The following is a 144,179-nucleotide window of genomic DNA, read 5'->3' as shown; positions in this document are numbered from 1 at the left end:
TCAATCTACTGGGATCTGGTGTGCACCATGCTGGTCCCAAGTGCCTCAGGACCCAAGTGCACTTGGAATGAATGGTCCAAGTCAGCCTATGCCACCTCCAATGCAAAGTGTCTAGGGTGATGGAACATTTCCCTTGGGTATTACAGGGACTAGAAAGAGCAAGTCTGGGAGCAGAGGTTAAGGGAGTAATTTGGAACACAATAAATTTGAAGTGCCTCTGGGACAGCCCAATGGAGATGTTTGGTAGGAACTTGGACAAGTGGGTCTGGAAAAGTGGGTCACAATGATGGTTAATTTTATGTGTCAACTTGACTGGGCTAAGGGATGCCCAGAGAGCTGGTAAAATATTGTTTCTGGGTGTGTCTGTGAGGGTGTTTCCAGAATAGATTATCATCTGAATTGGTCAACTGAGTGAAGCAGATGGCTCCTTCCATTGGGTGGGCTTCACCCAATCCACTGAGCACCCAAATAGAACAAAAAAGCAGAGGGAGGGTGACTTCAGTCTCTCCTTGAGCTAAGACTTCTGTCTTCTCCTGCCCTGGGTCACTGGTGCTCCTGGTTCTCAGCTTTTGGAATCACATCAGAACTTGCACCCTCCCTGATTCTCAGGCCTTCAGACTCAGACTGAATTCCACTACCAGCTTTTCTGTTCTCCACCTTGTAGATGGCAGATCATGGGAAGTCTCTGCCTCCCAACTACATAAACCATATATAAATCCATACCCTACTGGTTCTATTTATTTGGAGAACCCTGACTGATACAGTCATTTACCCTGAGTCCCAGTAGGGACCCAAGAGAAAGCTGGTCTAGGGGTCCCTGATGTCCAGATGCCTGCTGAAGCAGGAAGGGTAGGTGGACGCAACCCCAGGGCAGAGCAGCACCAGAGTGAAGAGGGCTGAACAGAAAACCCTACTCCCCCCATCTCCCTGGGGGTCTCTGGGCATTCACTGGGCAGGTGGGCAGATGCTCAGGAGGAGAGATTGCAAAGGGGGGTCAGAAAAAGACAAGCAGACACACAGTGAGCAGCTGAAGGAGGAACATTGCCTTAAAAAGATCCATTAAAACTATAAATGCAGTTTCCTGTTGACCCACAAATCCACCTCCAAGAATCTGTCCTTCAAAACCACTTACACAAATGCTTGAATATGCTTACAAAAATATTTCTATTTTTTTGTAAGAGAGAAAAATTGGAGTCAACCCCAGTGCTTAAGGCAGCACCTGGCATCCAAGAGCACTCCATACACCATTCATTTAATGAATGAATAGACTCAATTTCATTAATAGGACTATTGATTACCCAAATTATGGAAGATCAGTTCCAAGGGGCCTCCACTGACATAAAAAAAATTAATTAGATTTACATTCAGAGGTGTTTATGATGTTCTATAAAGTGAAAAAAAATCGCCAAATGCTTCTGATCAACATGAACTCCTTTCTGAAAATACCCACATGTATAAATGTGTACATATGTCTATATATTATCCATTATCCACTGACATTTACATGCAAGGGATTTTTTGAGAGAGTGCTCTCAGGTGAAACTTTTAAGGGACTGCGAGAAGCAGGGCAGGGCAGGGAGAGAAGACAGGTAAGGTCATTGGCCCAGCGGAGGCCTCACCTGATCCCACCAGGAGCATGAATGGCACCATGGAGCTGCTGCACCTCAAAGCAAGGGGCCAGACTTCTGTACCCACATGATTCAGTCATTGGTTGGGGGCTGCCCCATGGGATGGGCATTGGCCTCCCAGACATGCTGGATGAGACAGACCATTTTGGCTCAGGGTGATTCTCCAGAAAAGGGTGTAACTCTGAACCATCAGCAGACAGGATGGGTGCACTGGTCAGATGAAGAAAATCTTCACAGCACCAACAGTATCTAATAGAGATGTACAAATGTGTGTGTGTGTGTGTGTGTCTTTTGGGTGTACAGGAAAAAAACTGGAAGAATATCCCCCAAGGTATTGATAACAGATACCTCCAAAAATGGAAATGGGGATTGGAGGAGCGCTATAAGAGAAGAAAATTTTATATTTCACTTAATATATTTCCGTATTAGTTGTATTTTCTTGCAATGAGCATGTATTACATTTGAATTAAAAAACAAAAGGAGGTTAGCCAGCAGAGTTAAAAGCTGCAGACAGGCCAAGCCACCTAAAAATGGAGAAGACCCACTGTGGGTTCATCAGAAGACCCCTCTGACTGCAGGGTGCTTGGGATCCAGGAGCACTGGAGGGCCACAAAATAGGGCTAGCAGTCAAGCAAAAGGTGTCAGAGAACAGGGTGGGTGGCCAGGAGCCGCACCTCCGGGCCAGGCAGGGACCCTTGGCCAAATCAGCCTGGGGCTGAGACTTCCCATCACATGTCACTGTCTGCACTCACCCTGTAATGAATGATTTCTTCCTTTCTCTTGAAGTGAATGAACAAACTGGAATCTTAAGGACGTTATACCAAGGGCCAGATGTTCCTTCCCAGAAGAGAAACTGTACACATTGTCATGAGGGAGAACAGGAACTTGCCAGGAATTATGCTTCTTTGCTACTTGAGGTTCCTCTTAGAAACTCGAGTGCCAGAGCACTTGGCCCACTCAGAAATGGGTGGGCCGGGAGGGGGTGGCGACTGGGCAGACCCAGAGGAGACTAGAATGCTTGCATCCAATCCCTTGCTACAGCCAAGCTTCTCCTGAGCCCCCCAATCCAGCGACATCCTGGTCCTCTTCAGGGGAGGGGAGCCAGGCTGAGATCCTGACCACCAAGTAGGGGGCCGCCGACAATGTAGCAGAGAGTGGAACTCTGAGAGACTCAGCCAGTGTCTGCTGGTTGAAAGGAGGGGCAATCACCCATTGGTGTCTGTTTCAGTGAGCTTGAGCTGCTATGACAAGACGCCACAGACCAGGTGATTTAAACAACAAACATTTGCTTCTCAACAGTTGTGGAAGTCTAAGATCAGGATGCCAGCATGGTCGAGTTCTGGTGAGGGTCCTCTTTCTGGTTTACAATCAGCCACTGTCTTATTGTATCTCCACATGACAGCCACATGCCCTTCATGCCCTTCTTACAAGGGCGCTGATCCCATCACGAAGGTTCTATACACACGACCTAGTTACCTGCCAAAGGCTCCATGTCCTAATACCATCCTACTGGGGTTAGAGTTCTAACAGAGGAATTTGGGGAGGTCACAAACATGCAGTCCATAACAGCAGTGATGTTCCAAGATGGTAAATCTTCAGGGGAAGACAACTTTGTGAATATGGTTGACATATTTATAACATGTCATATGATGATGACATTTAAGTGGATGGTTCTGGTAGGATCTAAAAGCATGGAAGTGCTGAAAGGTGTTCTGTTGTGGCAGATGAGCCTGTAAACATGACTGGGCAAAGGGCTCACTCTCCAGGAAACACTGATCACTTCAGAGGGGGCTGCCAAGACCCTGTATTAGCTACTCAGAATCTCCTCTATGGAATGTTTCTGTACCATGGCAAGCCTGTTGGAAAAGCATGAGGTCAAAAGAAAAGAAAGGAAATATTAATGCTGAATTAACACAACAAAGTAAATAGGCTTGATATGGTTACAGCACAAAATCTGAATGTGCAGAGCCAACTCTTCTGTCTGTCGTCAGGAATGACAACAGTTGGGACTACTCAAGATGATGCTGGGACACATAAGACAGGTGGTTATGGTGTTAGAGACCAGCCATTGTGGGTGTCTAAGGATTGCAGTTTAGAAATGATGGCTGTGGGTCGCACAGACCACTAACACATTTACCAAATATTCCTAGAGTAGGATGTTGAGACTTGGGGTCCAAACATGGGATTGGCGTGTAATAGTGGGTTTTTTTCTCCAGATAGACTACAAAAATTACAGGATAATGGGGAAAAGTGCAGACTCCATCTTTAGCACGAGTAGGACACAGTAATGATCTATCGACTCACATTTTGTGTAAGGACTATCAAAATAAACTGATATCTGCTTAGAATTCACATGGGAGAAGCTGACCTGGAGAGGAGCCCTTGTGAGCAGAGGATCTCGGGAGATAATCACAAATACCACCTTTCCTGTAGGTAAGGGGCACACTCCGGAATGGTGGCCCTACATTCATGACTCATCCCAGTGGCTGTGGATGGAAGAGCATGAAGCTGGAGGCAGTAGACCCAACAAAGGAGGAAGTGCTATGAAAACATCTAGTGAATGAGGCTGCAGTTGTCAGAAATTACCAGTAAAAACATTCCCTAAGATAACTTCCTGCTGATACTGAAGCAAGGAAAAGCCAACCCATTACACAAAGAGCTAAAAGGCTGTTGGCATGGGATCAATACAAAGATAAAATCAGAAGGAAAAAAAAAGTGAGTACGGTCAGCAAAACTTACCAGCCAAAGAATACCCATCTGAAAAATGTTACCATAAAATTATTAATAACAACATCTTTCTATGAATCAGAAAAAGAAAACACCTTATAAAGCAACGATATATTTGAAGGAATATCACAAAGCAGAAATACAAGATGGTGAGCAAATAAAAGAGAGTGTAGACATGAGGAAAACATATTAAGGGTATGGGAGGATAGAAATGAGACAGGCAAGCAAAATGAAACGTGCAAGAAAGAGCTGAAAAGAATTTAAGAGAGAGGGAAAAAAAATGATTTGAGACAGAGATCAGAGTTAATATATCTGGCCTATAAATAATTGTAAATCAGTGCTCCTAATCTGTTTTTTTAGGAAAGGATTTTCAGATTACATCATGAAGTAAAACCTGACTCTATACCAAATACAAGAGAAGCACCAAAAGATGGACGAATATTCCAGGCAAATGTAAACAAATAAAATCACTCACACAGTTCTATTAAGTACATGTTCTTTAAACATGTCTCGCAGGAGCATGAACTACAAGAAACACACACGTCTGAACACAGGGCTTCACAAACACAACTATGCTCATCTTCTCATGCAGTGTTTAAATATGTCTAAAACGTCACTCTGTAAAACGCTGTGTTTAGAAGTGTTTGGTTCCTGGAGTTCATGATGGGACTGCAAAATGGTGCAGCTGCAGAAAACAGTTGATCATTTTCTTAAAAAGTTATAGATACCCTTATTATATGATCCAGTAATCCTACTCTTGGGGATTTATCATAAAGAAAAGAAGATTTATGTCCCCACAAACACCTGTACACAAATACACCTAGCAGCTCTATTTGTAATTGCTAAAAACAACCCAAATGCTCTCCAATGGACAAATGTAGTATCACCACATGATGGAATACTACTCAGCAATGAAAAGGAATAAAATACTGATACCCAGAACAATTTGGATAAATTTCAAAGGCATTGTGCTTAGTGAACATAGCTGGTCTCAAAAGGATAGACCATATGATTCTACTCCACAGAAATTTTCTAAAAAACAAAATTGTAGTGATGGAGCATAGATCATTGGTTTACAGGAGCTAGAAATGGGGGGAGGGTGTGAATAGCATGAGAGGGTTTCTTTTTTTAGGTCATTGAACAGTTCTGCATCCTGATTATGGTGTGGTTATGTGAATATATACTTGTTTTATATATCATATATCATATATATATATATATATATAACAATTCATTGAACTATACATCAAAAGGATTTTTAAAAAGTCGATTTTACTATATGATTATTTTTGAAATAAAGGCATTTAGTCATTTAAAGAAAAAATAAACTGAAATAAAACATAAAGAAGTCATTGACAAAGTTAAATACATAAACTAGTGATTTGGACAAAAAGAAAAATTGCCTAATTGACAAATATATTCAAAACCTTTTTGCAGGAGTGGATGGTGGTGGGGTAGAATCTATAAACTCCTAAATAACATGAGGAAAAAGGGTTTTTTTAAATATCACAAAGAAGAATAATAAGGGAGAAATAACCAGAAACAGAAAATTAGAAGAATTATAAAGATTTACTCAGTCAGTTCTATTCAAATATATTTGAAAACATTTAGGAAATCAGTAATTTCCTAGAGAAATATAAACTATCAGAAAGAACTAACTCCAAAAGAGTTAGAAAATGCAAATAGAGTCATTTGCATGAAATGATAAGATTGTTGTTATGAGCTGAATCTTGTCACCCAAAGTTTATGTATTGAAGTTCTAACTCCCAGTACCACAGAATGTGCTTTCATTTGAGGATGTGGTCATTGCAGATGTAATTAAGTTGGGATGAGATTGTACTGGGGCAGGTTGGGCCCTAATGCAATATGACCAGTGTCTACAAAAAGGGGAAATTTGGGCACAGACGTGTGCACACGAGGAGAACACCATGTGCAGATTGGAGTTATGCTGCCACAAGCCAAGGAACTACCAGAAGTTAGGGAGAGGCCTGGAACAGGTCCTTCCCCAGAGTCTTCAGAGTAATGTGGCCCTGCCAACACCTTGATTTCAGACTTCTTTGAACTATGAGAAAATAAATTTCAGTTGTTTAAGCCACACAGTTTGTGGTACTTTGTTATGGCAGTCCCAGCAAACTAATATAGTTTTTAATGAATTATTCTCCTGAATAGCCTTAGATAATTTTATAAGGGAGTTTACCTAGCCTTTAATAAATAACAATATTTTCAGTGCTTTTTAACCTGCTACAAAGTGTTGAAAATGAAAAAAAACTTCCAGTATTTTCCTATGAGGTAAATACAACATTGAAACCTGAGAAGGAATGTACCCACAAAAAGGAAGAAGATATAGACCAGTCTTAATTATTAATTCAAATTTTAAAATCCTAAATAAAATTTAGAAAACAGAATTTAGCAGTGCACTAGAATAAAAATACATTATGACTAAGCATAATTTATTCCAGAAATGAGAGTATACTGAATATTAGGAAATTAATGTAATTTATGAATTCAACCATAACAATTTTTATATCTAATCTTAGTTTAACTATTTTAAATAAAATAATAGATTATTACTTCACAACATGGTGAATATACATCTATCTCACCTCCAAAATTCATATCAATAAAATAATTCCTATTAGTGTCAGAAACAAAACGAGGATGCCCTCTATTACCATTATGATCTAATATTGCATTGGAGGAACTAGCCAACACAATTAGACAAGAGAAATAAATTAGCAGAAAAATTGGAAAGAGAAACTATCTTTTTGTAGATGATACCATAATGTACACTGGAAAAATCCAAGATAATCAATGAAAAAGTACAGTAAGCAATAAGAAAATTTACTAAATTAGCCAAGAACAAAATTAATACACTAAAATCCATAGCTTTTCACACATAGAAGCAACTATCAAGTAGAAAATGTGAATTATCAACCCAATAAAAAAGACAAATAGCCTAATTTTTCAATTGGGCAAAGGACTTGAGTACACACTTTTAAAGAAGATACAAAAATAGTCAAAAAACATATGAAAAGATGTTCAACATAATTAGTCAGTAGGGGAACATAAATCAAAACCTTAGTGAGATAGCACTTCATATTCTCTAAAATGTTTTTAATAAAAAAGACAGACAATAACAAGTGCTGATGAGGTTGTATAGAAATTGAAATCCTCATAAACTATTGATGGGAATGTAAAGTGGTGCAGCCACTTTAGAAAACAATTTGGCAGTTCCTTAAAATGCTAAAAATAGAGTTACCATATAACCCAGTAATTCCACTGCTAGGTATATGCCTGCAATATTGTTATTTATAAGAAATATATATTTGGCCATTCAGATGACCAAAATATTTTTCTCATATATAGTTAGTCTGTTTATAGTTCCTGGCTCACAGCTCCCAAACCCCTTGTCATCTCCTGAGTGATAAAAGCAATGGGAACATCTTCTGTTACAATGTTTGGTGTCTTGCTCTCAGTTCCTGAAATGACTTCAGAGCCATAATGGTGAAATAAGTGTCTTGTTATTCACAACAAGCCCCTTTCCACCACTACTGGGTTTATTTTAATAAGGTGACTTTTGGAAAGCACCTAAAGATGGGGGCTGGTTGCCAGAGAACCAACCATAAATGGAAGGTTGGGACTTTCAATTCCGCTCCTTGATTTCCAGGCAGTGGGAGGAAGGGCTGGAAGTTGAATCAATTGCCAATGACCAATGATTTAATCAATTGTGATTATGTATGGAATAAAAACCCCAAAGGACTGGGTTCAGAGAGCTTCCAGGCTGGTCAATACATGGAGATTTGGAGAGAGTACCCTCAGGGAGAGAGAGCATGGATGTTCCTCACCCCTTTCATGTGCTGTGCCTTATGCCTTTCATCTGGCTCTTCCTGAATTATATCTTTATAATTAAATTGATGATGTAGTAAGTAAAATGTTTCTGTGACTTCTGTAAGTCACTTTAGTAAATTAATTGAACCCAAGGAGGAGGTTATTGGAACTTCCAATTTATAGCCAGTTTGTCAGAAGCCTGGGTGATAACCTGGACTTTTGATTGACATCTGAGGTAGCAGAAGTGAAGAGGGCAGTCTTTTAGGGCTGAGCCCTTAACCTGTGGAATCTAATGCTATCTCCAGGTAAACACTGTCAGAACTGAGTTGAGTTGTAGGACACTTAGCTGATGTCCAAGAATTGCTTGGTGATATGGGAAACCACCCCCCACACATATTGAAATTAATTCCAGAACCTCTTAATACCCAAGAGAATTTAAAACATGTCCACACAAAAACTTGTATATGAATGTTTATTATAGCGTAATTCATAGCAGTCAAAAAGTGGAAATGACCTAAATATCTAACACTTAATGAATGGATAAACAAAATGTGGTATATCCACACAATGGAATACTATTTTGCAATTTAAGAATGAAGTACTGATACATTGTACAACATGAATGAACCTTGAAAACATTATGCTATACAAAAGACCACATATTATATAATTCCATTTATGTAAAATGTCAAGAACAGACAAATCTATAGTGGTAGAAAGTAAATTAGTGGTTGCTTGCGGTTGGAGCAGGTTGGGGCAGAGGGAGGAGGGGGAATTAGAATGACTGTTAATGTGTACCTGGTTTCTTTTTGTAGTGTCAAAGATGTTCTAAAATTAGTTTGTAGTGATGTTGCCCAACTTTGTGAATATATTAAAAATCACTTTAAATGAGAGAATGTTATGGCATGTGAAATATATTTCAATAAATCTCTAAAAAAGAAAAAAATATTAAGAGACTTCAATTTCAACATAGTTTTATTAAGTCAAAACATCTAGGAATAAACTCAATAAATATGTAAGACCTATATGTTAACTTTAAAGTGAAGAAAACCTTGAAATATTTTTTAAAAATACCATAAGAGAAACAAAAAAGAATTCTTGAACAAATGGAAGGGCATACCATAATACTGGATATGAAGAACTGATAACATAAAAAGAAAAACTCTTCCTAACTTACTTATAAACTTAATGTGAATTCAATGAAAATATCAATAGACATTTCTTAACTAGACAAAGTGGTCCTTAAGCATACACTGGAAAGTAAAAAAAAAAGCAAAGAATGTCCAGTAAAACTCTGAGGGAGAAAAGTAATGACAGGATAACAGTCCCCTAGTTATTAAAAATTTTACAAAGCCTCAATGACTAAAATAGTATGATATTGATTTCATGGCTAATCAGAAGGACCAATAGAATATATTTTAAATCTAGTAATGGATTCAGATATATACAGCAAATTAGTATACATTATAGGTGGAATTTCAAACAATGGAGGAAGATGGATTTCTCATTAAGTAATTTGGTGACAACTTGGTAAGCATCCTGAAGTAAAATTAGTATATTTGTACTTGACCCATCAAACCAGGATATATTCCAAATAGATCAAAGATCACAATATTAAAAACTGAACAAAAAGTTCTAGAAGAAAACATTTTTGGAAGATTCTTTTTAAAACTTTGAACTAGGGAAATTCTTTTTTTTTTTTTTACTATAACTCGAAATTTAAAGTCCATGAAAGAAAATATTGATAAATGTGCCTATAAGAGAATTTTTAAAAATTTGAATTATAAAAAAATCCCACAAATGCTATAAGCAATTTCAAAAGGCAAATGATAATCTAGGAGAAGCACTGCATCTCATATCAGACTGAGAGATCATATCCCTAGTATACAAAGAGCTCCTAAGATTTATCATGAATAAGACCAATAATTCAGTTTTTAAATGTATAAAGGCCCTGAATAGGAAGTCTATTAAAAATACAAAGAGCTCTGGAAAGATGTTTAACCTGAGTAAAAGCAAATTAAAACTACACTAAAAATTATTTTTCACCTATCAGATTGGCAAAATCTTTTAAAAATCTGAGATATTTTGTCTGAGGCTGGGGTGTGGACAGTAACAGGAATATGTTGCTGGTTATAGTATAAATTGTCCCATAAATTGCTATGAAAATCAATTTAAATGTCAGAAATCACAGAATCAGGTGCCCCTTGAGTCAGCAATTCCAGTTTAGGGAGAGTTATCCTATTGACATTCTTTCAATGTGAGGTAGTATAGGCTATTCACTGCAGGAATATTTATAATGGTAAACATTGTTTGGAAACTACCTAAATGTCTAGTTGAGAACATTCATAAGGCAGAAAAGAAGAAAGTGCTTTAAACTATAAAAACAAGCTAAAAGATATGGAAGATAGATGTGTAAGTATCAACATCCAGATGAGGAGGAGCAAGGAGGAAGTAATGGAATCCTAGAAGAAGGAGGAGGAGGAGGAGGAGGAGATATTGACTGATTTGAATAAAGGTAAAGATAAATTTCTCAGAAATAAAGAATTCAGATTGGAGAGATTCATAAAGTGCCAAACAGAAAAGATAAAGACACACCCAGTCTCATCACAGGGAAATTTAAGAAAACAAGAGAAAAAGAGGGGATTGCCAAGATGGCAGAGTAGCAGGATGCATATAGCTCATCCTCTCCCACAAATACACCAAAAATTACACCTACAGATGAAACAATTCACACAGAATATCTACTGAACTTTGGCATAATATCCCTTACTTCAGAAATGCTAGAAAACCACAAAAATGGATAGGAGAAAAAGAAAAAGGGAAAGGAAATCAGTGCAAGACCTGTCCTGTGTGGAAGGAGTGGTAAAGGAGGAAAAGCACCCTCACTCTGGGATGTCCCCTCTCCAGTGGGGAGGTCAGTGGGAACAGAAAGGGAGCATCTGAGGCTTTGAGGAGAAAACAGCAGCTCCTTGGCAGACAGAACTGACAGAAACCAATGCAGAGGGTCCTTGGGATCCCTAGCCCAAAATGTAAGCAGGCAGGGGTGGGCCAGAACTGGCTGCTGGATCTCAGGCTTCTGTGGATGAGCCCTGGGAAAGGAGTGGAGCTGACTGCAAAGAGGCAACCTCAGGGGGCTGGGGTGTGGTGGCTGGGAGTGTGTGCAGAATAGAACAGCCTAGGACCCCAATAAAAATCACCACTACTGGTATGTGGAGGGAGGGGTGCAATGCAGACAAGCCATAGTGCCTATCTAGGCTAGCCCAGAGGGCATTTCTTGGCACCATTGTTGGTGCATGTTCTCCTGAGAAGAGAGGTAAGATTCAGACACACCCATCTTCTTGGCTTGCTCCAGAGGAACACAATCCCTGGTGTGCCAAAACCAGGCAGAGGCAGGGCTGACATCTGAATCCATGCGCAGTGTCCCACAACTTAACAGGTGGGACAGAGATTTGATTCTAACCCCAGTCAGCAATGGTGTTTTTACTCTGGTGGTGACATTGTGGACCCTTGCTTCCAAGATGAACCAGTGGAGTTCTGGCCCATGGCAGGGACAGGTTTGGCATTAACAGCAGGCATGCATACCATAAGCAGATGTGGGGCTGGGGTCAGCACTGACCCTGTGGTGCACCTTGGATCCAAGTGTGTAATTGTGTGTTCACTATGACATGTCCTAGTACCTGACATCAGCAGATCTGCACTGGTGGCTCTGTGGGTGCAGAACCTGGGGGACACCAGAGCAGGTTGACAACATTACTGCAGCTAAGGTGAAGACAAGGGTAGCATCAACAAAGTGTACTTTGTATGCCCACATAACAAGTGACAAACAACATTACAGAAGGAACTTCCCAGTGGACATCTCCTGTGGAGGAATACTCAGTGGCTCCTCTTCCAATACAAGCACTCCAAACCCATGTACCACGCACCACAACTCAGAAATGGGTCTAGAAGCCTATATTCTGACAATAGGGGAGCAGACTCAGTCCCTGTCAAGGCTGTGACAACCACAAAACAAAAAGGAGGCCCAGCTCAGCAACTAGGGCAGGCTCTGATCACAACACCAACCACACCCACAATCAAAGGGATAACAGCCAACACACATAGGAGAAAGATGTGGCAATCATCCATACTAAAAACAGCCTTTGTGACAAAATTATTAGTCTATACAGGAATGCTCCAACTTTAAAAAAAATTAGAAAAAAAAAGAAACCCAGCCCTTCAAGACAGTAGATAACTGATACTTATAAATCCAGAATCAGAGAAATATAAGTAAAATGAAGAAGCAGTGGAACCACTCTCAATTAAAAGAACAAGAGAAGTCCCCTTAAAGAATGAACAATGAGATAGATTTCAACAGTCTATTAGATCATGACTTCAAAAAGGGGGTGATAAAATCACTGAAGGAAATAAGAGAGACTATGAATAGAAATGCAGAGTACTATAAGAAGGAAATAGAAATGACAGAGAGGAGCCAATTAAAATCAGAAAGCTCAATTACTGAGATAAAAGCCAAGCTAAAGGCAGTCAAAAGCAGACTAGATAATGCAGAAGAATGAACAAGTAATTTAGAAGACAAGATAACAGAAGTTACCCAATCAGAACAGCAGACAGAAAAGCAAATGAAAACCAGTGAGAGCAATGTAAGAAACATATGGGATAATATAAAGCACGCCAATCTATATATAATAAGGGTCTCAGAAGGAGAAGAAAGAGAGAAGGGGATTGAAAAGGTATTGGAAGAAATCATGACTGAAAACTTCCCAAACATATAGACGAAAACAGATACCCAATTATCAGGAGCATAAGGTTCCCAAGCAAGAAGAACCCAAACAGACCTACATCAAGACATATTATAATTAAGCCGGCCAAAGTTTTAAGATAAAGAAAAGATTCTAAAGGCAGCAAGAGAAAAGCAAAGAGATAGTTACAAGGGAAACCCCATAAGGCTTTCAGCTGATTTCTCTACACAAACACTGCTTGCCAGAAGGGAGTGGCAAGATACATTCAAAGTCCTGAATGAGAAAAAGCTGCAACCAAGGATACTCTAGCCAGCAAGACTACCCTTTAGAATAGGAGAGATAAAGAACTTCACAGACAAACAAAAACTAAAAGAATTCAGCAATACTAAACCTACCCTAAAAGAAATATTGAAAACCTACTGTAAATAGAAAAGCTATGGAAAAGAGAAAACCATAATTGGAAATGTGATAACTACAATGAATTGCAAGAGAATAAAAATGAAGATGTAAAAAAGGACATCAAAATCATTAAAGGTGGGAGAAGGGAGCAAGAAAATACAGAATTTTTTTCTTTGGTTCTTTTTAGGATGTCTTTGAGCTTATATAAATACCAGTTTAAAGCAAATAGATATAGTGGTGGGTCAATATACTTAAAAAACAGGATAACCACAAATCAAAAGCATACAATAGAGTCACAAAAAGAAATCAAACTAATACAAAAGAAAATTATCAAATCACAAAAGAAAAAAAAAGAAAAGAAAGGAGCAAAGAAGAAATATCAAATCAACTGGAAAATTAAGTTCAAAATGACAATAAACACGTATCTGTCGACAATTACTATAAATGTCAATGGACTAAATGCTCCAATCAAAAGACATAAAATGGCAGATTGGATAATAAGACAAAAACCTACAATATGCTGCCTACAAGAGATCTAGCTTAGGGTGAAGGACACAAACAAATTGAAAGTGAGAGGATGGAAAAATTTATTTCATGCAAATGAAAATGGCAGAAAAGTGGGAGTATTAATATTCATATCAGACAAAACAGACTTTAAAACAAAGGCCATAAAGAAGGAAAGAATACTATATAATGATCAAAGGAGCAATACAAGAAGAGAATATTACAATGGTTAACATATATGCACTTGATATAGGAGCATCTAAATATAAAAAACATATTAACAAACATAAAGGGAGAAATTGATGGGGACAAATAATTGTAGGAGACTTTAACAGCCACTAACAACATTGGACAGATCTTCTGGAGAGAAAATCATTAAGGCAACAGATACACTAAATAACACAACAGAATAGTAGGACTTGGTTGATATTTTTAGGACATTTCATCAACAAAAAACAGAATATCCATTCTTTTCAAGAGAACATGGAATGTTCTCTAGGAGAGACATCTTCCTCAGACACAAAAGAAGCCTCAACAAATTTAAGAGGATAGGAATTATTTCAAGTCTATTTTCTGGCCACAGTGGCATGAAACTAGAAATCAACCACAGAAAAACAAATGAGAGAAAAAGACTACATGGAGATTAAACAGCATGGTGCTAAAAAACCAATGGGTCAACTATGAAATCAAGGAAGAAATTTAAAAATACATTCAGACAAATGACAATGGAAACACAATGACACAAAATCTATATGGTAGAACAAAAGCAGTCCTAAGAGGGAAGTTCATAGTGATGCAGACCTTCCTCAAACAACAAGAACAATCTCAAGTAAACAACTTAACCTACCACTAAAAGAATTAGGAAAGAAGAGCAACAAAACCTAAAGTCAGTAAAAGGAAAGAAATAACTAAGATCTGAGAAGAAATAAATGAAATAGAGGTTAAAACCATAGAAAAAATCAATTAAACCAAGAGCTGGTATTTTGAAAGTGTAAACAAAATTGACAAACCTCTGGCCAGGCTCACCAAGAAGAAAAGAGTGGACACAAATAAACAAAATAAGAAAGAAAAATGACTAAATTACAACTAACACCTAGGAATACAAAAACCATAATAGAATAGTATGAAAAGCTATATGGAAACAAATTGGACAACCTAGAAGAAATGGAAAAGTTTCTAGAAATGTACAGTCCACCAAAACTGAATCAAGAAGAAATATATGATTTGAACAGACCAATCAAGAGAAGTGAAATAGAATCAGCAATATAAATCTTCCCTGCAAACAGAAGTCTAAGACCAGGTGCCTTCACTGGGGAATTCTACCAAACATACAAAGAACTCATACCAATAATTCTCAAATTCTTCCAAAAGATTGAAGAGGAGGGAATATTCCCAAACTCATTCTATGAAGCCACCATCACCCTGACACCAAAACCAGGCAAAGATACTACCAAAAAAGAAAACTATAGGCCAAATTGTTATGAACATAGATGCAAAAATCCTCAACAAAATATTAGCAAACAGAATCCAACAACACACAAAAATGATCATACACTATGATCAAGTTGCATTCATCCCAGGGACACACAGATGGTTCAACATATGCAAATCAATCAGTGTGATACACCACATCCACAAAAGAAAGGACAAAAACTGCATGATTAACTCGATGCAGACAAAGTATTTGATAAAATTCAACACCAGTTTATGATAAAAACTCTTACCAAAGTGGTAATAAAGGTAACATATCTCAACATAATAAAAGTTATTTATGACAAAAACCACAGCCAACATAATACTCAATGGTGAAAAGTTGAAAGTCTTCCCACTAAAATCTGGTACAAGACAAGGATATCCATTCTCACCAATTTTACTCATAGTATTGGAAGTCATAGCCATAGCAATCAGAAAAGAAAAAGAAATAAAAGAATCCATATTGGAAAAGAAGAAGTAAAAGTGTCACTATATGAGGATGATGCAATACTATATACAGAAAATGCTAAAGACTTATACAAAAACTCCTAGAACTTATACAAAAAGTTTGGCAAGGTAGAAGGATACAAGCTTAACATACAGAAATCAGATCCATTTCTTCATACTAACAATGAAATATCAGAAAAAGTAAAGAAACAATCCCTTTTAAAATCACATCCAAAACAATAAAATACTTAGCAATAAATCTGATCAAGAAGGTGAAAAATTTATATATGGAGAAATATAAAACATTGATTAAGGAAACTAAATTTGACTTAAAGAAGTGGAAAGATATCCCATGCTCTTGGATTGGAAGAATTAATATTGTTAAAATGGCCATACCACTTGAAGCAATCTAGATTTAATGTGATTCCTATCAAATTGCCCAGGACATTTGTTCACAGAACTAGAAGAAATAATCCTAAAATTTCTATGGAATCACAAAAGACCTAGAACTACCAAAGCATTACTGAAGAAAAAGAATGAAGATGGAGGAATAACCCTCCCAGACTTCAGACAACACTGCAGAGCTACAGTAATCAAAACAGTATGGTGTTGGCACAAAAACAGACATATAGATCCATGAAACAGAATAGAGAGCCCAGAAATAAACACACAGACCTATGGTCAATTAACCTTTGACAAAGGAGGCAAGAATACACAATAGAGAAAAGACACTGTCTTCAGCAAGTGGTGCTGGAAAAACTGGACAAATACATATAAATAAACGAAGTTAGGACACTCCTTCATACCATACACAAAATAAACTTAAAATGGTGTAAAGACTTAAACATAAGACAAGACAACTATAAACGTACTAGAAGAAAACATTGGCAAACATTTTAGCAATTTAGAAACCTTAGCAATGTTCTTATGGGGCAATCTAACCAGGCAATAGAAATAAAAGCAAAAATAAACAAATGGGACCTAATTAAACTTAGAAGCTTTTGCACAGCAAAAGAAATCATAAGTAAAACAAAAAGACAACCTATGGAATGGGAGGAAATGTTTGTGAATGGGCAACTGACAAAAGCTTAATTTCCAGAATACATAAATGACTCATGCAGCTTATAATAATAAAAAAATCCCAAAATGGTCAGAAGACCTAAATAAGCAATTCTCCAGTGAAGACACACAAATGGCCAATAAGCATGTGAAAAAATGTTCAATATCACTAATTATCAGAGAAATGTAAATCAAAAATATAATGAGGTATCACCATACACCAGTCAGAATGGCCATCATTCAAAAGTTCACAAAGACATTCTGGAGAGGGTGTGGAGAAAAGAGAACTCTCCTACACTGTTGGTGGGAATGTAGTTTGGTGAAGCCATTATGGAAAACAGTATGGAGATTAAAAAAAAAACTTAAAAATCTACTTATGATAAGATACAGCAATACCAATTCTGGGCATATATCCAGAGGGAACCTTAATTCAAAAAGATACATACACCCCAGTGTTCATAGCAGCACCATTACAATAGCCAAGACATGGAAACAACCTAAATGTCCAACAACAGATGACTGGAAAAGAAGCTGTGGTATATTTATACAGTGGAATACTATTCAGCCATAAAAAGGAATAAAATAATGCCATTTGCAGCAGCATAGATGGACCTGGAGATCATCATTCTAAGTGACGTAAGCCAGAAAGAGAAAGAAAAATACCATACGATATCACTCATGTTTGGAATCTAAGAAAAGAAAAAAGAAGACAATAATGAACTTATGTACAAAACAGAAACAGACTCACAGACATACTAAACAAACTTATAGTTGCCAGGGGAAAGCAGGTAGGAGGGGATAAATTGGGAGCTTGAGATTTGCAAATGTTAACTACTATATGTAAAATAGATAAACAACTAGTTTCTTCTGTATAGCACAGAGAACTATATTCCATATCTTGTGGTAACCTACAATGAAAAAGCACATGAAAATGAATACATGTATTATATACATGATGGAAACTGCTGTGCACCAGAAATTGACATGCTGTAAACTAAGTATCATTCTATTAAAATTAAAAAGAAAAGAGAGAGAGGGGCAGAGGAAATGGTAATATCTTCCCAAGAGCATTTACACAGGAATAAGAATCACATTGTGATACTCTATAGAGAAAACCCAAAGGCTTCACACAAAAACATAGGCAAAACATTATCTGACATAAATCTTAGCAATGTTCTCCTAGAACACTCTACCCAGGCAATAGTAATAAAAACAAAAATAAACAAATGGGACCTAATTAAACTTAGAAACTTTTGCACAGCAAAGGAAACCACAAGCAAAACAAAATGACAGCCTATGGAATGGGAGAAAATATTTGCATAGATGAGACTGACAAGGGCTTAATTTCCAGAATACATAAACAGCTTATGCAACTTAATAAGAAAAAAACAAACAACTCAATCCAAAAATGGGCAAAAGACCTAAACAAGTAGTTCTCCAATGAACACATACAAATAGCCAATAGGCACATGAAAAAAAATGCTCAACATCATTAATTATCAGAGAAATGCAAATCAAAACTACAGTGAGGTATCACCTCATTCCAGTCAGAAATGGCCACCATTAAAAAGTCCACAAATGATAAATGCTGGACAGGGTGTGGAGGAAAGGAAACCATCCTAAACCGTTGGTAGGAATGTAGTTTGGTGAAGCCATTATGGAAAACAGTATGGAGATTCATCAAAAAACTAAAAATAGATCTACCATATGATCCAGCAATCCCACTCCTGGTCCTATATCCAGAGCGAACCTTAATTCAAAAAATACATACACCCAGTGTTCATACCAGCACCATTTACTATAGCCAAGACATAGAAACAACCTAAATGTCCATCAACAGATGACTGGATAAAGAAGCTGTGGTATATTTATACAATGGAATACTACCCAGCCATAAAAAGAATAAAATAATGCCATTTGCAGCAACATGGATGGATCTGGAGAATGTCATTCTAAGAGAAGTGAGCCAGAAAAAGGAACAAAAATACTATATGATATCACTTATATGTGGAATCTAAAAAAAAAAGAAAGAAAGATGAACTTATTTACAAAACAGAAACAGATTCCCAGACATAGAAAACAAATTTATGGTTACCAGGACAGGAAGGGTGTGGGAAGGGATAAATTGGGACTTCAAGATTTGCAGGTTCTAACTAACACAGAAAAAAATTGATGAACAACAAGCTTATATTGTATAGCACAGGGAACTATACTCAATATCTTGTAGTAACTTTGGTGAAAAAGAATATGAAAACATATATATATATGTTCCTATATGACTGAAACATTATGCTGTACACCAGAAATTGACACAACATTGTAAACTGACTATACTTCAATAAAAATACATACATACATACATACATATGTAAAATTTTAAAAGAAACAATATAAAAATATATTTTAAAAAAGAATCACATTGGCATCAGACTTTCAAAAGCAACACTGGGAGCAATAGAACAATTGAAAAATATTTTTAAGTATTGAAAAAAAGAACTTTGAAACTAGAATTTTAATCTCTAGCCAATATTTCACAAAAATCTTAGAGTATATTAAAAGAAAAAACATGCTCAGCCATATGTAGGGCCTCAAACTTGTCACTCAAAGACCCACAAAAAGTGACAATGAAAGTAGTTTTAAAGAAAATGAATAAGAAATAAGAAGAGAAACAAATTCAGAAGTATGATATAAAGATATGGGCAATAAAGTCTGTCAAATACATCAGCAAATATTGTCTTTGTTTTATAAAGAAATGAGTGATTAAAAAAAGAAAGGAAGGAAGATAGGGAAAAATTAAGGTAAGAAGAAAAAAGTAGAAAGGAATGAAGGAAGGAAGGAAGAAAGGAGGAAAGAAACATAAGACCAAAGAAAAGAAAAGAAGAAAATATATTCATGACAACTAAGAACTAAGATTTTAAACAATATCATCATGAGAGGAATTGGGGTAGCAGAAAGAAGAGATCAACAGTATTGTGAACATCTAGTGTACATCTGTAGGAGAAAAAATGTATATATTAATATGCTTAAGAAAATAAAAGAGGTAAATAAACACATATTTGGATATTAAGGCAATTGTCATATGAGTAAAAATAATGGTTATAACTTTTAAATTAACAAAAGAAAACAATATATTCAATGGAAAAAAGTAAGTAATGGAAAATGAAATAAGTACACAGAAATAATTAGAGTAATTGCAAAAATATAAATGGGTTAAATCCAACAATTAAAAGGCTGAGAGTAAAACAACAACAAAAAACAGTTCCAACAATACGTGGTCTCCAGAAGAAACTTTTAAACAAAGAGAAACAAAAGACTTGGGGGAGAAAAAAACCTGGAAATAGACATTGCATGAAAATACAAACAAATAAATAAAAGCCTTGTGGAATAACTGTAATATGTATATTGCATAGTATCTGAAGTTTCATCAGTTATATTATTTTATGTAAAGTAAGAAAGAAAAGAATCCCTACCAATTAAACCATGTCACGCTTATTATTTTGAGTTTTAATTTTATATGTATTAAAATAACTTTTAGACCTATTTAGATGTAGAATCATATCATACATCATCCTTGTTAATACATAAAGAGAAAATTAAAACTTTTTCAATTTCCAGTGAAGATGGAGGAGTGGTAGGACCACAATCTCACCTCTCCTCATGACTGCAACAAACCACAACTGAATGCTAAACAACCATTGGAAAAAGACTGGAACCTAGCAAAAAAGATCTTCTGTAACTGAAAACATAAAGAGGGAACTACAGCATGATGGTAGGAAGGGTGTACTCGTGATATAATTGGACCCCATGCCCCCTAGGTGAGCGATCCACAAGCTGAAGAATAGTTAAGTTGCAGAGGCCCTCCCACAAGAGAGCTGTAAGCCCCACGTCAGACTCCCCAGCTTGGATCCCAGCACTGGGAAGAGGAGACCCCAGGACATCTGGTTTTGAAGGCCAGGGGTCTTGGCTCTGGGAGCCTCACATGACTGGGGGAAACAGAGACTCCATTTGCTTAAGAAACGTACACAGAAACTCATGTGTACCAGTTCCAAGGGCAGAGGCAGTGATTTCATAGGAACCTAGTCCAGACCTGCCTTCTGGATTTGGAGGGTCTCCTGGGACAAGGGGGATGGCTGTGGCTCACTCAGGGGATATAAAAGCTGATGGTGGACATTCTGGGGATGTTCATCTACATGAGCTTTCCTGGAGGCTGACATCTTGATGGGATCACTAGCACCAAGACCTAGCCCCACCCAACAGCCTGTAGGGAAGCCTCAGGCCAAACAACATGTAGGGTGGGAACCTAGCCCCACCCATCAGCAGACTTCTTAAGCCACCAAGGCCTCTAGATGCAAACTTACCCACCACAGATCCAGGCCAAGTTTCACTCAGCAGTGGACAGGCATTGGCTCCTCCTGTCAGGAAACTTGCAAAGCCTCTAGTCCAGCCTCATCCACCAGGGGCAGATACTAGAAATAAGAAAACAACAACCCCAAAGCCTGTGGAAGGAATTCACAAACAGAAAGATAGACAATCTGAGGCAGCAAAGGAATATCTCCCAGGCCAAGGCATGAGATAAAATCCCAGAAGAAGAAGTAAGTGATGAGGAGATAGGTAACCTATCTAAGAAAGAGTTTAAAGTAATGATGGTGAAGATGTTCAGAGAACTCAAGAGGAGTATTGGTGCACAGAGTGAAATTTTCAGCAAAGAGTTGGAAAATATAAAGACTACCCAAACAGAGTTGAAGAATAAAATTGCTGAAATGAACAATATACTAGAACGAACCAAGAATACACTAAATGAGACAAAAGAATGGATCAGTGAACTAGAAGATGGATTAGCTGAAATCACTACTTCAGAACAGAAAAAAAGAAAGAAAGAAAGAAAAAGAAAAAAGAATTAAAAGGAATGAGGATAGTTTAAGAGAACTCTGGGACAACATTAAGCACACTAATATTCGCATTATAGAGGTCCTAGAAAGAGAAGAGAGAGAGAAAGTACCTGAGGAAATTTTTGGAGAGATAATCACTGAAAACTTCCCCAACTTGGGAAAAGAAACAGTCACCCAAGTCCTGGAAGCGCAGAGAGTACCACACAGAATCAGCCCAAAGAGGAACACACCAAGGCACATAGTCATCAAATTGAGAACAATTAAGGATAAGAAGAAAATATTAAAATTAGCAAGAGAAAAGCAACAAGTAACATACAAGGGAATTCCCATAAGGTTATCAGCTGATTTTTCAGCAGAAACTCTACAGGCCAGAAGGCAGTGGCAAGATATATTTAAAGTGATGCAAGGGGGAAACTTACAACCAAGAATACTCTACCCAGCAAGGCTCTCGTTCAGACTTGATGGAGAAATTAAAAACTTCACAGTTTAACAAAAGCTAAAAGATTTCAGCACCACCAAACCAGCTTTACAACAAATGTTAAAGGACCTTCTCTAGTCATCAAACCATCAGAAAAGAGAACAAAAAGAAGAAAGAAAACAAAAAGAAAAAAGAGAAAAAAGAGAGAGACCTACAAAAGATTTCTTTGGTTGTTTGGTGTCTTTGGTGGTTTCTTATAAATTTTGGGATTGTTTTTTCTAGTTCTGTGAAGAATATCACTAGTATTTTGATGGGGGTTGTGTTGAACCTGTGGGTTGTTTTGGGTAGTGTGGCCATTTTGATGATGTTGATTCTTCCAGTCCAAAAGCACAAGAAATCTTTCCATTTCTTTGTGTCATTTCAGGTTTCAGAGTATGGGTAATCTCCTTGGTTAAGTTTGTTTCTAGGTATTTTGTTGTTTTTGATGTAATGGAAATATCTCTGCCAGTTATAAAATTCTGGTTTTTGAATGAAAAAAAAAAAAGAATGAAGGGCTGCAAATGGCAAAATATCCTTCTTTTTTATGGGTGAGTTGTATTCATATATATATGTATACATATATGTATCTTTTCAACTACTGATGTGCACTTAGGATGCTTCCATATCTTGGCAGTTATAAATAACTTTGCTGTTATAGCAGAGTGTATGTATCTTTTTGAGTTAATTCTTAATTTGTGGTTGGCTTTATTCTTTTGATAATTATGTAAGTTTAAAAAGCTAAATCTCTAAATGTTCTTAGAAACAATGAACAATACATACATGTAAATCAAAAGATATATGTGCAGTAAAAAGAATGATCTATCAAGCCATGAAAGACATGCAAGAAACTTAAAAGACATGTTACTAAGTGAAAGAAGCAGTTTGAAAAGGCTACAAACTGTACAATTCCAACCAATTGACATTCTGGAAAAGGCACAGCTACAGAAACAATAAAAAGATAGTGGTTCCATGGGTTTGGGGAGACAGATGGGGGGAGGAATGAATAATTGGAGAGCAAGGGATTCTTAAGGGAATGAAATTATTCTGTATGATACTATAGAGGCTACATGTCATTATGCATTTGTCAAAACCCACAGAATGTACGACATCAAGGGTAAACCCTAATGTAAAGAATAAAAAAAAAAAGGAACTAATTCCTGAGTCAACTAATGCTAAAAGGTTTGGAAGAAAAGTAGAAACCATCAGCGGAGTCGCAGAAGGAAAGGCCAGTGAATTCATAAAAAACCAGAAATCAACAACGAAAACAATTATAGAAATGGTGTAATGTAATTAACTGGAATCTATATCATGGAAGCATTACAAAGAGAGAGACTGACTGTGTCAAATGAAGCCAATAAACAAAAGTGTGAATTGAGAAATCTTTTTTCCTGTGATAGAATTGTTCTGAAATGGGATTGTGAGGGAGACTCAACTCTGCACATTTACACACACAAAAACCAAAGAAGTCTGTATTTAAATGAGTCAATTTGTGGCATGTAAATTATACCTCAAGAAATCTCTTTCAAAATGAAGGAGTATTTAGCACATATCTACCCAATAGAGCTGCTCCCAGGTATTCGTCTCACAGGGTAAATGAAAACAGATATTTAGAAAAAGATGCATCCATAAATATACAAAAATATTTATTCATAATAATCCACATTTGAACTAACCCAAATGTCCATTATTAAGAGAATGGATTAATATTTTGTGATGTAATCTTACTAGGTCAAATTACTCAGCCCCACAAACAGAATGAATGGCATACTCAAATAAAAACATGTATCTCTAAAAACATTACTTAGAGACAGACATCAAAGTATACATTGTGATTTTTTTCATTTTTATCAAGTTCAACCCCCATCAAACTGATGGATGCATGTCATGAGAGTGTGTGTATTTCAATTGAAATGTGACAGAGGGTATATATTCTGTGTTAATGAATGTGATTCAAACATATGATTCATACATTGAATTTTCTGATACTGTCAAGGGTTAGAAATTTGAAATATTTGTAAAATCATAAACTTTACATTGACACATTTCACTATATTTTTTATTGTATACAGATATAAACACAAAAAGAAAGAGATAAGAAAAAATTACCATTAGACAATAATGGAGAAAATGACATTTTAGTTACAACCCTCCCCTCTGACAAAACCCCCTCCTCCCTGCGACACTGACCAGATAACTGACCAATCCTGGATGTCAGTTGCTGGTTGGGTTCCAGGTGGAATGTTGGGGTGTCCCCCGGGGGCTTGTTGTGGCTGGTGGATCCATGGTAACTGCACAGAGCCCTGGGTGGATCAGTGCCATGGAGGGGCTACTGTCCTCTGTGGAGCTTGGCTTTGAGCTGATCCTCAGGAAGTTGAGTCCGGTCCTGGTTTTGCTGCTGCCCAATGGCCTGTGTTCTCAGTTCATGTTCCAGAGCCTCCACTGGGAGACAGTGTTGAGTCTGCCTTTCCTCACCTTGTTGGTTGGTGTCTTATTTCCTTTCAGACTTATTCAGTTTTTTAGAAGTCAACTTAATGGAAGACATGAAAAGCAACTGGCAAAAACACTGACTGCACAGATTGAGGAGAAATGCCACCTCATCAACCAGCTTTGTGTGGCTAAACAGGAGTATGCCAGGATGGAGACAACTTTAAAGAATGCCAGGCTAGAGGAGCCAGTAAGTATACCCAACCTCGCTGACACTTACAGAAAGTTGATGACGGTCAACCTGACTTCGAGGAGAGAAATCAATTTTCTCATCCAAGAACTGAAGAGAGAGAGAGAGATCCCTGTAGTCTATACAGGAAGAGATGGTGGAGACGCTAAAAGTGCTCATGTTCCTGGAAGAGATCATGAGAATCAGCACATCACAAAGGGCTTTTACAAACCAGCCAGGGGATGGAGCACCAAGTCCTGATGGTCCCTTCCCCAGGAGTGGACCCTCATCTGAAAGCTGTGCTGTTCCCTCCCCTCCACTCAGGCCTCCCAAGCTGCCAGGCTGCATTCACTCACTCAGTCAAATCTCCACCTGAGCTGCACCGAGGCCAGTTGATGGAGGGCAATTCCCTCCTTTGGACCAGAGTTCCTCCAACTTTACCAGTGAGCACAGCAGTGAACTCCCTCATGGTCAGCATCTCTCACCTAAAATACATTGGAATTCCCAGAACACGCCACGAAGCATGGGACTTTTTAAATATTCAGCAAATGTTTGGATTATCTATTACTAGTTGTGAAAGAAATGTTGTAATTGAACTGATCTTCTGCTTAGTTTGAATCTATATTAAGCCTCATTTATCAAGACAGTTTGGGTAACTATTATATATCAGCAATGTAAGTAAAGTGTATATATAGTTATTCTGTGTACAAATATTGCATTATAATTTGAAATGTATGCAATTTGTCAATATAAACTTTTACATGGCCATAGCACTTATTTCTAGAGTTTAATTTTGAAGTCATAAGTTTAAGTCAAAGAGCTTTTTTTTTTCCTGAGTATGTATAGTTTTTTTAAAAAGAGATGAACTTTTTAAAGATGAAGTTAAATTGTAGTCTTAAAAGAAACTTTTATCATTTAATTTTTATATTCTGCTATAACAATATCCATAATAAAAGTAAATTTGATAAATTAAAAAAAAACTTTTTCACATCAGAGTATAACTCCTCTGAATTGCTTTTCCACTCAGTTACTCAAGCTTTTAAGTACACTAAAATGTTCTCCTGGATAATAATAGAATTTGTGATGAAGCATTGTTTAAGAGTGCTCCACTTTTCTCTTTGGCACTGTTTTCTTTTTCCTTCCAGGACACTGACATCAATCTGCAAGTTGATCCTAGTGCTTTTATGATCTTACCAGAACTTGCCAGTGGAAGGTTTTCAGACAACAAACAGAAATCATTTTCTTTCTTCAAATAGATCTTAAATGGTTCGTTGATGGAATCATCAAGGGTCACACTCTGGTCATGCCTCATGAAATAATAACCAACTCAATTCACTTTTTAGTGAGTTTGTTCTTTATCTGGTCAGATGTATCAAAACAAATCTACTTGATTAGTTAGGTAGGTTCCTAGACACCTATTCCAGATTCTTTCAGTTAGTCTGCTCTCACTTTACCTAATGTCCCACTTTTTTTTTTTTAAGTGCAAGCAAAGTAACAGATTTGGGGGAAATATCTCATTCTTAGTTATTGCTCTGTGGTTTAAAATTAAATATAGTGGCAACTTTCAATTTTGGTAGTTATTCATAACACCATAGTGATGCACTACTTTTTATAACCTGTACTCATAATAAAGCAACTTTTGCAATGTCTCCTAAAAGCATGAGGGTTTTATTAGCATTTTTTATTTGATTTAATTTACAGTATCATGTTTTTGCTCAACTGAATCATGTATTACTAGAAGTTAAATAGCTTCAGATCAAGGCAGCAGGAAGTTCTGACAAAGTGATTTTTGACATCTTTGACTATAGTCCTGCATGACATATCAATAGGCCACACCAGCCTCATGTTGTTTTTAATTTTCTACATCCATCCCAAGGGATTTGATAAACTAACCTACCTCTGACCGGAGTACTTGGTGTGATAGGCAATATTTTTGCATGAGTCTTAGTAAAAAAAAAAGAAACATATCTCCATCTATTTGTGGGTATCTTCAGTTCTTGAGTTCCATAAAGCATTTGATTATTGCTTTGCATATTAATTTAAAATTTCCGTTATTTTTCCAATGACAAATATTTGTTTTCTTAATATCAAATGCATTACCTCTTGCTCTACTTCCACATCTTTCCGCATATATTATAACTTTTCATTTCATTGCAAAATTGTAAGTTTTTGAAGACATTTTAAATAGCAGCTAAACTCAATATGTGTAGTACCAACAATGCACATAACTCAATTGAAATAATGACAAAAAGAATAGCTATCATTATGCACACATAAATGCAGGCAATGACAACTAGGCCACATCTGCTGCCTCCCTGACAGCAAGTGTAAGGAGCAACTCAATTTAGAGATGTCGAAATGTGGAAAGATGCTCGACTTAGAAACAATGAAATATGGTATCCCACAAAATAGAATTAGGATAAAACATTAGGGAAAATTAAAGATATTGTAAACTACTTAAAGGAAAAATAAAATACACATACTACACTCATGAAAATATGTGTCACTACCATTAAAGCATCAAAATATATAAAGCCACAATGGACAAAAATTACAGATATGAATAGATACACCAATATTTTAGCACCATTTCAGAAACTGATAGATCAAGATGACAAAGAAAATAAACACACATATCAAGATCTGAACACTATAATTAACAAATACATAGAGAACTCTAAACCTAACAAGTAGTTGATACACATTGAATTAGAGTATATGTAGAACATGTACAAAAACTGACCATGCTTTAGGATGTAAAGAAAGCTGTAATGAGCACATATGGAACATAAACAAAAATTGACCATGCATTAGGATATAAAGAAAGCCCTAATGAATTCCAAGAGATCAATTTCGCACAGAACAAGATTCCTAACAGCTACCTGTAAAGAATAAAATTAGAACAGTCTCTAACACAATATAGAAAAATAAACTCAAAATTGATTAAAGATCTAAATGTAAGACGGGATACTATAAAACTCCTAGAGGAAAACATAGGCAGAACATTCTAACAAAAATTGCAGCAATATTTTTTTGAACCAGCTTCTAGAGTAATGGAAATAAAAGCAAAAATAAACAAATGGAGCCTAATTAAACTTAAAAGCTTTTGCACAGCTAAGGAAATCATCAACAAAATGAAAAGACAACCTACAGACTGAGAGAAAATATTTGCAAATGATGCATCTGACAAGGGACTAATTTCCAAAATATATAAACAGCTCATACAACTTAATTTATTAAAAAAAAAGAGCAACCCAATCAAAGAATGGGCAGAAGACTTAAATAGACATTTCTCCAAAGAAGACATCTGGATGGCCAACAGGCACATAAAAAGATGCTCAGCATTGCTAATTATTAGAGAAATGCAAATCAAACTACAATGAAGTATCACCTGACACCAATCAAAATGGCCATCATTTAAAAATCTACAAATAATAAATGCTGGAGAGGCTGTGGAGAAAAAGGAAGCCTCCTACACTGTTGGTGGGAAAATAAATTGATGCAGCCACTATGGAGGACAGTATGGAAGTTCCTTTAAAAATTAAAAATAGACATAAAATATGATCCAGCAATCCCACTCCTGGGCATATACCCAGAGAAAACTATAATTTGAAGAGCTACATGAACACCAGTGTTGACAGGACTATTTTTTTTTTTCTGGAGGTTTATTTATTTATTTTAGAGGAGGTACTGAGGATTGAACCTAGGACTTTGTGCACGCTAATAATATGCTCTTTGACTTGAGCTATACCATCCTCCCTTACTATTTAAAAAAGCTAAGACATGGAAATAACTTAAATGTCCATCAATGGATGAATGGATAAAGAAGTGTGGTATATTTATACAATGGAATACTACTCAGACATAAAAAAGAATAAAATAATGTCATGTACAGCAATATGGATGAACCTGGAGACAGCCATTCTAAGTGAAGTAAGCTAGAAAAAGAACAAAATATATCCTATGATATTGCTTATATGTGGAATCTAAAAAAACACAAACGAACTTATTTATAAAACAGAAACAGACTCACAGACATAGAGAACAAACTTTTGGTTACCAGGGGATAATAGGGGTAGGAAGGAAGCAATTGGGAGTTAAAGATTTGCAGATACTAACTACTATCTATAAAGTAAACAACAAGTTCATATTGTATAGTACAGGAACTATATACAACATCTTGCAGTATTCTATAATGAAAAAGAAAATGAAAATGAATATATGTATATATATATATATATATATATATATGACTGAAACATTATGCTGTACATCAGAAGTTGACACAACATTGTAAACTGACTAGATTTCAATAAAAATAACACAAATTTGATAAAAGAAAAAAATAATATCTATTTCATTAGGTTGTTTTGAGGATTAAATGAGAGACCATATGTAAAGCACCTAGTACATTTTCTAATCCACAATATGTGATTAATAAATGTTCGATTCCAGTCAATTCAATAAACATGTACCTAGGGAAAAAAAAGAACATATTTTCTAAGCCTAATACAAGTAACTAAAAAAGCATAAGAGACTTCTTTTAATCCCACAATTTTTGGAAATGAAAACAGCTTTTGGGTAAAAAAGAAATTGAGGAATAGTTAAACTAAAAGATAAAAACACAATTTGTCAAAAAAGTAGTTTTCAGAAGGAAAATTATAGCTTTAAATGTATTTTTGAGAAAGTAAAATTAAGAACAAACTAAGCATTCAGATTTGAAAGGTGGAAAAAGAGTAACAAAGTAAAGTCAAAGAAAGAAACAAGGCAGAAGGAAATTATAACCATCAGGGCAATGTTCAAGCAAATAAAACAATGGATAAGATTAACAAAATCAAAACTGAAGTCTTTGTAAACATTAAGATAGACACACATCTCACAATACTCCTTAAGGATAAAAGACCAAAAAGTATAAAAGCAAATATGACGATTTCTGGTCAAGATGGCAGAGTGGTAGGACCACAAAATTGCCTCTCCACATGACTACAACAAAACCACAACTGAATGCTAAACAGCCATCAAAAACAAAAGACTGGAGCCTAGCAAAAAAGATCTTCTGCAACTGAAAATATTAAAGAGGGAACCACAGTGGGATGGTAGGAGGGGTGTGCTCATGATATAATTAGGCCCATACCCTCCAGGTGGGCAACCCACAAACTGAAGAATAAGTCACAGAGGCCCTTCCACAGGAGTGAGAATTCTGAGCCCCACATCAGGCTCTTTAGCCTGCGGTTCCAGCACTGGGAGAAGACCTGAGGACATCTGGTTTTGAAGGCCAGTGGGGCTTAACTCCAGGAGCCCCATGGGAGTAGGGGAAACAGAGACTTCATTCTCTTGGGAAGTGTACACAGAATCTTGCAAGTGCCAGGTCCAAGGTTAGAGGGGGTGATTTCATAAGAACCTGGGCCAGACCTGCCTGCTGGATTTGGAGAGTCTCCTGGGGAGGTAGAGGATGGCTGTGGCTCACCCAGGGGACATAAAAGCTGGTAGCAGTCATTCCAGGAGTTTTCATCTACATGAGCTTTCCTGGAGGTTGACATCTTGATTGGATCATTAGCACCATGACCTAGTCCAACCAACAACCTATAGGCTTAAAGGCTGGGCAGCCTCAGGCCAAACAACATACTGGGTGGGAGCACAGCCCCACCTATCAGCAGACCTCCTGAGCAACAAATGCCTCTAGACATGACCATACCCACCAGAGGTCCAGGACCAAGTTTTACCCATCAGTGGTCAGGTACCTACTCGTCCTGCTAGGAAACTTGCATAAGCCTCTAGTCCAGCCTCATCCACCAAGGGGCAGATACCAGAAATAAGAAAACTACAATCTCAAAGCCTATGGAAGGAATTTACAAACACAGGCCAGACCCTACAGTGGGACTGGCTGGATCCTGGCCCTTGGGTGACAAGAGAAGAGTGTGCTGTTGGGATGCATAGGATGTCTCCCATAGAGGGCCACTTCTCCAAGGTTGAGAAATCTAACTAACCTACCTAAAAATACAAATGGAAAGATAGACAATATAAGTAGGCAAAGGAATATCTTCCAGGCCAAGGCACAAGATAAAATCCCAGAAGAAGAAATAAGTGATGAGGAGATAAGCAATATATCTGAATAGGAGTTTAAAGTAATGATGGCAAAGCTGTTCAGAGAACTTAAGAGTATAGATGCACAGAGTGAAATTTTTAGCAAAGAGGTGAAAAATATAGTCTACCCATATAGAGTTAGGAATAAAATCACTGAAATGAACAACACACTAGATGGAACCAAAATAGACTATATGAGGCAGAAGAACGGATCAATGAGTTAGAAGACAGATTAGTTGAAATCACTAATGCAGAACAGAAAAAGGGGGAAAAGTGAAAAGAAATGAAGATAGTTAAAGAGAACTCTGGGACAACATGAAGCGCTCTAATACTCGCATTATACAGGGGTCCCAGAAAGAGAAGAGAGAAAGAAAGGACCTGAAGAAATTTGGGGGGAGATAATCACTGAAAACTTCCCCAACTTGCAAAAGGAAACAGTCACCCAAGTCCAGGAAGTGCAAAGAGTTCCACACAGGATAACCCAAAGAGGAACACACAGAGGCACATAGTAATCAAACTGACAAAAATTAACAGTAAGGAGAAAAGATTAAAATCAGGAAGAGAAAAGCAACAAATAACATGCAAGGGGAACTTCCATAAGGTTAACAGCTGATTTTTCAGCAGAAACTCTACAGGCCAGAAGGGAGTGGCATGATATAGTTTAAATAATGAAAGGGAAAAACTTACAACCAAGAATACTCTATCCAACAAGGCTTTCATTCAAATTTGATAGAGAAATCAAAAGCTTCACAGATAAACAAAAGCTAAAAGAATTCAGCACTACCAAACCAGCTTTACAAAAAATGTTAAAGGAACTTCTTTAGTCACCAAACCACAAGAAAAGAGAACAAAAGGAAGAAAGAGGGGGGAAAAGACCTACAAAATACTGCTTTGGCAATTCGGGGTCTTTTATGGTTCCATATAAATTTTGGAATTGTTTGTTCCAGTTCTATGAAGAATGTTGTGAGTATTTTGACAGGGGTTGCATTGGATTGTGGATTGCTTTAGGTAGTATGGTCATCTTGATGTTGATTCTTCCAACCCAAGAGCACAAGATGTCTTTCCATTTCTTTGTATCATCTTCAATTTCCTTCATCAATTTTTTACAGTTTTCAGAGTATAGGTAACCTCCTTGGTTATGTTTATTTCTAAGTATTTTGTTGTTTTTGGTGCAATGGAAATGTTTATGCCAGTTATAAAATTCTGGTTTTTGAAATGAAAAAAAAGTGAATAAAGGGCCACAGATGGCAAAATATTCTTCTTTTTTATGTATGAGTTGTATTCCATTGCATATATATGCTACATCTTTTTTTATCCATTCATCTATTGATGTGCACCTGGAATACTTCCATATCTTGGCAATTGTAAATAATACTGCTGGTAATAGCAGGGTGTATGTATCTTTTTGAATTAATGTTTTTGTTTTTCTCAGATAAATGCCCAGGAGAGGAATTGCTAGGCCATATGGTGGTTCTATCTTTAGGTTTTGGGGAAGCCTCTATATTGTTTTCCATGGTGGCTGCACCAATTTGCATTCCCATCAACAGTGTACAAGAGTTCCCTTTCCTCCACATTCTTGCCAACATTGGCTATTTGTGTTCTTTATGATGATGGCCATTCTGATAGGTGTGAGATGGTGTCTCATTGTGATTCTGATTTGCGTTTCTCTGATACTGGTGATGTTGAGCAACTTTTCATATTCCTGTTGGCCATCTGCATTTCCTCTTTTGGAAAAATGTTCAGTTCTCCTGCCTATTTTTAAGTGGGTTGTTTGTTTGTTTGCTTGCTTTTTAATTGGAGTACAGTTGATTTAAAATGTTGTATTAGTTTCTGGTGTGCAGCATGGATGGATTTGGAGGCCATTATCCTAAGTGAAATAAGTCAGACAGAGAAAGAAAAATACTGTAAAATATCACTTACATGTGGAATCTAAAAAAAAAAAAGCAACAAACTAGTGAATATAACAGAAAAGAAACAGACTCACAGATGCAGAGAAGGAACTAGTGGTTATGAGTGCAGAGAGGGAACGGGGAGGGGCAAGATGGAGGAGGAGGATTAAGAGGTACAAACTATCAGGTATAAAATAAGCTACAAGGATGTACTGTACAACATGGGGAATATAGCCAATACTTACAGTAACTATAAATGGAGCATAACCTTTAAAAATTGTGTATCATTATATTGTATACCTGTAGCATATGAAATTGTACATCAGCTATACTTCTACTTAAAAAACATAGCATTGTAAAATAAATGCATTTTTAAAGAAGATTGGCAATACAGTGTTGATGATGTTGATCAATGGGAACTCTGACCCACTGCTGGTGGAACAGTTTGGCATTTCCTAGAAGAGGTAAACTGTGCATACCCAGCAACTCAGCACTTCATCTCTTGTAAACATATATACAAACCTAAATATATATTTCCTGCAAATATACATATTCACACACACACCCTAGAGAAATTCTTGCCCATGTGTCCTGTAGGGTTTCTGGGAGCTCTGTTAGCAATAGGAAAAAAGTGAAAACAACCCATCTGCACATTAGCACAGCATAAACAAATAAGTTATAGTATATATACATGATGGAATAAAATTTCACAACAGTGAAAGTGAATGAATTATAGATAACTACATGCATTAACACAGATACATTCCAAAAACTTCATGGAGAGTGAGCATCACAAAAGAATACGTGTAATAAAACTGTAATAATACAAAGTTCATCATATATACTAAGAAAGAAGAGTGAGGACATTTACCACCAAAGTCAGAAGAGTGGCTGTCTCTAGCAGGGGAGCAAAAAAGGAAGATGGAGGGTATACTCCAAGCTACTGGTAATATCCTGTCCTTTTTTTTCAAATAAAAATCTATTTTATTTTCTTGATGCTAAATATTTAACAAATATACTTGTTATAAACCCTCATAAATTCCCTTAAAATCACATATAGTGCAGGTCTACAGGCATATCTTGTTTAATTGCACTTCACAGATTGCATTTTTTACACCTGCATCTAGAAAGTCTATCGGTGCCATTTTCCCAACAGCATTTGCTCACAGTATTTCAAATCTTTTCATTATTACCATATTTGTTATTGTCATCTGTGATCTTTAATGTTAGTACTAGGACTTGTTGAGGGCTCAGATGATTAAGGTATGTATGTTGTTTCTTTAGACATAATGCTATAGCACACTAATAGACTATAGACTATTGTAAATATAACTTTCAGGAAATATCCTGTTCTTAAACTGGGTGCAAGTATACAGATGTTCACTGTACTATTGTTATGGAAACTGTTTATTGCATTATGTAAGTTTTGTCTATCTGTATACTCACATTTTGTTTCATCAAAAGGGTGTGTGTGTGTGACAGGGCTATCAAGGGACAGTGTGAGCAGTGTGACAACTGGGGAAAGGCCAGGATGTATGGCAGCAGAGACGGAGTACCTGTCTTAACCTGAAGTTGTGAGTAGATGTAGGAGAAGGCTTCTAATGTGCAAACTGAGAAGTGAATTGTGGATAGGAGTTCACCAGGCCTGGAGCAGTGGGGGAGTCTCCCAGGCAGCAAGAATATCATGTGCAAAGGCCCAGAGGTCACCTGGTCAATGGGAAGAACCCTAGTCTGTTGGGTTTCACTTTCTTTTACCCCTCACTGTCTGACATAAAACATGCACACATATGTACACATGTGCATGAAAAGTAAGAAAGAATTTAACGTGTCAATCTCCCTTCTTCCTACCTCATCTCCTTTCTTCCTACCACACACAGACACACAAACACACACACAAAGTGTGCATAAGCCTTTTCTCTAGTTGTGCCTTTTTGTTCAACTGTGACTTTCATATTTCATCATTACACCAACCTTTGTAATCCAGCTGGCATCCTCTGTCTGGTTTTCAAAGGTGGATTCTTGTGTTCACTTAGCTACTTGGCTCTAGTATTGCTTTGTTTGCCCTTCCATTGGTTGGTAGGGTTGGTAGGTTGGTAGAAGTGAGCCCTTCTTCTTTCAGAGTACAGTGAAGACCTCCTTTGTAAGCTGCAATGCTCCGTGTCTTTACTCCAGACAGCACAGCTCAGTGACCCAGCTGCTGTGGCCACAGCATGGGGCCAGGTGGGGTCTTACCCTGTGTCCCTGTGAAAGATGTCACCAAAGGAGATAGGGCAGAGCCTGTCTGTGGAGTCAGGGCTCCAGAGCAACCCTCTTCTCAGTGCTAGACAGAAGTGACCTCACAGTGAGGTGAAGAGGCTTAGGGGCCCACAACCAGGGCTCAGATCCCCCTGGCCTAAGTTCCTTTCTGCCCCACCCAGGGCATCTCAAAAATCCCCACCCAATACCTAGGGCCTCAGATTGAGATCCATATGCCTTCTATTTGCTGTCAAGTCAACATCCACTGCTGAAGGAAAAAAATCACACCTTCTCTCCTCTGCCCCAAAACATCCTCCTTGTTCAGCCAAAGCCACTTTCCCAGTTCAAAGAGGCAAGCAGGGGCCCTTACTTCATGGGGATGGTTTGGGGTTAGGGGCAGCAGACCTGGCCTCAGAGCCTATCTGTAACAACTGGGGCGTCTGCCAGGCCTAGTTCTCATTCCTTTTCCAAGAAATGAGGGGAAATTCATTTCCTTTTCCAAGTCAGCATTTAAAGGTTTCTTCTCACTGCATTACTTTAATGATGGAAAAAACAAAAAAGACAAAATTATCCAAGACAGAGACACATGGCTTCCTTGACCTAAAAAGCAATCACAACCCCCTGAACTGTAAATAATCATGACTCCCAAACAGTTCTAGGAGTTATCGCCACCCCAAATGTACATTTAACAATCAGCACCATGCACTAAGCCAGCATTTCTGATACCTACTTTATGGGGAAGACCATTACAAGGATAGTTATTACCTTGATGAGAAAATGGATTTATGTATTGATAGAGTTATGGGAAAGGTGCTTGGGTGTCGGGAAGCAGACTTTTAAAGGAACTTGCCCTCTTGCTGTGACAGGCAGGGCTTCCACCTCTCCCTGGGTCTCTTGCTGGGTGATCTGACAGTTCTGTCCTCTCACTTTATTTCTGGTAAACATAGGTGGCCAAGACCACTTGAGACATGGATCTCTTTTTCCTGTGAGCTATCATTGCTTCTGGACAGTCTTGATCAGCAACCTTTCACCAAATACTGGATCATAAAAAAGACAAATAAAATACACATTACAAGGGGATTTTTTTTTCTTTATTCGAGCTAAGAACATACTCATCAACTATCAGCCATGCCCACATCTCTCCAAACTAAGATAAAACAGAACCATATCCTAGTCGCCTTCTTAGGGTCCATGAATTTCAAATTCAGTCCCATGTTTCACTGAAATAGGTAGAGTCTGTGATGTGGATGAAGTGAGCAATTATCTTAAATAAATGCCTTTAAAATTTTAAAATACATCCTTCTTTCTCCTCTCCAACATACACATATTTCTTTTGGAACTGGACACTATCCAAGGTCAAGACAAAAGAAGTAGCCCTTCTGTAACATGAAGGGACACACGTCCTCTGTTAGCATAACAGCTAGAGATAGGTGAGTCAGTGGTTCATTTTCATAGTGTAAACTATATAAAAGATTTTCTATTTCACTCATAAGAAACTATACCTGGAGTGGTTGTTACAAAGAAATGAGTAGCTAAAATACCAGGTTTGCTCTCAGCTTATAGCCAAGCCCCTATAGGAATAGCCATGTGACCATCCCATGGGAGACACATATTTGCATTCCTTTATTGTGTTACCAAGGCAACATCAAAATCTAACCTCCTTTTTACCTTATTTGAGACACTAATGGGAAGTTTTCACCATGGTCTTTTATGGATCAATAAAAGCAAGCATGACTTCAAACAACAAAGGATTCCTAGCAGGAGACTGACAAATGGACAGCCCATCTCAGAATAGGACATGACCAACTCTGGGTATCTTGCTTAATAAAATCCATAGACAATTGTTACTGTTAATCCAATCAACTTGCCATGAAAAAGAAAAATTGTACATGTGATGTAAGAAAGCCTCAGGCAAGGCCACGGAAGGACAGAGTCCCCACCCTCCTCCTTACTAAGACACTCCCCGACCCCAACCAGCAGGAATCTCTGATGGAACAGATAACACTTGAGGAGCTCAGGCAGGAGTGTGGGTGCCAGGGAAGGTGGGCTTAGGAGACAGAAGGGAAGCCAAGAGGGCTGTGAAGACAGAGGGATTGCAGAGGAGGTGGTGAAGAGCCCATGGAGATAGATGTTTTCTGTCTTCTGAGGAAATAGTTGCAGGGGTTCTGAGACGGGGGGACATTAAGGACACACTGGTGATGATAGAGAAGGCCTCTTAGATCTCCTCCACCATGTGGACTCTTTTGTTTCAAAATCTGGGACTAACCCTCTGGGGCTCAAGGCTTAGCCCTCTGAGCTAATGATTCTGCCATCAGTCTTCTTTTTTCTTAAAGGATAGTACATGAGTGGTTTTATCAGCCCATTTCTTGCTTATAGAATTTGGGGGTGGGAGGGCCCAACAGCCTTCTTTCCTTTTTTTATTCATTTCATTTTTTATTCTCTCTATACTTTTCAGTCCAACCTGGCAGTGTTTCTGCTGGTGTAACATCACCAAGCACCTTGTGAATCTCCCCTGTATGTCTCAGGGATTCATGCCATTAGACGAGAGAGGCCTTCGTAGAGCTTTCCTAGAGCTCAGTATCACCTTCAAGGGGGAGAGATTGGGAGCCCGCTATCAACAAATGGCCAGGAGAAATGCTCACCTTCTTTGCAAGATTGAGATTTGCTTCCTTATTCAGAAATAGCAGGGCCAGGGATTAGGCACAGGCAGAGGGAATCCCACCACAACAGGTACTTAACCTGGAAGGCCCTCTCTGTCTCCTACAAGCAGGAAAGATCTTGTCACAACAGGTACCCAGTCAGGAAAGCCTCTTTGTCTTTGCAGGCTTGAGACTTCTCTCCCCCACTGAGTGACAACAGGCTGACAAGTCTAGAGAAATCCCTCAGCATTCCAGATAACAACAGGAGGGACCAAGGGGACCCTGGCAGCACCAGTTAAATCAGGCAAATGCAAATAACACCACAAAGTGAAAATTAAACTATCATTGGAACCGAAGCCTGCAAAAGTAAACCAGGACCTGTGCACTAAACCTCAAGAAGGTGACTGTATGATAAAATAGAACATTTAAATAGGAAACAGAGTCTTCTAATACAGCAGACAGAAATGCCCAGGATATAATTTTTAAAATCACTCATCATACCAAGAACCAGGAAAAAAACAACTTGAGTGAGAAAAGATAATCAAATGACACTAACACTGAGATAAACCAGATGTTGACATATTCTGGCAAGTGCTTTAAAGAAGCCGTCATAAAAAAAAATGCTTCAACAATCAATCATAAATAAAAAATAGAAAATATTCCCCCAAAAAACACTCAAAAAGACTTATAAACACTCAACAACAGAAAGGGAAGGAAGGGAGGGAGGAAGGCTGGAAGGAAAAGAAATTCAAAGAAAAGAAAAGAGAATAAAAAATAAAAAGCATATACTAGCAAACAAACAGAAGTTGTAAAAAAGAACTGAATGGAAATTATAAAACTGAAAAATACAATAACAGAAATTTAAAACTTGCTGGATGGGACCAGGAGTAGAGTAGAGATGACGGAGGATAAAATCAGCAACTTGAAGCAGATCAACAGAATTTACCCACCTGAATAATAGAAAGAAAATAGACTGGAAAAAAGTGAGGTCTGTGGAATAATAATAAAAGATCCAATCTCCATATTATAAGATTCTTAGAGAGGGAAAAAAGAAAGCTGAAAGGGTATTTGAAGAAATAATGGCTGAAAATTCCCATTTTGATGAAAGATATAAACCTACAGATTCAAGAAACTGCAATAACCACAAACAGGGTAAAACCAAAGAAATTCACAGCAAGATAATTAAACTTCTTAAAACTAAAGACAAAGAAAAAATATTGAAAACAGCCAGAAAGAAATGACACTTTACCTATAAGGGAATGTCTATTTGAATTACTGTGGATTTCACAATTGAAACTATGGAGGCCAGAAGGAGTTGGTATGACATTTTTCAGATGCTGAGAAAAAAAAAGGGCTGTCAGCCACAAAGTCTGTATCTGGTGTAAATATCCTTCAAAAGTTAATGGGAAAGGAAGACATTCTCAGATAAAGGGAAACGAATAATTTGTCCCCTCTAGAGCTATCCTTAAAAATTGGCTAAAGGATGATCTTCAAACAGGAAAGAAATTATAAAAGAATGAATTATGGAAGATCAGGAAGGAAGAACAAAAGAATAATCAGAAATATACAAAAAATAGACAATCCTTTTTCTCATAAATTTTATAAATCATTTTAAAGATTTAAATAAAAATTATAGTATTATCTGATGCTCAAGACTATAGTATATAAAATTAGGGAAAGCAAATGGACCTAAATGGAAGAAAGATTTCCACATTTCACTTTAAGTGTTAAAACACTGATACCAGTACTTGTAATAAGTTACACATGTATATTGTACTATATAGAGCAACCAAAATGAAAACTATACAAAGAAGTACATTCAAAAGCGTATACATACATAAAAATGAAATACTAAAAACTATGCAAGTAACCCACAGGAAGACAATAAAAGAGAAACAGGAATGAAAACCAGAAAAAAACAAACAGAAAACAAATAATAAATTGTCCAGCTTAAGTTCTAACATATCGATGACTACCTTAAATGTAAATGCTCTAAATTTACAAATAGATAGGAAAAGCAGATTAAACAAACAAATAAAAATCCACAGTTCATCTACTATTTACCAAAAAAACCCAAAAACCAAAAAGCTCACTTTAAATTCAATAACAGAGGTAGGTTGAAGGTAAATTGATAGAAAAAAAAAAACTTACCATTTGAACACTGGTTTTTAAAAAGCAGGAATGAAAATTAAAAATTAAAGAGCAGGAATGGCTATATCATCCAAGTTAATCTTCTTAGCTTCAGAGCAAAGATAATTACTAGAAACAAAAAGGAATATTACATAATGATAAAAGAATCAATCCACCAGGAAGTCATAAAAATTCTAAAATGTATATGAATCAAAAACAATGCCTTGAAATACATGAAGTGAAAACTGAAAGGAAAAATAGATAAATCAAAATTATAATTGAAGATTTCAATACTTCCCTCTCAGCAACTGTTAGTACTACTAGACAAAAGATCAGCAAGGATGCAGATCTGAATAACACAGTTGGCCAACAGGATCCAACTGGTATCAGTAGAACACTCTACCCAAAACCAAGCAGAATATACCTTGTTTTCAAGTGTCCATTGAGTAGACACCAAAATACCATACCCAGGGCTGTAAAAAAGCCACAACAAATCTAAAATACTAGATATCATACAGACTGTTTTCTCTGACCATAATATAATCAATCTAGAAATCAAGAACATAAAGACAGCAAGGAATTCTCTAAACACATGCAAGTTAAGCAATCCAATTCTAAATAACCCATGGTCAAAATTGAAATCCTGAAGTAAAATTTTAAAAATACATAGAAATGAATGAAAGTAAAGATACAGTATATCAAAAATGTGAGATGCAGCTAAAGCAGTCTGATAGGGAAACTGATAGAGAAATGGTCTCAAAATACATAATCTAAGAAACTAGAAAAGGAAGAGCAATGCAAACCCAAAGCAAAGAAATAATAAAGACAAGTGCAGAAATCAATGAGATTTAAAACAGAAAACAGTGGAGAAATTAATAAAATAAAAATCTGATACTTCAAAAAGTCAATAACATCAATAAAAGTCTAACAATACTGACACAGATTAAAAAAAGAAAATACACAAATCACCAATATGAGAAATGAAATAGGAAACTCACAAAAGATCCTGCACTCATTAAAAGGATACTAAGAGAACACTATGATCAACTTAAGCTCATAAATTCAACAGTTTAGAAGAAATGGGTTGGGGGAAGTTACAGCTCAGTGGTAGAGTGTGTGCTTAGCATGCACAAGGGCCTGGGTTCAATCTCCAATACTTTCATTAAGAAATAAGTAAGCCTAATAAACCCACCAGCGCCGTCCAAAAGAAGAAATGGGTCAAAGAAGAAGTCTCAAAGTGAAGCTTTAAAAATGCATAGAACTATATGAAGTGAAAATAGTACATATCAAAATATGTGGGAGGCACCTAGAGCAGTGCTAAGGGGAAACTTACAGCACTAAATGCTTGTATTTAAAATGGGGGAAAATCTCATTTCTCAAATGAATGAAAACCAGAGCTACCAAAACTCAACAAAGATGAAACGCATAATTTATACAATACTACAACTATTAACAAAATTGAACTTTAAATCTGTAATTTTAAATCTCCTGAGCAAGAAACCTCCAGGCCTTGATAGTTTCACTGGAGAATTCTCCAGTGAAACTATATATATATATATAGTTTATATATATATATACACACACACACACACACACACACACACACACACACACATACACACACATACATATACAATATATTCCCCTAAAATAGAAGAAACACTTCTCATTTTACAAAGCCAGTATTACCACATAAAGCCCGACAAAGCCAGCACACAAAAAGAAACCTGCAGACCCATATCTCTCATAAACTTAGACACAAAGTTCCTCAACTAATTGTTAGCAAACCAATTGCAACCATGTTAGCGAATGGGATTTATTCCAAGTATATAATGTCATCAATTATACCAACAGACTAAATCATGTGATCATATAGCTGGTGCAAGAAAAGCGTTTGACCAAACTCAACACCCATTCTTGATAAAAACAAAACTCAGAAAACTCCCATTATGTTAGGAATAGAGGGGAATTACTTCAGCTTGATAAAGAGCATTTTTATCATACCCAACTAAGATCACATTTAATGGTGAAAGACTGGATTCTTTTCCTTAAGATGTCCATTCTCACCAATCTTAATAGTTCTGGAAATTCTAGCTAGCGCAATGAATAAAGAAAAAGAAATAAAAGAATACCCATTGGAAAGAAAGATATAAACTGTCCCTGTTTGCAGATGACATGATTGTCTACATAGAAAACCCTTAAGGAACCTCTTGAAAAAAATCAAGAACTAAGAAATGAGTTCAGCAACGTCTCAGGATATAAGATCAATGCACAAAAATTATTTGTATTTCTATATACTAACAATGAACAAGTGGAAACTGAAATTTAAAATACACTACCATTTATAATCACTCCAAAGAAAATTAAATACTGAAGTACAGACTTCTTAACAAAATATTTACAGGATCCGTATGCTGAAAACTACAAACCGTTGATGGAAAAAAATCAAAGAACACTTAAATAAATGTAGAGACATACTGTGTTCATGGATTGAACGACTCACCATTGTAAAGATGTCAATTTTCCTCAAATTGATTTATAGGTTTAATGCAATTCCTATCAAATTCTTAGCAAGCTTTTTTGTAGGCTTATGCTTCTCAAGCTTATTTTAAAATTTACATGAAAAGACACAGGCCCTGGAATAACTAAAATAGTCTTGACAAAAATAAAGTAAGAGGAATCACTCTACCTGATGTTAAGGCTTACTATATATACAGTAATCCAAGCTGTGTGGTATTGGTGGATGGACAGGCACATAAATCAATGAAACAGAATCAAGAACCCAGAAATAGACTAATATGGATATTCTCAAGTTATTTTTGACAAAGGTGCAAAAGCAATTCAAGATAGAAGAACAGCTTTTAACAAGTGGTGCTGGAGCAATTGGGTATCCATAGTAAGAAATAAATCTTAAACTGAAACTTTATGCCTTATATACAAATTAACTCAAAATGGATCATAGACTCAAATGTAAAATGTAGAAATATTAAAATTTTAGGAAAAAAAATAGAAGAAAATCTCTGGGGTCTAGGGTATGGCAAAGAGATCTTAGACTTGACCAAAAAAGCATAATCCATAACAAGAAAAATTGGCAAGTTTGACCTCATCAAAATTGCAAAACTCTTACTCTGCAAAACAAGTTGGTACTAAAATATTAGAGAAGAATAGTAAAATGGGATGCAAGACAGTGATCTGAGGTGTTTCTTGAGAAAAGTTTATTGATATTCATTAACTTCAGCCTTTTTAAAGCAAATTAAACCACAAAGATAAAGAATAAAATTGCTATCATTTGTCCATAGAAAACCCAAAGGAATCCACAGATAAATTTTAAATGAATAAATGATTTTAGCAAAATTGCTAGATAAAAGATCAATACAGAAGTAACAATTGCATTGTTATGTATCTGCAACAAACATGAATTTTTAAATTTTCAAGTGATATCATATACAGAACCATCAAAAAAGAAATCAAATGCAAAGGAAATAAATCTAAACAAAACATGTGCTGGAGCTCTACACAGAAACACAATATCTAAATAACTGGAAAAATATACCATGTTCTCAGATTGGAAGATTTAATACAGTGAAGATGTTAATCATTCCCACATTGATCTATAGATTCAATGTAATCAATCAATCACAGCCAAAATCCCGCCAGGGTTTTTAGAGGGACTTGACAAACTCATTCTAAAAATGTGTAGAAGAAAAATGAAATGGCCCCCAAATAGCTAAGACATGCTTTAAGAAGACATGCAGGGTGAGGAGACTTGTTCTACCAGATAGCAATAAAGATTATTTTAAGCTGTTTAACAGAGTGGTCTTGGTGCAGGAATGGACAAACAGATTAGTAGAACAGAGTGGAGAGGCCAGAACCAGTCTCGTGCATCCACGGGCACTTGATTTTAGCCAGAGAACAAAGGATGGAGTTTTCAATAAATGGTTTTCAATAAATGGCCCTGGGACAATCAGATATCCACAGGCAGAAAAAATAAAGCTTGACTCTTACTTCACAACATACATAAAAATCAATTTCATGTGTATTGAAGATAATATAGGAGAATGATTTGGGAAGTAAGGAAAGACTTCTTAAATAGGATACAAAAAGCACTAACCATAGAGAAAGGTTACTAAATTGTACCACATTAAAGTTAAAAATATCTTTTCATTAAAAGATACCCCTAAAAGAGAGAAAAAGCCACCTATGGACTGGGAGAATATATTTACAATACATGTAAAAAACCAGATTACTTTAATTCCTTCTATATATCTTACTGACCAATAAGGAAGAGGCAGGTAAATCAAAAGAAAACCAGCCTAGAAAATAAAATGCAGAATTCATATAAGAGGAGATGCCAGTGGCTAACATACACATGCAAAATTACTCAATCTCATCAGTAGTTCAGGGATATGCAAATTGACACCTCTTTCAGCTGCCATTACACATCCACCAGACTGGCTAAAATTTAAAAGACTAACAATATCAAGTATTGACAAGACTGTGGAGCAAGGGGTAGGTACTCACACACTGCTGGCAAGAGTTTATATTGTACAGCTATTTTGGAAATCTGATAGCATCACTGAATGCAATTTAATATAAGCATATCTTATGGCCCAGAAAGTTTGCTCTTAGGTATATACCCAATATAAATGTGTGGACATGTGTCTCGAGAGTCATATACAAGAATGGTCACTGCAGCATTATTCATAATAACGAAGGATCAGAAACAAGCCAAATAGTCATCAACCATAGGATGGATAGAGGATGACATAGTCATTCAATGAAATATTATATAACAGTGAAAATGAATACATGACAGATACAGGCAACAATAGAGATAAATCTAACAAGCAAGGTATTTTATTTATTTGTTTGTTTTACTTTTGAAGGGGGGAGGTAATTGGGTTTATTTATTTTAACGGAGGTACTGGGGATTGAACCCAGGACCTTGTACATGCTAAGCACGCACTCTACCACTGAGCTATAACCTCTCCCTCTACCAAACAAGATATTGAGTGCAAAAAGTGAGGCATATAATAATTCATACTGTATATTTGCTTATAACACATCATTGATGAAAAGAGTACATATCAAAACCTGAGAAATGCAGCTGAAAGGTACTTCTAAGGAAACTTATAAATTTTAATGTTATCTATTAGAAAAGAATACTTAGAGCCCAAATGAAGCAGTTAATAAAAATAAAATAATAAATCTCTAGATAAAAGAAGGAAATAATCAAGATTAGAGCAAACATTAATGCAACAGAAAAAGAAGATAAAATAGAAAGGATCAACCAAACCAAAAAGGCAGTCCTTTGAAAACACTAATAAAAATAAATGACAAAGAGAATGAAAAGAGAAAAAGGATTAACAAATAGTATAAGGACTCAAAAAAGTATATAATTTTTTTCCTTTTCTCACAGGTTTTTTTTCTTGAAATATAGTTGATGTACAATATTATACAAGTTACAAGTGTACAATATAGTGATTCACAATTTTTAAAGGTTATATTCCATTTACAGTTATTATAAAATAGTGGCTGTATTCTCCATGGTGTACAATCTATCCTTAGAGCTTATTTTATACCTAATAGTTTGTACCTCTTCATCCCCGGCTTCTATTACTGTCCCCTTCCCACTGGTAACCACCAGTTTGTTAAAAGAGGATATAATCTTAAATATAACAAAAAAAGTTTTAAATGTAACTATAGATCATTAGTATGCCAATGTCTTTGAAAACTTTGACAAAATGGACAATAACTTGAAGAAACAAAATTTGTCATCTTACAAAGAAATAGAAAACTGAATATGCTTCAAAACTTGAGGATTTAAAATCTGCTCACAGAACCAACCACCATAAAATCAGATCCAAAGATCCACAGATGCTTTCAGACATACAACGTTGTCCCAGACAAGCTCTGTCAGTTTGTGGACAAGGGGACCTGGCATGTCTGTGATGCTCAGGGTCTCCCCTGGGCAGGGTCCACCCAGCCGGCCCTCCTCCTCCAGCGCCCTTTGCTTTGTCTCTCACCCTTGCACACTCACACTCATGCCACCAAGGGAGGTAATGAGATTGCCATTCACTTGGGGAACCAACAGCTACACTGTCTCCACTGGTTCACTCTGGTCTCCCTGTGAAGCAGCGAATGGCACACCTCAAGGACCCCCTTCCCTCCAATGTCCCCTGCGTGGCCCTGATAGTCCCCTCACTCGGCTCCCTCTACCCTCCTGCTGTCCATGCCCAAACCCCCTTCAGGGGGCCCCCTGGCTCTTCCCCGCCCCCGCCTGCCACCTGCCCTCAGCCTCAGCCCTTCTTGCTCTGCCCACTCCCAGGGGCCTCTGGACCTTCAGTGACCAACTCACTAGGAACCCTCCCATCACGGTGACTTCTTCAGTCTCACCCCGTCAAGGACACCTCTGTTCCATGGTCCAACACAGAGCTAGTCAGCTCCCCTGGAGAAACAGATCTCATCTACCCGCCCCTGGACACCCTACTGTGACCTTGGGCAGGTCCCTGCCTCACCCCAGTGCCTGGTGGGTCCCCAAGTCCTTGATCATGGCTCCTCTATGCCTCCTCTTCCCCTCTGTAGCCGACTTAAGGGACTGACTCCAGCCTTGGTCACCGGAAGCCTCCTGGCTGACGTCTGCCTTCCCTGCTCGTCATCCGCCAGCACAGCCTCAGGACCTGTCAGAAGCACAGTCTGAACAAACCTATCCACGGCGCTACACCACACTAGGGCCCAGGTTAAGCTCCCGGGAGTGTCTGTCGCCCTCTGAGCCTCGCCTGATTGCCTGGCCTCTCCTCTTACAACCACACCCTGCCTCCCAGTGGGAGGACCAACCATCCCAGTTGAGCCCAGATGGAGCGATTTCCTGGCCCTGTAGGACTTTTGGTGCTAAAAGCAAGGAAGTCCTGGTCAGAGGGACCACGTCCCTGCCCCTGGTCTTGTGCTGGCCTCGTCTCAGCCTGGACTGCCCTCTTTCCCTGAGGGCCAGCTCATCCTGCTCCAGGACTCACTCAGGGGAGCCTGTCGCCCCCCCCCACCCCCCACCCAGTGGGGTGGGGCTCATGTGTGATCCTGTAGTCCGAGAACTTAATGCCTTACCCCTGCAGGCTTTGGCTCCTGCGGGGAAGGGACCTTAGTATTTAACTCTGCATCCCCCGTCTAGTTAGCACCTGCAGTGATGGGGAGGTATTCGCTTATAGCTTGTTTAGTGAGCATGAAAGATGGATTTGGTGTGTCTCTGACCTCAGCCTCATTGTCCCTTGAGGGAAGTGGGACCACGGAGAACATGGTAAAGCTCAGTGCCTGATTCTCATGACTCACATCCACCTACAGAAAGCCTGCAGTCAGCACAGAGGGTCCCTTGTCCCCTGCAGAGAATTAGCACAGTCCCACAGCTCCAAATCCCCTGTCCTCTGACAGGAGGATGTCCCTGGCCATCCTAAAGGACACTGGCCTTCTGTCCCTGCCATATAGCCTCACTCACCACTGTTTCTAGCTGCCTGAGGGGCACTTCCAGTTGTCACCACTTAAGTCATAACAGAGACAGGGGTTGGGTGCAAGAGCTACCCCATGAACCTCCCAGGAGTGACTGTGGACCAGTTCCTGGGCGATGCCCACCAAGATGGTGGAAGGGGCTCATCTTCAGGCACCGTGTTGGCACCGGGGGCTCCCAGGATCCCACAAGCTGAGGCCACAGATGGCTTACCAGGCCCTCAGCCACACTCCTAACTCTTACTAGGGGCCAGGCAGACTGTGGAAGTACCAGGGAAGGAAGACAGCTGGGCTCTAGGTGGGCAGGAAGCAAGACACTGTCACCAGGAGAGGAAAGCAGAAGATGCTCCAGGGATGGCAAGCCAGAGCTGGATGCCCCAGCCCCTCAGAGTCCTGTGAAGGCCTTGCTGCGCGCCTGCCCTGCCCTGGGCAGTCTCTGCCTCAGTGCCTTCTGTAAGATGAAGAAGAGACAGATTAGTCTGTTAGCCTGGGTGAGCACTGGCTGCCCTGCCCAGGGCGACTCCTGATGGGGACTCACAGTTCTCCAAGCCCCCTGCTGCTCCATAGACCTTCCAACCCAGCCCTGCTCCCCGGGAGGTGGGAGGCTGTGCTCTGTCCTCTGTGCCCTGACAGGGGCGTGTGCATCCTTGCCACCCCTTCATTACCATGACCCTGCTGCTGCCTACCCAGGGCCCACCCTCTGTTCCTCTCTACTCCAGTTCACAACTTGTGTCCCCCAAGAACCTGAGCCCCACGAGGACAGACAGGTGGCTGGACCACCCCTGGATCCCTAGACTCGTGCCCAGCAGGGGGAGGTGTTCAGGGAGTATTTGTTGGGTGACCAAAAGGGAACAGTTAGTGCTTAGAGAGTATTCCGACTTCATTCCAACAAGGATAGTTCATCTGTCTTGTTTGGTTGGTTTTTCATGACTGGCTGGGCTGTTGTGATTGCCTTCATAACTGTATTAGTCAGAGTTCTCAAGAGAAGTAGAACCAATAGGATGTAAATATAAAAGGAAGCTTATTATGAAGAATTGGTTCATGTGATGATGGAGGCTGAGAAGTTCCAGGGTATGCAAGCCAGAGACTCAGGAGACCCAAGGGTGTAGTTCTAGCCTGAGTCCAAAGGCCTGAGAAACGGAAAGCTGATGGTTTAAGCCCTCGTCCAAGGACAGGAGAGGACTGACATCCCAGCTCAATCAGACAGGCAGGAAGGGAATGAATCCTTACTCCACTTTTTGTTCTATTCAGCCCTTCAACTGCTTATACAAGGCCCACCCATGTAGGGAGAGCAATCTGCTTTCTTTAGTCTACCAGTTAAAATCCTAATTTCCTACTAAACACTCTCACATACATACCCAGGAATAGTGTTTAATCTGGGTGCCGCCTAACCCAGTCAAGTTGACACATAAATTTAGCCATCATGATATCTTAGTTATCTGTACCACACATCTGGCCCACAATCCTGGAGGACTGTTCTTTTGAGACAGGCCACCAGAACTTCAGACACTTTATCAACCAAAAGGACCTCCATCCATCATCCTAAACATGCCAGTCACTACACGGCCTGTTCCAGGCTCACAGAGCTCTAAGGGGACAGTATGGAGTTTGTAGGCCACACAACTCCCTAGTGGGGAGCTGCAGTCTGAACTCTGGTCCAGTCTGCTTCAAAGCCAAAGCTCCCAACCACTGGTTCATTGACTCTCAAGGACAGGCCAGCCTGGGGCACTTGAAACTTCCCTGGTCACCTGATGACACCATGCCAGGTGCTGCAGAGCCTGGCACATGACAGAAGTGACACACACCCAGGGGACTGTAACCTGCCTTCTAAAATCCTTTGATGAGGGGCTTATATATGTATCTATACCTTTATCTGTCTGAATGAATTTGTGGCGACCTACAATATAATACAAAGGTAAGAAAACTGAACACCATCACAGCTAGACAATGGTGTTGTGTGTGTGTGTGTTTATGTAACAGGATCTCACAAATACCTATTTATTGGCACACGCAGGCACACATGTGCGTGGCATCCACACGCCCACACACACGCAGGTCTGCCTAGTCCTCTGGAAATTGTGCCGGCAGCCTCCTGACCATCAGCATCTGACTCGCCTTGCATTTGGAAAATGTATTTGATGGGAAGGTCCAGGAAAAGAAAAGGGCAGTATGAGGCTTCAATGATTTCTTAAGGACATGTTGCTAAATGATTTAATCCCTTCCTGAGACACTGCCCATGAATTGATGACCTCTGCTTTTCCTTTCTCCAGTCTGATGAGCAATGGCTTTTCTGACAGGCCAGTAAATTTCTCCCACTGCTTCTGTTAAGAAAAAATTTTTAAAAGACGAGGGGGAAGTGCTTTATTGCGAAGCACTCCGCACCCTGCCCCCTTTCTGCACAGAGCATAAAGCTACAGGGGAAGGAAGGACAAGCTGGTGGCCGTGCTCCCAGGATGAGCCAAGTCCCGTTAAATTAAAACAAATGAAGGCGACTTCCAGCTGGTGACTCACACACAAAGGAGGCTGGAGACAAGGGGATGGCTGGCTGCCTTCCGGAACTGTGCCCAGGCTCTGCAATGAGGCAGGAAAAGAGCACCTCCCTGCCTCCCACTCCTTCCAGAGCACCCTGAAACACTACACTCACAGCCAAAGGGGCTGAGGGGATCCCAGAGACCAGAGGGGAACCCCAGTCACTGGCCAGAGCCTACCATCCCACAAACACAATCAGTCTGACAACCACCTACTGTGCCTAGCTGTGGCCCAGGTACACAGCCAGCCTGTGCCTGCAGGGATACCTCTACCAGGAAGTCCCCTAGGATGCAGAGCAAAAGAAGTGCTGTGCAGAGGCCTGCAAGGGAAGGCTCCAGGGAGGGGACAGTGCCTGATCAGTGGGACTGGCTGTCAGCCAAGGCACCTCAAGAGGAGGGTGCAGTGGGCAAAAGGCTGAGGAGATGCTGGCTGTGAGGGTCTTCAGAGTAGGAAGAGCCAGGAAGGGTCTTGCTCAGTGCCTGTGACTCAGCCCCTCCCTGTCTCTGACTGCACGACAAAACCTCTCGCTGGTGCAGCACTCCCACCCCACCCCAGGGCATCCTCCAGGGCTTATCCAGTGTGGACCAGTGTGGAGGGCAGTGTGTTGCCACTGCGGGACATGTCCTTGGAACCTTCCTTCTCACGTGTGGGCAAATTTCTTTGTGGCCGACCTTCCAGGGCTGAGTGGGGAGCTCACCCACCTGGTCCTTCAGATTCCAGGATGATGCCATGTGCCCCCAACCCCTGTCCAGGTGTCAGACTTGCCCCTGCCCCCAGGCATCTGGTGCCTGAGTGGGAATAAAGCACAGTGCAGGGAGAAGGGTATAGCTCAGTGGCAGAGAGCGTGCTTAGCATGCACAAGGTCCTGGGTTCAATCCCCGGCACCTTCGCTAAAAATACTAAATAAATAAACCTAATAATCACTCCTCCCATAAAAAAAATAAACAAAAGCACAATGCAGTGTCCAGGCCTCAATTCCACAAGATGTGCCCCCGAAACCATTCCCAGACAGGCCCGGTTGGCCTCCAAACTCGGGGTGGGGAATTGCAGATGGACAGGGACAGTCCCCTTTCACCAGCAAAATCGGGGCCAAGACTTGAGTAGAAAACAATCTGAGTTTCTTAGCAAAAAAAACCCCTGAAATTAGAAGGAAAACAGACTAGAAAATAATTCTATCAAATATGACTGACCTATAACTAATTTTATAATACATTAAAAATTCCCTGAAATTTTAATGAATTCAGCAAGTCCCTGACTGATAAAGGTGCAATGAGAATGAACAGATAGTTAATGAGAATGAAACATAAATAGCAAAAAAAAAAAAAAAGACAAGAACAAAAAACTAAAGCAAACTGTCCAATCACATAGCCGTCAAAGAAATTCAGACTGAGTGCTATTCCACATTCATGTCTTAATGCAAACCCAACGTGACAAGTTTGGGTGCAGGAGCAAGTGCCTGGGGCAGTGGCCCGCAAACTGGTCCTGTCCTTCGGCTGGCCCCACACATCACCTGCGTTCAAACCCTCCTCCTCTGATGCACCACCTCCACATTTGGACCATTACCTTGTGGAAATGATTTAAGAGAAAGGAACAGCTGTATGCACTATTGCACTATCTTCATCGGGGGAAAAAATTAGGGACAATCTGAGTCCCAGTGAGAGGTAGGAAGGCAACCAGCAGACACACGCTCATGTAAGCCTGAGGCTTCTCTTTCTGGCACAAGGTTAATGAGCAAAGCACGAGGCAGACACATCCAATGTCACCTCAAGTACCTTCCAAGACAACCAAGAAATATGAAAGTAGTGACAGCTGAGTAAGAAGTGTGGGGTTGTGGACTGGTTTTCCCTCCTGTGCATGGTGAGTTTCAGTCATGCTAATTTGCAACACTTCTGTTTATTTCTAGTGTCCATGTCATAGGACATGCCGTGATGGCCCCATTGGTGTGCGCTCCTTCACATCTGCTCCCTGGTTGCCATGCCTGAGGTCAATGGCCCCCCCTCTTTCTCAGTCCACAAGCCATCACCTATCCTTGGCAGAGAGTCCTTCAAGGACACAGTCACCTCCTATCACTTTTTACTCACTCTTCATGCCTGACCTCCTTTCAGGAAAGATGTCCCACAATCAGAAATAACAGGGAAAAAATGTACATAAAATGAGCAACTGGCTATTTGACAAAGAAAGAGATAAGGGGCTGTACCAGAGAACCAGGCCAAGAAAGGTAGGTGTAGAGTTGAGCATAAAACTTGGCACTGAGCTTCCTGGAAGCCAAGGCAAAAAGGAAAACAGGATATATCATAACCCTCATGATCCAGGACAAGAAGTCATAATCACTTGCTGAGAATGATCAGTTATTTTCTCATCCCACTCCCAGGGACCTGTTACTCCATGTTTGCTCATATGAAGGGCCTGAAAACATCCAAGGGTCTCCATTGGCTTCCTGACTAACACAGAAACATTCTTCGTGTGACCCCGTTTTGCCCCAATCTCACCAAAATGCCTGGCTAAGTTCTGGTTCTCTGATTTCTGTAGGAGCTCCATAATGTAATCCAGACAAGTTGTCTTCTGAGTTAATCCAAAAGTGAATATTGTCAGAAATGGGTGGTAGTCTTGGCCACCACCCCTGGTTCCCTGACACAATCTGGTTTTCCATTCTGTGATAAGCATGAACTTAGAGGAGGCATAAGAAGTGCTTGGGCTCCTGGGCCAGGAGGTAGGTGGACGTCTGCCTCTTAGGGATCCTGATCCCTTCTGGGGCACAGAAAACTTCACTTCTATGTAGCCCGAAGGCACCTGGAGGACTCGGGCAAGCAGCAGGAAGGAGGGGGCTGCCAGCCCTTGATGCTTTCCCAGTAAGCTCTTAGTATGTGGGGACCCAGCTCTCCCAAGAGAGCCGACCCTGCCCTCCGCTGACACCCCTTTCTTCTCACAGCATGCCCTGTGGAGGGAGGGGCAGGAGCCCAGACAAACCTGGCTTCAGTCCCAGCCCTGCTTCCGTGTCAGATTTGTCACTGGGGATGGGTCACCTGGGAACAGTCATGGAGCCTCCTGGAGCCCCGTTTCCTCCCATGTCACCAGAAGGAGTGTAACCTGCAAAATTATTTTAGGGAATTGATGGTATGTAAAGCTCCTGGCACGTCATAGGCTCTCAACACGTAGGAACAGCATTTCTTTCCCTAATTTCCTGGGCTTCATCCTGATGCACAGAGAGAAAGACCGCCCATCTCTCATTTCAGGAAAGGAACTCCTGAAAGTGCTAAGTAGGAAATGGAGAGAATTCACAAGTGGGGCTTGAATGGAACATGAGGGGCATGGACAGGTTGGTGGTGGAAATTAATGATGATGTGGCCGTGTCATCATCACCATCCTCGCCATTATTGCCCCTATGTCCAAGGCCCTGCCAGTTCTTTGTCCAACTGGCAGCTGCTCCGTGTGGGCGGACAGCGGGGAGGTTGAGTGGGCTTGTGGGGACTTCTGCTGAAGCCAGTGAGATCTGTCTGGGGACCCCCAGCCCCTGAGCAGACCCAGGCCCAGAGCCCAGGCTTTAAGAGGCTCCCAGGGGACAGCTGACATTGCTCAGCATCTCCTTCCTCACAGCTCTTCTCACAGAAGCCACAGTGTGCTACCTGAGGGCACGACGGACGGAGTGGGCCAGGCCAGAGGGGATTCCACTCAGCCCACATGGAGGGGGCACGCGGGACAGGCCTCTTGTGCCCTTGGAGCCAGGCCCTGGGTGCCTGGATGGATACACTTGGAAAAGTGGTTCTGGCCGCTGCCTGGGAAACCTTCACTCCCCACAGGGACTGCCTCTTCTGCATCATCCTCGCCTTCAACCTCTAGTCCATGCCTGGCTGGGAAAACCCAGACCCTCAAATCAGCCCCGGACCCTGAGGGCTGCCCACCCTGCATGGCCCCAATACCCCTGTTCTCCCGACTATACCTTACACTTGTCTCTGGAAGGCCGGTCCCCATGTTTTCAGACTTCAGGACACAAAGTTGCCTCTGAGGTGAGTCCTGGGTACAGACTGGAGTGAGGAGGTCGGGGCACAGGGAAACCCAGGAGCAAGGTGCACCCCAGCCCTCCCTGTATCTACTTCCTGGCATATTTCACCCCAACAGTCCCCTCTCACCCTGATTCCCCGTGTTTGTCGAGGATACACTCTGGGCAGTCCTGGGGAGAGAACCCAAGGGAATTAACACGACTCTTTTGTTCTGATTACAGCTTATTATCATAATGGAGAGACTTTCTGGACTCTCCCCAATTTTCCTCTCTCCTTAAAATTTTCAATTAAGAGCCTAACCTAGATGGAAAATGGCCATTTTCTGGAATGTTCTCCGAAGTACTGATTCCCCATTGCTGAGTGCTTTTTCCTAAACAGATAAAGACTCTCAATGATTCTGAATAAAATTAGAGCCAAAGACCTCAAAGGGAGGGAGGAGAGAGGAGGGCGCCCGCACGACGTTCTGGTGAGTCAGCACCCTGGAGCCGGCCCTTCCCTGCGGGCACTGGCATGAATGGTGGAGGGTCTCTGAGGCCCGTCCAGCCTGGAGAGGAGCTGTGAGCCAAGGAACAGCGTGGTCATCCAGGGAGCCAGGCCCGGCTGCCAGCGAAGCAGCTGAAGTCTTGAGGAAACATCCTGATTGCATTAACGAGGTGGCACCACCAGTGCATAATCAAATCTCCCTGGAGGACGTGGCTTCCAGAAGGGTTCCTGCTCACATGTGACAAATTTGGAGCAACCGAGCCAAACAGAGCAGAAGGGGGGAAGTTGGGTGCTCGGGACCCCAGGTGGGAGGTGGGAGGCCCCCCCCAACCTGGGATGAAGGGCAGCACAGGGTCCGTGAGCAGTGCTGGTAGCCAAGCGCCAGGAGGCAGCCTTTCCCAGCGATCACATGTGCAGACAGCTGGCATGCGAAGCGCCAGTTACCTGCCCAGCAGCCCCACACCTTAGGCCCTCCTAGTTCTACAGGTAAGGAGGGCTGCCTGGAAGACCTGCGTGCTGCAGGTGGCAATGGGTCTGAGTCCATCCTCTCACGCCAAAGCCTCCAGCTCAGGGGGATGAGCTCTGGACTCCAAAGAAGGAGAGACTGAGCTCTCTTTCCAGCTCTCGAGCTCCACCTTCCTCGCTCCAGCCTACCTGCACCTCAGTGGGGCAGGACCAATTACATCTGCTTGTCAAGGTAGCTGTGAAAATCCTGGCACAAAGTCTATGATGCAGGGCTGTGGGTGTGCACCTCAGAGCGGTGAGGTGAAGCCAACTGTGGTGCTGCCACCTGCTGGCTATGAGACCCTGGGGAATCTACTTAAACCTCGCTGGGGCTTAGCATCCTCATTGGTGAAATGGGGAATAACTATAGGGTTGTTCTGAGGTTCAAAATAACAGAATGTGGGGGAGGGTATAGCTCAATGGTAGAGCACAAGGTCCTGAGTTCAATTCGCAGTACCTCCATTAAAAAATTGAATAAATAAATACATAGATAAATAAACCGAATTCCCCCAACCTCCCCCCAAAATAACAGAATGTATATCAAGCACTAAATACAGAGCCTGGCCCAGTAATGATAGTGGCTGTTGTTCAGTTGATTGTTATTAGAAAGCGCAGACAGGACCATTCCCACTGGAGGCAGTGGCTAGAGTAGGGAGGTGGGGGTGACGTGAAAGTTCGCTTCTTCATGTTGCATTTCCAGCACTCTTGGGACACAACTCCGACTAACCCAATCACAGAAGACTAAGGGATATACCCAAGGCCAAAGTCCTGTAACATCCCAGTTTCTTCTCTAAGAATACTTGTTATAACAGTTGCCCCCTTCATGTTGCATTTCCAGCACTCTTGGGACACAACTCCGACTAACCCAATCACAGAAGACTAAGGGATATACCCAAGGCCAAAGTCCTGTAACATCCCAGTTTCTTCTCTAAGAATACTTGTTATAACAGTTGCCCCAGTAGCTAACTCTATATTCTTATGTCCTGACCATGGTGAGAAAGTACATATGAGAGTTTTTTGACATAGCTTTTTTGAACAAAGGTAGAAAATGCAGGGATGAAGGAACACACCTAGAGACCAGGACACACAGCAGCTCCGTCAACCTGCTGACATGCATGGGGGTGCCCCATTGTGGACCTTCAACCCCAGCAGGACTCCTAGCTGCCCATCCTAGCTGGCACAACCTCTGTCACCTGGGCCAGCCTCATCTCGCCCTCCGTCCCCCTTCACCCCTCTTCTCTTCCCTCCTGCCAGCTCCTGTCCGGGGACTTCTGCCCTTTGCTGACACCCACAGCTTCCTGCTGTCCACTCCTCATGCCCTGGAGCCTCATACCTGCCTGAACATGTGTCCACTTCACCCATCTGAGTTCCAGGAGAGGGCATTTGTCCTGCTTACCTGTACACAGCAGGGAGGACTCAGCTCTGGAGCCTGAGTGTGGACCTGGCTCTACCACATGGCCTCTCTGTGCCTCCGTCTCCTTGTCTTTCTGTGCATCCTGGACTCACACAGGATCCTGGGCTTGGCACACAGATTGCGCTCGGTAGCTGCACCTGGCACTGGACAGCCTGGCATTCACTAAGCACCCAATGAATGGTGACTAAGGAAAGCCATCACTTCTAAGAGGAAGAGAAGAAAAGAGGACCAGAGATGGCTGACAGGGAGTGTGGCCCTGAGGAATGGGGAAACAGGGAGGGAGGATGTAATTCAAGATTTGGAGATAAGAGGAAATGGGGGTGCGTGTGTACATATATGTGTGCACACGTGCTGAGCGTGGGGCTCTGAGTGCACTGTGAAGCTCATAGGACTCTGTGCCGGGCCCCATGGGGACCCTGGTGGCAGGAGCTGGGAGAGCCAGCAGTCCACCTCCCTGGAGCTGGGAGAGCCCCATCAGTCCCAACCCTTGGGGAAGCCCAGGGTCTGAGAAGCAGATGGAGCCCCCTGAGCCCCCTGGATGGACCCAAGGAGGTTCCTGGTGGTGTGTCAGCTAAGATGGGAGGGAAGTGGGTGCAGGGAAAAGGGCTGGGCTGGGGGCAACAGAGAAGAGGAGGATGGAAGTGGCGATGGCCTCGGTCTTGTTACTTGACCTCGGCGAGCTCCAGTGCCTCATCACCAAAGGGGGTGACAACTGCGCCTCTGCTTCTAGTACAAGGGCTGAGAGGAAATTCCTGTAAAGCACCTGAAACTGGGCGTGGTGCATGGGAATCTGTCCGTCAGCGCCGGCCGTGATGGTGAGGAGGGAGGTGGCAATGCGGTGCGGAGCGTCGTCCACCCTGGAGAGTCCCCGCCAGCCAGAACGCTTATGACATGCAGAGCAGAGCACTGACGACAACCAGGACGTTCAGCCCTTGGGGAAGCCTCAGAAATGGCAGTATCAGGACTAAGCACATCATAAGAGAGATCCAACTATTAAAAAATTAAGTGGATAAGGCAAGATTACTTAGAAGTGTACCTGTCCAAAATGGCAGCCATGGAAACATTCTCAGGCCTGAAAGAAAGCATAGAAAGGTTTAAGCAAGTTCACGTAGGTCCTCAGGCCACAGTCTTGGGGGTCAGGACTTCTCTCTCTTTCCTGAACCTGCAGCAGCACGTACCGTGCCCAGGATGTTCTCAGCGGCCCCTGTGATTTCAAACACTCAGGGTTTCTCCTACCTGACTCAGGGCGCCTGTATGTGCGAGGCTTTCAGACCTCAGAGGAACTCCTGGGGGAGGAAGGGTGGGCAGCAACAGGGGAAAGCCCCACCCAGCTGTCAGCGTGCTCTTTGTGGTCCTCACGGCCCGCAACAAAATAAAATGTTTGTTCTTTGAAAAAAATCACCAAAATCAACAATCGTTTATCCTGATTGATTTTAATAAAAAGGGAAGCCTCGGATTACTAAAATCATAAAATGAAAGTAAAACACTATTACTGGATACATGTAAATTAAAAGGAACGTAAAGAAATACTATTAACATTTGTAAGCAAAAAAACTGGAGAACCTAGATGAAATGGGCAAATTACTAGAAATACACAATCAACCAAAATTTGATCATAAAGAAATGAAAACTATGATTAGGCTCATAACTAGTGAAGAAGATTGAGTCATGAATCAAAAATATCCCAACAATTAAAAAAAAATCCCAACAATAAAGGCCCAGGACTGGATAACCTCAATGGTGAATTCTATCAAAATTTAAAGAAAAGTCAACAATAATCCTTCCTCAACTCTTCCAAAAAACTGAAAATGAGGGAGCACTTCCAAATTTGTTCTGAGGGCTGTATTATTTGATGCCAAAGCCAAACACTGCAAGTACAGAAAACCAATAGTCCTTGAGAATATTGATGCAACAGTCAAGAAAATACTAGCAGACTGAATTCTGCAGAATATGAAAACGTTTATACGCTGTGATCAAATAGATTTATTTCCACAATGCAAAGATAGTTCAACATACAAAAATCAAACAATGTAACATTCCACATTATTTAAATGAAGAAGTCAAAATACGTGATAATCTCAACTGAAGCTGGAAAAGAGTATGATAAAATCCAACACTCTTTCTCAATTAAAAACTCTTAAAGTAGGAATAGAGAAAAATCCCCATCATGATAAAGCTATATATGAAAAGTACACAACAAACGTATCATGGTGAAAGATTAAAACTTTTACTTTAATATCATATATGGATACCACTTGCATTAATTCTCTTTAGCATAGCATTGAAAGTCCTAGCCAGAATAATTAGGCAAGAAAAAGAAAAGTTATCCAAATTGAAAAGGAAGAAGTGAAATTATCTCTCTTCTTGGATAATATGTAAAAACCCTTAAAGATTCCACAAAAAACTTGTTAGAATTAATAGACAATATCTGCAAAGTTTTAGAATACGAAATCAAACTGTTAAAAAATCAGCTGCATTCCTATATAGTAGCAATGAACATCCAAAGAGGAAATTAACTCAATTCCATTTGAAATAGCATCAAACAGAAAATACTTATGAATAAATTTAATCAACAAGGCAAAAGATTTGTGCACTAAAAACTATAACACATTGCTGAAAGCAAGAAGACATAAGTCATTGGAAAGACAAATTCATGGACTGCAGACTTTATATTGTTAAGCTGACATTATTACTAAGTCTATCTACAGATTCAATGAAATCTCTATCAAAATCTCAATAGCAATTTTTTGCTGAGATTAAATAATCCATGCTAAAATTCATACGATTCTCAAAGGCCCACAAATAGCTTTAAAAGATCTTGAAAAAGAAGAATATAATAAGAGGACTCACATTTTTTGGTTTTCTGGTTTCAAAATTTATTACAAATCTACAGTGATCATAACAATGTGGTAATGTCATAAAAATAGACATACAGATCAATGGACTAGAATAGAGCTCCTAGAAATATACATTTATATATGTTGTCAGTGATTTTGAAAAGGATGCCAAGAGCATTCAGTATTTTCAACAAGTGGCCCTCGGAAAACTGAATGTCCACATGCAAAAGAATGCAGTTGGATTCTTACCTTATACCATAGACAAAATATATTTCAACAAGGATCAAAGACCTAAATGTAAGAGTTAAAGCTAAAGGCATACCTCGGAGATATTGTGGATTCTGTTCCAGATCAGTAAAATGAAGCAAATATGGCAATAAATTTGGTCACACAAATTTTGTTTTCCTAGAGCATGTAAAACTTATGTTTACACTATACTGTAGTCTATTATGTGTTCAATAACATTATGTCTAAAAACAATGTGTATACTACAATTAAAATATAATGCTATTGAGAAAATTCAGCCAATGCTTGACATAGGGTTGCCACAAACCATCAATTTGTAAAAAAAAAAAAAAAAAGATGGAATATCTCTGAAGAGCAATAAAGCAAAGCACAATAAAATGAAGTATGCCTGTATTAAACTCCTAGATGAAGACATAGGGGACAAGCTTCATGACATTAGGTTTGGCAGTGAAGTTTTGGATATGACACCAAAAGTGCAGGGATTAAAAGAAATAAATAGATAAACCAAAAAAAAGTTCATGAAAATTTAAAACTTTTGCATGAAGGATACTATCAAGTAAGTGAAAGATAATCCACAGAATGAGAGAGAATATTTGCAAGTCATATATCTCACAAGAAATTGATATCCAGATATATAAAGAATGCCTATAACTCACCAACAGCAACAATAACAACAGCAAAAAAAAAAAAACCCACAAAAAATCCCAAAGAACCCAATTCAAAAATGGATAAAGGGTTTGAACATATATTTCTCCAAAGAATATATAAAAATGGCCAATAATCAAGAACATAAAAAGATACTGAACATACTAGTTATTGGGAAATGCAATCAAAACCACAGTGAGATATCACTTCACACCCACTGAGATGGCTATTATCAAAAAACAAAACACCATGCAACGTGGGAAATAACAAGTGTTAGAGAAATGTGGAGAAGTGGGAACAATTGTGCATTACTTATGGGAATGTAAAATGGGGCAGCCATTGTGGAAAAAATTATGGCATAGTTTACACAATTAAGTGTAGAATTATCATATGATCCAGCACTTCTACTCATAGGCATATGACCAAAAGTGTTAAAAGCAGGAACTCAACCAGATGCATACACAGTAATGTCAACAATAGCACTATTCCCCAAAGTGGAAAAAAACCCATTCACTCCTCAACAGATGAAAGGACTAAAATGTGATGTACTTCACACGGTGGAGTATTATTCAGCCCTATAAAGGAATGAAATTCTGATGCATGTTACATGTCTTGCATTTCTGTAATAATTAGCAATGTCGAACATCTTTCCATATGCCTGTTAGCCATCTGTATGTCTCCGCTGGAAAAATGTCTACTCATCTTCTATCCATTTTTTCCCCCAAAAATGACATAATAATTTTATTATACCTATTAGTAGTTAACTGCCTGACACATCTTTACAACACTTTCCCCTTGCATCTTTTTTCTGAATACTTAAAAACAATTGAGATAAAATTTATATAATATCTATATCACCATTTGAAAGCATACAATTCAGTGGCTTTTAGTATACTCACTATGTTATGCAACCATCACCACTATCTAATTGCAAAACATTTCTATCACGCCCCCGAAATCTATCACTGCTAGAAGTCAGTCCCAAACCCCCATCTTCCCACCCGCTGTGAACACTAATCTAGCTTCTGTCCTTATGGGTTCACCTATCCTGGACATTTCACATAAATGGTACCATACAGTATGTGTTCTTTTGTGTCTAACTTTTCTCACTTAGCATTCCTTCTGCTTTAGGAACAAGGAGATCACAAAGGTCTGTTCCTTGGGTCTGACCAAGACTGTCCTTGCTGCGCCTCTCTCAAAGGCTGGGGTCCACTTGGACCACTTCCAGTCATCAGTGACCTTGGCGACAGAGGCATGTTGAGGAGCACCAGGGGCCAGGTGGGGGTCCACTCACGCATCCAAGATGAAGTAGAGGTCGAAGTCCCCATCGTAGTCATACACCTTATTTGCCTTCTCGAGGTTTCTCCACCCTGGGTTGAGGTAGTGCTGAATGTTTTTGCAGCCCAAGCCAAGTCGTTGGAAGTTTCTCCAGTCCAGGATGCTGTGGTTGAAGCTCCCTGCACTCAGCAGTGGAGGGGGCAGCAACAGTAGCAGGAAGAGCCCGGGGCCGGGCATCCAGGGCCCATGGTTCTCCATTTACCTGGCTGCCCCTGAGGCCCCACTGGACCCCAGGCATGCCAGGTTCCTAAGGCCATGGCCTCTACCACCTCTGCTGGTGCTCAGGGGCCTTGGTCCCTCTAGCTCTTTCACTAAGGTACACTGCGAGCCTTTCTTGGTACCTGCCCTAGGGGCAGAAAGGAAAAGATGGCTGGCTTTGGGTAATGGCCCCACCCTTACTTGAAGGAGGCAGAATTCCCTATGAGCTACCTTATGATGGACAACAAGGTTGGCATGGTGACTTTGTGACCTGCAGCTCTGCTCAGTGTCTTACCTGTTGACAATTCCAGGGCAAGTCAGGGGATCGCTGGAGGGGGGGGAAGATGAAGCCTTCATTTACTCCTCATCCCAAACCCTTGCAGGCAGCCATTAAACCCTGGAGAAATCCTGCCTTTTTATCAATTGAAAGAGGGCAGCTGAGGTGGCTTAGATGAGGGCATCACTGAAGGGGAGGATGTCAAGGAACTGGGAGTCTAGACTGTGGCAGTGGTCATTTGTGTGACCCAGTGGATGGATGGATCCAGAAGAGGAAGAAGGTTCCTGTAAGAATGTCAAAGTCTCTTGTGAATGAGGGGCATTCCTGTTACCTTTTGCTATCAAACCACCCCAGACTGAGTGACAACAAATGAACTATTTTGTTATGCTCACATTTTTCATGACCAGAAATCAGAGTGCGCTGAGTAGGGACGGCCTGTCTCTGCTCCATGGATCTACACTGGACATTAACAACTGAGTCAAAAGTAATTCAAACACTCAGACTGTGAATGTACAAATTTTTAGAAGTATATACCAATTTATTTTATTTTCTTTTATATGCACAAAGGAGTGATATATACTAAAACTCATTCTCTAATGAGTCTAAGGTAGATCTTTCAATATATATAACAAAAATAAAGCATTGTCTTAGCAATTACTACTTTTTTTAAAAAGTTACTTAAAATAATGGAATATCTTATATAAATGATATTTGGAATTTATGAAATCTAGTGTACTCCCAACACCATATTAGGTTTTACTTGATTCACATCCTTCATGAAACTTAGTATTTTCATATTTTTATATATTTTTCTATTAGCTCAATATCTTTTTAATTGAAGTACATTGATTTACAATATTGGATTAGTTACAGGTATACATCAAAGTGATTCAGTTATTTTTTTTTTCAGATTATGTTCCATCGTAGGTTATACAAGGTATTGAATATAATTTGGGTTACTATAAAAAAATAAATAACAACCCTTCTTCCCCAAAAAACATCATGCTGATTATTTTTCTAGTGAAGTGTTGACTAGAGCTGTGATGGAGGCATTCTTGATTTTAAGGAGAATGCTTCTAACACATCACCATTAAGAATGGTATTTATTAAAAGCTTTCGGTAGAAATCCTTGATCGGATAAGGGCATTTCACTAATATTCTTGGTGTGTTAGATATCATGAATGAGTGTTGAATTCTATCTAAATTTTTTCTGTATATTTTGTAAGAAATATATATTTTCTCCACTAATATATTAATATGGCTAATTAAATTACTGCATCTGAAACAATGCTAACATGTTGTAAATAGACCCAAATTGACCATGATAAGTTTTTAAAATACTGCTGGACTGAGTTTAGTATTTAGATTTTTTTTTTCTTTTTGCCTATGAACACAAGAATGGCTGGCCTGTAATTTCCTATTTGTGTGCTATTCTTACCTGGACTTGATAGTAGGTAATATTAGCCTCATAAAATGTACTTGGGAGTGTTTTACGTTGTCTTTGCAAAGACTTTGAACATGATCACAATAATCTGCTTCTTGAATACTTGCTATGATATCTCCTATACCTGGCATTTTGTGTGAAGTCCTTTAACTACTGATACAATTTATTTAATATTTGCTATGGACTGAACTGTGCCCCTCCTCTCAAATTCATATATGGAACCCTAATCCTTAATGTGACTGTATTTGGATGTGGGGCCTTTAGGAGGTGATTATGGTTAAATAAGGTCATAGGGTTGGACCCTAATCCTATAGGTTTGGTGTCCTCATCAGAAGAGGAGGAGTCCCCATAGCTGTCTGTCCACACAGTCACAGTGGAAAGGCAGCTGGGGACACAGAGGGAAGGCGGCCATCTGCAATCCAGGAAGAGAGGCCTCATCAGAAACCAACCGTGCTGACGCCTTGACCTTAGACTTCCCGTCACTGTTTCTTGAAACTCTCTCCTTTCACTTGGGTTCATATTTCCTTCCAAAATATGTTCTTTAGGAGTTTGTGCGCCAAGAGAGGGCGTTAAACTTAGGCTTTATACCTCTGAAAATATCTGTTTTGTGCTCACTCTTGAATAACAGTTCAGTTAGCTACAGAATTCTATGTGGACAGATTATTTTCAAGGTTATCCTAGAAGTTCTATAATTTCTCTAAGGCTGTGTGACTGCACATTAGGGATTTGATTTCTCATGTCCATATTCATTAATAAGCTCTCTTCATAGAAGAAAAGTTTTGCTCTGGGGATTATTACCCAGAGTTTTAATGCCTGTTCTGAATGCCACATTCCCCACCTTTCCCCACTTCAGACTCATCATAATTTTGTTCCTTTACAATTGTATCTGTGTAATAGATGCTCCAATACCTTGGGGAAAAGCACAGAACTTTATCACCTTATGTCCCCATACCCTCTTCCCTCAGGGGCATTCAGGACATTTACTGAGTAACTGGAGGAAGGAAGGAGCAGGGACTCAGAGCTCCCTCTCATGGAGTCTCTCTTCCCCAATCTAATCTGCTCCGCCCGTCCCCTGGGCTCAGTCAAGGTGACTCACACACCTGGCTGCCCTTGCAAAAGCTCTGGTTACCTGAGACTCCACCCCGTCTCCTCTCGTCCTCCCTACAGGTGGCAGTCCTAGACAGTTCAAACCCTGACGTGAATGTAGCCATTCCTGCCAGTCCCCACCCTTCAGGCCCCGGTTTGTTCCACCCTCCCGAGGTAGTTAAGTTCCCTGACACCTTTGCATTCTGTGAAGTCACAGAACTCACCATTATCTGGCACAAAGCTGCCATTTCAGGACTGAGGAGGCTCAGGAAAGGCAGAGAGGCCGAGGGTCAGCTCCAGTGAAGCGCGGGAGACTCCCAGGGCGCTGCAAAAATGGAGCTTGTGCGGCCGCTCAGGCTTGAGGGGGAAGGGGAGTCCAGGGCGCTGACGGGGTCTCTGGGCAGCGCACGAAGGATCTGCCACCGCGGGGCACGGACCACCTGCACTGACATCCTGGCTGTCACCTGGGTCTCAGAGACCCAAGAGGAGAGAAGTCGCGGGGCACAGGAGGGCGAGTGAGCAGCGGCGAGCGCAGCCTCCCAGAAGGAGTCCAGATCCCCGGCCAGCGGCGTCTCGGAAGCGGGTCTCCCAGGCGCCGCACTCCGCGGGTTCCGCGCACTCGCAGGCCCCGCCGGAAAGGCTGCGAGCCCTGGTTGAGGGGCGGTCCCCGAGGCCCCGCCCTGGAGGCGGGGACAGCCCGGGAAGGCGGGGCCCGGCCGGCCCCCAGGCCTGCGCGCGTAGTTTCGATCCGCGCGTGTCTGGGCCCCGGACCTGGAGGCGGCGCGGGCTGCCAGCGCGTCCCCAGCGCCCAGCGCCGCGGGAAAGCCGAGGTGAGAAGCGCTGTCCTGCCCCCCGGGTCGGGGCCGCGAGTGGGCGTGGGGGTCGGGAGTCATCTCATTTCTACTGGCCTTTCCCCAGGGCAGAATGTCAGTCCTGCCTTTGATTGCCCGGGTCTTCCCTGCTCTCTGTCACCAGCTTTCTCCATCTCTCCTTTTTTTTCTTCTCGTGCTACTTGGTCCCTGTTCTCTGCCTCTGCCTGTCCTTTGTCTCCTTGTGTCTTCCTGTATTTTTCTCTCATCTGCCTCACTTTTTCTTGTCTATCTTTTTATTATCTATTTCCCTGTCCTTCCCTTTCTCTTTCCCCTTCTCTCTCTCTCCTCCTGCCTTCCTCCCCCTTTCCTTCCCCTCAACGAGAACTCCACCCTGGAATTTTGTTGTCCTTGTTCTCCTAGGTTGACTTTTGGGGCTGCAATTCTTTTAATTCATCCATCTACCCACCCACTCACCCTGTGCTGCTCCACTATTCTCAGCCAAGGCTTGTGCTGGGCACCGGGGTGGTGACCGTGCATCTGCCCCAGATCTTTTCTCCAATAGATTGTATCCAAAGATCTGGGCATGTAACCTGTTCAGTGCCTGGGAAAAATACATAGAAGATCAAGTTGTAAAGTTCTGAGTTTTCAGGGTGAGCTGAAGAAAAAAAACTTGGCTTTAGAGACAAGGCATTGATTGAATCCTTTTCTTCTCATTAACACATAGACAACAGACAGCACCAGGAAGCTAAATCTTGCAGGAACATTTAGTGGGGACAGGGGCCCACACTATTGTTCGTGGAGGCTGTGCAAGGCCAGGTTCCTAGGGAGAGGGAGGGTGGGATTCAGAGCTCAGTTGTGGGAAGACAATACAGAGGCCAGGTCTTTGTATCTGAAACATTTGGGTGAGAGTTGATATAAGAAATTAGCTGTAAATTTGTAAAGTATATACTTGTCCATGCTGGTGTGTAGAATTTGGGTTTTATAATTACTGTGGCATGATTCAGACTTTTTATAGCAATTATTGTAGCATTTGAAATTAATGTTTTTGTGTACATTATGTAGGACCACAGTGAAAATGTTTCACATTAATTTCAAAGATTATATCAGAGGCATACTAAGTGAAGAAATACAGAAAAACAAATCTGATTCATTTTTGAGGAATGTAGAGGGTATTGTATATCAAAGCAGTTTTTTGCTTCTTAAAAATGTAATCTTGTCAGATAAACATGATGTCATTTTTGATGATCTTTTTATGACATGTATAGCTATATGTTGAAACACACATATATACACACAAAAAATGTATATATACTATGTTGTAAAAAGAAAACCTGTTTGCTTTTAAAGCTGCTAATTACTGCCTAACACTTGAAGCTTTTGGTTCTTATAATTAATTTATCTGTCCCTTGAGTTTCTTATGAGTTTAATAATAATGTCTCTTATTTAACTTTTTGGTTGATATGCATAAGGAATCTGTCAATAGATAAATCACACAGAATTGAACAAAAATTAAATATGATGGAAGAGTATTGCAGTGTTCATTGAAAGAATTTCGTTCCACTTTATATCAAAGAACATTGGACAAATTCATAGGTGTAAGTGTGGCACTTTGATTTGGGAGACTGTTTTCCCAACTGAAGAGTTAAATTGTCTTTTAAGTCATATAACCACTGATTTCCCGTGTATTAGAACTCTCACGGTGGCGTGGGGGAGAAGGGATGCTTTTCAAATAATTTAGAACCATCATGTCTGCTTTGCTTAGCAGGTATCTTTTTCAAAACTCTAGGAGGTGACAATTTTTCTTTAAAGCAGATAATAGAACCTTTTCTCTTTTTTTAGAGTCAAGGCCGAGTCTCAAGCTGCAGTGCTTTTAAATTTCTTTTCCTTCTTCAATAGGCTGCCTCTCTCCTCCTTTCTAGTCGTTGATATTATTGTGGAGTCTGGCTGAGCAGTCAGTCTGTTGTTCCAACCGTGGACTTGCCCCCTGAAGGCTGCCGCGGGAATTGGTCCATGTGGCCAAGCTGTGTTAGGGCTGCAGCTGACCCCGCTGTGGGCTTGGGAGCTGGCTGCATCCTGGGAGCCCTGCATTGATTTTGCTTGGACATAGCAGGCATCCCTGCTAGAGGGGTGTGGAGAGCTGGTTATGGAGCCTTTGAGGGCTGGCTAGGAAGTCCTTCTCTTTCCTGTCGCCCCCCGACTGTGGGAACAAAGGAACGAGCCTTGGGCTGGAATGGTAAACAAGTTATAAAAAGCTGCAGACTCAGAGGTGAGAAGGCTGGTTAGCCAATGACGGGTAAGATCCCCAGAGAGGGGCAACCTAAGACAGGCACAGCCGCCTGAGTCCACGAAGAATATTGTTAAGCAGCTGTTTCTCATACATTCTGCCCTGATAAGCTGTGAGTCTCGCTGGTGCCAACACAAACATGATTTACCAAAACATAAAGGGTCTTCTGACCTTGAGCCAGATGCAGCCTGTTAACCATTTCCCTTGTCATTCTTCTTTGCTATGTAAGACTGTGTAACTTAATAAAGTTTCAGAGTAGCCATCAGCTCTCTCCACGTACGGTGTGTATGTGTACATGGTATCGCGACACCAACATTTCCCCACTTCATGGTGCCACCAGCCAGCCTCCAGAAAGGCCTGGGCAGCTCTGTTGTTTTAAATTTTCTCAGGGCTCCAGGGCTAGGAGAATGTCTAGAAAACCTGTGCTTCGTCTCTCAGAAAACTTCCTGTTTTGGCCAGTAGAACCCTAGTTGGTGGTTCAGGATGACTGGGACCCTGAGGGAGAAGTATCCCCATTGGGAGAAAAGGCTGGAAGTGGCCAGACACCCTGTCAACCTGGGGAGCTCAGTTTCAGAAGGTCGCCATGATTATCACTTCATGATCCCATGATCTAAGGGCTGGGAAAAAGTTGGAGAGTCTGGGATGGAAATCAGTTTCTTTCAGTAGGACCACGGGTGGGAATGAAGGGTGTCTGTGTGGCTCAGAGGGTTGTCTTGCTGAGCTCAGACTGAAAGACTCAAGGAAGACAAGAAGAGCCCCTTCTCAGGACACACACAAGAGTGACAAGGAGTAAACAGTGTCAGGACACGAAAGCCCAGAAGGAACTGAGGGTATTGAGGCGAGCGGAGTACAGTGAAGTTTCCTTTAACAATGGATGGAGCGAAAGAACAAGGGCTGCACAGATCCACTTGCTCCTAGAACCGCTGGTGTCTGTGGAAGGAGAAGGATGAGGGAGCAGCTCTGCCTTGTCCAGCGATCATCTGGATAGAGAACCATCCTCCAGCTGCAAAGGGCTTTGGCAGGTCCACGTAGGACAGGGGGGGCAGAGGCAGCACTGAGCGGCTGTGCATGCTGTCTCCTGACCCAGAGCTCACTCTCCAGAGATGACCTTACACTTCTGCAGTGGTCCAGTAGGAGGAGTTGGGATCATGACACAGTTGCATGTAGCCTGGAGCTGGATGAGATTCCAAGTCTGACTTTGACCCTGGGAAAGAGTCTGTGAGCCTTCAACAAGAGGGGGTGAGCATTAGGAACTGGCAGGGACTCCCCAAGAACAAGCCACATCAGACACATCGTTTTCCATTTGAGAGACGTTGCTGTGATGATTGTGGCAGACTGAGAGGACCAAGTTTAGATGCAGCCCCTGATGGAGTTTGGTAGGACACACTTTGCATTTGCTTGAGTGACCTCACCCAGCAGTGCTGGTGCCTGTGAGAATGGTGACCCTCGGGGAGGCATTCCAAAGGTCCCCATAAGCTCAGTACCATGGTCTCCTCCCTGTCTTCCTCCTCCTCCTCGTTCTCATTATCATTAGTAAGATTTGGATGGTAGCACTGATGGAAGCGAATTTGGGTGGACTCAACAGTCAGTAGCATCCAGATTTGCAGTGGCCTCAGAAAGCTGGAGGGCAGTATGGGGTTTGTCAACATGGCATTTCCACATTGGAGATGAACACACTTGGGATGAGACCTGAAAATTCCCTCATGTAATTGTTGTAAAAATTCCATGAAATAAGGTGTATTAAGCTCTTAGCACCTCTGGCACGTAGAGACTAGTCAGTATTTGGTGACTTGTGTATTTATATCATGAAGCATCCTCGTAGGAAATATTCCATCCTGCCGGAAGACTACATGCCCCAAATTTAAGTGCCGAGAGGAAGGTTGTCCCACCTATGGCTCAGGGCAGTCGGGACAGTTCTAGAGTCTGGACATACATGGCTGTGGCTGGACAAGTTTGCCCGGGCTGTGAAGGCTGCCCAGCCAGGCTGGGTGCAGAGGGACACACGGGGGCAGCTGGACCAGGAGGTCAGTGGGGCAGCATCCTGCCCGGGTTTAGGAAACTCATCAGGTGGTTCTGAACTGTCATCTGGGGAACAGAGAGAGACAGAGAGCCAGATGAGGATGAGGCATTGTGTGTGTGCATGTGTGCATGTATGAATGCAGAGTGTATGTGTGTGAGTGTGTGTATGTGAATGAATTTGAGTGTATGTGAGTATGTGAGTGTATGAGTGTGTGAGCGTGTGTATATATGAGTGTTTTCTGTGTTTATGTGTGTATGAGTGTGTGTACATGTGAGTTTGTGTTGTGAATGTATGTGTGGGTGGGTGTATGTGTGTGTGAGTGTATCTGAGTGTGAGTGTACCTGGGTGTGTGTGTGTCTCTGTGAGCTCATGGAAGTTCAGCAACAGGGCTTCAAGCAGACTAGTGAGAAAGGGGGAGAGGTGGCATCATCCCAGTGAGAGTCATACACTGGTAGATCTGGAAAGGAGGTAATTCAGCCCAATCCCAGTTTATAGATGGTAACTTGAAGCTGAGTGAGGTGGGATGGTAGCTCAGGGTCACTCAATAGACTAATGTGGCTGCCTTTGCCTCTTCACGAAACACTGGTCATCACTCATCTCTGATGTCAACAGCAGCCCCTTTGAGGTCAGTTTGGAAAGAATGTTGGGAGAGATTCAGATCCCTCTGGTGGCACATGATTTGGACTTGGTGCTCACCACTGGGGACACTGTGAGGGTGACATGGGCAGAGCAACTAAAGCAGGTTTTGGGGACACACACTTGGGTTTCAATCTCAACTCTGCCACATCTTTGCAGGGGACATGGGGCAGGGTGTTTACTATAGAAAGATCTGGGTCCTCCTCTTTCAGTGACATGCAAAACACCTGTCACAGACTTCTGTCACTGAGATAGAAAGAAGGAGGGCAAGTACCTGGGCTTCCTTTTACATCTGGGGCAGGGGGCTGGCCAAGAGGAAGGCCCTGAGTTGAGCCCAACAATGTCCTTGTGAGGAAAGAGCTCAGCCCACCTACTCCTCATGGTCCTCCTGGGCTTGGGCATAAATATTTCTTATATATTTCTCCTTCCTCCCTCTCCCGCTGTTAGGAAGTTGGGCTCCAGTCTATCTTGAAGGACAACGGCCACAAGGGAGTCTACTTGAGCTTGAAGGTTGGCAAACTGTAGGGCTTTTTCTTTGAGGCTTTGAGTGAGCTCCTGGGACAAATACTTGAATCTGGTGAGGGATGTTGTTATTCCTGCTGTACCGGTGCCCACTACCGCAGAGATGCCCAGGCGACAAAAAGGGGTACTAGCTGTATGGCCCGTTTGGTTCAGGGTGTTCACACTGGGAGTAGAATGGGTGCATTTCCATTAGTAATAATAATGTCTGGTGCAAGGTAGGCAAGGGTGCATGTACCAGTCTAGTTGGGAGGCAAAGATATGTGGCAGATCCACAGAGAAGGGCTCCATGTTTAGGATTAAGGCATCCCTGGATGTGGAGGAAAAGGAGAGGAAGTAGAGCAGAGACATCTCTATGGTCACCTCCCTCTCGTTCTCAGGACTGGTTAGAGAGAGGGTGGCAGCACCAAGGGGCTGGAGGGAAATTTGATGTGACGAGGGTGGGATGCCTGTCTGGTCTGAGACTAAGTGGTGTCTGAGGGGATCCAGGTAAATGTTAAAGTTGATGAGTTGGGGGGAGAGCTTTCTGCATGTGGTGGGGTTGCCTCCTTTGTCATCTCGTATTCCCAAGAGTTTACTTGCATGAGAGGGGTTGTGGCCCTGGCAGTAGAGGGACCCGGTGACTGAGTTAGTCTAGGGTACGGTAGGGGGGCAGGTGATGCATATGGTATAAGTGGATCCATATCCTGAGTCTGATTGGATATCTGGCATAGGGATGGGGATGGTGTACTTAACAGTTTTTGGTGGAGCCAATTGTGTGTCCTTGGGAAAAGGGGTAGCGGGAGATACAAAGTGGTGGGGTGACTTTCCCTACTGTAGTTGCTACTGTAGGTCCTATGGCACTGATAATAAGCCGTCCCTTGACGTCATAGTGGGTAAGTTGCTGGTCTCACTCATTTTTTAACCATTGTGCAAGTGAGCGAAGAGGAAAGCTGGAGCTCTCCCAGAAGGCTGAACCTCGTTCAGGGGTGATGTGGAGACCAGCCTCCGTGGTAATCCATGCCGTTACTAGGTCAGGGAAGGCAGTATAGGAGTCTCCTGAAGCAGGGAGGCAAATCCAGCAATTGGCTGTGTAGGAGGAGTTGCCCTAGTGTATAAGCTCTAGGATGAGATTAAGGGAGTGATGAAGGTATAGTGGGAGAGAGAGACTGGGATTTACCCATGAGAGGGGAAGGAAACATGAAGATAAAGAGGTAGGAAAGGAGGCTATTCTTATTGGTGGAAAGGGAAAGGGATTGGTCATGAGGGTCAAAGATGTGACAGATAAGCTCCCACCCTTGTGAAGCCTGAAGGTTTAGGGTCTAGATAGGGTGAGGTTTATTTTTGGTCTAGGAGGGCAACAGCAGACAAGGAGAGTTAATACTATGCTGGCAATGAGGAAGACAGACAAGAAGGCAAGAGCCGTTAGTGGGGTCAGTTAGGCAGGTGGTCATTGGTGATGAGCTCTTGGCTGTCAACTGCAGATCGTGGGCTGTCTTCCAGGATTCAGGTCAGACAGAGTTTGGTTGCCCCTGCGGAAATGCAATGGAAGTGCATTTGTTGGAGTGTTTAGGGTTGGGATCAGGAGGGCCCATTTTAGTTGGGAGTTGTGTACCCAATGTGGGAGGGTCACAAATTTGGCCACGGTTGGGGTGGTTATTGCCACCTGGAAGGGTCCCTGCCATTTGGGTGCTAGCGAGTTTGAAGGTGTCTTCTGTCTCAGGTATACCCAGTTCCCCGGGGGAGAGGACCAAACGTGAGTCAGTGGGTTCACACGTGTGGAGCAGCGTGAGGGCCTCTTCAGCACACTGTCGGATGAGGTGTCTGGTGAGGTGCAGAGCAGGCCAAATGTCAGGGAGATGGGGGGTCAGAGTCAGAAGGGAGGTTGTGTAAGGCCAAAGACCTTCTGTATAACAGCTTGAAAGGGATTAAGTTGGTGGGTTTTGAGGGGAGTGTTCGGAGCCTGAGGAGAGCTAAAGGAAGAAGCTGGATCCAGGAGGGTTAATTTAATTCTAGAGTTAGTTTGGTTAGGTGTTGTTTTAAGAGAGCACTGGCTCTCCACCTTACCGGAGGATTTGGGGTCTATAGGGGATATGGAACTTACAGGAGATGTTTAGGGCTCTGGCGAGGTGTTGGGAAATTTGAAAAGTGAAGGCTGGGCCATTGTCTACTTGTAAGCTGGCTGGGAGCCCGGAGTGGGGGATGATGTGCTGTAGCAAGACTGAAGAGACGATCTGGGCCTTTTCGAAGTGGATGGGAAAGCCCCAATCCATCCCATAAAAGTGTCAGCTAAGATCAGAAGATACTTACATTTTTTATTAGGGGACATGTGGGTGAAATCTTGTTGCCAGTTTTGTCCAGGGAGGCGTCCTCATGCTTGGTGTGTGGGCAAAGGTGGTGGCCTAATGGCTTCTTGGGAAGATGTTTTGGAACAAGTGGTGCAGGCAAGAGTGGTTTGCTGTAAGGTAGCTTTTAAAGTCACGGATAGGAAATACTGGGTTAATGTTTGATAGAGGGGGAGGCGTCCAGAGTGAAACTGACAGTGAATTTGTTCTACAATCTGTTTTTCTTGTGATTTGGGGAGCATGATTTTGGAATTGAGCATGAACCATCCCTGAACCATAGGGCAACCCTGAGTTTGATATGTGTGTTGTTCGTCTCTGATATGTGTGGGTTTGATTTGTGGAAAGATGGGGAGGAGTTTGGGTATGTTTTCAGGTTTGATGGACTCCCTGGTGGCCCTTTTTGCGCTAGCATCCGTCGAAGCATTGCCCCAGGCTATGTCATTTTCTGGGGCTTGATGTCCTTTGCAATGGGAGATAGCTGCAGCCATTAGAAGTAAGGCTGCTTTTAAGAATTATAAGTATTGAATATAGTTCCCTGTGCTATACAGTAGGAACTTATTGTTTACCTATTTTATATAGATAAACTATTTTTATCTATTTTTAAACTATTAATCTATTTTTTGCTACAATCCTGAACTCCCAATTTATCCCTCCCCACTCCCTTTCCCTCCCGGTTAACAGTAAGTTTTCTATGTCTGTGAGTCTCCTTCTGTTTTGTAAATAAGTTTATTTGTGTCCTTTTTAAAAAAAGATTCCACATATAAGTGATAATCATATGGTATTTTTCTTTCTCTTCCTGGCTTACTTCACTTAGTATGATAATCTCTGGGTCCATCCATATTGATGCAAATGGCATTACTTTATTCTTTTTTATGGCTGAGTAGTATTCCATTGTTTATATATACAACTTCTTTATCCAATCATCTGTTGATTAACATTTAGCTTGTTTCCATATCTTGGCTATTGTAAATAGTGCTGCTATGAACATTAGGGTGCATGTGTCTTTTCAGATTAGAGTTTTTTTTCTGTTTATATGCCCAGGAGTGGGATTGCTAGATCATAGGGAAAGTCTGTTTTCACTGAAAACTAACTGGAAACAAGTAGAAAGACTCTTATAAAACCAAGGCTGTAAGAAAGATATACATGAAATCTGGTAGAAAGGAAAGAAATGTGATCAGGTAGGGACCTGTGCCCCTGGGAGGGGACTCAGAGGAAACTGGGCAGAGATCTGCACTGGAGAGTGAGCAGTTGTAGCCCTGGGGTCAGACACAGGGAAGACAAGTCCTCTTGGCTGGCTGGAGGACCACTGGGACTAACAGGAAGGCTGTGGGAAGCCTGAACTTCACTTGTGAGGAGTGTGTGCACACTGGCTTGCTCCTGAGGCAGAGTGGAGAGGGCAGATTGAGGACTGCTCCAGTGGCTGTCCAGTTTCTGATGACCACCTCAGCATGTGTCCCAGCCTGAGCTGCGCTAATGCTCCAGTCCTGCTTACATCACCTCAGAGCGTCTCAGTGGAGCAATGAGATGGGAGAGAGTTCCATGGTGGGATGAAGAGGCCTCTTGGACTTGAGGTGGCATTTGCAGATGCTTGCATGGGCTGTATTTGAGGGGCAGCTAGGATTTCTGACTGTGGCCAGACCACCACAGTCCATTTTTCACACATGCTGAGAGGCCACATGGGCCCTGCCTGCTCTGCAGAGTAGCTTCACAAACAGGGTGGGGGAGGCAGGGTATGGGGGAGTGATCAGCTGGAAGAAACATAGGAAACTTAGTTGCCATTGCTAGTGATTGCACAGACAGCACATCCAACCCAGACTGACCCTCTGCCAGAGGCTGGCTTGCTTTAGCTCACACCCTGTCACAAGGCAAGAGTCCACACTGACCCTCTTACTCCAGCACTGTTCCCCTCTGGGGAAAGGGTACTGGTGTTGGCAGAGCAGAGAGATACACTTTAAGGGAACAGAGCCTACTCGGGCCTGACCCTTAGGGATTCTGCTCCATTGACTTGGGACCTAATCTTCTCCTTTTAGAACAGTGAGGACCACTGAGTAGAAAGTTCCACCTCGCGCCTGCCTCAGGCGCTAGCTCCTCCATCTCCAGCCCCACTTCCTACCAAGGCATTAGCTGACAGTACATCCTGGAGGAAAGACTTCTGTTTCTGTCAAATCGAGCTCTCCCACCAAAGGCACTGGGCACATGCAGACTGTATAGACATGCTACCACATAGGGACACCATTCAAAACTATGACAGGTAAATGTTTCACATAAATTCATAGAGCCACATAAATTCATAGAGAAAGTTAAGCAAAATGAAAAGACAAAGGAACTGGTCTCAACTGAAAGAGCAACAAAAAAATCCTTGAAAAAATAATGAAATGGAAATTAAAAATTTACCAGATAATGAATTCAAAGTATTAGTAATAAAAATGCCAGCTGAATTAGGGAAAAGAATATGCAAACACAATGAGAATTTTAACAAGAAACTAGCAAATGTAAAGAACCAGTCAGAACTGAACAATACAGTAACTGAAATGAAAAACACTAGAAGGAATGAATAGCAGACTAAGTGATACAGATGCACACTTAAGTGAACTGGAAGATATAATAATGGAAATCACTAAATCAGAACAGCAAAAAGAAAAACAAATTTAAAAATGAGAGCAGCTTAAGAGATCTTTGGGCTAACATGAAACTTACCAACATTCACATTATAGAGACCTGAGAAGAAGAGATAGAGAAAGGGGTCAAAATGTATTTGATGAAATTACGGCTGAAACTTCCCAAACAAAGAAGAAAACAGATATCCAGGTACAGGAAACATACAGGGTCACAAAGAAGATGAACCCAAATAGACCCACACCAAGACATATCATAATTAAATTGGCAAAAGTTAAAGACAGAATTCTATAGGTAGCGAGAGAAAAACAGAGTCATGCTAGGAAACCCACATAAGTCTGTCAGCTGGTTTTTCTGCAGAAACATTGCAAGCCAGAAAGATGAAGAAGATATGGTGTGTGTGTGTGTGTATGTGTGTGTGTGTGTATAGACATATACAGAAGACAAGCTGGTGGATACCAGTGGTGAGAGGGAAGGGGAGAGGGGCAAGATAAGGTTAGGGGATTAGGAGATACAAACTCCTATGTATAAAATATATAAGCAACAAGGATATATTTTACAGCACAGGAATATATATTCATTATTTTGTAATAACTTTAAAGGGAGTAAAATCTATAAAAAATACTGAATCACTATGCCATAAATCTGAAACTCATATAGCATTGTAAATCAAGTATATTTAAGAAAAATAATAATTTAAAATTTTAACAAAACAATTTGGCCATCTATTAATTGAGTTATCTTTTTATTGTTGAGATAATAGTTCTGTTTTTTTCTCCCCCATTCTACAGGTTGTTTTTTGTCTCTGAATAGTCTCTGTTGAGACACAAAAGTTTGAAATTTTAAGTCCAATTTTTTTTCCACTTGTCTTTAGTTTCATATCTAAGAAACTATCCAACCCAATGTCATAAAGATTTCTACCTGTGTTTTCTCCTAAGAATTGTATAGTTTTAACTTTCATATGTTGCTCTTTGATACATTTTATCAGATCAAACTCATTTCACTTCTTAAACTGTTCCTATAACTCTACATTTAAACTTACTGTTAAAATTAACTCATTATGATGCAACATTTCAAAGACAATAAATTTAACAGAATGTGCAGTCTCTTCTACAGCCATAAGTAATTCTTCAGTATTATATTTATTCTTTGAGAAATACCATATACCATTTACCTTAGTATGCAAGTGTACATAAATATGTATTATATATTGATTTGCCAGATAATATGCTAGTATTATATTACTATTCCAGTTAAAGGAGATATTTTATATCTATATTGTCAAAAACGTTCAATTTTAGCTCCAAGTTTTATTTGAGATCATGTGAAATTTTACTTAGTGGACTGTGACTACTTAACTGTTTTTTTTTTCTTTTCTTTTTTGAGGTATCTGATTGACTTTCTTTTTTTCTTGTTGATGATAAAAATGTAACCCTTCCCTGTAGTATCAAGATTATCATCCATGTACTCAGGTCAAAAATCCTTGAGTCATATTTGATTCTTCATTTTTCCTTATCTCACACATGAAATTTATCAATAAATCCAATCAATCATATTGATTCTACTTTCAAAATGTGTTCATAGTCCATCCATGTGTGGATGGACTCCACATCTATCACTTTTTATCTAGCCTGTACTATTGTAAAAGTTTTCTAAATGGTTTTACTGCCATCTGTCTACTGTCTATGCCCACTCTATTTATAATAGACTATTCAGAGGGGTGTTTCTTTGAAAAGAAGACAGGATATGTCACCCACTGGATCAAACTCCACTTTTTGCCTTGTGTCTCATTCAGAGTAAAACTAGAAGACTTTATGTTGATCTAAATGATTTATATTAGCTGTGCTCTGCTACTTCTCTGACCCCGTCTCTCCCCACTGCCCCATTCTCACTCCATCTTGCCTCATTATTTTGTTTGAGTATACTAAGCTAGTCCCTATGATACCTTTACAGCTGCTTGTCCTTCTGTCTAAAATGTTCTTCCTATCAAATACCCAATATAAGCATACATTACAGACATTGGGGATTGGGTTCCAAATCATCTCAATAAAGTGATTATCACAGTAAAGCTAGTCACACAAATCTTTTGGTTTCTCAGTGCATATAAAAGTTATCTTTCCACTATGCTGTAGTCTGTTAAGTGTGCAGTAACATTATGTCTAAAAAATAATGCACATACTTTAATTTAAAAATTATTTATTGGTAAAAAATACTAACCATTATCTGAGGCTTCAATGAGTTATAATCTTTTTGGTGGTGAAGGGTCTTGCCTCCATGTTGATGGCTGCTGACTGATCAGGGTGGTAGTTGATGAATGTTGGGGTGACTCTCAATTTCTTGATATAAGACAACAGTGAAGTCTGCCATGTCAATTGACTCATTCATGAATGATTTCTCTGTAGCGCGTAATGTATTACAGCATTTCACTCACAGTATAACTTTTTTTCAAAATTAGTCAATTCTCTCAAACCCTGCTACTGCTTTATCAACTAAGTTTATGTAATATTCTGAATCCTTTGTTGTCATTTCAACAAGCTCCACAGCATCTGCACCAGGAGTAGAGCACATCCTGAGACACCACTTTTTTTGCTCATCTGTGAGAAGCAACTCCTCATCCACTAAAATTTAATCATAAGATGGCAGCGATTCAATCACATCTTTCAGTTCCACTTCTAATTCTTCTTCTCTTGCTACTTCCATCATATGTTCAGTTACTTCCTCCACTGAAGTTTTGAAATCCTCAAAGTCATCTGTGAGGTTTGGAATCAATTTCTTTCAAACTCCCATTACTGTTTTTATTTTAACCCCTTTCCACAAATCACAAATATTCTTAATGGCTCTAGAATGGTGAATCTTTTCCAGAAGTTTTTCAACTTACTTTGCCCACATCCATCAGAAGAACCACTATTGATGGTGGCTATAGTCTTACAAGACGTATTTTTTTAAATAATAATACTTGAAAGTTGAAATTTCTCCTTTCTCCATGTGCTGCAGAATGAATGTTATGTTAGCAGGCATGAAAACAGCATTAATCTTGTACATCTTCATCAGAGCTCTTGGGTGACCAGATGCATTATCAAAGGAATCTTTTTTTTTTTTTTGAGCAGTAAGTCTCAACAGTGGACTAAAAATATTCAGTAAAGCACATTGTAAACAGATATGCTGTCATCCAAGCTTTGTTCTTCCATTTATACAGCACAAGTAGACTAGATTTAGCATCATTCTTAGGGCCTTAGGATTTTTGGAATGGTAAGTGAGCATTGGCTTCAACTTAAAGTCTCCAGCTACATTAGCTCCTAACAAGAGAGTCAGCCTGTCCTGAAGCCAGGCATTGACTTCTCCTCTCCAGTTATAAAATCCTAGATGGCCTCTTCTTCCAATATCAAGCCATTTTGTTTACACTATATATTTGTTGTTTACTGTAGCCACCTTCATTAATTATGTCAGCTAGATCTTTTGGACAACTTGCTGCCGATTCTACATCAGCACTTGCTTCACCTTGCACTTTTGTGTTATAGGGGTGGCTTCTTTCCTGAAACCTCATGAACAAACCTCTGCTAGTTTCAAAATTTTCTTCTGCAACTTCCTCACCATTTTCAGTCTTCATAAAATTGAAGGGTGTTAAGGCTTTGCTTTAGATTAGGCTTTGGTTTAAGAGAATATTGTGGCTGATTTGATTTTCTACCCATACCACCAAAACTTTCTCCATATCGGAGCTGTTTAGTTTTCTTGTCACTCCTGTGTTCACTGGAGAAGCACTTCTAATTTCCTTCCAGAATTTTTCCTTTGCATTTACAACTTGGTCAGCTGTTTGGCACAAGAGGACTAAGTTTCAACCTATTTGGCTTTTTACATGCCTTCCTCACTAAGCTTAATTATTTCTGGCTTTTGACTAAAAGTTAGATACATGTGACTCTTCCTTTCACTTGAACATTTAGAGGCCATTTTAGGGTTATTACTTGGCCCAATTTCATTGTTGTTGTGTTGCTGAAATATTGTGAGAATTACAAAAATGTGACACAAAGACATGAAGTGAGCAAATGCTTCTGGAAAATGGTGGGGTTTTTTTTTTAAGTTGTTTGCCTATTTTTCTTATTCCAATTTACTACTTCACTTTCCTTCTATGACTGTTGGAAAGATTTTATACTCACCTGTTTGCATATGTGGTCCCCTTGCCTCATTAGGCTATAAGTTCCAAGAGTGCAGATACTATGTTTATTCACTGCTTTACACCCAGGGCCCACACTGGGTACCTAGTTGAGGCTTAATAGTTAGAATGGAAGAATTATTCATTCCCTCAATCATACAATTGATAAAAATTAACTTCATTTTTGTCCAAAGACATAGTCTTTAAGTTTTTGGTTTTTATTAAGTTTCTATCTGTATTACTTCTACTCAAAGCCTGCTACATTGCTTCTATATTTACAATTCTTTTTGTTATGTTCCTGGAAAGGAGGTCTGGTTTCCATATCCCATCTTTTTCTGCTTTTCTTCTTCATTTTATCTTCTCAGATTCCTTGTCATTTAGTGAAATATGGAAGAAAAATTGTGTGTATTCCATTACCTTAAGCCAACATCTTCAGGTTTTCACCCTCAGTTTAAATCAAAAGGCATTTATTGAAGCCAATTTTGGTTCTTACTCATGTTAAGGAATGTTGCTAAGAATATAAACAATATTTACACTAGCTTGCAACTGTTAAATACAAGTATTTATTAAAGTTACTGATTTTTATACATGGCAAGAGTCCATCTGTGATCTATTTCCTGAAAAATTGAATGGTTTAATGCCTCTACTTTATTTGGAAATATCACTTATTTGATTGACTATTTCTATAATCATTTTAAAATAAGTAATATATGTCTTAAAAGTACACTTTTATAATAACATAATTTTCCATGCTATTTCAAAATAAATTCATCGTTCAATTGATAAAACAATCACGATTGAAGACAGATTTTAGCTGGTAATCTGTGCATGCTGTGTTGTGCAGGCTGGTTGTATTTTGAGGCTGATTTTTCTCATATATGACAAAAGACAGTAACATCTACTTCTGGTGCTATTGAGTTCAATTAGGTAGTGTATTTGAAAATCTACCACAGAGCCCAGCAGTTTATAGGCAATCAATAAATGACAATTCTTTCTCTTTTTTTTTCACAAATCTCTGTCAAGTGTCATGTTTTTAGTTACACTAATGTTGCTCTTGTGACTTTAAAATTCAAATATTGTATCTTCATATGAAACTATTATGTTATCATTGGTATATTTTTAATCTATCTTTGTAATACCAAGCTCTTTATAATTACTAAAAAAAGTTTTTCTTAATATTTATGGGACCAATTTTATTTATATTCTGTTCTAAATAAGGGATAGAGGAAAATGAAAATCTCTTTGCTTATAGAAACATGAGTCTTATGAAGGTTGATGGAAGTATTTGATTTAAGAAAATTACTTTCCCACATTAAGAAAAGTGTTTATATAACAATCTGACTATTAACTACCAGGCATGGTAATTTCATCATTCCACCAGCTGTTCACATTTAATATTTGCATAACAGAATGAAAAGTTTCTATAGACCAATAAGGTCTAGATTTTTATTCCTATTCCATGTGGACACACTTTTATCAAAATAATCACTTCTTTCATGAGCTTTCTTTTGGGTCTAATTTACTTTTCTTTTGTAGTTATGTGATGAGGATATAAATTTTTTCCTACAAGTTAGGTCTGTTAGGTATTATAAAAGCATATCAAGTTTTATCTTACTGATGCAAAAATGAAGACTATTCGAATGAAAAACTGATAAATGCTCAGCAAAGTACAAAACAGTTTGTGCTTTATGGTTTGCATAAGGTGTTCCTATTTGTAACAGTGTATTGAACATTCTATCTCCTTTGAAATGGCAATAAAATTATTTGTTTGCCCTGAAGAATTATTCATATTCTTATGTATTTGTTTTTGATATACATCTATAAATTGTAATGGAAAAAAAATTCTAGCATTCTTACTCTTCATATGATTTAGTTGAAATACATTGTGAACATGTATTTATGTGTATGTGTGTGTATACAAACATATGTGAGAGTTTGTGTATGCACATGTATACATACACGTATATATATATATATATATATATACACACACACACACACGTATCCTTACACATACATGAATTTTACACCTGCTATATATGCCCATTTGAGGTATGAAAGAAGAGTAAAAGAAAAAATATGATGCTCAGAAGAAAACTGCAATTAAAATTTAAATACTGCCTCCATTATTAAATTTTTAATCACTGACCTATTAAGAAAATGAGGCAAAAAAATAGGTGAAGGTGGAAGGCTTAGGAATTGGTAAAATGTCAATGTCTGTTTTACCCAGGCTGAAGACCCTGTGGATCTTCATCATATTAAAGTGATGAATTTATGGGAGTTGTGATAAAATCTGGAGGCGAGCCCAAGTGAGAAGGCTAATAGGACATTCCAGAATAAAGAAGAAACTGAAGAAAAAAAAGAGAGAGAGAGAGAGATTTTAATTTTATGTGTAAAAAGGAGGCATCAGCAAGCAACTTGCTTACCTTGACCTTAAAACCGAGCTGAAGGGAGACAATTCTCCACTAAGAATCCATAATCATATGCTGGCCCTTGCAAAAGTTTCATCTTCACATCAGGTGGAGATGGTGGGATGGGGAATCCATGCAGATTGTTTTAATTTAGCATGATCTAGAGTAGATTGTTTTCTATTTGTCTGGCAGAGGAAAAGGCAAATACTTTTGGGGTGAAAAATTTCAACTCAGCTGTGAACATTTTTATGAAGTAATAATTCAGTGAAAAGTGATAAAGCACAAAGGAAGAGTGTCAACAGGCTGAGCTAGAAGAAACAAGTGTGAGCTGAATAGGGGCCCAAAATACTTCAAATAATAGCATTATGAGACAGAGGAAAAAATATTACTTAGTCTGTTACAAAAGAGAATTAATGGAAATGAATATATAAGAAATATGGAGGAGTCTATAAAAATAATCAAGACATTTTGAAAAGTTAGAACTTTTTTCTGTGTGTGTGTTACACAGGACAGTGACTATTTTTTGTTTATTTTGTTTTTTTTAGCATTTTTATTGTTATAGTCATTTTACAATGTTGTGTCAAATTCCAGTGTACAGCACAATTTTTCAGCTATACATGAACATACATATATATTCATTGTCCCTTTTGTTTTTCACTGTGAGTTACCACAAAATCCTGCATATATTCCCCTGTGCTATACAGTATAATCTTGTTTATCTACTCTGCATTTTAAAATCCCAGTCTGTCCCACCCCCTGCCCCCCAGCAACCACAAGCTTGTACTCTATGTCTATGAGTCTGTTTCTGTTTTGTATTTATGTTTTATTTTGTTTTGTTTTGTTTTGTTTTGTTTCTTAGATTCCTCATATGAGCTATCTCACATGGTATTTTTCTCTCTCCCTCTGGCTCACTTCACTTCGAATGACATTCTCCAGGAACATCCATGTTGCTGCAAATGGTGTTATGTTGTTGGTTTTTGTGGCTGAATAGTACTCTGTTGAATAAATATACCACTTCTTCATCATCTAGTCATCTGTTGATGGACATTTAGGCTGTTTCCATGTCTTGGCTATTGTAAATAGTGCTGCTATGAACATTGGGGTGTAGGTGTCATTTTGAAGTAGGGTTCCTTCTGGATATATCCCCAGGAGTGGTATTCCTGGGTCATATGGTAAGTCTATTCTTACTCTTTTGAGGAATCTCCATACTGTTTTCCACAGTGGCTTTCCTTGCTTCCGTCTCCCACTCTTAATGATTTAGATGTCTTCTTTTAGAATTTTGTATTTATTCTTTTTGTAATTCATGGCAGTTATCTCCTCTCCAGTTATGAGTTTCTCATTTTTGTAGCATCCTGCTTCTTTTCTATTTAGATTAGACCTGTCAATATTTCTTTGAGCATGGGTTTAGTGTTGCTAAACCCTTTTAGTTTTTGCTTGTCTGTGAAGTTCTTTATCTCTCCTTCTATTCTAAAGGATAGCCTTGCTGGATAGAGTATCCTAGGCTGCATCTTTTTTTCATTCAGGACTTCGAATATATCTTGCCTCTCCCTTCTGGCCTGTAGTGTTTGTGTAGAGAAATCAGCTGAGAGCCTTATGGGGGTTCCCTTGTAACTCACTCTTTGGTTTTCTCTTGCTGCCTTTAGGATCATTTCTTTATCCTTGAATCTGGCCATCTTGATTATGATATGTCTTGGTGTGGGTCTGTTTGGGTTCTTTCTGTTTGGGACCCTCTGAGCCTCCTGTACTTGGATATCTGATTCCTTTAGGTTTGGGAAGTTTTCAGTCATGATTTCTTCCAATACCTTTTCAATCCCCTTTGTTCTTTCTTCCCCTTCTGGAACCCCTATTATGCATAGATTGGCATCCTTTATATTATTACATAGGTCCCTTATATTGTTTTCATTGTTTTTTAGCTGTTTTTCTCTCAGCTGTTCTGATTGGGTGCTTTCTATTGTCCTGTCTTCTAGGTCACTTATTCATTCCTCTGCATTATCTAGCCTGCTTTGTACAGCCTTTAGGTCAGCTCTCATCTCAGCAAATGAGCTCACTAATTCTACTTGGTTCTTCTTTATAGCTTCTATTTCAATTTTCACATATTTTATATCTCTAAACACTATTTCTTTTAGTTCGTTCAGTACTTTGATCACTCCTTTTTTGAAATCTTGATCTAGTAGGCCATCAATGTCTATTTCCTTGATGGTGCTTTCAGGGGATTTCTCTTGATCTTTTAATTGGGAGTGATTCCTCTGCTTCTTCATATTGCTCATATCTCTCTGGCACTGTGGCTTAAGGAGTATCAGTTATCTAGTTCTCCTGGAGACAGTGTACTCTTAATGATTTTATTGAGAGGTCTTTGTGTCTTCACCCTGTTTCGCAAACTCAGCTTGCTGTTTCCAGAGGCCCTCTGTTGGCGCCCTCATCTGTGCTGCTTCTAGTGGCTGTCAGTAAGCAGATCGTGACCCCTCCCAACACTGTGTCAGGTGCTGAGCTCTTACCCAGAGGGCGGGCAGGCCACTCCCCCTTCAGATGCCACAGTCAGATGCTGTGCTCAGGCAAAGCAGGTGGGCAGATTGCGCCCCCTCCTAGCACCGTGGTCAGGTTCTGCATTCCTGCCAGGAGGGCAGGTGACCACCCGCTCTCTACCAGCTCCAGTGGCTCCGCTGCTCTGTGCAGCTGCCTGCTCTGCCTCGGGTCGGTGCTCCGAAGGCGGGCTCTGGGAAGACCGTGGAATTGCCCCGCCCCTGCTCCATGCCAAATCTCAGCTCCTTGTTTGTCTTGGTGGCACGAGTTCTCTGAGGTGCCAGGGCAGAAAGATCCTATCTGCATCAGACTGCAAACAAGTCTCAGTCCTGCCTAGGAGGTTGTGGAGCCCCCAGGTGTGGATTCAGGGCTTGGCCCTGCCCCTGCCCTGCCACTGCATACAGGAGGAGATGGCAGCTGCTGCTGCTCACTGCCTCTCTTCTGGCGAGAAACGCCAGTAATGGCGGCACAGATCTGAGGATACAGAGGCTACAGCGCCCCTCCCCCCAGGGCATACTAGCAGTGTTGCTTTGCTTTTTTCACAGTTTATGGGAGACTGAGGTTGTTCTGCTCCATATCCCCTCCCAGCCACAGCGCGCAGCTCCCTGCAGTCCCCCGGGGCTTCCTCAGCGCAGCTGCCCCTGTCATCCACCCGGCTGGGGAGGCCTGTCCTGGCCCCCAGTTGCTGGCTCAAATCTCGGGCTGGGTGTCACGGGGACCCTTTGTTCCCATTTAACTGAGTTCTGTTGGTCAAGGGGAGCTTGGGGCAGATCTGAACCTGGGAGGCTCCCCCTCTGTCCCGCTGGCCTCTCCAATGGAGAGGGGAGACCAAGCAAATAAGCACCAGTCCTACTTTGCTGCTCCCTCCCTACAGGATTGGTCCCACGCTGTTTTGCTTTTTCTTCTTTCTTTTTTCCCTTTCTCTTACCAGATTTTTGACGTCTTTGTCTTTTGAAGAAGGCGATGTTCTGTCGGAGTTTGGCAGGTGCTCTGGTTGGCTGAGTAGGTCCATAGATGTGAGTTTTAGTGTATTTGTGGGAGAGGGTGAGCTACAAGTGTCCTTCTACTCTGCCATCTTTCCTCTCTCTCCGACAGTGACCAAAAAGTTAGAACTTTTAAAACTTAAAAATTTAGTAACTGAAAATAAAAATTCAACCAATGCATTAAACCACACATTAGACCAAGCTGAAGAGCTAGCTAGATATGTTAGATATGAAGCAATGGACCAGAATGCAATTCAGAGAAACAAAGAAATAGAAAATATGAAAGATTAAGACATATAACAATCAGAATTAAAAGATGTAACTTCTATTTTATTAACTTTCCAGAGAAATATCATGGAGAATTGTGAGAGAAAATAATTAAAGCAATAATAATTGCCTAATAATGGCAGTTATGAAAAGCTCAAAGAAATCAAGATACATAAATAAATCTGTAGCTAGATCTATAACAGTGAAGATGAAGAACACAAAAACCATAGAGAGTCTCTTAAAAAATATTTACCAAAAAAAAAAAAAAAAGATTCATGGCTGACTTCACAATAACAACCAAAGGAAGCCATAATATGCTTTCAGTAGTTGGTTTCCTAGGTTTAGATATTTTGTGAAATCATTTACGACTACTGGTAAAATAGTTCCATTAAAGACAGAGACACTTATATTCATACTAATCCTATGCTCATAACAGTTATAAACTCTGGGAAAAATAAACAAGATAACTATTTGAAAATAACTAAATATATGTTTGGTTTTCATATATTCTGCCTGTAAACTTACAAACCTTTGAAACATCACATACACATGGCAGAGATAGTAAAATTTGACACACTACACATCAATAAAAACCACACTATTGTTTTTTCCATGTGCCCTACAATCTCAGTAACTGGGGTGGTGAATTGAAGCCATTGTTTATTAAATTTTAGATCCCATCTTCTTTTTTTAGAAATACCTATATCCCAAATATTATAGTTCAAGATTTTACAGACAAGAGCTTCCAGGTATGAAATATTGCCCATCGATCCTGTTCACGGGTGACACGGTGCTATTCTCTTATCAGTCCAATACCAGCAATTTCACCACTGAGGAGGTATTAGAGAAGGTGAGAAGGTGACAGATAACACGAACTAGAAAGACGTTAGAGAATAAAACACTATAGTCTAGTTTTGTCCTGTCATTACTTGGGTATACCAGAGGCTTTTGCACTACTGCAGCCTGATCTTCTAAATTCCCAGTAATTGTCCCTAACTGTCTTCCAGAAGCAAAAGTAAATCTTCCCTGGAAAAACCTCAAATTATCTCTATAATTTTTTCAATCTTTCAGATAATAATTTTTCAGATCATCATACAAACATGACTATACTTATTTTGCAATCATCTTGTAATGTACAGAAATACTGAATCACTGTGTTGTGCACCAGAAAACAACATAGTGTTGTAGGTTATTTATACTTCAAAAACAAACTCATAGAAAAGTAGATCAGATTTGTGGTTACTAGAGGCGGGGGCAGGGGGGAGACTGGATCAAGGTATAAAAGGTACAAACTTACAGTTATAAGATACTAGGAATGTAATGTATGTTATGATAAATATAATTAACATTGCTGTATGTTATATATGACAGTTATTGAGAGTAAATTCTAAGAGTTTTCATCACGAGGAAAAGTTTTTTTCTTTTTCTTTGTATAAGACAATGGATGTGCACTAAACTTACTGTGGTAGTCATTTCATGACATACATAAGTCAAATTATTATGCTGTGTAACTAACACTTATACAGTGCAACTAACACTTATACAGTGCTGTATATCAATTATATTTAAATAAAGCTGTAAAGAAAATTTCTTAAAAATTAAAAACTTTAAAGCAATCAGAGCTCCTTTAAAAAATCAGATAGAAATGTTAGAACTGAAAACTGCAATAACTAAGATTAAGAATTTAAAATATGAATTTAACAACATATTAGATGGCAGAGGAGAGGATTAGTAAACTAAAGTAGATATTAGAAAATATTTTAAGTAAAAAGAGAGGGAGAAAAACTAGGGGAAAGGAACAGGAGTTATATGTAGGACACTATGAAAATATCACATATCATTAGAGAATTTCAAATTCAAGCTATCACTGTATACCTATTAGAAGGGCCACAGTCCAAATGTTGGTAACACCAAATGTGGAGTAGTGGAGTAACAGGAGTTTTCATTTTCTGCTGGTAGATACATTTAGGAAGATAGCTTGGAAGCTTCTTACAAAACTTAACATATTTTTACCATACAGTCAAACAATCATGCTCCTTTCATGTTTATCCAAAGGACCTGAAAACATGTTCGCACAAAAATTTGCACCCAGATATTTATATCAGTTTTATTAATAATTTTTAAAACTTAATGCAGTCAAGATGTCCTTCAGTAGATAATAAAAAATTGTGATACAACCAGATAGTGCAATAGTCTGAATGCATATTACCAAGTGAAAGAATCCAATCTGGAAAGGTTATACATATACTGTGTGATTCACATGACATTATGGAAAAGGTAAAACTATGGGTGGGGACACTAAAAAGGTCAATGGTTGCCAGTGGCTAGTTGCGGGGGGAGGGTTGAATAGGCAGAGCACAGAGAATTTTTAGGGTGGCAAAACTATTCTATAAATGGTGAATACAAGTCATTATACATTTGTCAGAAATCAGAATATATGCCTATTGAGCATTTGTATTTCTTCCTTGGAGAATTGCTAGTTTAGGTCTTTTGCCCATTTTTGGATTGGGTTGTTTTGTTTTTTCTTATTAAGTTGTATGAGATGCTTATATATTCTGGAAATCAAGCCTTTGTCGGTTTCATTTGAGAAAATTTTCTCCCATTCAGTAGGTTGTCTTTTTCTTTTACTTATGGTTTCCTTTGCTGTGCAGAAGCTTGTAAGTTTCATTAGGTCCCATTTGTTTATTATTGCTTTTATTTCTATTGCTTGGGTAGACTGCCCTAGGAGAACATTTTTGAGATGTATGTGAGATAATGCTTTGCCTATGTTTTCTTCTAGGAGGTTTATTGCATACTATGTTTAAGTCTTTGATCCATTTTGAGTCTATTTTTGTGTATGGTGTGAGGGAGTGTTCTAATTTCATTGACTTACATGCTGCTGTCCAGTTTTCCCAACACCATTTGCTGGAGAGACTGTCTTTATTTCATTGTATATTCTTGCCTCCTTTGTTGAAGATTAGTTAACCAAAAGTTTGTGGGTTCATTTCTGGGCTCTCTATTCTGTTCCATTGGTTTATATGTCTGTTTTTGTACCAATACCATGCTGTCTTGCTGACTGTAGCTCTATAGTATTGCCTGAAGTCTGGGAGAGTTATTCCTCTAGACTCTTTCTTTTTCTTCAGTAATGCTTTAGCAATTCTAGGTCTTTTGTGGTTCCATGTAAATTTTATTATGATTTGTTCTAGTTCTGTGAAATATGTCCTGGGTAATTTGATAGGGATTGAATTAAATTTGTAGATTGCCTTGGGCAGTGTGACCATTTTAACAATATTGATTCTTCCAATTCAAGAGCATGGAATATCTTTCCATTTTTTAAAATCTTCTTTAATTTCCTTCATCAGTGGTTTATAGTTTTCTGTGTATAATTCTTTCACCTCCTTTGTTAGATTTATTCCTAGGTAATTTATTACTTTGGGTGTTATTTTAAAGGGGATTGTTTCTTTCCTTTCTTTTTCTGTTGATTCATCATTAGTGTAAAGAAATGCAACTGATTTTTGAATGTTATTCTTGTAACCTGCTACCTTGCTGAATTTTTCAATCAACTTTAGTAGTTTTTGTGTGGAGCTTTTAGGATTTTCTTTATATAGTAACATGTCATCAGCATATAGTGACAGTTTTACCTCTTCTTTTCCAATTTGGATCCGTTTTATTTCTCTCTCTTGCCTGATTGCTGTGGCTAGGACTTCAAGACTATGTTGAATAGGAGTGGTGATAGTGGGCATCTTTGTCTTGTCCCAGATTTTAGTAGGAAGCTTTTAAGTTTTTCAACATCATTCAAAAATCCACAAATGACAAATGCTGGAGAGGCTGTAGAGAAAAGGGAACCCTCCTACACTGCTGGTGGGAATGCAGTTTGGTGCAGCCACTGTGGGAAACAGTATGGAGATTCCTCAAAAGACTAGGAATAGACTTAGCATATGACCCAGGAATCCTGCTCCTGGGCATATACCCAGAAGGACTCCTACTTCAAAATCACACCTGCACCCCAATGTTCATAGCAGCACTATTTACAATAGCTAAGACATGGAAACAGCCTAAATGTCCATCAACAGATGACTGGATGAAGAAGAAGTGGTATATTTATACAACAGAATACAATTCAGCCGTAAAAACCGAGAACATAGCACCATTTGCAGCAACACGGATGTTCCTGGAGAATGTCATTCTAAGTAAGCCAGAAAGAGAGAGAAAAATACCATATGAGATCGCTCATATGTGGAATCTAAAACAAAACAAAACAACAACATCAAAAAAGCATAAATACAAAAGAGAAACAGACTCATAGACATAGAATACAATCTTGTGGATGCCAACGGGGTGGGGGATGGTAAGGGACAGACTGGAATTTCAAAATGTAGAATAGATAAACAAGATTATACTGTATAGCACAGAGAAATATATACAAGATCTTATGGTAGCTCACAGAGAAAAAAACATGACAATGAATATATATATGTTCATGTATAACTGAAAAATTGTTCTACACTGGAATTTGACACAACATTGTAAAATGATTATAAATCAATAAAAATGTTAAAAAAGAAAAAAATGTTAAAAAGAAAAAACAAATCAGAATATACAACACTGAAAGTGAACGCTAATGCAACTGTGGACTTTAGGTGACAAAGATGTATCAATGTTCGTTCATGCACTGTAACAAATGGATCACTGTACTCAGGATGTTGATAGCCAGAGAGGATGTGTGTGTGTGGACAGGAGATACATGGGAACTCTACTTTTCACATAATTTTGCTGTGAGTAAAACTGCTCAAAAATAAAGTTTATTAATTAAAAATAGTAAGACAAAGATTTGGATACGTTAATATAAAATTTCTTATTATTTAGAATACGTAGAATGCAATAGAAATATTACCATGTCCTGAATTTCACCTATAGGCGTATTTCTTGCTCCCAAGTATAAGATGTTACCTACTACAGAAGAATTAAGAACAGACTAGTATTCACTTCCACAGACTATTTCTCTTAGAAAATAAAATATATATGTTTTAAGGGGTGATCTGGTTTGAGACCTTGCTGACTTTTACAGGATTAATCACTCATTACTGCTAATGACTATACTTCCTATAATTTGTAGAATTGAAATATATGTTCAAAGTGATGTGTTCAATCCCTAGGATCTCTTCATTCTCCACGGGTGGTGCTGGACATGATAGCAAAATATTTTCAAAATAAAAATTGCATTTTAAGCCTCAATTTTAGAAAAAAGATTTTAAGTAGGCAAATTGACATTATACTTGCTGTGAACATTTTCTGAATGAATAATATTAAATGATATCAAAAATCTGTATATGTTTAGAAAGTATTTTATAATTCTCTGCATGTATTTTACTCAAAGGTAAATACATGTTTATGAGATCTGACCTGATGTGAGAATTACCTTGAAAACATCCTACAGAATCAGTAAGTCAACTCTAAAAAATTTTATGACATATTTAGCTAATTTCCCATTGATGCCATTGGTTTATTTTCTCATGCTCTGATCTGAATCTCTTAGGTATACTTAACCTTTACTAAGGGAAATATTTTAAAAAGGTGAGAGATGGAAAGAGCAATGTTTGAGTGAGTCACTCTGATGCATAGTGGCAGCAGTTGTATAAATGGTGTTTTGTGTAAAATCTGTTTAAACTCTTTTCATTGTTGCCACACAAATCCATCATCATGAATATTTTAAAAAGCTTTTTAATGAAAGAAATGTTTCCTTCCCTCTTTTTTCCTTCTGTGAATTAATCAGTTCCTTTAACATATGTCTGCAGCATTTTCCATCCATGGATAAACATTTTGAGAATTGCAACATGTATCAAACCATGGAAATGAAATTCATAATCTTAATTTTCCCATTTACTTGATAACTAGATAAAAATAAATTTTAACAACTAAGTGATGTGTAGACTTACATATAATTTGTTAAATAAATTGCCCTCCTTCTAGATAAGTTGGAAGTATAATCCCAATGAATTGTATTTTTCCAAAGAAAGTCATTTCCTACATTGATAATGAAAAGAAATACTCTAGTTTCATATTTGTGTAAAAGGAAAAACAACTATTTTTGGTTTCCCAGCTCAAGGATATATAAGTAAACCTAAAAAGATGAACCATTTTATCATGCTTATACTTTTATCATTACCTTCTTTTTTGGGAAAACTAAGCCTCCTGAAAAAAAGTTTGTCTTTAAGGTAGTTGTGTTTATTAGTTCTTGTTGCAATTAAAACTTTTCCTTCTATGACATATTGCCTGAAGGGAAAAAATAAACTACTCAAGACAGGCATATGGTCTTCACTAGGTTAAGCACTCCATCTATGTAGTCTCTGTTATATCCTAAGCACCTAGTACTGTGTACAATATGGAGTGAATGTTCAAGTCACAGTTTCATAGTCATATAAAAATAAGTTACGATTAATGAAGCATAGTCTTTCCTATTGAACTTATTCATTTTAGTATGTTCTAAGACCCAGTTCTTACAAAACAAATATTACACTTAAAAATTATGAGTCCGTGGAAAGGGCTTAGCTTCACGGAAGGTCAGAAACAGGTTCTTATGCTATATTTACCATTTATTAATTGTGATTCATTGGGCAAGTTACATTGCTTTTTAAACTTTTGTCAAAATAACTTTAAGTAGATAGTAACTGTTAATTTCCCATTGGTGCTATAACCAATTATCACAAATGTAGTAGATAAAGACACAAATTTATTATCTTACAAGGTGGAGGACAGAGGTCAACATCAAAGTGTCAGCAGGGTTCCTTCTAGAAACTGTAGGGGAGAATTCATTTCCTTGCCTTTCCAACTACTAGAGGCCTCCTACATTCCTTAGTGTATGGCTTCTTCTTCCAGGAAAGCATTTTCAAATCTCTGTCTCTCTCTTTCTTCTTTCTTCTTTCTCTTCCTCTCCCACTCTCTCTCCTTCCCCTTTCCTTCTTCCTCTGTCTCTGCTCCTGTTACCCCATCTCTTTGTCTGACTCTGACTCTTACCCTCCCCCTCATAAATAACCTTGTGATTACACTTGTGCCACCTGGATAATCTTCTCATCACAAGATTCTCAACTTAATTACATCTGCAAAGTCACTTTTGCCATGTAGTGTAATATAATGGCAGCTTCTAGGAATAGGATGTAGCTGGCTATCTTTGGAGGGGATGCTATTCAGCCTACAAGAATTACATCTTAAAAGGTTTCTAAGAGGGTTAAAAGAGTTTGAATATAGGAATGTTTGGTATAATCGACAGACCTTATGTGATACATTTTGCATGTATCTATATCTCTACATATACATTTTATATCTGTTCATTAAATTTTCCTCTATCCAACAAATAAAGTAATACTTTAATATTTTAATATATTGTATGATATTTTCAAATTGTTTATTTATGAGTGTAGTTATTCATATGAATTCAATATTAATTTACAGAAAACTTTTGGAAGTTGATTTCTGGAAGGCTGATATATTAATGTTTTCAAATAAAACAATAAAATGCTGATATAGGCTTAGGGACATAATAGGAAAACTTACTGAGATCACTAGAATATAATATCTTGGAAGAATGTCTAATTTTACACAATAATGGATAGTGCCTAAATGTTGCCCCTAAGCCTGTTCATCCAGAAATTGCAGTCTTACAGTATTTGTTAACCTTTCACCATGTTTTCTTTCCCCTTTGGAAAAGAATAAAATAACTGAATACAACATTCTCTTCTTCACCATGACGATTTTCACATCTGTCATTTTTTTTTATAATAAAACAAGTTAACTCCTTAATGTCTGCTTCTTAAATAAATGTGTGTACTCTGGTTAATAATTTTGTTTAGCTAGTTATACTTGTGATTTTATATTCCATGCCATAAGCTCCTACTGATCTCTACAAACTTTTCAACAAGTCACATTATTGTATCTAGAAAAGCAGTGGAACAAATTACAATTTTATTTAGTATTTAATACATATGTTCAGCAGTGTGAGAGCCTGAGAATGTCCTATTGAAGTTAACATGGAGGAAATCTTAGTGTCACACTTAAAAACAAGGGCTGCAATGCCTGTTTTGCTTCTAAGTAAACTTCCTCTCCATATACCTGCCATGAAATCTAAATTCACAGGATACACTTATGAGATTTATTTTATATTATAGTTCACTGAGCTTTCTACAGTCTATGAATTGAACTGTAAAACATCAATTGATTTGATACGGTGAGCCAAATCATAGCTGATACAGTACAATGGTGAATATTTAGAATGACAGAATCAACTGCTAAACACACACACACACACACACACAATTTAACTTGACATCAGTCAGGTAACAGAAGAGATATTGTAATTCAATAGCTAATGGTACCTTATGTAAAATACAAAATATACACAGATATTTTATATTCAAATAAACTTTGTACATTAGTAAACAGATGTCTATTACCAATAGAATTATATGAATATGAGCTCAAGGAAGTGACAGGAAATATCATTTAGATAGCTATAAATTGAAGAATACACCTCAGTGCAAATTTATAAGAAATACCTGGAATGAAGACAATTATATTTTATTATGTACATAAATATATGTGATTCTTATTAATATCGTATGCTACATACTGGCATTTTCATGAAAATCCATATAATAATGGCTTTTTTAAACATTTTTTGTTGTTATAGTTATTTTACAATGTTGTGTCAAATTCCAGTGTAGAGCACAATTTTTCAATTATACATGAACACACATATATTCATTGTCACATTTTTTTTCGCTGTGAGCTACCACAAGATCTTGTAGATATTTCGCTGTGCTTTACAGTATAATAATGGCTTTTTAAAAGAAAATAAATTCAATAGTCATTCTTCTCTTGTGTAGAAATTTGAGACAACTATGCTCAATCTGATAATGCCATATTTTTCTTACTAAAATTACTTTAATGCTTATGTCTTCATAATCATAGAATCTCAAAAAGAAAAATAAAATGGTAAATAGCTAAATATCCACTGGTAGTTAAGTGAAAGAAAATAAAAGAAGATCCCACATTGATGTGAGTAGACAGACTAGTCACATTATGAAATAAAGATTTAGCAAAGTGAAACTTGTCTAGAAATTTATTATTTTTTCTTTAATTGTATTTTCTTAAGGACCATGACCAAAATGCCGACACGATACCTCTGAGAGCGGGAGTCAAACGCAGACAGGCTCAGGGAACACACGCAGCACGGAGAGGGGAAAAGAGGCCGCAAAGACGGAAAGCGGAGGTTCGGCGGGAACGTGGGAGGGAGGAGGAGTCAGTTCAAACCAGTCTTGTGCAACTGTCGGACGCCTCCAGCCACGTGAAAGTACTGCTTTCATTTTTAAATGAGCCACTTCTCCGACCGCCGCTCGTTGCCCTCACCCTACGCCTGGCAGGGGCGCTCGGGTTCTGCTCCCCCTGAAGTCCGCGTGAGGCTCTCCTTCCCTTCCTCGTTTCGGGCCCTGCCTCCCCAAACCCCAAATCTCAGCTCCGGGTCCAGTCTTGGATTGCAAGGCCCTTCACCTCAGGCTCACCTCCCCGAAGTCCAAATCTCAATTCCGCGGTCTCCGGGTGTGCGGCCCGTGACCTTAGACCCCACCTCCCCCGACCCTAAATCTCAAGCCCCGCAAACCCTACCCCTCAGTGAATCCAGTCCCGTGTTGGACCCCAGGTGTGTGGCACTTCACCCGAGACCGCACTTCCCTGACCTCCCCACCCCCTACTCAAATCTCAGCCCCTCGGTCCCCGGTCGGTCTCCGTGTGTGCGGCCCTTGACCTCAGACCTCTCTTCTCCCTATCCCCAGTCTCAGCTCCTCAGTCCTCACCCCCAGGGGCCGCAGTCCCCAGTTGGTTAGCGGGTGCGGGACTCGGGACACGCTGCCCGTCCCACCCCTCACCTCGGGCTTCGAGTCTGCACACTCCCGCTCTTATTCACATCTGGCACCTCTGTCGTCCCTCTGAGCACCTAAAGGAGGGTGGAACGCGGGGGACTTGGCAGTTGTAGCTGAGGCAGTTGAGGCTTGTTTACAGTCACCATGGAAACCCGTGGCAGGGCTTCTGGGGGGGCGGGGTCAGGTGCGCGGCTGGCGCACGCGGAGCTTCCTGAAGCCCTTCCCCCCTTGACGTGCCCTGCCCCCCTTCCCGCCCCCACTCCGGCTTGCTCCCAAGCACCCAGAAACAGCAGCCTGAGGAGCCCACGCCCCCGCCCCGCTTCCGGCTCCCGGCATGACTGAGGGCTTGTTCCTCTGCAGAACCCCACCTTTCTCTCCAGGAAGACGCGGAGCAGTCTCACTTCCAAAAATTTATTTATTTATTTAATTCTATTAAAAAATTTTTTTTATTATTGAAGTATAGTCAGTTACACTGTGTCAATTTCTGGTGTACGGCATAATGTTTCAGTCATACATATACGTATATATTCGTTTTCATATTCTTTTTCATTGTAGGTTACTACAAGATACTGAATATAGTTCCCTGTACTATACAGAAGAAATTTGTCTTTTATCTATTTTATATATAGTAGTTAATATTTGTAAATCTTGAACTCCCAATTTATCCCTTCCCACCCTCTTTCCCCTGGTAACCATAAGTTTGTTGACTATATCTGTGAATCTATTTCTGTTTGTAGTTGAGTTCATTAGTGCAGGAGCACAATTCTTAATGCATACTGAAGTCTGAAGTCTGAAGCAAAGTAAAAGCAATCTTAATTATCTCTGAACATTTCTGAAACCAGGGGTAGAAAATTATGGAGTATGCAGATAATAAGCAATTGAAAAGCAATCAGCTTATTAAATGGACTTATCAGTAATCTGTTCTGTAGTATAACTAAAAACTTAAGAGTTTGAAAAACATTCTTTTTAGTAATCTCTTTATTTGTGTGTGTCTCTTGCATATGCACAACCCAATTTTAAACACTTCTCGGTTTATACACATCTTGAGGGCTCTTGTGCTTTATATTTTCCTTTAAAATTTTATAGTCTGAGTTATTTTATTTTATTTTTTTTGATTTTGAAACTACTTCATGGTGGTAAGATACATGTAATACTTACCATTTTCCCCAGGTTTAAGTTTACAGTTCAGCAGCATTTACGTATACATCACCACTATCCATCTCTATAACTTATTTTTAATCATAAAATACACATAACGTAAAATTTGCCATCTACCATTTTCAAGTGTACAGTTTAGAAATGTTAACTAATTCACATTGTTGTACAGCCAATCTCCAGAATTCTTTTCATCTTGCAAAACTGAAACTCTATGCTCATTTAAAAACTCCTCATTTTCTCTTCCTTCCAAAACCTAACAACCACCATTCTACTTAGTTTCCATAAATTTGCTTATTGTAGATAACTCACATAAGTGGAAGGATAAAGTATTTGTCTTTGTGTGTCTGGCTAATTTCACTTGGCATAATGCCCTCAAGATTCTTCCCTATTGTAGTATGTCTGAGAATTTCCTCCCTTGTTGAGGTGTATCTGGATGGGGCTTTTTCTGTAGACCTATGTCATTGGAAATGTCTCATAGAATAACTGTGTGCTTTCCTTTACTCACAGAACTGCATGTTAGATCTGTGGGAAAGAACTACAAGACAGAGATGCTAAATAAACTGTGAAAAACTTAACAGTCAAATTTTTTATCTTAGATATTGGCATATCCCAACCATCAATACTGTTTTAGGGTGTGATACGCTTAGGAGTAATATGATTTGAACTTAATGCATGTTTAGAGGGTGTCTAAAATTCAGAACCAGGCAGATCCATCTTCTTTGACCTCAAATATGTAATAATCCTAAAGTAAATTGCTTGATGAAATTGGATCCCAAAGATTACATGTGAGGAGTTTTTGAAGTGTGTCCATGTTCCACTGGAGATAAAGAAACTCAGCTAAAAGAATTATGGACTTACTGACATGACAACGGTTGATTGAGCAAAAATTCTTATTGAAAGGACTATCTTGAAGATTACAATTCAAACATTGAGGAACTAAGGTGATGGGCAGTGGAAAGAATCAGAACATATGAAATTCTTTTTTTTAAATTTTATTTATTTAATTTTTTGGTGGGAGGAGGTAATTATTGATTGATATTTAATAGCGGTACTGGGGATTGAACCCTGGATCTCATGCATGCTAGGCGCACACTCTACCACTGAGCTATACCCTCCCCCTAGAACATGTGAAATTCTTAAACAATTTATTGACTTAAGTAATTTTGCCTATGTTACACAATTAAAAAAAAAAACCTTTACACTTTTTTGTAGAAAGAAAAGAATTTTCTCACTTTTTAAGACTGAGTATTTCATTTGTATGTATGGTCCACGTTTTGTTTATCCATTGATGGATACGTGGGTTGCTTCCACCTTTTGGCTATTGTAAATAATAGCCGCTAAAAACAGTAGTGGGCAAATTGAGTCCCTGCTTTCAGTTCTTTTGAGTATATACCCAGAAGTGGATTTCTGGATCATATGGTAATTCTTTTAATTTTTTGAGGAAACACTGCACACTGTTTTCCACAGTGGCTGCACTATATTACATTCCCACCATCAACACACAAGTGTTCTTATTTCTCCACATCCTCATCAACACTTTCTGTTTTTTTGATGATAGCCATCCTAATGGGTGTGAAGTAGTACCTCATTGTGGTTTTAATTGGCTTTTCTGCAATGATTAGTGATTAAATTATTTTAAACTTACAGGAAAGTTGAAAAGATACTGTGGCTTCATGTATATCCTTCCAACCTCCCCTAATGTCAAAAACTTACAGAGCCATAGAAACCAGGAAATTAACATTGATATGATACATTAAACAGCTAACTTTATTCACATTCCACCAGTTCCCCTGCTAATTCCTTTTTTCTGATTTGGATTCAGTTCAGGATCCCACGCTGTATTTGCTTGTGTCACCTCCCAATTTGTGACACTTCTCCGGTCTTGTTTTTCATGACCTCGACACTTTGGTAAGAGCTGGTCAGTTATATTTAAGAATGTTTCTCACATATTTGTCTAGTATTTTCTCATAATTAGATTAGGATTATGCATTTTTTTTCCAGGAATACCATGGAAGAAACATTTCTTTCTCAGTGCATCATTGATGTCTCTGTGGCTTTTACTGGTGGTATTAATTTTGGCCACTTGGTTAAGGTGGTTTCTTTTGGTTTTCCCCATGATAAGGTTACTATTTTCCTCTTGTAAGTGATACTCTTCTTGTGTGGAGACACTTTGAGATTATGTATATAGTGTCTATGTTTGCCCACTGATTTTACTTAGTATCCATTGGTGGATCTTGTTTACAACAATTATTTCCATGGTGTTTGCCAGTGGTGATTTTGCATTCTTCAACATTCTTTCTACAATTATTAATTGAAATTGTTTTGTAAGAAAAAATTGTCCCTTCTCTTATATTTATTCTTAATTAGATATGTTCTTGCTCTCTTCACTGAATGATGAGTAAGAGATATTATTCAAGTATGATAGTCAGTTATGACCTTGATCTATATAGGACTGTCCAGACCCTAGAGAGTTTGACAAGGGTGGATGATACTCATGATGGGTCTTTAGTCTCACACCTGTGAAGAGTATGCATTTCACATTGAAAATCTGTCCAACAAATCTCTTGAAATCCAGTGGTCCATTACGTCTCCACTTTCGATATGGAAAAGCCATGATCACAAGGTGCACAAAGGACAAACTGCCTACTTTCAACAGATGTTCAAGGCCAGCAGGAAAGTTACAAAAGTAGGGAAACCCTGAAATGGGAAAAGCCTGGATACAATTGATTTTTAAAAGTCAGTTTGTCAGGGAGGAGGGTATAGCTCAGTGGTAGAGTGTACTTAGCTAGAACGAGGTCCTGGGTTCAAACCCCAGTACCACTACTAAAAAGTAAAATTGATTAATTAGCTAACCTAATTACCTCCCCCACCCCATAAAAGGTTGTGAAGTTGTAAATGGGTCTTTGCCAAGTGCAGATCTGATCTTTGATCATTTCTTGTTCTTTGAAAATTTTAGTCTCACTGGCTCACTCTCTCCAACCTGCCCATATCAAAACTGGTCATTTCCATAACTGCATAGATGATGAGTCTAACAAACTGGTTGCTCATCCCTTGACTCCTCCCCTCCAGTGACCTTATTTGCCACCTTGTCGTGATCCTGTCAAGGCCTTGTCATTTCCAGCTGCCCCTCACCCAGTGATGTCCCCGTTCCCTACTTACCCAGCTTAACGTTGACGCTCAGTCATTATTAATCCCTCCATTCTTGCTTTATCAATCCCCAAACTCAGCGAATGTTGCCTCTTATACTCCAACACCCACGCAGCTGGACTTGGGTGAAAACACTGTCATTCTGATCACTTCAAATTCATGACCACCAACCAACATGGTTTCTTCACATGTTCAGCAGTGACTGTAATCTAGTTGCTCTTCCCTTCTTCCATAAGATGATTTTATGCTTATTTCACACATCATTTATTTGAGCATTCAGTATGTTCTTCCCTCCCGTCAGCAAGGAGACCATCCCTACGATGTGAAAGGGATGGTCTTAGTCTACTCCTGTTTTCTAAGCCTAAGGATTAGTAGTGCTCATTTTCATTCTCAAAAGTGTTCATGTTTGGATGCTAAGATGATAATCACCCTACTCATACCAGATAACCAGATGTTTAGGGAAGGAATTAACGCTTGGGCCTTTTCTCTTTTCTATCTCACTGTTCACTTATGTCATTTTCAAAAATCATAAGACATTAAATAGCACCTATATCCCTAAATTTCAAAGTCAGGTCTCTAATCTAGACCTCTACCCTGATATCTGGAACCCAAATATCCAACTATTTGCACAGCCTCGCATGTTGGTTAAATAGACATCTTAAAATCACTGTGGCCAACTCAAGACTCCTAATCTTCCCCTATCAACCTGTTTCTCTTGAACTTTCCCCATGACGGTCACAATTCCATCCGCCAAAAGTCATAAAGTCTCTTTTGGGGTGGGGGAGGTAATTAGGTTTATTTATTTATTTATATTTAGAGGAAATGCTGGGGGTTGAACCCAGGACCTCATGCTTGCTAAGCATGCACTCTACCACTTGAGCTGTACCCTCCCCATAAAGTCATCTTTTGACTCCTCTCTTTCTCTTACACCTCTCATGCACTGCTAAAAAATCCTATCAAGATTTATCGAGATCTTGACCACTTCACTCTATCTCCACTAATATGACCCCAGCCACCACTGTTATTTTGTACATGAATTATTGCGATGGCCTCCTAACTGAACTTCCTGCTTCAAAACTTGATCTTCTCCACTCATATGAAAGGCTAGGCATCTGGATAGTGTCTCAAATAAATAGATCATCAATAGAGGCAGGTTATAGTTGATTAGGGAACAAAACCTCCCATTTTATATAATCTGCTTAAATATATATTGGGGGACCTTAGAGTCTCAAATAACAGAAAACATGGGCTTCTGTACTGTGTCAGGCAGTAATATTCATGTTTACTGGTCAGCTATTCAGCCCAAGCATGTGGTCCCCTAGCAGACCTCTAAGAGCAGAAAGGAAGACAGGGAGCATGCTATCTACCATATGACTTTTGCTCCTGGTGACAGGCTGATACACATTACTCCCCTTCAGGTTTAAAAGCAGAATTCCCTAATTCAATCTATCACAAAGCTTGCAACCTTCACACTGGGAGAGAAACAAAAATGGGCAAAATGCACCAAACTGGAAGTTGAACTTACATAAATTACACTCAGCTATGAAAATGTGTCTGAACCATTTTTAAAAATTTGAAGTCTAGTCAGTTTACAATGTTGTGTCAATTTTTGATGTACAGTATAATGTTTCAATCATACATGTACACACATATATTCCTTTTCATATTCTTTTTCATTATAGGTTGCTACAAGATATTGAATATCTTCAACTGAATATCTAGTTCCCTGTGCTAAACAGGTTTTATTGCAGGTATCTATTTTATATATAGTAGTTAGTATCTGCAAATCTCAAACTCCCAATTTATGCCTTCCCACCCCTCTCTCCACTGGTAATCTTAAGTTTGTTTTCTTTGTCTGTGAGTCAGTTTTATAATAAGTTCATTTGTGTCATTTTTTTAGATTCCACATATAAATGATGTCATAAGTTATTTTTCTTTCTCTTTCCCTGTCTGACTTCACTTAGTATGATGATCTCTAGGTCCATCCACATTGCTGCAAATGGCATTATTTCATTCTTTTTTATGGCTGAGTAGTAGTCCATTGTATAGTTATACCACAACTTCTTTATCCAGTCATATGAACCATTTTTTAAACTTATAAAGAGCAAAATCAGAATACAAGAGCAAAATATAGAATACAAAAAATAAAAGGAAAATGCAGAAAAACATCTGGAACAGAAAAACATGGCTGGGTGCAAAGACCCTCACGTACACAGGGCTGTAATTGGCATTCTACAGAGGACACTGCCACCGTCATCTCCCGTTTAGGTGATTTGTCACCCTCAGTGATGCCAGCCTCTGGTATTCACATCCTTGTATAATCCCCTCCCACACTGCAGTGGGGTCACCTGTGTGATCAACAGGATGTGGCAGAAGTGGTGACATGTCACTTCTGAGGCAAGGTTATAAAGGACCCCGGCTTCTACCTCTCTCTCTTGAATTGCTTGCCCTGAGGGAAGCCAGTTGCTGTGCTGAGAGGCCTACATGGCCAGGAACTGCGACCTCTGCCATGAGCCCTGTGAGCTGCTATCCTCGAAGTGGAGCCTGTCCTGGCCAAGCCTTCAGATGGTTGCAGCCTGGCTGAGAGTGTAACCTCAAGCAAGAGTCTGAGATGAAACCACCCAGATAAGCTGCTCTTGACTTTCCAAAATGGTGTGAGATAATTATTATTCGATGTTTTAAGCCACTAAATTATGGGTAACTTGTTATACAACCATAGACTACTAATAAACTACCTGAATGATTTGTGAATCTGTAACAATTTCCTAAGAGAACTGAATTGGAAAGGGACAACTGGTCCCACTATTTCTATACATGCAGAAGCAGTTTGCTGGACACTCTCAGAAGTTCTGAACATCAGTATAGCAAGTAGACCATCTCATAGAAGACTAACACAATGGCTTAGAAAAATCCCCGGAAAACAGTATCACTTCCTTTGGGACCTCTTTTTCTTTTTGTCACTTTCTTCATTTATATCAATGAGTTCCCCTTCAGCAAGTTCCTCCGGTGGCAAATCTAGAGCCTCTTGAATGGTGGCAGTGTTGGTTGGCATCCTCCACCCCCCACCCCCAGCTATTTCCATTTATGTTCAATTTGAATTTCACTTCCAGCATTATCACTTTCTTTTTTGCTGCAATTTCATCTCTGTTGGTCAATTTCCCCTTAATTTTCCTTTTCCTTTTTTTTTTGTAAAATGTAATGTGGCTTTGTGTGATAGTCTGATTGCACGTTTGACATTTGACTTGAGAACAGCTTTCAAGCTCCACCAGTTAGTCTTCCTTCCCCTTCTGGTTGGCTTCTGGGCAAATAGCTATGAAAACCCAGGTGCTCCCTCCTCTGGCTCTGGAGGAAACTTCAAAGCACACAAGCACCTGCATGTGCATTGGAGCCCATACTTCAGTTCCATCCCTTAACTGCAATAAAACCTGTTAACTAGTCTCTCCCCTTCTCGATCAAGCCATTTGTGGACCTGCTTGGGAGCATCCTTGTTCACTCCAGACAGCCTCATTCTGTGAGTAATAAAACTCTTTATACCCTCTTTGTTCATGTGGCGGGTCATCAGTTTTGACATCCAAACAAATACAGTTAGGCCTGCTGTGTCTGCTATTGGATCTGCAATTATTGAAGTTAGCTTTCTAACCCACAGAAACTGGAAGACAGAGTCTCTGTTTCTTCTGATGATAATTTTAAAGGCTTTCAGGTTCTTGAGAGAGACACTTTTGAGTTGTAGGAGGAAGGATTCATAATTCTAAGTTCATTTTAGTAAATGCTCTAAGAAAGGGAGGTCAGGGGCCTATTATTAGTTGTAAGCTGTAAGTAACAGTAAATTCTGACATCATTTTAACAGGGTGCGTGTGTGTCTGTGTGTGCGTATGAGGGCATGGTAGGAGGAAGGTTGTCAGGGGGTTCATCCCAGGGACATGGCCTTATGCTAGAGTTTGGTCGTCTCTCTGTAGAGGTCTGGATGGAGTCACTGTATCCCAGGTGTTTCGCAGTTCTTAGTAACCGCAACAGTTCATCACTGGGAGGCAAACAGCCCAGACAACTATGACTGTTGCTGTTTCCGCCCGAACTGAGTAACAGATTCGCAGTGACCAGTCGTCAACAGACGTTGAAAGAAATGATATGACTGGCCACTGATCATGATATCATGTATTATTCCTGCTGTGATTTGTAGACTGGAGAGCTAGCACCAAGTTTGTGGGACTTTTGGGGATTTCTCACAGTTAATATAAAGTGGGAACTGAAATTTGAATTGTGTTTTTAGCAGAGTGGTGTTATGTAACTAAACCATGATGGATGAAATTCATGCACTTCTGAGCCCTGCGAAAGATTGCTTGTACAATGCTGCCACATTTTATGGGAATGTAAATTGTGCAAATTTAAAATAATATGAATAAATATTTGGAAGTTGTATGTTCTGCACAGTTTAAAATAATGTAATTCTCTTAATATTTACGATAATTGTTGGGAGTCACAGCATTTCAAAACTCTTCAACAGCAAATTGAGGGCAGTGTATGTTATTACTATACATATTCATCTTTAATACACAAGATTTAATTCTATGACGTGTCAGTCTCCTATAAATGTTGTGTATGTGCTTTGAAATTTTTGTAAATGATCTGCTGACTTGGGCTGCTATTTTAATATTCAGTGATGTTAAAATTCACAATCTTTTTTTATTTAACCAACTTACCCAAATATTCATTTAGGACTGGTGTTAAAGCTTGTGCTGTGAAACATGCCTGAACATTGACAACTCTGGAAGAGAATTTTGTTTTCTGATAAAATTTAATTTTGACATACCGTGCAGTTGGATTGGTAGAGAACAGTCTGGAATCCTCAGAAGGTATGAAATAGAATTAAAACAAAATTTCTCTATCCTCTTTGGAGACTCATGCTTTTTTTCTTTTTTTTTAGAAAACACTCTCTACGCTTATGCCAGTGAGAAAATTAGTACTTGATTCTTTAGTGAATCAAGTGAATCTTGCCATGTCTACACTTACACGTTCCTCATATCACTACTGTGTATTTTAATATGTGAATTTTGTTGAATCCTGGTTTGAAAAAACAGCTTCAAAGAATTAACAAAACCTCTATAACAGACACTCCGGGGACGATTGGACAAATATGAATACTAGATGCTTTGTATGGGATTACTGTTAATTTTATAGGTGTGATAAGTGTATTGTGATTATGTAAGAGTATGTCCTTCCTCTTAGAAGATACATGATAACACACTTAGGGCTGATGTTTCAACACGAAGACACGCCTAGATAAAGCAAATACGGCAAAATATTATCAGCTATTGACTCTAGATGAGGTATGTTTGCTCACCAAACTGTTTCAAATTTTCTATTTGTTTGAAATTTTCAATAAGGAAGAGCTGGGAAATGCATTGACCAAAAAATGTTTATACTGTTTACCGAAGTAGTTACGGCTTGAAAATCCGATTTTTGTAAAACGTCAGAAGGTTGTGCACTGTTATCTAAGTAAGATGAGGCTGTGTGTGACAGTCTTTTTAGTTTGTGTGTATTTTCATTCATCTACAATTTTCGTGTATTACAAATAATTTTGAGAAGGTGGCATCATCGCATTTTGTCATCACGACTACTATTTCCAGCACCGCCAGCACTGAGCTGCTGTGCCTTCCTGGGAGAAGCCCTGCTGTTAGGTGGTTTGTTTTCTTTTAAATGTTCGCACTGCGGATCTCTCCTCAGGTCTTCCCCCCTCGCCGCGTCAGGGTCTGGGCTAGCAGAGGAATGGCTTCACAGGAGTCAGTTCGAGGCCCGCCGCCAGCTCCCGGGCAGAGCGGGAGCGCAGGGGCGGGGCGGGGCGGGGCGGGGCGGGGCGGGGCGGGGCTCCCGCCGCGGGGTCCGACGGGAAGCGCCCTACGGCTCGGCGGCGCGCGCCGGCGGGCGGGAGCACCGGACAGGCGATCTGGCGCATGCGCCACTCCGCGCGGCCTCAATCTGGGCGCGCATAGACTGGAGCGCGGTTCGGGCGCGGCCCGAGCGAAGAACCCGCTGAGCCTGCGGGAGGGCGGGGTTCGGACCTCGGATACTGGCCCGCCCGAGCAACCGCTGTGGGTCTTTCGGGCCTGGCCCCAGTGCGGGCACCGGCGCCTCCGGATCCTAAGAAAGGCCGCAGTAGTGTTGGCGACCCCCTGTTCTGAGGCCAACGCGCGCTCCATGAGGACTTCAGCGAGTCCTCGCCCTTTTGCTCTAATAGATCAAGAAACAGAGACCCAAGAGAGGCCAGCAAGTACCTGGAGACCACACAGCCCGCGGGAGGGGCATATCCACCTCTCCCTCTTCCCTAAGAAACGATTCTGCTCGAATCTGGCATTGCATCCTTTCCAGCACTGGACATCGCTGTGAAGTATAACGTGGACTCTTTATCATGGGGCACCTGGATTTGTGGGATTCTTGGTGTCTCTTCAGGGCTCTGGGATCACAGTTCATAATGGTTCTTTCTGGGCCTAATCCGAACTGTCCAGCCAGAGTGTTTTCAGTGGTCCTGACTTGAGTTTATTGAAGAACCCACCGGAAATTTTGGGGCACAGGAAGTTCCAGGATTTGGGACCCTAATGTAGGCTCCAGCTAAAATGATTTTGTCCCCAGGTTCTGGTTCTCAGGAACAAAGGCCATCTTGTGAGGTAAAGAGGAGTCCCACGTGGAAGATGGCCCTTCTGAATGGAGACCTCCCGCCAGGGCTGCAGAGCAGAGGAGGATCAAGGCCAAGAAAGAGGAAACCCTAGATTTGCACGGCTGGTAGCACTCCGCAGGCCACCCTGCAGTCTGAGACAGCCTGAGGTTTGAGCCAAGTTTCAGGAGAGGTGAGCTAAGCTAAGGCAAGGAGCAAGTCTGCCCAAGAAATTACACTTTTGAGGGTTTGAGGGAGCATAGTCTGGGGGGGGGGGGAATGCCAACTACCACTAAGAACATTTAATTTCAGACATTCCTAACAGCCTTTGACTTCTTTCAGATTCTCTACTCTTTTCAGTTCCTGAGAGGCCCTCACTTTTGCCCTTTATCACACGTGGCATTGAGAGATGGGGGTGCTTCCTTCATCCTGACGTCTCAGGCACAGGAAGTAATGAAGGAAAGAGCTTCATGGATCACCTGTTTTTGCCTAGCATGAAAGATGAAAACCACTGAGCCCAAGACGTTGACTGGCTCATTCTCAGCAGCCTAGCCAACAGTCAGATTTTCAGACCAGTGTAATCAATGACCAAAAAATGCTCTCCTACTGGGTTACATTTTATCCAGCTAGCTTGTGGAGCTTGTAGGCAAGAGAGTTCAGGAGATGCAGGGCAGATCAGATCCTCTTGTGATCCATTCTTTCTTTCTTCTCCTCCAGCCTCACCTTTGTGGTTCTCTACATGCTTCCTAGATCCACAGAAAATGACCATCTCAGAGTTAGTTTTTTCCCCTCTACTTTGTTTGCATTGTCCTATATGAGACTTTCAAGATCAGTAGGTTAGAAGGGAAATACAGAAATAGATGAAAATCAACTTCAGAGATAGTATACAGGAGCAATGTCAGTATGCAGAAATATGCAGGTCCTATTCTATTTCTATGCTATTCTATAGTATATTTGTCTGATTTTTCTGATGTTGGTAACAAAAATGCATTTGTTGTCTGTTACATGATTTGCATTGACCCTGAAAAAATTATCATGATAATGCCTTATGAGGCATTAAGAATTCTTAAAAAAAAAAATCCTTTCCTAGTCTTCCTGTTGGTATCACAGTAAAGTGACCACTGGATCTCGGTGCAGCCTGCTGCCTGTAATTGCTTCTCAGGGGAAGCTGGTCACTTTGTGTCAAAGGAGAACTCAGTCAATGCAGGTCTTTAGGTCCTCCAACACTGGGGCCTCGTAGCCCTCTTTCTGATGGTCCTGCTTGATCCAGGTGTGGAACCAGGGATATCTGCGAGAAAGAATGGATTATATCACCTTCAAATAATCTCCTGTAATATTATGTGTAGACTGTGCAGCGGATAGGTTAAAGTTGTATTTTCTGGCAAAGGCTTCCCCATTGTCCTTTCACATTCAAACCGCTTCACTTGTTGGATCTGTCTGGGAAGGGATAGCAGTGGCCTTATTAAGACAAATGTTGTGATTCTATAGTATTTTCCTCAATTGAGCCTTCTGTCCAGTTGGCACTCATGTTCATTCCCTCCTGGAAAATCTTGATTGGTTTCTGATCTGTTCCTTCCTCTGTGATTATTTCTTTTCTGTTTTCTCCATGGAGCCTTCTTCCTCTTCTTGCCTGTTATTACTGTTTCTCCCAAGGTGTCCATTTCTGGTCCCCTGTTGTCCTCACTTTCCTCAGGTCTTGCTGATTGATCTCCTCTCCTCTCTGGGGATGCACCATAGCTGGGAAGCTTTTCCGGCTCTCCAGCCCAGACCTCTCCCCGACCTTAGACCCAATTGGCCAACTCTCTGCTCTACATCTCTGTATAGCTCTTCTAAAGGCCCTTCAAACCCTACAGATCCAAAAGGAAAGCTGTTACTAATAACCCCACCCTTCTCATTTAAATGTTATTACCGGCCAGCCCATCATCCGGGTGACAAACAGCATTTATTTCTAAGAGCTGTTCTTTACCTGCACATCTAGTCTGTGATCAAATCTTGTTACTTTCAAGTTGTTAACATTCCTTTTTTTTTTTTTTTGAAGTTGAAGTAAAGTGCACACAGATCCTCAGGGTACAACTTGATGAATTTTTCATATGCTCTGCAGCTGGATAACTAGCACCCAGATCAAGATATGGGGCATTTTCTGTACCACGGAAGGCTTCCTTATTTTCTTTCAAAAACTGTACTTGCCCACTCACTCAAGGGTAATCATTATTTTGACTTCTATTATTATATATTAGTTTTGTCTATTTTAAACTTCATACAAGTAGAATCATGCAGTATATTCTGCTCTGTCTGACTTCTTTTACTCAACATTCTGTGTTTGAAGTCATCCATGTGTAGCAGTGGTTTGGTTTTTTTCCCCCCACGGTATGAATATCTGTTCTGCTCTGGGTGGATATTTGGGTTGTTTCTTATTCTGGCTCTTGTCACTGTGCACTTGATTCTGAGGGATATAAACCTGGAAGTGGAATTGATGGGTCTTAGCACACGTACACAGGTTTGGCTTTGATAGATTCAGGCCAACGGTTTGACAAAGCGGTTGCATTGCTTGACCTTCCACCAGCTGCATGTGAGTGGGCCCTGCTGTGCCAGAGCCGGGTTGGCATTTGCTGTTGCTTGTGAGGCTTTCTTTTCTTTTTTCCTTTTCAGTACTTGGTGGATGAGTGTAGTGGTGTAGTGGTAGCTCATTGAGGTTTTAATCTGAATTTCTCTCAACACAGATCATGTTGAGCATCTTTTCATGTTTTCTGATTATTTGATCATTTTTTTTTCATTTAAAAAAATGGATAAATTCTTTATATGTGCTAGATAATGAGTCCTTTTTCAGACACATGTACTGCAGATGTCTTTTTTGAATCTGAGGCTTGTTTGAATTTTAATTAAGTCCAGTTTTTCAATCTCTTCTTTAATGGTGAGTGCTCTTTGTGTCCTGTTTAAAAAAAAGTCTTGGGTGAGGAGGGTATAGTTCAAGTGGTAGAGCACATGCTTAGCATGCACGAGGTTCTGGGTTCAATCCCCAGTACCTCCTCTAAGAATAAATAAATAAATAAACTTAATTACCTCCCCCCACCAAAAAAAAAAAATCTTGCGCATCCCAGAGTCATAAAGGAATTCTCTTATGTTATCTTCTAAAAGCTCGAATTGTTTTAGCTTTCACATATAAGTCTGTGATCCATTTCAAACTATTCTATATATATATACATAAACATGAATATATCTATTTTTGGGCTGTGGCTATCCAGTTCCTGCAGTATTTTTTATCAAAAATACCTTCCTTTCCCTGCAGAATTCCAGTGGTATTTTTTGGAAATCAGGCAACCGAATGTGTGTGTCTCTTTTGGGGTTCTTATTTCTATTGTCATTGCTTTCTTTGTCTCTCCTCAGGCCAGCACCACCCTGCCCTTACCACTGTAGCTTTGTCAAAAGTATTCATATCTGTGGATATATGTTTTCCACTTTTGTTCTTCAAGATTTACCTTAGCTGCTTTAAGTCCTATGTATTTCTGTATGAACTTTATAATCATCTTGTCAACATGCCCCACCTCTACCTGAAAATCTACTGGAATTTGGTATTGCACTGAATCTATAGATCGACTTGGGAGTTGGTTATATTAATATTGTCTTGAATTTTCAACTCATGAACATGGCCTTTCTCTTCATTTACTTAGGTCTCCTTTAATTTTTCTCAGCAATGTTTGATAATTTTGATGTGTCAATGTTGTGCTTCTGTTAGATTTATTCTTAGGTGGTTGAAAAATTTTCTCCTTAGTTGGGTGTTGCTAGCATAAAGAAATATTGTCAATTTTTGTATATTGAACTTGTTTTTAGTGACCTTACCACTTATTAAGTATAGTATTTTATCTGTAAATTATTTTGGATTTTCTAGCCACACAATTATATTATATAGCCATTTCTTACTTTTTAACCCATTTAAGAATTTTTCTTTCTTTTTGTTTATTGCTGTGGCTAGGAGCTCTCATGTATCATGGAATAGAATAGTATATACTTGTTTTCATCCCAGCCTTCAAGGGAAACCTTTCAATATTTTATCATTTAGGATGGTATTTGTTGTAACTTTTTTGGTAGATATTCTTTGGGAGTTTCATTCTATTTTTGGTTTGCTGAAAGTTTTTATTATCCAATGGGTGTTGAATTTATTGAGATGACTGTATGGTTTTCTTCTTTATTCTTTTAATGGATTGATATTATCATATTAGTTGAGGTAATTCTATTAACATTTTGATTTTCAAATGTAAAACCAGCCTATTTTCCAGGAAAAAAAAATCCCACCTGTTCTTGATATTCTATTATCTTTAAATATATTTCATGATAAGTCACTTAGGATTTTGTCTTTGTTCATGAAGAGACTTATATTTTCCTTTTTCATAATGTTTTTGTCAGGTTTTATATCAATTTTATGCAGCCTTAAAGAAACATGTTACGTGTTTCCTCATTGTCTATTTCCTGGAAATATTTGTTGAAAATTAGTTTGTAAAAATTCACCAGTGAATGTATCTAGGGTCTGGATCTTCTTTATGGAAAGTTTTTAAATTATAGGGTTTTTTTTTTATATTAGGGAAATTACTCTCTAGAACATGACATAAGTTGCAGTTGTTTTTCCCTGCTTGTTATTGGTCATCCCCAGGTGGGAGCGGGTGCCTTTTGTCTCAGGGCAAAGCACAGCTCATACACTTGTTCAGATGACCCACCTGGGCTTTCTCACAGTTTGCTTTGCTTTCTGCCTCTGTTTCCTCCTGGGATGGTCATCTGGGTGGGATCCAGCAATGGTGCTAATTTAGCATACTGATAGGAACTAAAAGCCTTAAAACCCTCTTCCACCCCTTAACGTTTTAGTCAAGGTCAGCACTGAACTCCATTGTGAAATCCAGTGGTGAAGTCTCAGTCTTCCATCTTACTTGACTTTTTAACCACATTTGACACCATCAGCTACTTCCCCCCATCCCCTTTATTCACTTGGCTCCCACACTTTGTAAATTTTCCTTCTCTCTCATTGTTTGCTAGTTCCTCCTCCTTCCTACCGCTGGAGGTTAGTGTGCCCCAGAGCGCAGTCCTTGGTCCTCCTCCTTTCTCAGTCTGAGGCCTGTCCCATGGTGATCCCGTATCTTCTCATCAGGACTGTGTGTGGTCTGATCACTTCTGATAATCTCTGGTGTGCAGACCTCTTCCTGCACCTGAGATGCTTTTACCTAACAGTCCACTCTGTGTCTGATTGAATGTTTAATAGACTTGAGCTCACCGTGACTAACACTGAGGTCCTGGACTCCCCCTCCCAAACCTGCTCCCTCTGGAGCCTTCCTTTTCTTGTTTCATAGCAGATTCCTTGAAATTATCTTTGACCTGTGTTTTTCCCTCAGGCTCCACATCTTTTTGGTCAATAAAACCCCTGGGCCCTGTATCTAAAATGTATCTAGAGTCTGACATCTTCTGATCCTCCCCGCCGTGGTTACCCTGACCAGCCCAGGGTACTTGGCTGCGTTCCGGGAACAGGCACAGAGCAGGTTTTGCTGCTCCTCCTCCCTGGCACCTGAGCGTAGAATCCCGCGTGCGCCTCACAGAATTATGTGTGGGGTTATTCTGTGTCACTCCTCTGCTCCGCATCTACATTTTTCTATGGGTGAAAGCCAGAGTTCTTAGAGTGGATTAGGTGGCCCCGTTATTTCTCCAGTCTCACCTCTTCCACCCCTTGATCACTCTGCTCGGGCCCCACTTGCCTTCTCGCTGATGTAGAAGCATACCGGACACGAGGCCATCTTCGTCCTGGTACCACGTGTACCTGCCTGCTGTAAGCCTTCCCCAGGGAGGCTGCTGGCTCCCCCCCCCCCCCCCCCCCGCCTCGGGACCTTGCTCAAATGTGGCTGCTCAGTAAGCTCTATGCAGACTTCCGGCTTAGAATTGCTGCACTAACACCCAGCGTTCCCATCCCCCTTACGTTAATCCACTGTCTATTTTTAACATAGCATTTCTCATCTATCACACCCGAGTTTCCTTTTGACTGTGCTGTTGCCCGTCCATTTTCCCCTTCTTGAATGAAGGCTGCAGGGGGAGGTCTTTGCTTTTCACTGTTGTATCCTCAGGGTATAGTTAAGTGTTGAAAAGTTATTAAATGAATGAACTTTTATGAGATGTTTTAAGTGTCTCCTTTGTAAGCACCATGTAGCCCAATCTTTTCAATCTAATCTAAGAATTTCCACCTTTTTATAACAGACTTAATATGTTATTGCTTGAGTGTTTCCTTGTTTTTGGTTTTGTGTTTTATACTTATTCATTCAAATATATATTTTTATACAGTATAAGGTGTAAATTTTTTTGGCAAATAGACACTGTACATGTATTTGACTATTTCTGGACTTTTTCTTGTCACTGGTGTATTTTCCTTTTGACTAAGGGAGCTTTGTAATAAAAAGTAATATCTAGCAAGGAAAGCCCCTTTTATAGTCTTTATTTTTGACATACCTTTTCCCCTTTTGAATTAAAAAAGTTACATCCAGTGGAGCTCGTCTCCCTTTTGTAAAAAATTTTAAGCACAACCCAAAAAAGTGTTTGCTAAGTTAAATTGTCTGAAAGTTTTATGTTAGTTTTGATGGTTCAATATTTTGGTAAGTCTTGGATCTCAGGAACATTGCTTTATGTCTTACAGAAATACTTTTTTAAAGAACACTTTTACTGAGATACAACTCATGTACTATATAACTCCCATTTTGAAGTGTGCACTTCAGTGGCTTTTAGTATCTTCACAGAGTTATGCAACCATCAACACTAACTTAAGATCATTTTTATCAGCCCCCAAAGAAGCCCTGTACTCATTAGCAGTCATTCCCCATTCTCTCCTCCCCCATTCCCTAGCAGCCATTAACCTACTTCTGTCTTTGTGGATTTGCCTATAATGGACATTTCATATAAATATATACATATTTCACATATAATATGTGCCTTTGTGTCTGGTTTCTGTCACCTAGCATAAATGTTTTCAAGATTCATTCATGTTGTGGCTTTTATCATCTGTCATTCCTTTTTATGGTCAAATAATATTCCACTGTAGGGTATGCCACATTTTGTTTATCCAGTCATCAGTTGATAGAGATTTGGGTTATTTCTCTCTCTCTCTCTCTCTCTTTTCTTTTTTGGCTATTATGAATGCTGCTATGAATATTTATGTACAGGTTTTTTTCACTTTTACATTCCCACCAGCAATGTATGAGAGTTCTAATTTCTCTACATCCTTGCCAACATTTGTTGTTGTCTACCCTTTAAATCATAGCCATCCTGGTGGTGAAGTGGTATCTCATTATGGGTTTGTTTTTGTCTACATATTTTTATTGAAGTAATAGACAGTTTATGATGTGTAAATTTCTGGTGTACAGCATAATGTTTCAGTCATACATGAACATACATAAATTTGTTTTCATATGCTTTTTCATCATCAGTTACAGTGAGATATTGAATATAGTTCCCTGTGCTACACAGTATGAGCTTGTTCATCTGTTTTATATATAGTAGTTAGTATCTGCAAATCTCAAACTCCCAATTTATCCCTTCCCACCCCCTATCTCCCCTGTAACTATAAGGTTGTTTTCTATATCTATGAGTCTATTTCTATTTTGTAAATGTTTGTCATTTTTTTTTAGATTCCACATATAAGTGATATCATATGGTATTTTTCTTTCTGTTTCTGGCTTATTTCACTTAGAATGACAATCTCTGGATCCATCCATGTTGCTACACATGGCATTATGTTCTCATTTTTGTGGCTGAGTAGTATTCCATTGTATAAATATACCACTACTTCTTTATCCAGTCATTCATTGTGGTTTTGATTTGCATTTTCTAATAACTAGTGATGTTGAGCATCTTTTCATGTGCTTATTTGCCATTGTGTATATTCTTTGGAGAATTGTCTATTAAAATTCTTTGCCCATTTTTAAAATGTTTTTTTTTTTGTCTTTTTATTGAGTTGTCAGAGTTCTTTATATATTCTGAATATAAATCCCATTCCAGATATGATTTCTTTTCTAACATTTTTGACCTGAATCATATATCTTTCTAGCTAGTTATCATTTTCAACATTACATTACTGTTATTTTTTTCTTCCATTTCCATTACTAAATGGTTGTTGCCAAAATATAATTGAAAATTTGCATCTAATTAACTAGTGATTTTCATCCTGTGTCCCAGATTAATTTATTGATATAATGGCTTATATTGATTAAATTTCCTATTGTTGAACTGGCTTTATATTTTTGGAATAGACCTGACCTGGACTTTCATTTATTTAAAAAAACTTATTGAAGGAGGGTATAGCTCAAGTGGTAGAGTGCATGCTTGGCACACACAAGGTCTTGGGTTCAATCCCCTGTATGTCCTCTAAGAACAAATAATAAACCTAATTACCTCCCCTCAAAAACCCCAAAAATTTATTGAGCACTTCCTATGTTTTACATGGAAAGTCCATTATGAATAACAGAAAGCCACTGCTTTTGTAGACAGCACATTCCAGTGGGTCATGATATATTATTTTTATAATATACTCTTGAACTAATATATTAGTAGGTACACTTCCATCAAAACTGTAAGAGAAGTTTTCCTATGATTTTTTGTTAATGATTTGTGGAGCTCTCCATATTTCGTGGAAAGTGTGTGACATCATGACTAATCTGCTCCTGGAAGGCTGGCTAGAATTCAGGGCAGAGATTCCCAGTCCTGTTGGCTTTTATATCATCAATGGGTTTACAAATCTCATCTTCAGTTATTGGTCTAATAACCTTTTTTTTAAGGATCAATTTGTTAAAATTTTACTAGTAAGCAATGTTTCCTTCTCTATATTCGGAAAATTTACTGCTGTGAAATGCTACATATGATTCTTATAATTTTACTATTCTTGCATCTTTGTGGATATATGTGTTTCTTCAGCTCTGTTGTATATTTTTGTTTTCTCACTTTCCCCCCAAATTTTGCCCATTTTATGTGACATATTTAAAAAATGCTTTTGGTTTAATTTAGTCTTTCTCGTTTATTTTGGCTTTATTTTAATTTTCTTTATTTTAGATTTTATCCTTTTGTTTTCATGCTTTCTTGGTTTGTTATTTTTCATATTTATTTTAGCTAAATATAAATTTCATAATTATTTTTAGTCTTTAAAAATAAGTTAAAGACAAATTTTCTCTGGAACAGCTTTAGTTGTAGGTCTTAAGTTTTCATGTAATGAACTTCCCCATTGTTTCTTCCCAGGAAAGTAGTAATTTGGATGTTGGTTACTTTTCTTTGATCTAAAGCTTTTAAGTTAGAGAATGTCTCATTTTATGAGTTAGTGACTTTTTATTGAGTTTTTTTAAATTTTGGTTTTATAGGTCATAATCAGACAAAGTAGCTTGTAAAACCTCTGATTTGTAGAATTTAGTAACATGTTCTCTAAAAGCACAGCATAACATAATAATTATAAGTAGCACTTTATTTTCAGATGGTTCCAGTTTAGGGGAACCTGTTAAATGGGGAAAATAGTATCTATGTTATATGTTTATCCCCAGTATAAGATAATATATATTTAAAATATTCCATGAAAGACATTCTTCAGAGTAAATGCCTAGTGAAATTAGCTGTCATTAGTTACCTGAACATGAGAGTTCGGTGAACTCTGCTTGGTAGTCCTTTCTTGTTGACAGAGATATATTGTCTCTTAGTAATTATGATTTGTTCTCTTTAATCAAATTATCTTGTCATTGTAACAGTTTTTCTGTTATCTATTTGGATACATACAGATGTGACCTGAGCCTTGGTTGATGTTATCATTGATCATTACATGGTACCTGCCTTTTCCCTGTTGAAAGTTTAAGGCAGCAGCGTCTGGCGGCCGGTGCTACGCGGCCAAGGTGACGGCCTCCGGCTGGACAGGTGCCGCCGTGGTCCTTCTCTGTGTGTCTGATCTGCTGCTGCCAGCTCGGGTCTTGGCCGCCGACGGCCTCCCGAAACGCCCAGCGAGGCTACCCCGCCTCCCTGGAAGAAGAAGGACATTCGCGACTACAGTGATGCGGACACGGCTCGTCTTCTGGAACAGCGGGAGAGAGATGACGGCATAGAAGGACTCCTCCCCGAGCAGGAGACCCTCCGCACCTGTTGCCTTCTCACAGAGAGACCCCGGCAAGCCTGAGAGCATGCTGAAAATGACGAAAAAGAGCAAGATTCTCATGATGTTTGTCACTGTGTCGGGAAGCCCCACCAAGAAGGAGACAGAGAAAGTCACGAGCCTCTGTCAGGACAGTCTTTTCAACGCCACCTACGACGTCCAGAGGCTCCTCGTGGGGTCAGACCGCCCCATCGTCATGCTTCGTGATGGAAGCCGCGCCTGGGAGAGCAAGGGCTTTTTGGTCAGTCAAGACAGGTGCGCTGATGTAACTCTGGAGGGACAGGTGTATCCTGGCAAAGGAGGAGGAAGCAGAGAAAAATAAAACCAAGCAAGAGAAGGACAAAAAGAAGAAGGAGGGAGAGCCAAAGTCCCCAGCTTCAGAGGAAGACAACAGAGCTGTGAGTGAAAGAGAAGAGCTGTGAGGGGGTTGCGCTGCTCTGCGGGGGAGCGTGTGGGCGGAGATGGGGGCGGGCGTGGGGAACCGCACACGAATGGAATTCCAGTTTCTTCTAGGAAAGGTCTGCCACGTGACCAGTTTGTGGTCAGCATAAGAATTACAGTGTAAAAGTCTTCCAGTAAGAAGACAGAGGTTTTGTAATTAACATGGGACCCTGACACATTGACGTCTACTATCAGATCACTTTAGATGGAGAACTGACGGTGTTGCTTTTTTCCATTTAAATGTGCGTGGTGAGGCCGCCAGTCGGACTGTGGCACGGCTCCCCTCAGTGCACCTCAGACCCGGCAGCTTGCTGCGTCCGGGCGTTCCATTTTCCCTTAACTGAAAGGATACCAGGTTCTAATCAAACTTTAAAACTATTGATTTAATTGAATCAAGCTTTTCATGCCGCAGACATCACTACCATTACTGTGGGAGCGCCGGCATCTCAGTACACAATCAGGGTGTGTAAATCACAGATCTATGCAGAAAATGCAGAGAGCGGAAGACTACCTAACTTGGAAATCCTGAATATTCACTTTGAGTTTCTTGGACTGGAATTCCTCTCATCAGTTACAGAGAGCTCTTGGTGTTTGTCAGGTTTTATGGGGTCTGTCTGTTTAAGGGGGTCTGTCAGAAGAGGACTTTATTTAGGAAAGAGTCATGCTGGTGTTGAGAGCTGTGTGTTCCATTTAATGTGATCATTTTAAAGGGTGTAAATCAGGCATCAGCAGAGACCCTTGCGGGGGGGGGTAGCAGAGGACTGGTAACCTCATTCATTTCTAAACTTTTTTTTTTTTTTTGATAACGTGCCTAAATTTGTGGTGTTTTTCGTATGGTACTATCATGATGTACTGCGTGTCTAATTTTGCTGTTCTATGTCAGAGCCCGCTCTGAGTAAGAGCTGCAGAATTTATACACAGGTGTCATTTTTAAGAACTAAAATTACTTGTTAAAAAAACTTCCATTGTGATTTTAACAAATTAAAAATAGCACATGGTTAGGAAACATCAACACTGAAGAATAGGACAAAGCAAAATGTCTTCACCTCCCCATTGCCACTGCCTTGCCCCAGTGGAAGCTACTGTTCATTTGTTTTAAAGTACACTTACTGGTTTATAGTGATGTGTATTTGTTTGGGCCTCATAGCACCTATTTCCCCCCTTCCCTTTTTTTAAGAGAAAATACAGTATGAGTACTTTATTTAAAAAAAATAAAGTTTAAGGCTACAAATTTTTCTTAATCTGATATAAATAAGACCATGCTTACTTCCCTTTATTTGCAATTTTTGTAATATTTTGTGCATTGCATTCCTTCTTTTATAACCATTCTTTATTGCTTTGTTTTAGATTTATTTTTTGTAAACAACAAATGGCAACATCTTGTTTTTTTAGACCAAAATGACATTCTGTATTGGATAAGAAATATATCCATTCACATTATATATGATAATTCATGTATTTGGTTTTACATATCTGTCTTAGTTTCCTAAATACTGTGTTTGAATACACATAATACAATATGTAACATAATTTTTTTTTTTTGGTGCCGAAACCCAGGAATGAACCTATCATAGCTTATACTACTAATTATACTTTTTCAGAATCTTTACCTTTTCTGGCATATGCATATTTTTCATTATTTCATCTTTCTTCTCTGTTAATTTGATAGTTTAGTGATTTTCAATTCTCAGAGCTACCAACCACACCTAAATATTACAACTGAACTTACATCTCCTAACATATCGGGATGACTTCACTGCTCGTCTGCTGCTCCTCTTCCCCGGCCCCTCTTGGATGACCTTAGTAAGTTTTAAGTTGTCCGTCTACCCCACTCCACACCCAGACTCCATTGTGCTAACTTGTCAGTGTATTACTGGCTCTTCTCTTACAGAAAGTCTTTTCTCTTTCAGGAAGTCTTCTCGAACATTATGTTATACATTTCAAATCATGTTAATATCATCCATCTAGTTGTAAACATACATCAATAACAAGATCTGTTGTTTCTCACTCTTTCCTGTCCTTTTCGCCTTCCCCTTGCTTGAGACTTGTTTGGCAGCTTGTTAGCACCTCCTTAGTGTTTTCTCTGCAGAGATTACATGGTGATTTATTGCCTGAGGCCCTGCTTATTTGAACACGTCTGATTTGGGGGCCTTCCATATGAAAGACAGTTTTTTTTTAATGTATAATATTCCTGGATTGAAATTCTTCTCTTGTAATCCCACGGTCTTTTTGCTTTTGCCACTGCAGAGGGGAAATCCAAAACTAGGGTACTTCTTTTTACTTTATGAGTCAGCTGTTCTTTCATCAGGAAGCTTGTAAGAGTTTACCCTTGTCATTTAGAATTATATAAACGTATGACTCAGTGTGTCTTTTTCATTAATTCTGGGTTGGTGGTTTTCTTCTTTTATCACTTTGGATATTTCACTCCACTGTCTCCTTGCTTGAATAGATTCTGAGACTTTTATACTTGTTCCTTTGAAGGTAAGGATCACCCCCATCAACTACCCCACTCCTCCCCCGCCTTCTTAGCTTCTTTCAAGATCTTTTGTTTTGGGGTTTCTGCAATTTGATATGATATGACTAGATGTGGTTTTTGTGGGTATTTATCTAGCTTGATAGTCTCTGAGCTTCCTGGATTTGTCATTAGTTTTAGACTGTTTTTGGTTATGTACTTCAGATATTTCTTTGGCTCTGTTCCTTCTTCTTTTGGTATTCGAGTTATGCATATATTATACTTTTTGAGGTTGTCCCAGAATTCTTGAAAGTTCTGTTTTTTTCTTTCTTTTTCTCTTCACATTTCAGTTTGTGAAGCTCTTGTTGACCTGTTTTCAAGTTCACTGGTTCTTTCCTTGGCTCGTGTGTGACTCGTGCATTTTGACTTCTAGCACTTACTTTTGATTTTTTCCTAGAATTTCTATTTCTCTACTTATATTACTCATTTGTATTTGAATGTTGTCTAATGTTTTCATTCAACACATTAGAGTTATTTTAAACTCCTTGTCTGATAATTCCAACATTTGTGTTGTATCTGAGTCTGTTCTGATGATTTCTTCATCGTTTCTGAGTCTGTTTTTCTTGCTTTTTGGTTTGTCTTGCAGTCGTTTGTTATGAGCTGGACATGTATCTGGTAATAGAACTGAGGTAAATAAGTTTTTAGTGTGAGGATTTATGTTATTCTGGCTAGGAGTTAGGCTATATTTAATGTTGGTTGTAGCTGTAGGTGCCAGAGTCCTCACATTCCTTTAGCATCCTTATTTTTGACTCCCCTAGATCACTGGCTTTTAAACTTCAGTGTCTCATACCTGGAGGGCTTGTTAAAACACAATTCAATAAGTCCCACTCCCAGAATATCTGTATTAGTTATCTAATGCTGCACTAGAACATACCCCGAGCTTCTTAAGACAGCAAGAAATACTTGTTATCTCATGCAGGGGCCTCATGAGGCTGTAGCCATCTGAAGCTTAACTGGGGCTGGAAGATTTGCTTCCGTGATGGCTCACTCACATGGCTGGCAAATTAGTACTGATGTTTGGAGGCCTCATTTCCTCCCCGGGTGGACTTCTCCATGGGGCTGCCAGAGTGTCCTCGTGACATGGCAGGTGGTTTTTCCTGGAGAAAGTGATCCATGAAGGGGCAGAGTGGAAGAAACAGTGTTCTTCTGTGACCTGGCCTCATTAGTCATACTCTGCTATTTCTGCAACATCCTGTTGGTCACAGAGGTCAGCCCTGTTTAGTGTGGGACAGGACTGCATGCAGTCATGAATCCTGAGAGGTGAGAATCGTTGGTGACCACCTTGGAAACTGGCTGTGATGTTAGGTGTGGAATGGGGCCTGAGGATTCTGCATTTCTGGCAGGTTCCCAGCCAACGCTGACGTTGACCTATGGACTGCACTTTGACAACACTGTCCCAGGGACGCCCAAGAAAAGCTATTGGAATATGGGAAGGAATTATTAACATATCTATATACAGATATTTGAGTTTCAAAAATAAGAATGAAATTTCATGTATATATAAATACATAAATAGCTATGCTACGTGAGTGCTCCAATTTTAATTAGCGGGTAAGTGATCAAATATTTTGGAACCCTTAGGCTGTAGGATCATGTCCTCAATTACTTTTAATCTTGCTCTTGATTATGTCTTTGAGGCTTTATCTTAATACATCTCAAACCCTTTTCTCCTATCATGTAGTTCCAATAATTATCAAGTATTTTTTAATGCTTCCATGCCTTTTTTATGTAGTTCGCCCAGATTTATAAAGAGCACATGATTTTTGTGTTAAGACTTAGTGCTTTACCCCTCAGTAGAGCTCAACCTGATAATACAAAATAGAACTTAAACTTTTCTCCCCCCTTTGCAACTACCCATTTATGTTTCAGAGACTCTTAACATTGCTTCTATACAATTTTTTTGCAGATATTTATGTTTAAATGTGTTTTTTGATCTGATTATAAACTCCTTGAGAGCAGGATTAAGGATTATTCTTTTATTGATCTTCATAGTCCCAGAAATTGGAAGAGTTCCTGGCACACTGGCAGCACCTCATACACTTTTTGTGTGGATTAAGAAATTAATACACTGGCAGGTCCTTATACCAGGATTCCTCATTTTCCCACAACATATAATAGTGACAGAAGGGATCCTATGTTGCATTTTCCCTTCAACTGTTAACTGTGAACATGGCAGGATGTTAGATCCCCAACACACTGCATGTTATCCAGTTCTGGTCACTCTGGATTGAACACAGATGTGCTGTTTCAGAGGCTAGTGTCATTCGAGTATGTGACTGTGGGCTTCACCCAGGAGAAGTGGCAGTACCTGGACCCTGCTTAGAGGGCCCTGTACAGGGACGTGATGCTGGAGAACTATAGCTACCTCCTCTCGTGGGTAAGGAATTGCATAATTTGTAACTTCAAGTAACATTTGTTTCCTTTTTAGCTGCTGATATAGGTGATTTATCTGTAGAGATTAATGATTTATAGATTTGAAATTCAGGGGTCAGAGATGATGGATCCCTTTCAGGGACTACAGAGAACACTGTTTCCTCTTCCCCAGTGAAATGTTCAAGTGGACCTACCTTCATGCAGGCATAGCTTTGTTCTCCTTTAAGGGTCCTGAACTTCAGGCCACCTGTTCCAAGTCCTATGCAATTTCCCATTTACAGGGTATTGTGTTACCAAACCGGAGGTGATTTTCAAATTGGAGCAAAGAGAAGAGCCATGGATATTAGAGGAAGAGTCCCAAAGCCAGAGCCGCCCAGGGGAGTTAGTGAGCGCAGAGGTTACTGTAACCTGGGGAGGAACTGGATCCCAGAGAGTTAGTTCAGATGTTGGCATCTTTGAGATTTTTCAGGAATTTTTTTGTAGACTTAGTAGAACTTTGTAAGTGATTGAGTGAATAATTGGCTTTTATGCCTCAGATGCGTAATCACACTGGCAGATAACAGCTAAACGACTTCTTGGGTTTTCTTCCAAAAATCCAATTCTTGCCTCTCTGTTTAAATATTTGATTATTATTTCCACATTAATTTCAGCTGTCTTTTTAAAATCTTATGTTATGTATTCATTCAATAAGTATTAATTTGACATCTACTGTATGCCAGGTTTGTCATGTGTGCTGAGGATACACCTGCTAACAATATGATGCCTGCATTTTAGTGGCAAAAGAGAATGAAATGTGCTGTTTATGAAAGTGTGTTCAGGAAAGAGCCTCTTTGAGGTCAATACTATAATTAACATAGATGTGAATGGAGTGAGACAGTAGATTTTGAATATTCCAGCCAGATGGCATGAACCTGAGGCCAGGAGTGTGTGTGCCAGGCTGGATAGAGGTCAGTGAGTAACGGCGAGTGTATTAGACATGGTGTCAGAGAGGTAGTTGGGGCCAGGTTGTGGCCTTGCTGGCTGTTGAAAGCTCCTTAATTCTAGTAAGGGTTGTTTTGTTTTGTTTTGTTTTGTTGTTGTTTTGTTGTTGTTTTTTTAATTTTTAATGGAGGTGGTGGGGATTGAAGACAGGACCTTGTGCATGCTAAGCATGCACTCTAAAACTGAGCTATTTTCCTCCCCCAAAACTCCTTAATTCTAATTAACATGGAATCATTGGAAGGTTTTGAGCAAAGGGGCACATGTTCTTTTTTTTTTTTTTTTAAATGGAGGTACTGGGGATTGAATCCAGGCCTCATGCATGCTAAGTGTGCCCTCTACTACTGAGCTATTCCCACCCCTCAAGGAGCACATATTCTAATCAGATTCAGGTATATCTCTGGTTGCTGTACAGTAGAAACGCTGACAGAATTGTGGGGTGGAGGGAAGAATAAAGTCAGGAGGGCAGTTAGAAGTTCTCCATGTGAGAGATTGTGGTGCTTATACTGGCTTGAAAATAGTAAAAGTAAAGTGGCAAAGTTGGATTCTTGATACATTTTGAAGTTGTAGCCAAGACAGGATTTGCTGTTAGATTGGATTATGGGTACAGGAAAAAGAGAATAAAACTCAAAAATTTTTTCCCAGAGGCACTGGATACCTGGTAATACCTGTAACTCAGTTGGGGGAACTTGAGGGGAAGCAGTTTTGGAAGGAAATAAGTGAGGACATGGGTAATTTAAACAAATATTGTTTGTTTTAAACAATATTTACAGATGATCCCCAACTTACAATGATTCAACTCATGATTTTTCAACTTAATTGGTGTGAAGGCAATACGCATTCACTAGAAACCATACTTTGAATTTTGCTCTTTTCCCTGGGCCAGAGATCTGGTGTAGGATCCTCTCTGGTGCTGCTGGGCAGGGGCAGCTGCAGCCCCCAGTCAGCCACATGCCCACTGGGGTGGGCAGCCATTCTGGGCCCAGACAGCCGTTCTGCTTTTCATTTCAATACAGTATTCAATAAATGACATGAGATATTCAACACTTTATTGTAAAATAGGCTTTGCAGTAGATGATTTTGCCCAACTGGAGGCTAATGTAAGTGTTCTGAGTACATTTGAGGTAGGTGAGGCTAGGCTATGATGTTCAGTAGGTTAGGTGTATTATATGCACTTTCAGCTGGTGATATTTTCAACTTACAAAGGGTTTTGGGGGACATAACCACATTGTAAGTTGAGGAAGATCTGTAGTAGTAATGTTTATTCTGTTGGGTAGAAAAACAAAAGTAAATTATTGAAAAATGATAGCATATAAATTATTTAACCAATTGATTAGACTCATGTTCTAATATCCTTATATTGTTTAGAATAAGTGTTGTTCAGTTAAATGTGAAGTTCAAATTTAATGAGTAAATGTCAAAAGTAATGTGTAATTTCTAAACTTTTGAAGAGAATAAAATGGAAAAGAAAAAAATATCTTGGATCAGATTTAAAAAAGACAATGAAAGAAAGGGGGAAAACAAATAAAACTTAGAACAAGTGGAAACTGTAAGTGCAGTGGAGGAAACCAACCTAGATATTTTAGTAATTACAATACATTCAAAAGGACTAAACCTTCTTGTTAAAAGGCAGATATTGTGAATACGGATTTTTCCAAATATAGGTATACAGTGTTTGAAAAGTACATATGAAATATAAAAAGAAAGAATGGGCTACATTCCTTTACTGGAATATAAAAAGGAATAATGATATACTTCAAACATTAGGGTAAATAAAATATTAAGTGTCAATTATACCTTCAGGGGTCTAGTGTACCTAGCTTTAGTTTTTGAATTTCTTTTTGAAGCAGTTCTAATTATTTGCAAGAGTTGATGCTTTGTGACTTTCATAATTTCTTTTTTCTCTTATATATATATATATATATACATATATATATATATATATATTTATTGCAGTAGAGTCAGTTTACAATGTTGTGTCAATTTGTGGTATACAGCACAATGCTTCAGTCATACATGAACATACATATATTCGTTTTCATATTATTTTTCACCACAGGTTACTGCAAAGTATTGAATATAGTTCCCTGTGCTATAGAGTATGAACTTGTTGTCCATCTATTTTATATATATTAGTTAATATCTGCTAATCTCGAACTCCCAATTTATCCCTTCCCACCTCCTTCCCCCACCTGGTAGCCATAAGTTTGTTTTCTATGTCTGAGTCTGTTTCTGTTTTGTAGACAAATTCATTTGTCTTTTTTTTCTTTAGATTCCACATATAACTGATATCATATGGTATTTTTCTGGTTTGAAAATTTTCTTTTGTATTAGCTTGGTTTCTTTTTGGTTCTTGTGACTCTATTGTATGCTTTTGATTTGTGGTTACCTTGTCATAATTTCTTATAATTAAAAAGTAAAATAAAAATTTCCCTTGGACAAACAAAGAGAATATTGATTTATATTTTTAAATTGAGTGAAACTAATTTTATCTTTCAGTTTCCACATGGGTGATTTGGTCTCATTTATAAATCTAAGAAACATGAGACTGTTGTGATCTTATTTTAATATATTTTGAAATGTTTTGCTACTTTATCACCCTAGCAATTATTCCAACACTACTCATCACTTATGTTCAACAGTGCTAAAATACACTAAAATATAAGAAAATAGAAGGATGATAGAATTTCTTAGAAGGACAATGCAAGTGAAGTAAATCTTCACCATTTATATCATCCTTCAGTTTTCTTAGTGGGTTCCTTGGAATACTGCATCAGTTGTGCACTTCTTTCATACCTTCATGACAAGGACAAGGTATGAAAGAAGTGTGGAGACACCTTGTATGTTCTTTCTTTCTTTCTTTTTCTATCTTTTAGCTTTTATTGACTATGATTGAGTCTCAGAATTTTTATTTTCTGCCTTTAACTGCAAAGAGCAGAAAATTGGCATAAGAAGAATTTCACAATTATTAGACGAATCAGTTGAGTGTAAAGAGATAGGTAGAAGCACTCTGGACTCTAATGACGATGGATAATTGATTGTATAAGTGAAGTTCTGTAAGTTTTAGATGATTATATGCTAGAGAAATAAAGATGTGCATCTGACGCGGTTATAAGAATAGCCTGAATATGTACTTCATTTTGACACTACTATTCATTGTGAATCCCAATAAGAATGCAAATATAGCCTAGGTAATAGAGTTTTCCTTTTATCTGTGATGGAAGTGAGTGCTTTCTGGAATTTAATTTGGTGGTGTTATGTGGAATAGAAGAGAGGGGGATGAGGTTGTAGGCTTGTATGTTAGTGAGGCTCTTGCTTCAGGTGAATTTTCCAGATCTAATTGCTCCTTCATATCTCCTCTCACCATCATTGTCTATTAATTTTCCTTGTGATTCTACTTACTATTTGTTGAGTTGTTGGGCTGATTCTGTTCCTGTGAGGTTCCCCATCCCAGGATTAAGCAGTCATTCAAACATTTTAAAAATTTATTTGTTGTGCTTATTTCAAATTCTCTGCTCTATCTACTTTTGAATGTCACATTTTAAAAAACTGAGATGTTAATTGACATATAACATTTGAGTGTCAGGTATACAACGTAAGGTTCTGTATTGGCATATATTGCAAAATGCTGACCACAATAAACATTTTTGAAGTGCCAGGTTATCATGTTTTGTTGCCAGATTCCCCATTTTCCAGTACTGCAAGTTATTTATTTATTTTTCAAACCTAGAGGAGCAAGGCAGCATGCCCTTGGGATTACTTTCACAGCAAAAGACTGGGCTAGAATAAGACATGAGGATGTCTTCTTTTCATAAGAAATATGTTAACATTTATAAACTATGGTAAATTATTTTTATTTCTAGACTTCTGCGTAGTTGACCTGATGGAGAAGAGCCAGGAAAGGAAGACCAGCATTTGTGGAAAGTTGATTTTGTCAACAAAGCTAAAGAGGGGAATAGTGTAATAGGAAAAACATTTTCTCTGGATACAAACCCTGTTTTATCAAGAAAAGTACCTGGTAAATATGACCATCTGTAATGAGTTTGAATTCTGATTCAGAATTAATTCTTAGTATTAGAAACTCCTTTGTAAGGACGCTTGACAAATTTAATGCACATGGGAGATTATTCCTCTGTACAAAGCACAAGAATTCTCATTCCAGAAAGAAAAATTTTTAAATTTTTTAATTTTTTGGTGGCGACAGGTAATTAGGTTTGCTTGTTTATTTTTAGAGGAGGTACTGGGGATTGGACCCAGGACCTTGTGGATGCTAAGCATGTGCTCTACCAGTTGAGCTGTACCCTTTCTCCCAGAGAGAAATTTTTTGAGTGTGATAGAAATAGAAAAACCATCAGTTAAAATGAGGACTTATTTCAGCATCAAGATACTCAAACTCTGAAGCATTGTTTTGAATATAATGAATATGGGGAAGCCTTCAGTGAGGGGGCAGTTTTCACTACTATGAAGAGAGCAAGCTCATGGGAGAAGCGCTATGAATATAATGAACACGTGAAAGTCTTTTCTGATAGACTAACATTCACTATTCATCAGAGGACTCATACAAGGGAAAATCACTATGAATTTAATGAGCGTGGGAGGTGGGCTGTTGGTGAGAAGTCAACTTTAAGTAAGCACCATAGAATTACAGGGGGGGAAGACATACTATGAGTGTGCTGACAGAACAGTCTCAGCAAGAAGTCACTCTTTCAGCGATTTTGTAAAGGAGAGTCTACTGTATGTATTTACGTGCAATGTAATGTGTGTGTGCAGTCAAACTGTAATAATTCTACCTAATAAAACTGAAAAGGAAAAAAAAAGCCTTCACCTTCTTGTTGGACTCATTGTGTAGCAGAACAGCCTGCTATGAGGTTGGGGGGCCCAGTAAATATGAGAAGTCTTTTGCCCAGAAGTGACATTTCACTGAATAGCAAAAAATTGATAATTTGATAACTTTATCAGTATTTTGAAGATGTTACAAAGTCCAAAAGAATTTAAAAAGTGAAAAAAAAGAGGCCTTTTCTTTTGCAGAATATGTGTAAGTATGCTATATAAGAGAAACTGCATGATTTGTTTATTGGAAACCAACATTATAGTAGGAAGTATATATTTGCTTAATAACATAAAATTTTTATTTCATAATTTTAATATGAAATACATAAGGTGTCCCATGCTTAGTACCTATGTGATTTTTTTGGTTTTAATTGAAATTCTTATTGAGATAATTGTAGGTTGTAAGATGCAGTTGTAAGAAGTGATACAGAGAGACCCTGTATACCCAGTTTCCTCCAGTGGTAACATCTTACAGAACTGTAGTTCAGATATCAGCCGGGATAATGACATTATTGATAGAATCCACTGATAAATACAGTTTCTCAATTTTATTTATACTCTTTTATGTGTATGTATATTTAGCTCTGTGCAATTTTATCTCATGGGCAGGTTCATGTATGCACCACTGACTGTGGTCTCCACCGCCACAGTCAGGATGCGGAACAGTTCCCTCACCATAAGGATTCTGTGTGTGCTCTGTTATAACCACATCCACTGCCCTTCAGTATCTCCCTTACTCTTTCTGCCAACTGATAATGCGTTCTACATTTGTAAAATATTGTCATTAAAATGTTATATGAATGGAATTATATAATAGGTAACCTCTTCTAATTGATTTTTTTCACAGTATAATTTCCTGAAGAGTCATTCATCCACATTTTTGTGTTTATCAACAGTTTATTCTTTTTTATTGCTTTTTTAATGCTATTCCAAGGTGTGGATGTACCAAAGTTAGTCTACCCATTCACCTGGGCTGTTTCCAGTTTTGGGCTAATGAATAAAACTACTATGAAAGTTTGTGTAGAATTGTTGTTTTTGTTTGTTTGTTTGCTTGTTTTATGAATAGAAGTTTTTACTTCTTCGGGATAAATGCCAAAGAGGATAGTTGCTACGTGGTATGGTAGTTGCACGTTCAGTTTTTCATGAATCTGACAAACTGTTTCTTTCTAGAGTGCCTGTGTTATTTTATGTTCCCACTTGCAGTATATGAGTGACCCACTTTTTCTACATCCTCACCAGCAATTGGTTTGTCACTATTTAAAAACTTTTTTTTATTTTGGCCATTCTGATTGGTGTGCAGTGTAGGTCACTGTGGTTTTAACCTGCACCTCTCTGAGGATAATGTTGAACATCTTTCCATGCGCATATTTGCCATCTATATATTGTCTTCAAAGAAATGTCTATTCCTGTCTTTTGCCCATTTTTAAGTTGGATTATATTCTGACTATTGAATTTTGCGTGTTCTTTGTATTTTCTAGATTCTAGTCTTTTGTCAGACATGTGTCTGCAAATGCTGTTTCTTAGTCTGTAGCTTGTCTTTTCATTCTCTTTACATGGCCTTTCACAGAATGAACATTTTTAATTTTTATGGGGTCTGGTTTATTGATAGGAATTGTATTAAATCTGAGTATCAATCTGGGGAGAGTTGATCTATTTTTTAATTATGTTGGGTCTTCTATGAACATGGTGCATCTCTTTATTTATTTAGGTCTTTGATTTCTTTCATCAGTGTTTTATAATTTTTGGCATGCATATCCTGTACATGTTTTATTAAGTGTATACCTAGGTATTTAATTTTCTTGGGAGTTATTGTAATTTATTTATTTATTAAAAAATTTAGGGGGGTAATTGGGTTTATTTGTTTATAATGGAAATACTGGGGACTGAACCCAGGACCTTATGCATGCTATGCAGGCACTCTTCCACTGAGCTATACCCTCCTTACAGCTATTCTAAATGGTATGTGTTTTAAGTTTTGGTTTCTGAATGTTTATTGTTGATTTATAGAAATGTGGTCGATTTTTCTTTGTTTTTCTTGTACTCTGATCTTGCTGAACTCACATTATTAATAGGAATTCTCTCTCACTCTCTCTCTCTTTTGGTAGATTTCTTTGGATTTTGTTTGCAGACTATCCTGTTATTTGCAAATGAGATAATTTTATTCCTTCCTTTCTACTCTGTAGGCTTTTTCCCCCATTTGCTCATTGTAGTGGCTAGAACTTCCAATACTATGCTGACTGAGAGTGGTGAGAGTAGACATCTTTGCTTGTTCCTGATCTTAGGGGAAAAGCATTCATTCTTTCCACATTAAGTATGCTGTTAGCTGTAGATTTTTAAAATAGATTCTCTTTATCAGGTTGGGGTAATTTCATTCTCTTTTGGGCATCCCCAAGACCTCCCCTAGGTTTGGTGACTGGCTTGGAGGACTAATAGGACTCAGCAAATCCAGGTGCTACCAGCCCCAGGCCAGCCTTGCAAGCAGGCCTTCCTAAGGATATTAGTCTCAGGCTGGCTATGTTAACACTTTTCTGTACACTTTCTATTCCTGACTTGCCCAGTGTTTGCCCAGGTGTTGGATTTTGTTAAATGGTTTTCTGCATTTTATATGATCCTATGATTTTTCTTCATTGCCCTATTTATATGATGGATTGATTACATTATGAGCTTTGTAATGTTTAACCAACCTTACAATTTGGAATAAGTCCCTCTTGGTCATGGTGTATACTTTTTATACATCGTTGGATTTGGCTCCCTACTATCATGTTATAGATTTCTGTGTGTAAGTTCATGAGAGGTGCTGGTCTGTAGTTTTCTTTTTCTGCACTATATCAGGCTAATATTAATCTCACAGAATGAATTAAAGTGTTCTTCTTCTGTTTTTTGGCAGAGAATTCCAACTGGTGTTAATTATCCTGTCCTGTTCAGTCTGGGGGAATGAATGAACCTACATGAACTTGCTTCTGTTGCTAGGTTGGGGGTGACAACACCGGGCCTGAATTACTATCTAATTTTGCACGTGGGGATATAAGACGCCGCGCCCTGTTGTTCTGTCAGTCCTATGGCCCAAACCAGTTTGCCTTCTTGCTACCTTTGAGAGTTTTCCTTTGGTTGTTTCTTGGAGTTTATAATTGTACTTAGAAATGAGTGTATGCCATCTTGCCTGGACTGTAAATAGTATTTTTATAGTTTAAAAACACAATGTATACTTAAAATATTTCTGAGATTTAAATTACTGTATAAAAATATTTGTATTTGTACTCTTGGCATATACAAATAGGTATGACTGTTTTTTACTAAACTCTTCAATTTAAAAAAAATCAGTCTGTGTTTTTGTAAATATTCCAATTAATTTAGCATCAGTCTCATAGAATAATAAAGTGTGCAAAGGTTAGGTACAAAATTATTAATAGGAATTTGTCCTATTAATTTATCCTTTTGAAGGAATAAATCCTATGGACTTGTACTTCTGCCAGAAACTAGAAAACTGTAAGTATATGGAAGAAGCAAAAAACTAGCTGGCTGTGAATGTGAAGGTGAAGAGCCATGGAGCTGGGCGAGCAATACATGCTGAGAGAAGAACAATTTCTGAGAAGCTCTAAGCTGAAACATTTCCATAGTTTGGGAAGAGTTGGAAAGTCATTCCAGTTCTCACCAGCCAATGCTGAGAGATCTCTGAATACATGAATATTTAGTAGATACCACAAATAGATCATGCCTCTTTTATGGATTTCTAGAGCTGTGGAGGAAGGGCTGTCTAGATCACCTCTACAAAAGCTTAAACGCTGAAAGAATTAAACTATCTATAAATGATTGTTTAGAGGCCAAGTTAAAAAAAAGCATTAATAATAAACCCCAGCATTCAACAATATAATCACAATGACTGGCATGCAGTATGATATTACTGAGATTACAAGAAAACTGTGAACAAAACCACAAGAATAATCAGCCAATAGAAGCAGACTCATAACTGACAGAAAAGGACTTTAAAATAGTTATCAGTCACTTAAAATATATTCAAGTTTGTAATGAGGGTGATTGAAGATATTAAAAAGATCCAGTGGAATTCCAGAGATGAAAAATACATTGGATGAGATTACACTGCAGAAAAGAGGTTCAATGAGCTTGAAGGCAGCAATAGAAACTCCTAAAATAAAGCACTAAGAAGAAAGAAGTCAAGGGCTAAAACAGAGCTTTAGTGATCTGTGGGACAATAGAATGCAGTCTAACACACAGGTAAATGGAGTCCCAGGACAGGGATAGAGTGAGGGAGAAAAAATATTTTAAGAATGAATGGCCTCTCAACATCATTGGTTACTAGAGAAATGCAAATCAAAACTACAATGAAGCATGGCCTCACACCAGTAAGAATGGCCATCATTAAAAAGTCTGCAAATAGTAAATGCTGGAGAGGGTGTGGAGAAAAAGGTACCCTCCTACACTGTAGGTGGGAATGTTAATTGGTGCAGCCACTGTGGAGGACAGTATGGAGGTTCCTTAAAAACCTAAAAATAGACTTATAATCCATCAATCCCACTCCTGGGCATATATCTGGAGAAAACTATAATTCAAAAAGACACATGCACCCCAGTGTTCACCACAGCACTATTTACAACAGCCAAGACATGGAAACAACCTAAATATCCATTAACAGATGAATGGATAAACATGTGGTATATATTCAATGGAATATTACTCAGCCATAAAAAAGAATAAAGTGTCATTTGCAACAACATGGATGGATCTGTTGTCATTAAGTGAAGTAAGCCAGAAAGAGAAAGAAAAATACCTTCTGATATCACTTATTGGTGGAATCTTAAAAAAAAAAAGGGAGACACAAAGGAACTTATTTATAAAACAGAAACAGACTCACAGACATATGGTTAGCAGGAGGGGAAGGGGGTGGGAAGGGACAAATTGGAGGCTTGAAATTTGCAGATATTAACTACTGTATATAAAATAGATAAACAGCAAGTTTATACTGTATAGCACAGGGAAATACATTCAACATCTGGTAGTAACCTATAATGAAAAAGTATATGAAAAGGAATATATGTATGTATATGTATGACTCAGGCATTATGCTGCACACCAGAAATTGACACAATATTGTAAATTGATTATACTTCAATTTTTAAAAAGTACAAAAAACAAAAAGCAATGGCCAAAAGCTTTCCAATTTTGATGAAAACTATACACCTGTAGATCTAAGTAGGTCAGTGATATCCTAAGCAGGATAAACCAAAAGAAAACCTCCACAAGAGACAGCATGATCAAATTGCTGAAAACCAGTCATAAGGAATAAAAACTTAAAAGCAGTTTGAGAAAACAGACACAGAACAAAGATAACAGACGTTCTTCTTCAGCAAGCAGAAGACAATATTGCTGAAAGAAAAAAGGGCAACCTAGAATTCTCTACTCAGCAAAAACATCCTTGAAAAAATGAAGCTGACATGCTTTTTCACATAAACAAAATTTGAGGAAGATTGGAAACAGACCTGTATTATATGACATGTAAAAGGAAGTTTTTCAGAAATATGATAAATGATACCAGATGGAAACTTGAATCTACACAACTATCAAATGCTGGAAAAGGTAAATAAATTGATAAATGTAATTTTTTAAAAAGTCTTTCAAAAGTAATTTGTTCTCTATTTTTATAATTTCATCATTTCAAGAATGTTACATGATTGGAATCATACAATATGTAACATTTTGGGACTGACTTTTTTTTCATTCAGCGTGATTCTCTGGTGAGTCATCAGGTTGCTGTGTGTCATTAGGTCAGTCTCTCCTGTCATTGCTGAGTAGTATCTGTGGTATGGATGTACTGCAGTTTAACCCCTCAGCTGTTGAACAACATCTGTTTTTCTTCAGTCTTTGGTGACTGTGAATAAGGTTGCTATAAGCATTTGTATATAGATTTTTGTGTGAATATAACTTTTAATTTCTCTGGGATAAATGCCCAGGAGTACAACGCCTTGGTTGTTTTGTAGTTGTATATTTAATTTTTAAAGAAACTGCCAGACTGTTTTCCAGAATAACTATCATTTTACATTACCATCAGCAATGTAGGACTGACCTACTTTCTCTATATCCACACCAGCATAAAGCGTTGTCTCTGCTTTCTTTTTCTGGTTAAATTATTTTTAAACTTACTAGTGATACTGCATTCCTAATAGAAACTATTTCCTTTTTTTTAAATAATAAATTTTTTGAGATATAATTAATATATCATAAAGCTTACCACTTTAAAGTGTTCAGTTCAGTGGTTTTTAGTATATTCGTGGGGTTATGCAATCATTACCACTATCTAATTTTAGAACGTTTTCATTGCTCTAAAAAGAAACTACTAAGTAGCACTCATTTCAGATCCCCTCCTTTGCCGTCACCTCTGGCAACCGCATCCACCTTCTGCCTCTGTAGATTTCCCTATTGTGGACATTTCATACAAATGGAAATACACAACATGTGGCCTTTTGTGTCTGCCTTCTTTCACTAAGCATGTTTTCAAGGTTCATTTTGTAGCATGTGTCAGTACTTCATTACTTTTTATAGCTGAATAATATTTCATCGTAAGGATGTACTACATCTTATTTATCAATTCATTGGTTTGTGGACATTTGGATTGTTTCCACTTTTATGGCTATTACCAGTAATTTTGCTGTGAATAACAGTGTACACGTTTTTGTGTGGACTTAGCATTTTTTATTTTAGCCATTATGATAGCTGTGATAGCACATCATTGTTTAGGTTTTCATTTCCCTAATGGCTAATGATGTTGAATATCTTTCCTTCTGCTTATTAGCTATCTATATCTCTTCTTTAGGGAAATCTCTTTTCATGCCTTCTGACAGTTTTCTAATTGGGTGTTTACTTTTTTATTGTTGACTTTTGAGAGTTCTTTATATAATAGTCTTTTATTAGATATGTGGTTTGTAAATATTTTCTCCCAGTAGCTTCCTTTTTATTCTAGCTTTATTGTGGCATAATTAACATACCGTACCATAAATACCATAAAATCCACTCTTTTAAAGTGAACTTTTGTCTGTATCAGAATAAAATTTTTAATTTTGATGAAGTTCAGTGTATCAGTCTTTTCCATTTGTGAATAGAGTTTTCAGATGGAATAGTCACAGTTCAGGTATATAAAAATGGAGTCGGATGGCCATTGAGGATCTGGTCTCAGAAACATCTCTGTACCACTGAGAACTTGAACTTTCTTTGAACTGTACCACACTCAAGAACAACTGTATTTAAAACAACACCTGCCGGCTGCAAACTTATGGTCTTTATGTCTCTGCTTGTAACTAGGCAACCATATCTGACCCACCAATTTTTACTTGACAAGCATCCTTACCTCTCAGCTCCAATTAATAATTCTTGATAAATAACTCATATAAATAACTGTAACCTTCTGATTTTTGTCTTTGTATGCCACCCCCATTTTGCAGTCTGGAGGAACATATCAAGTGCTTCCTAAATCTGTGTCTCCTGGGCTGCAGTCCTAACAAAGCCCAAATAAACACCTTTTTATTTCAATCAGATCTTGGCTTCTGAAATTTTGGTTAGCAGGTGAATTCTTCTTTCTTTAGCTCTTCTGTCTCTCCATATACATTTTAATCTTTCTATATAAACAAAAATATCATGCTGGGATTTTTAAATAATATTTACATTAAACGTGTATATCAGTTTGGCGGAGAATTGTCTTTACTATAATAAATCTTCCAATCCATGAACATATTATCTCTCTCCATTTGTTTAGATCTTCTTTGATTTCTTTCATTAGCCTTTTGTAATTTTCTGCGTACAAGTCCTGTATATGTTTTGTTAGATTTACACCTAAGCATTTAAATTTTTTGAGCATTGGTGTTGTAGTTTCAATTTTGATGTCTGTGTGTTTGTTGTTAGTATACAGAAATGCCATTGATATATTAGCATGTTTATCTTGTATCCTGCAACCTTTTAAAAAAAATAGATTCCATGAGATGTTCTATATAGACAATCATGTGGTCTGCAAATAGGGACAGTTTAGTGTCTTTTTGATTCGTATGCCTTTTTTTTTTTTACTTGTCTATTGCACTGGCTAAAACTTCCAGCAGTATGTTGAATAAGAGTGATGAGAGTGACATTCTTGCCTTTTTCCTGATTTTAGAGGCAACCATTCAGTCTGTCACCAGTATAATGGTAACGTATAATGGTAGTTGGAGGGTTTTGTGTATGTTATTTATCATGTTGTTCCCCTCTACACCTGTATTTCTGGGATTTTTTAATCTTGTGTAGTTGTTGAATTTTGTGATTTTTTTTTGCATCAACTGATATCATCATGTGATGTTTCTTCTTTAGCCTGTTAATAAGGTGGATTCTATTGAATATTGAAACATTTCTTCCTGGAATAAATCCCATGATGTATTCAACCCTCTTTACGTATTACTGAATTATATTTGCTTATATTTTGTCACGGAATTTTGTACTTATGTTCAGGAGAAATATTGGTCTGTAGTTTTCTTTTTTAGCAACGTCTTTGTGTGATTTTGATATCAGAGAAATACTATCCTCATCAAATAAATTGGGAAATGTTCCTTCCTCTTCTATTTTGTAAAAGATATTCTGTAGAATTGGTGTTAATTGTCCATTAAGTGTTTGGTAGATTTCTCCAGTAACAACACCTAGAAATTTCTCTTTTGGGGAGTTTTTAAAATTATGAATCCAACTTCCTTAATTGTTATAGGGCTATTCAAATTATCTATTTCACATTTGGTGAGTTATGATGGGTTTTTTTTTTTTTGAGGAATTAGTCCATTGGTTGTCACATTTACTTCCAACCTGCCTATATAATTTCTTTTAGACAGTATATAGCTGGGTCATTTTAAAAAGCCATGCTGCCAATCTTTGCATTTAGACCAGATAGATTTAGTGTGATTATTGATATATAAGACTTCAGTCTGCCTTTTAGTTTATATTTGTTCATTTTATTTCTTGGTTTTTTTGTTTGTTTGTTTTTATCACCTGCCTTTCTTGATGTTCACTATCCTTTCTTTTGTCCCCTTCATTCTTTCTCTTTTTTAAAGCCCATACACTTAATTTTTAATTTTGGTTATTTCATTTCTCATTTCTAAAATTTCCATTTGCTAGTTCTGTGTATCTCCTGGTGTTTTTTTTTTTTCTGAGCTTCTTCAGCTTTTTATTTGGTCAAATGTGTTTGAAATTGCTTGTTGAAACATTTTCATCATGGTTGCTGTGATGTCTTTGTCAGATAACCTTAATATTCTTTCTTCTAGTCTTCCACTGATTATCTTTTTTTTTCCATTCAGCTTGAGAGCTTCCTTTTTCTTGTTATGAGTGATTTTTTAGTTTGAACTTGAATATTTCCATATTACCTTAAGAGACTGTACATCTTATTTAAATCTTCTGTTTTAGCTGGCTTTCTCTCATACTGCTCCAGTGGGGGAGTTGGAGGGTATTGCTTTTTTATTAAAAGTTGGAGGTAAAATTCCATTATGTTTCCCACTGGCTCTTCTTTGAAACCTGAGTTGGGCTCCTGAGGGAGGGTAGGAGTTCTGGTTCCCCAAATGCTCTCCACTGAATCATGGTAGGGATACCTTCATTACTACTGGATGAAGACAAATGTTCCAATTCCCTTCTTGGCCTGACACCACCTCATTGTGTTTGTGCGTATGTGGTGGGGGGTTGGGGGGTAGGGGATTGAGGCACATCATTTAAGACTGGTGAGTGTGGAAATCGAGGCTTCCTGCTCAGTCTTTACTGGTGTGGGTGGGATTGGAGCCATAGTTCTTTCTGTGATATTTGTCTGGGGTATAGTGATTGTTGACTAAAAGCTTTCCATCTTCCTAGGCTGCCCCTTTCCGGTTCTTTGGCTAGAGACAGCAGGCTTGTTTTGGGGCATTTGTTGTCTGTACCCCTTGGCATTTCCAGGTTATCATTTCCTTTAGCTCAAAATTTGGAACATAATGAAGCAAGAAGAACTGATCACTATTTTTCTCCTTGGTTCCAGGGGTCCCTAGCTGTTTACCTTCTCTGCATCTGTCAGAGGCTTCTTTTATTTGTTTTATATATAATGTCCAAGGTTTCTAGCTGTATTTAGGAGGTGGAATAGAAGTACATCTACTCTTATCTTCTCAGATGTGTCAGTGTCCCTCCTTCTCATTTAAAAAAGAATAGTTCTTCTAGGTGCTTTAATTGATCTCATAATTTTGCTAGTGGGTACCTCCTCAAGCTTGCTCCTACGTGTATTTTACCCCATTGATCTGTGGGGGCTTCTTTATTCTCTAGTATCGTAAGTTTTTGTAATTTAATCTTGTACTTTTCTTGGCCTGACTTACAATCAATCACTTTTCCAAAGATCACTGTCTACTTTCCATGGATGATTTCTGAGTATTAACTGTGCTCATTGCTACTGGGAGATTGTCTACGCTGTTTGAGTGGCCAGAGCTAGGGAAAATACTGTTTAAAAAAACTGAGAAGAATATAATAACTTGCATGTAAAATTTTAATCTTTATTTCATATTTCATATTTATTTCATATTTTTGAAATGCATTTATTGTAATTTGTGAACTGGTTTACAAAGTTTAATTTCAAGTGTCTATTTGTCCAATGTGATTAACTGAATACTCAATTATTTCCTTGTTAAATTGTGTAATAAATTCTTAAATATTCTTTTCCTTTAGTGCCAATTCCAAACTAAAAAAAATTTTAATATATGCTAAGCATTACTGTTTTTTCCCCCAAAATTCTAATTTTTTGGAAATTGGAGTAAGGTTACAATGTCTTGTTGAGTAAGACAATAAAAAATTAAAAGGAAAAAGAAAAAGTCACAAAAAGTTGTTGAGATTCTGTTTGGCATATTGTTATAGATTGAGTTTTCTTTCTGGGAAAGTAAAAGAAACCTGTGCCTATTCAAGATTTTTCAATGTCATACTCCACAAAATGTCACTGTCTTTACAGGTTTTCATTTATTACTCGAAAATAAGTATTTTGTACAACTTTTGATACTATTAAGTGAAAGAACTTAATTATTATTCTTATTGTTGGGGAAAAATAATTGGGGTTATATTTTACATGAAAATGTTTTCTGCAAGGTTAGTGACAAGACCTATCATATACGATCGCATTTCTGCAAACTATCAGAAGGTTGTACCTTTCATGGTTAAGCACACAAATCTCAGGGTGCAGATGTGAAGCTGTATTTATTGTTCCTTTCTTTTGATTTGTATTTTCAGGTTTTCCTGAAATCTTTGTATATTACTAATTCTTGGAAGCTTGCCTTGTAAAAAGTAGGATAATAAAATACAGTCATCATTATTTTCCGGTCCTGGGAGAAACCCTACTGTTCGGGTGTTTTTCATTTCCAGGGCTGGTCGCAGGTCCCCGCGTCCGGCGCTGAAGTCACCCCGCGCGTCTTCCCAAGCATCCACCGGGTCTCCTGGCGCGGGTACCGCTATGTGCTCAACCCTGCGCGCGGCCCCACCCGCCGCGGAGGAGCGTACACACCGCGCTGGGGCTGATGGGAAGTTGCGCGCGGCCACGCCTCCCACCCCTGTGCGCATGTGCGCTCCGTGGCGGGCGCCTGGGGCTTGGCGGCGTTCGTCGGTTGGTTGCAGTCTGTCCGGGGCCCTGCTTGGAACCGCGCGACTGCCGGGGTGCATGGAGGTTGGAGCGCGGCCGACGCCAGCCCGTGCGGGATGGGCTTTGGGGAGGCTCGAGGGCCCCGCGCGGGGAAAGGCGGGCGGCTCGCGGCGAGAGCGCGGCGCCAGCGCGCAGACTCTGTGGCTGAGCCGCCGGCCGTCCGGAGGACTGCGGCCCTGGGCACGTGTCCTGGGCCTCCCAAAGCGGCCCAGCTCCGCTCCCAGCCGCGCCCCCCGAGGAAGAGCGGCCTCTTCAGCCCGCTTCTCTGCGCTCCGAGTGACGACACGTGTGAAGCGTTGAGCCTAGGGGCTCGTGATGAATGATTAAGCAGCTGTTGCTGTTATTTGGCATCTCTTGAATTTTCACCAACACCTGTTTCAGCAAATAAGAAAACCAGCCTGGAGAGATGAATGATTTACCCAAGTTCACGTAGCTAGCAGGCGAGGGAGTTGGATCTGTCGTCTAAATCAGTTGCTGCGAATGGGAAGCCAGTGCTAGGTCCTTCACAGCTTCAAAGTGGCACAGGTCCCTTCCTGCTACTCTCAGGAGCCCTAGGCTCAAAGTCCACGGTCCAGAGTATGGGCTTCTGAACTTCCCAGCCTGTGTGCTCAGCTTATAGAAGGTGTAGCCTGGGGAGCAACCTTCTGGAGTCAGATTGGGGGCCCTGTCTTTTGAAGATTCCAACTAAATTTTGTCCTGTATACCCGAGTCCCATTTCTCTGGAAACAAAGCAATTCTGGAGCCATAGGAGGGTAGGAAGTTAATGAACCAGAAACCCACCTGAGAAGAAAGCACCCCTGAGAACCCCCTCAGACCTCTCGCCAGAGCTTCAGAGCGGAAATGGAAGAGACCCCCTTCCCCTCAAACAGATTCTAGATTGCCAAGGCTGGGAGCAATTGTTGATCTCCCTGCCCTAAGTGAGCATGCATTCAGAGGTCACAGCTTTGTCAAGTGGAAGGTCAGGACCAGGTTTCAGCAGACAGGTGTGCTGCACTGAGTGGTGAGTGAGGGGCGGGCCGCACCGGAAACGTCCGTTCTCCGTGGGTGCTTAGCCTGGGGGAGGGGTCTCCAGAGCTGAGGAAGTTTTATTGAACTTCCCAAACAGCCCACGTTTCTTTTGTTCTCCACTTACTTTTTCCGGATTTTGAACTGATGTGTGATGTGTAGCCATGTATTTAGTATCTTGATCTTTTTATTCTCCTATTATTCTGAACTTAGATCACACAGTGGTAGTGCAGGGAGGGTATACAAGGTTAATCTCTCTCAGCCTCATTTATAAAATGTGTGGAGCCTGAGAGGGTGATTGAATTGTTACAGGTCACCTCTTTGTTTCTGATTAAGACACAAGAGTTTCTTAGTTTCTTGATTCCCAAGTTGACTCCTATGTACAGTTAAAACAAGTTGATTATCAATAAGTTATGAAATTGCAATCAGGTTAGGACAGATTAAAAAAAAAACTTGTACATTAAAGATTCACTCTCTTTTTTCAGAGTATCTGTGGATTTGCTCAACTTCAAAATTTCCAGTATTTCATTAATAGAAAACAGATAAGCATTGCAGCCTCAGTAATTCCAACCACAACAGTTTAAAGAAAACAGATCCTGTTTTAGTGTCCTGTAATGTATGATAGGTTGTATTTTAAGATTTTTGTGTGCTTCATAGACATAAATTACTAATAAAATCAGTGTTTACTTTCACCCACTGAAAAATTGCTTGATTAATTTCTGTATGATTTGGTCTTTGGTACAGGCTCTATGTGTGGTCACTGTCAATCACAGATTGTTTTGGGTTCTGGAACAGATCAGGCTTTTGGGGTAGGAGAAGTCGAGGCTACTTTTAGGAGAAAACAATGCAAAGCTGGAAGAGATATGCAGTAGTCAGGAGACAGCCTGAGGGGGAAACATGTGGTGCTCGTGGGCACCTGGGCAGGAGCTGGAAGAAGGGGGAAGACGGCCTGCATTTGGGGCGCAGGGAGGGAGAAGGCAGGGAAGAGGGCCCACCCCTGTGCAGGGGACAAGGTCCTGATACTGGGGGTGAGTGAGAAAGGTGAGGACCAAGAGCAGACAAGAAAGTGGACCTGGGGGGTCGAGGGTGGGGATCCGCCCTGTGAGCAGGAACAAACCCAGGCTGGTGGCTTCCTCCCTCTCAGGAAGGGCTGCTGTGGCTTCTCTGTGCCCCACACTGACTGTCAGGGGAGACGTGGGGCTGGCCCTCCAGCTGCTATTGAAGATCCCAGGAGGGAGCAGTGGGTAGGACCATGGACAGAGGCAGGATGGGGGCAGTGGGGGGCGGGGGGCCCTCGGTGGGTGCACGGGAGAGCAGTGCGGGGGTTTGAGGGGAGCAAAGCTGGGCAGAGATGGTGGGTTTTTTCTTCCTCACATGGACCACCCGGAGCCTTCTCCATCCCTGCCGTCTTTTGCCCCCGCCGGGCTGGGATCACAGTCACCAGGATGGGCTCAGCACCTCCCAGGGAAGGAAGTGTCCTCAGGCCCCCTCCTCCTTGAGGATCTGGTCACCCATCTCAGGGGCCACAAGGACAACGCAGTGAGCGCTCTCCCTCCCTCACTGAGCAGACTTCGGCTAGCACAGCAGGAGCTGGGGGCACTTCCGGGTTGCTTAATGGTGGTGAGATCATGGCTCAGAAATATTTGTTCCTGACCTGTGTGAGGTTGTTTGTAACTTAGTTTGTTTTCACTCATCTGGTCATTGGCCAGTGAAACCCAAGCTACTGCGGCCAGCATCCAGAATCCTGGGCCCGGTCCAAGGGGAAGACCGTGGTGCTGGGACCCAAGTGACGAAGGTCCAAGCCCATAAAGCTCGTCTCCACCCAGCCAGGACTTTGGTCCAGGCCTCTGCTGCAGAAAGTGGCTCCCTTCTCCTCCCAGCCCCCAGCCTGGTGGGGTGGTCCCTCCCTCCCTAAGGGCCCTTCTCACCTCCATCGTTGTCCTGTCTTCCTGACTCTCACTATGGGAAACGATCGCCTCGGTACATGGTTGTATGGCACATGGTTTCTAGAAAGAAAAAATGATTGTCTGCTTCCTTGTCTGGCAGCTGCTGGCTGCAGACACATGACATCTTTTGCCCCAGCATCTGTCAAGTTCTAGTCACTCAGAGAATATTTGCTGGAGAATTAAGGACAAATGAGCAGAACCAGGCACAGTAAGAGTGTTATCCGTGTGAAAAACATGCCAACCCCTTCTGGTTCACGAAGATGGCTCTTCCCCAAAGGCCAACAAACTATTCTGTCCCCTTGGTTCCCAGAGCCGCCCTTGTTGGAGAAGCTGGGCCTGGGGCTGTGTCACATGATGGAAGCTGTGGGGGACCGGGGGTGGGGGGTCACAAGCAGGGACAGGAGGGTATTTACCTGACTTTGGCAGATCGAGCAACCCCAGGCCACACTGCAACCAGTGCAGTGACCCTGTTTCCCACCAGATCGCAGGCCCAGGTCCCCTTTCTCAGGACACTGTGCCCCTGGTCCAACTGCCTCTTATGGGCCCTGCCCCGGTGAGCCACAGCCTGCTCCCCTGTCCCTTGGTCCCTGTGCTAACCTGGGCTGTGCCCCTTTCACAGCTCAATACCATCCTCCTTCTCCTCTCCTCAGCCCCATGTCCCTCAAGGTCACCGCCAACCGAGACCTTCCCCCTGACATGAGATGGAGATAAATACCAAGGAAATGGAGCCCAATGGACTCAGAGTCTGGAGAAGGGGGACCAGAGCCTGAAACCTGAGGGTCCTTTTCCACAAAGGATGCTCTGGAGTCCTGGGGAAGGACCATCCTACAAACATCACTTGGGAACTGACAAAAAGCTCATTTATTTCAGGAGGGATCATAGCTGTTCCTGAAACATGCCACATCATGTTGCTGATTCAGTTTCAAGGGTCTGGTTCAGGCCATGTTGGGAACATGGGAAGTGTGTTGTCTGGGTGATACTGCTGAGTCCTATGTCCTCCCTGGGGCCCCTCTGTGCCTCTCTGTCACCATCCTCCTGCTGCCAGCTCTCCCTGCCCAGGTAGGTGGGAGCTGGGGGAGTGGGGAGGACATATCCCCATCGGCAGCAGGAGGCCTCTCTGTGTGTCATCAGGCAGGCTGACAACATCAGGACCAAACACATAGCTTACCTTTCCAAATTTCTGGGTTAGTGGTGGAGCCTTGATGATCTAGAATGTTAAAGAGATATTAATACAGGCTGGAAGGGGCCTGTGGGGCCCTGGCTCAGCCAGGAGGACAGGAGGGGACCCTGCTCAGCCGAACATGGGCTTTGGGGTGTGAGCCTGGGTGTCCCTTGCCTGAGGGTTTGTAACCAACAGGCTCCACCTCCCTGAGCCTCAGGCTCCTCAGTTATCACAGGCGAGTCGGCCCCTCCCTGCAGGGTCGAGGGGGAGGCAGACAGACTAAGGCTGCTGATCCCTGGTAGAGGCCCCCCTAGGAGTCTCACCAGCAGCCCTGACGTCATATGAAGACAAGAGAGCACCCCCACCCCTTCCTCCTCCCCCCTCCCCTCCCGTCCCCGCAGCCCCGGCCTCCCAGCCCTCAGGGGTGCCAGTCCGCCCCCCTCCCCTGGCGTCTCCCCACATCCCCTCTTTGCAGAAACCCGACCTGCTGCTTCTCTGCT

The 144,179-nt window shown here is 39.8% G+C and overlaps 1 protein-coding gene, 1 non-coding gene and 1 pseudogene across 7 annotated transcripts; 2 read left to right on the top strand and 1 right to left on the bottom strand.

Annotated features, from left to right (window-relative positions):
* Positions 1-35,733: 35,733 nt before the first annotated feature.
* Positions 35,734-95,822, bottom strand: LOC140699269 (anthrax toxin receptor-like). 6 transcript variants are annotated; one of them, XM_072971071.1, is made up of 13 exons: positions 95,706-95,822; positions 62,133-62,199; positions 61,222-62,024; positions 57,236-57,271; positions 56,963-57,141; positions 56,182-56,402; positions 53,738-53,822; positions 52,768-52,887; positions 47,543-47,722; positions 46,296-46,457; positions 39,799-39,906; positions 37,651-37,768; positions 35,734-36,045 (listed from the first exon to the last, which is right to left on the bottom strand). In XM_072971071.1, exons 3-5 carry the CDS (start codon positions 61,461-61,463, stop codon positions 57,084-57,086), a joined length of 336 nt encoding a protein of 111 aa, XP_072827172.1. In that variant the 5' UTR covers positions 61,464-62,024; positions 62,133-62,199; positions 95,706-95,822; the 3' UTR covers positions 35,734-36,045; positions 37,651-37,768; positions 39,799-39,906; positions 46,296-46,457; positions 47,543-47,722; positions 52,768-52,887; positions 53,738-53,822; positions 56,182-56,402; positions 56,963-57,083. The 6 variants fall into 6 exon arrangements, with proteins under 6 accessions (XP_072827172.1, XP_072827169.1, XP_072827167.1 ...); XM_072971068.1 differs by lacking the exon at positions 95,706-95,822 and adding an exon at positions 64,314-64,401; XM_072971066.1 differs by lacking the exons at positions 62,133-62,199; positions 95,706-95,822 and adding an exon at positions 64,495-64,909.
* A 1,452-nt stretch (positions 95,823-97,274) lies between these two features.
* On the top strand, positions 97,275-97,405 carry LOC116277873 (small nucleolar RNA SNORA18). The gene has a single exon (XR_004187312.1). It is a non-coding gene; the product is annotated as a small nucleolar RNA SNORA18 (small nucleolar RNA).
* Positions 97,406-116,587: 19,182 nt separating this feature from the next.
* LOC102543703 (LRP chaperone MESD pseudogene) lies at positions 116,588-127,133 on the top strand (annotated as a pseudogene).
* The last annotated feature ends 17,046 nt before the right edge of the window (positions 127,134-144,179 follow it).

Source organism: Vicugna pacos, chromosome 11 (genome assembly GCF_048564905.1).
Source record: "Vicugna pacos chromosome 11, VicPac4, whole genome shotgun sequence".
NCBI classification, from domain to species: domain Eukaryota; kingdom Metazoa; phylum Chordata; class Mammalia; order Artiodactyla; family Camelidae; genus Vicugna; species Vicugna pacos.
The sequence above is the reverse complement of the archived record's forward strand: the minus strand, read 5'-3'. Positions and strand labels throughout refer to the sequence as shown.

Excerpts from the sequence above, each read along its gene's own strand:
- LOC140699269 (XM_072971071.1), bottom strand. The coding sequence starts at position 61,463 with ATGGAGAACCATGGGCCCTGGATGCCCGGCCCCGGGCTCTTCCTGCTA. Across the intron at positions 57,272-61,221 it reads CTCTACTTCATCTTGGATGC|GCCTGAGAATGTTTCCATGG; the intron begins GTGAGTGGACCC and ends GCTTTCTTTCAG. Across the intron at positions 57,142-57,235 it reads ATGGCTGCCATTTTGGACAG|GCTTCCCCAAGGGCTGAACG; the intron begins GTACACTTCTAA and ends GCCATTTCTGAG.